Below are 144,179 nucleotides of genomic sequence, written 5' to 3'. Positions count from 1 at the left end.
GCCTTCAAATTTTCAAAACATGTATGCTATAATGCATCATTCCAAAGTAACAACAATTCATGCACAAACTAAAATAATGCAATGATTTCATTCTTGATCTTTTGTTTCTCTTTTTCTGCCCTAAAGATACACTCTTAGGTTTCTAAGTCTGATTCAACCAATCCAATGAGATGTCTATTATGACATGTATTTTATTAACATAATCAATTAGAAGAATCTACGAACTCCCACAGAGTTTCCACTGGAGCGGTCCACGATCGAAAGAATCTCGCAGTGGTCCATACATAATCAATTCTTACTCTACAAATATTTAGGATATACCACCTAAGCCACACGGTAGTTTCGGTCTCCTACGATCAGAGACTGGAGACCAACAAAGATGTCTTGCTCTTCAAAAGCAATAACGGTCAATCGATCGTGTGTACCACCACTCTCTCTAAAGTGGTCTCGGGTTTGAATGGGTCATGAGTGCTATTTAATTATTAAGCTCATGAATTAATTTCATATGCTCTCAGCACATACACACGAGCTCATTAGCCCAATCTCCATATGAGGAGATTCTATAACACAAGGTTGTTCTAACCCATTCGAACAACTCGCAGTTCACACCCCATTACTAGGTGACCTTGAGCACAACCTCATCGAGGCAATTATATGATTATATGCATGAATATACAATCATTTCTTTCCTTGGTGCTCCATAGACACTCATAGGTTCCACCGAAGCCAGGCTGACTACTGGGCCACATTCATGCTCATATAACACATTCATTATCATCATGCATACACCGTATCATATGCCCACATGCATACATAATGGTTGTACATACAATGCAATTATGATCATGCTTCAATAAGCAAAACAATGTGTAACCATTTATTTTTCCACTGATTATGCCTTATGATGCATATTGCTCATTAACATACCTATCATATGAATAGTTATCAATCAAGAATTATCATGAAATGCATTCAAATAACATACTTATCAAACCAGAATTCTAATTTAAACATCAATAATCATGTTATCCAATGTAGAAAACAACTAGGTACCAACATGTCATACTGTGCAGTTCGGATCCCTATTAACTTGATTTTGGAAAACCCATCAAAAATCATAGAAACTGAATTTTACTCTAAAAATTTATCTGGGATTGCCCTAACATCTTAGAAACATAGTCCGAACAACAAAATCTCAAAATTAGTTGTAACAAAATTATGAAAATTCTAAGACTGAACTCTATTCAGGAAAAATATAAGACATGTCCTCTCAACTACAAAAATTCATCCCAGATTGAGAAATTTCTCAAAATTTACTAAGAAATCTTTTGACAAAATTCATTTTAAAGAATCATCTTATACATGTTAGCTTTCACTCAGATTTTTTATAATTTATTTTAATTAGTTTTGAATAGGTTTTAAAACATTCAAAAATCTCTAGTCGGAATAGTCCTACTTGATAGGGTAGAAAACCTGTGTTCTATAACAATAGACATTTCAACCTCAAAAGTAACTCAAACAGAATAAAACAAGATTCTAAATTGAAGCTCTGGATGTGTATAACACTCTAGTATTTTTACTTTTTTTTATTAACTTCGTTTTCTCAAAGATATCAAATATTTTCTGAAACTTGTTGAAACAAAAAGTGAAAACAAAATATCTCAGATTAACTCATGAAATATCCATTAAGAAAGATTAAGAATCATCTTAAAATCCATTCAATCATGATTTTTACTTCTCTAAACATATTTACAACTTCATACAATACATATTTAAGCATATTTATGCTAAACGTTATTAAAATATTAACACCCATCATCCAAAAAATCACATTGCCTTTATGCAATATCTCAAATAAAATTTCATCTATTCAAGAATCATATGAAACCTTAAATAACATCAAAACATGGTTTATTTATGCAATAACATGTTGACTAATAATACTAAATATGAACTAAACTAACATGCATGCTTAGATTAACCTTTCTTTATCATAAAACATAAAAACCCTAAAACGTTTTTGCCAAACTCTTTTTCAAAAATGATTTTGTATACAAGAACGTGAATTTAAGCATATAAATTTTTTTTAGAACTTGTATTGCATCGGTATAATCTAATATTAATGTCTAATCATGCTGAAAACAAACAAGATCTAACAAATAACAAGAAAAATAAGCATTCCCAAACCATTTTTCATATTAGAAGCCAAAACTAGTCTCATTTTGAAAATTGTTTTTCTCTTTGATTCTGTGGTGACATGGATCAACAAAAAAAAATGTATTAGAAAGGTGTTTTCAAGTCTGATCCCTATTGATTCAGATATGAAATCCGATCCTACGCATATCTTATGTGTTTGGATAGATTTATGTTTGCGTGATTGATGTACCAACCTTAATCGGGTTCTCAAATAAACTATGGCCTTTGTCTCTCATCTTCAAACCTCGGAGTAGCTTCAATGACTGCTCGAAAAGCTCCAAGAAGAAGGAAGAAGAAGATGAAACAAAAAAGAAGAAGATGACAATTCTATTGGGATTGGGGAGAGAAAAGACTTAAAAACAACACAATAAGGGGGGTGTCCCTTCCTATTGGCCTCCCTTTCCATTTAGAGTTAGAACTCTATCTCCAACCAACTAGAGGTGGGCCCCACTAGGTGGGATGTCCCACCTAAAAAGCTCCTCTAGGAGGGTCTTCTACTTTCAATAAAACTCTTTCTCTAAAAGAGTGCTAAGCCACTAGGTCTCTTAAGAGTTTTACAAAAAATAAATACTGATCTTTTTACTAAATGTGGTGTCCACTAAAGGAGCATCTCACCCTCTCTAGAACCCTCTCAAGAATTAGAGAACCTCCTCATGAGGTATCTAGAACATGAAGTGGGTCCCACCTAGGTGGTATCCCACTTGAGTCTAAATCCAAATAATCTGGATCCAAAAACCCTGATCTATATCTAATCCCAGTTGGGTTGAATCCATGAACCAAATAAAATTCAAATTCAATACTTAAATTAAAGATTTATATCCATTTATGAAATCCAAATCAACATTGAATCCAAAACTTAGGTTTGGATATGAATATGACTCATCCAGGATCTATAAAAACTATGAGTCACCCATGAACCCCTGTAGGCTACCATTTCAGCACATGGCACCTCATTGGGCTAGGCGTGACCCCCTATGTCTCATATGGAACATGGTTTGAGTCTAAAACACAACCTGGTCAATTTTGAAAAATCAAATTCTCAATCTGATCTAAGTTGAAAAACCCAAAATGGAGGTCGGTTAATTTTGAAAATCGTATTTTTTGAACTAACCAAAATCTAAAATTTCCAAATCTGATATTCTACGAGATCTACGGCTTATAACGGATCTAACTAGAGTTCTAGTTCAACTTAAACTCTTGAATTTCATCTGAATATAACCTGAATTTAACTTGAATTTTGCTTAAATTTAAAAGTTAAACTAAATCAAAATTGAAGTGTTATATTATACCCCCTTAAAGAAATTTTGTTCATAAAATTTAGTACTTATTCGAATAGGTAAGGGTATTTCTCTTTCATGCTAGTCCTAGGCTCCCATATACACTCCTTAATTTTGTAGTGTTGCCAATGCACCTTAACTAAAGAAATGGTCTTCAACCTCAATACTTTTTCCTTACGATCCATGATCTTAACTGGGTGCTCTTTTGTGGTCAAATCTTTTCGCACCTCAATATCCTCATACTGAATCACGTGTGATAGGTCAAGTACATAATTTCTTAACATTGACATATAGAACATGTCATGGATTTTTGTATACTGGGGTGGTAACTCCATTTTATATGTCATTGTGCCTACTTTTTTCAGAACCTTGAACGGTTCGATGAATCTAGGACTAATTTTCCTTTCTTGCCAAATATGAACACACTCTTGATAATAGAAACTCACACAAAAACAAAATCTTCAACCTTGAATATGAACTCTCAACGTTGTCGGTTCACATAACTCTTCTGCCTACTTTGAGCCGTTTATAGTCTATTGTGAATCCTACACACCTGCTCAGTGTAGTGCTCTATCACCACTAGTGTGACTAAAGTCTGTGCACCAACATCATCCCAATATACTAGTGATCTGCACGTCATCCATACAAGGCCTTATAGGGTGCCATGTCAATACTTACATGGTAGCCATTGTTGTAGGCAAACTCTGCCAACACAACATAATTATCCCACCCACCCTTCTAATCCAAGGTACATGCTCTAAGCATATCCTCCCGAGTTTGAATCACCCTCTCAGACTGACCATCTGTCTGCGGATGAAAGGTCGTACTGAACTTCAACTGAATCCCTAAAGCCTTTTGCAATTGTCCCTAGAACTTTGATGTAAAACGTGGGTCTCGATTAGAGATAATCAATAGCGGTACTCCATGTAGTCGCACGATCTCCTTGATGTACAAATCCGCTAGACTTTCTAATGATCGACTGAATCTGATTGGTAAAAAGTGTGCCAATTTAGTAAGTCTATCGACAATCATCCATATGGCGTCATTACCTCTGTGAGTCCTAGGTAAGCCGACTATAAAATCCATCATGATTCCATCCCCTTTCCACTATGGAATCTCAATTTGCTTCAGTAATCCTCCAGGCCTCTGATGTTCTATATTCACTTGCTAGCAAGTTAAGCATTTCAAAACATAATCTGCTATGTCTTGCTTTATTTTGCTCCACCAGTAACTCCTTTGCAAGTCTTTAAACATTTTAGTACTATTAGGGTGTATGGTAAACTTTTTCTTATGTGCATAATCAAGCACTTCTTTCTTGATCTGCGGGTTGCCATGTACCCATAATTTCCGCCCATACCAAATGCTTCCATCCTCCTGAAGGTGTAGGGTTGACTCGTCGTCCTAGCATGCAACTACCATCTAAGTGAACTTGGGATCATCCTTTTGCTTTTATATGATCTGCTCCATGATTTTTGTCATCACATCCATACTAGAGATAGTGATCTTATCGTCCTTAGCTCCAAAAGGCTTTCACTCAATGAGATCTTGTGTCGAACTCTATAGGCCCACCAAAACTCCTCCTGCCTTGTGAATAAGAGCACTTGCTATGATGTTTGCTTTCCATGAGTGGTAAGCGATCATGAACTCATAATCGTTTATGAATTCAAGGTACCTTCTCTGTCTCATGTTCACCTCTTTCTACACAAATAGGTACTTGAGGCTCTTATGATTTGTGTAAAACTCAAATTGCTCACCATATAAATAATGCCTCCAAATCTTCAAAGTAAAGACCACTGTCGCCAATTCTAGGTCATGAGTAGAGTAATTTCTCTTATGAACTTTCAACTGACAAGATATGCAAGCAATGACTTTCCCGTGTTGCATAAAAATGCACTCCAAACCAGTGCCCAAGGCATCTGTGTACATGATGAAGCCATCTTGCCCTGACGGCAAAGTCAACACTGGTGCAGTCATAAGCTTCTCTTTCAAGGTTTGAAAACTCTCCCCGCACTTGGCATCCCATATCGACAGAGCAATTCGTGAAAAATCCTGTATAAAGCGTTTATAGTATCCTACCAGTTCAAGAAAACTCCTAATGTCACTAACATTCTTGGGCTCTTCCCACTTCAACACTGCCTCCACCTATTAGAATACCAAGAGTTTGCCTATTAGAATCCAAGAACTTTAGAAATTTCATACTATGACTCATAGAAAAAATCACCCACCTTAGAAGGATCCAACGAAACTCCATCCTAAGAGATGACATGACCCAAAAACATCACCTGATCTAGCCAAAACTTACACTTAGAAAATTTTGCATATACCTGATATTCTCTAAGGGTTCTCAAAACGATTTTCAATTGCTCTTCATGTTTGTCCTTACTCTCAGAATAGATAAGGATATCATCGTTAAAAACAATTACGAACATGCTTAAGTATAATCTGAACATTCTATTCATGAGGTCCATGAATGTTGTTGGGGCGATTGTGAGTCCAAAGTGCATAACCACAAACTCGTAATGCCCATAACGGGTCCTGAACGTCGTCTCAAGGATGTCCTCATCCCTATTTCTGAGCTGGTGATAACCTAATCTCAGGTCAATGTTAGAAAATACTTGCAACCAATTAGCAAATATATTAAAAATTTTGTCCTCGCGATCCTTCTCTCCTCTAAGGTATAAGTTCGAAAGATCAAATCCTGAAATTATAAGTCAAGATTTACCTTAGCCTTTTGTAGTTGATCAAATAAGTCCTCGATCCATGATAAAGGGTATTTGTTCTAGATCACAACTTGGTTCAACATCCTATAATCAATGCATAACCGTATGAACCATCCTTATTTTTGAAAAACAACATTGATGCTCCCCATGGTGACACACTTGGTCGAATAAAACCATTATTTGTCAATCATGCAACTGCCTCTTGAGCTTCTCAAGCTCAGTTGGTGCCATCCTAAATAGAGATTTTGAGATTGGGGCCGTTTTAGGCACCAACTCAATAACAAAGTCCATTTCCTGTCTAAGGGGTAATCCAGGTAGCTCATCGAAAAAAACTATCTACAAACTCTCTCATAACCTCCAGCTCCTCTATCGAGGTCGATTTGGGCTCGACCAAAGATATGCTAGCAACGAAGGCCTCACAACCACATCCAACTAGACATTGGGCCTTTATTGTTGAAAGCAACTTCGCCTTCTTTATCAATTTACCCGCTTTGTATTCAAAGATGGGTTGGTCCTGAAAAAAAAAACATATATGCCTCCCATGACACTACATACAAGTATGATGCTCATGTAACCAATCCATCTCCAAAATTACATAGTAACTGATCATATCTAGAATGATCAGGTTGGAAGATAGATTTTGCCTCATAATCTAGACCTCCATCTTTTATAGGTATTCACAAGTGATGGCCCTATCACTCAAAGGTGTAGCCCAGAATAATAGACAGTAGATTTAACAAAGAAACAAAATATGTGGCAATAAAAGAATGCATTGCTCCTGTATCAAACAACACTCTAGCACTAAAACCAACAATAGGAATGATACCTTTGATGGCATCGACATCCTGCTCCAACTCTACTGTTGTGGTAGCGTATACTCGACCAATAGCCCTTTTTGCCCCTAATGTTGGCGTTGTTGCGACTGCTGTTGAGGCTGACCTCCCACTGCTCATTTTTCACCATTGGTCTTCCTCTGAGGATACTCCTTAGCGAAGTGACCTATTTGCCTACAATGTAGCACACACATGTGTCAAAAGGATATAGTTTCCCTGAATGGTGACAACAAAATTTAGGGCATACTGCTCCCTAGTCCTGATGTTGTTGCTTACTTTTCTTGGTAGGTGGTGTAAATCTCTTCCCATCGAATCACTTCTTCTGGCCACCAACGTTTGCCCAGATTGCTTTCCTTGGGACTTCTGTCCCTCTATCAAGTAATATTCTAGCAAAGTAGCAATCTCATTGGCCTCATCCAGTGACCTTGGTCACCGTGTATAGACCATGGTCCTCAAAGCTGGTTTTAGACCACGAGCGAACTTCATGGCCCAATCCTGATCCTTGGTATATATATTGGAACAAAATTGCTCCAAACTGTGAAACCTCATGATGTACTCTACCAGAGTAGCAGTATGCTTTAGGTCAAGAAACTCTTGTATCTTTTTATCCCTCATATGCTTTGGGAAGTATGCATGCAATAACTGTGAATTTTATCGATTTAAATAAACCTGAAAATTATGTTCTTAAGCTAGTATAAGGATAATTTTATCATTTTATTTGTTAATACATATTTAGATCTCGGGTATCCTATTTGGATCTTCAATGTCGGATCCCTAATATTTGGTTCAGATCTTTGATATTCTAAATGAATCTTAATGGGAAAAACCTTATATAGGATCCATAATAGCTTACTTTGGATCCATATCACTCTAACGAAGGTTGGATCCCAAAAAAAACTGGTGCCTGAAAGGCCGAGATCCAAAGTACCTATTTGTATCTTGGACATTGGAATCTCAATTTTCAATGTGGATTTTTACATCAGAAGTGTAAGGGTCCAATTAAAATTCTCCTTGGATCCAAAATAAGATGCTTGGAATCCAAGATAGTGTATTCGGATCCATGATAATTTATTTGGATCTATGGTTTCAAATAATGATAATAAAGGAAATTTTTTGGATCCCTGGAACCGGAGTTGTTCATATGAACTCATAAATGAATTGGATCGTGAACCAATATCGCATCTGCCACCATTATGGTATGGTCCAAAACTTAAATGATTTGGATCCTTGAATAGATTCGAATAGCCCTGGGTTGGACCCAAAACGTAAAGGGATCACGGGCCGGGGTGGTGGACGAATCAAACTCGCACACATATGTGTGTTAAAATGAAAGCATGTTAAAAAAAAAACATACTCATTAAAAACTAAAACACATTAAGTGGAAAAAAAAATGTAAACCCTAAAGACAGAGCTTACATTTAATGTGGAAAAGGGAAAGGGCTGCGTGAAATTCCATTCACGCAGCTGGGAATGAATGAGGGGCTAGGGTAACTGACCCACCTCTCACCCATGTCCCTCCTCCTTTCCGTTTCTTCCTCCAACTCCTCCTCTCACACTCTCTCTCCCCCTCACATTTCTTAAATCCCCCCTCCATGCTCTCCCTTCTGCTCTCACTCCTAATTTTTTGGTCTGCTCCCTCTCCCTTTCATTGTTCCTCTTACGCAAGTTCTGAAGAAGGTACGCTCAGCTATGCCAACATTCCGCGAAGGAGGGGAAACCTTCAAAAGAGGTAGGGGTCACGATGGTTTCTGCAGTGTATAGGTTTCAAGCATGCTAGTAGATCTGCTCAACCCCTTTACACGGGCTTAACCTGTGTAAATGGGGTTTTGCACACATATACACAGAAATTTTGGTTTGGCATGTAGTGATTTTAGGAAATGGGCATGAAATCCCCCAATTCACCTAATTTTAGGTTATAGAGTTTCTCCGATGTGTAGTTGGGTCCAACGACATACGATTAAGGAGTTTGTGTTTTGATTAGTTATGTTTTTTTTTTCTCTTCTCTTTCTTTCACCCGATTTTGTGGTCATTTAGGGGTTTGGGTAATATCAAGATGTATGTTAAATTTCTTGTTTAGAGCATTTACTTATTTATTATTTTCTTCTTTCTCAGTTATGCATCATCTCTATGTGATTGATCAACAGTAGGTATTATGAGTGTGCACTAGCATACATCTTTGGACCTAGTTATTGATATTTGTTCTTTCGCGTATGGTGATTTTTAAACTGTTATCATATTCTGACCCATTTGGAGATTTTATTAAAATTCTGCTATAAGTAAAGTCTGTGGAAAACAATCTCAACAGTTAAATTTCATAATATGTGGATCATCGATCTGCGTGGGTACTGTGATGAGAACATTGTAACTGCACACTCTGCCCACAGGAATTGTTCTAAACTGTAGCGTAAAAGTGATTCTCTCCCCTCTTCTTTTAATTGTATTTTAACTAAAGAAATATGATAATGAAATTTAACCCCATGCATTTCGGCCAGCCTACTCTGATTACATATGACTAGAGTGGAAGTTTTAATTTGGTCACTAGCAACTGCAACCATAATGTACGCAAAATATATTGGATTAAGCATAACATATTGAGTTAAGGTTATTAATAAAGCAAGAAATTGTTTTAGCATGTGCATCCTTAGCTGCATATTACATTGATGCTCACATACATATTTAGTTGCATATTAAGTTGATTCTCCATTTCATATTCAACTGCATATTCAGATGATATGCAAATGCATAATTAATTGCATATTAAGTTGATGTTCAATTTCATACAAAGCTGCATATTAAGCTGATGCTCAATGCCTATTTACCTACATATTAAGTTGATGTTTGATTTCATACGAAGCTACATATTAAGCTAATGTTCAATGCTTATTCAGCTGCATATTAAGTTGATGTTCAATTTAATATTTAGTTGCATATTCAGTTAATGTGCAAATGCATATTTAGATGCATGTTAAGACAATGTTGAAATGTGTATAAGGCTACATATTTCTTGAAATGCTCAAACCTCCATTAAGTTGTATACCATCTGGAATGTTCAAATGCGAAGGTGATTGAAGAAAGGTGTATATAAAAGTACTACAAAATCTCTAAATTACACAACATGACCTCTACATAAAACAAACGGGTCTCTGCTGGTTTGGAAAAAACTACCAACACACGTCACCATGTGTGGGACATTGCAAGTGTAAAACCTAATGATATGTTGTGGCAATTTGCCATTGAGAAAAGAAAATGATGATCGTTTAACCGAGCCTATGGGTCGGTGTACTCTCTCATATAAGTGTCAAGCTAGGTTATTGAGGGTCACACTAGCCCTAAAAAAAAAAGAATACACATGCAAATTCTCACATATATGAATATTTATGCCTGATTATTTTAAAGGTACCAGGGTATTCGTGCTTGACGGTTTAAAGGTACTGGAACACTCTGGGTGGGTCTACACAATTTAATGGATAAAGATGAGTTAACATATTTATTTAAAATATGGACGGTTATGGATATACTACTATTGTAGTATGATTCAAAATTTTGGGAAACTCCAGTGTCTTTGAGCTACTGGGTTCAGACCAGGGAAAACCTTGATAACTCGGAAAATACGAATTAATAAAATAGCTACCTACTCAGATTTGGGCTTACCTTAGAGAGGGTGGGTGGTACACAACTCCGAAGATATGTGCTTCTTGCTTCAAACGACAATTGTTCTTTGGTCCCCAGTTCTCAAAGCTAGGAGACCCGAACTACCAAATTTATCTTAGATGGTAGTTTCACGTTCTTCTACAAAAGTTAGTGATGAACCCTCTTGTCTTAGGCCTTTGGGAGGTTCTCTCGGTCATTCAACCACTCCCTTAGGATTTCAGTTTCAGTTAGACATTCGGGTTAATAAAACACCAATGCATAATAAACCCCATAATGTTCTCTTCTGTTACGGTTGCTTTAGCCTGCGAGTACCCGTGGGATAATTTAACAGAAATATTAAATTTTACTTCTTATCAATCGAACAAAATATTGTAAACTTTGTACTTGAACTTGTTAACTTTTGATTAGATAATTGAGTATTTGATTAATTATTTAAATCAGTGTTTACTTATCTGATTAGATATTAATTCATATTATGTTTTTTTGCATTAGAATAGTGATATGCAATAAATTATTTCCATGTTACTTGTTTCTTTATGCCATGTTTAGTATCATGATTCACTGTCTATAATTAAGCAAACACATTGCATACTTGTTACATAGTACATCTGCAAAATCATAGTATTCTCCTACGCAGACTGGTTGTAGTCTAACATAAATTATTTTATTATTTTTCAGGAGAAGAGTAAAAGATAAAGAGCAGTTGCGGGATGATGTGCAAATCAAAATATATGATCTATTGTGTTCTCAGGATGTTAATTCAAATTTGGTTATTATAATTATGTCATTCAGTTCTTTCAAACTCTTTCATTATGTTTTAAACTTTTATTGAAAATAAAATGAATGTTAGTTGCTTTGATGATTCCTATGATGTGCCTGAAATGTTTAATCTGGTTAATTTGAATCTTTTCACTGTTATAAAAAAAATTTCCTCAAAAAATTGGGTTAAATTTTTGGGCGTTACAGTTATGGTATCAGAGCTTGTGAATAATAAATCATAAATCATGGTCGTACAACAACCTGACAAGGGCTCTATGAGTCTAATTCATTTTTTTTATTTATTGGTCATGTTATTTGCATGTTCTTTTAATGTATATATAACTATAGATATATGCTTGTAATAGTGGTAGAGATATCACAATTCAAAAAAAAAATTATAAACATGTGCGCTTATTGAAAAATTTCCTAGGTGTTTCGTTAAGCAAACAACAATATGAATGCGGCCAATGATTGGCAGGAGCAAAGGGGTTTCATGATGGAAGCCCTAAACAGTCTAGCTTAGACGATGAACACCCAAATGCGCAACCAGACTGAGCTAATAGCAGTTGTCAGCACAAGTCACACTACTGGCGCAATCACTTATAAAAAAAAAATTCAAGTTGAATTCGCCAACTTTTTCTAAAAAGTCTGTTCCAGAGATGATAGAGAGTTGGATTGAAGAAACAGAGCGAGCTTTTCGTGTTCTACCAGTATCAGAGGATCGACAGACAAATTTCGACACCTATCGCCTGAAGGGCAATGCAAGGAAATGGTGGGATACAATCCATGCAGTAAATTTTGCTGGGATGGATCCTATTCCATGGGGAATCTTCCAGGAGGCATAACTAGAGACTTATTTTCCCCAGCATGCTCATGATCCGAAACAATAGAAGTTTCCCGAGTTGACTCAAGGAAACATGAGCATGGTAGAGTATACTAACAAGTTTTGAAACCTAGAGAGGTATTGCCCTAACTTGTTCACCAACGACAAAGCTAGGGTGACCAAGTATGTTCGGGGACTCAAGGATGGACACAATACTGGGTGATGACTAGTCTATCATCCACCTTCTCTCAGGCCATTGAAGTGGCTACCACTTTGAGCGAAGAATGGAAGAGATCTAAGAAAGATCAAAATAGACCTGCTAGAAAAAGTGGGGCCAACAGGTAACAGTATCAGGGTGGCAAGAAGCATCAACCACCTCATAAGAAACAGAAGCAGAACGATGGTGATCGTCCTCCACGGAACCAGAACCAAAATCGAGTATGCCCGAAATGCAATCGATTCCACAACAGGCAACCTTGCCTTAGAGACACTGGTGTGTGTCTTTACTGTAGCAAGATGGGTCACTATGCCCGTCAGTGTCATAAGAAGAAAACAAACTTGCAGAGGTGGAATGCCGAAGGAGGACAACCACAACATCAACCACCTCAGTAACAACAACAACATGCACAACAACAAAACATCCAAAATAGGGTGCCAGGATGTGTCTATGCAACTACTATCGAGAATATAGAGAAGGGAAATCTGGTGCAAGGTACGATGTTTGTGGATGGTCATGCTGCACTTGTTCTTTTTTATTGTGGTGCCACACATTCATTTATATCCATAGACTTTTCTAATCAATTGGGTGCAAACACTGAACCATTAAAACATATATTAGATGTGTATAACCCTATTGGATATAACTCGATACGTGTAAACTATATACCAGACATAGAAATAATGTTGGACGAGTAGAACCTATCTGCTGACCTGATCCTACTCGATATGACTGAGTATGATGTCATATTGAGGATGGACTGGTTATATGAACATCACACCAATGTTCTATGCCGTCAAGAGAGAGTGGTGTTATCGGGAGTACCAAAAATAGAGTTCAGACTCTCCAGACCTGCTGTGAAGGACAAAGTGATATCGACATTGAAGGCTCAGAAGCATATGCGACAAGGATGCCGAGCTTTCCTAGTGAATGTATCCTTAATTGAACCAAAGGTCACACCTATAGAAGAACTCGTGGAAGTTCATGAATTTCTGAAAGTGCTTTCAGAAGAATTGCTTAGACTGCCTCTGTAGCGTGAGGTAGACTTTCATATCGAGTTGGTGCCCTAGACGATGCTAATCTTCAAGGCACCTTATCCTATGGCACATGTGAAACTGGAGGAGCTAAAGAAACAACTACAAGAGTTAATGGAGCGAGGTTTCATATGACCAAGTGTATCGCCACGGGGAGCACCAGTTCTCTTTATGAAGAAGAAGGATGGGTCTATGAGATTATGCATAGACTACCAAATGCTGAATCAGGCAACAGTTAAAAACAAGTATCCACTACCCCACATCGAAGACTTGTTCAATCAATTGCAAAAGGCTAAGGTATTTTTAAATCTCGACCTCAGATTTGGGTATCAACAACTCAGAATCAAGGACGATGATATTCCAAAGATAGCCTTTCAAACAAGGTACGTACATTACGAGTTTGTAGTGATGTCGTTCAGACTTACAAATGCTCCCACTTCATTTATGGATCTGATGAATTGAATATTCAGACCCTACTTGGATACTTTTGTGATCATCTTTATCAACGATATCCTGATATATTCAGAAAGCGTAGAGCAACATTGAGACCATTTGAGAATTATGTCGGATACTCTTGAGGAACATCAATTGTTCGCTAAATTCTCTAAGTGTGAATTCTGGCTTAAGAAGGTCATGTTCTTAGGCCACATCATATCGAAAGATGGAGTATCGGTATACCCAGCTAAGGTAACTACCTTTCCATAGCTATGTCAAGAATAATGTAGATAAACAATAAAAGTATCATACTAATTGGGGTCAAATGCTAGGTTGAAGTTGTATTGAACTGGGAACAATTGAAAAACATCAGTGATATCAGGAGTTTTCTCGGTTTGGCTGACTATTATCGAAGGTTCATTCAAGACTTTTCGCAGATTGCCATGCCTATGACCAAACTCCTTAGAAAGGGGATCAAGTTTGAACGGACAGATAAGTGCGAGGAGAGCTTCCAAACCCAGAAAAAGAGGCTTTCAACCACTCTCGTACTTGCCTTACCATTGGGTTAGGGTATTTGTGGTATATTCAGATGTATCAGGTACAGGTTTGGGATGAGTCTTAATGCAAAATGGCAAAGTGATAGCATATGCATCCTGCCAACTAAAGATCCATGAGCGAAATTATCCAACTCACGATCTGGAATTGGCAGTCGTAGTCTTCGCTCTGAAGATATGGCAACATTACCTATACGGAGAACAATTCGAGGTATTTACAGATCATAAAAGTCTTAAATATCTATTCTCTCAGAAGGAGTGAAATATGTGACAACAACATTGGTTGGAGTTCATAAAGGACTATGACTTTACTATTTCCTATCAACCGAGAAAAGAAAATATCGCAACAAATTCTCTTAGTCGCAAAGCGGGTTGTACTTTACCCAGTTTATTGGCAAAGAGATGGAAATTGGTGGAAGAGTTTACGGACTGAAAGCCATTCGTAGACCAACTAGGAATCATTAAGCTATCTAGTTTATCTGCTCGCCCATAAATTCTTATCAAAATCATTAAGGAGCAGAGAGAGGATCCCCAATACAACAAGCTTAAGTCGCTTGCTCAACAAGAAGATTCCTCATTCACACTAAAGAAAGATGGCAGTATCTGGTTGCAAAAGCGACTTTGGGACTTTAGTGACCCTAAGTTAAAGAAAGAACTGTTGAGCGAGGCACATAAGTCCAAGTACACCGTACACCTGGGAAGTACAAAGATGTTTACAATAAGAGTATTGGTGGAACAAAATAAAGCACGAGATCGCAAGTTATGTCTCAAAGTGTCTGACTTGTCAGCAAGTCAAGATTGAGCATAAAAAACTTAGAGGAATGGTGCAACAAGTGAAGATTCCACAGTGAAATTGGGAGGAAATCACCATAAATTTTGTGGTGGGTTTACCCAAAACTCGAAGACATTATGATGTCATATGGGTAATAGTAGACAGGTTGACCAAGTTTGCTCACTTCTTACCCATACGGATCAACCAATCTCTTGCGAGCCTATCAGATTTATACATCAGAGAGATTGTTCGGTTACACGGAGTGCCAGTGGTAATCATATCTGATCGAGATCCACAGTTTACTTCTCGATTTCGGAAGCAGTTACAATAGACTTTAGGTACAAAGTTAAAATTGAGTACCACTCTTCATCCCCAAACTGACGGGCAGTTCGAGAGGACCATATAGACTCTAGAAGATATGTTACGAGCCTATATGTTGGATTGGAAAGACGAATGGGATAAGCATGTAGTTTTGGGCAAATTTGTTTACAATAACAATTATCGTGCAAGCATCGACATGACTCATTTTGAAGCTCTGTACCGACGACCCTGCAAATTGCTTGTGTATTGGGACGAAGTTGGTGAACGATCTATGAAATCACCACTTGTGTTACAACACTATACTCAACAGGTCCAAATGATAAGAGATAGATTGCGGACATTTCAGAGTCGACAGAAGAGTTATGCCGACCAAAGGCGCTAGGAACTCACTTTTGAAGTGGGAGATCAAGTCTTTGTGAAGGTGTCACCAACCAAAAGCATTTTCTGATTTGGCAAAAAAGGAAAATTGAGTCCCAGATATGTAGGACCATTCAGGATTTTAGAGAGGGTTGGTGAACTGATGTTAATTCATATTATGTTTTTTTGACTTAGCATAGTGATATGTAATAAATTATTTCCATGTTACTTGTTTCTTTATGCCATGTTTAGTATCATGCTTCACTGTCTATAATTAAGCAAACACATTGCATACTTGTTACATAGTACATTTGCAAAATCATAGTATTCTCCTATGCAGACTATGATTTTAGTTTCAGTTAGACATTCGGGTTAATAAAATACCAATGCATAATAAACTCACGAATGTTCTCTTCTGTTATAGTTGCTTTGGCCTGCGAGTACCCACGAGATAACTCATGAGAAACATTAAATTTTACTTCTTATTAATCAGACAAAATATTGTGAGCTTTGTACTTGAACTTGCTAATTTGTGATTAGATAATTGAGCATGTGATTACGTATTTAAACCAGTATTTACTTATCTGATTAGATGTTAATTCATATTATGTTTTTTTGACTTAGCATAGTGATATGCAATAAATTATTTTCATGTTACTTGTTTCTTTATGCCATGTTTAGTATCATGCTTCACTGTCTATAATTAAGCAAACATATTGCATACTTATTACATAGTATATCTGCAAAATTATAGTATTCACCTATGCAGACAAACCGATTTAAATAAACCTAAAATTTATGTTCTTGAGCTAGTATAAGGATAATTCTATAATTTTATTTGTTAATACATATTTGGATCTCAGATATCCTGTTTGGATCTTCAATATCGAATCTCTAGTATTTGGTTCAGATCTTCGATATTCTAAACAGATTTTAATGGGAAAAACCATATATAGGATCCATAATAGCTTACTTTGGATCCATATCACTCTAACGAAGGTTGGATAAAAAAAAAACTAGTGCCTGAAAGGCCGGGATCCAAAGTACCTATTTGGATCTTAGACATAGAAATCTCAATTTCCAATGTGGAGTTTTACATCGCAAGTGTAAGGGTTGAATTAAATTTCTCCTTGGATACAAAATTAGATGCTTGGAATCCAAGATAGCGTATTTGGATCCCTAGTTTCAAATAATGATAATAAAGGGAACAAATTTGGATCCCTAGATCCGAAGTTGTTCATATTAACTCATAAATGAATTGGATCGTGAACCAATATCGCATTGGCCACCATTACGGTATGGTCCAAAACTTAAACAATTTGGATCCTTGAATGGATCCAAATAGCCTAGGGTTGGACCCAAAACGTAAAGGGATCACGGGCCGAGATGGTGGACGATTCAAACTTGCACACAAATATGCGTTAAAATGAAAGCATGTTTGCAAAAAAAAAACATACCTGTTAAAAACTAAAACACATTAAGTGAAAAAAAAAATGTAAACCCTAAAAACAGGGTTTACATTTAATGTGGAAAAGGGGAAGGGCTGCGTGAAATTCCATTCACACAGCTGGGAATGGATGAGGGGGGTATGGTAACTGACCCACCTCTCACCCACATCCCTCCTCCTTTCTGTTTCTTCCTCCAACTCCTGCTCTCACGCTCTCTCTCCCCCTCACATTTCTTAAACCCCCCCTCCACACACTCCCTTCCACTCTCACTCGTTATTTTCCTCTCTTTGCTCCCTCTCCCTTTCATTGTTCCTCTTACGCAAGTTCTGAAGAAGGTATGCTCGGCTACGCCAACATTCTGCATAAAAGGATGGGAAAACTTCAAAAGAGGTAGGGGTCATGATGGTTTCTACAGTGTATAGGTTTCAAGCATGCTAGTAGATCTACTCAGCCTTTTTACATGGGCTTAACTTGTGTAAATGGGGTTCTGCACCCATATACACAAAAAATTTGGTTTGACATGTGAATTTGGGAAATGGGCATGAAATCTCTTGATTTACCTAATTTTAAGTTATAGAGTTCCTCCGATCTGCAGTTGGGTCCAACCACATACGATTAAGGAGTTTGTGTTTTGAATAGTTATGTTTTTTTTTTCTCTTCTCTTTTTTCACCCAATTCTATGGTTATTTAGGGGTTTGGGTAATATTAAGATGTATGTTAAATTCCTTGTTCAGAGCATTTACTTATTTATTATTTTCTTTGTTCTCAGTTATGCATTATCTCTTTGTGATTGATCAACAATGGGTATTGCGAGCATGCACTAGCATACATCTTTGGACCTAGTTATTGCTATTTGTTCTTCTGCGTATGGTGATTTTTAAACGGTTATCATATTTTGACCCATTTGGAGATTTTATTAAAATTCTGCTATAAGTAAAGTCTGTGGGAAACAATCTGAATAGTTAAATTTCAGAATATGTAGGCCTTTGATTAGCATGGGTATTGTGATGAGAACATTGTAACTACACAATCTCCCCACAGGAATTGTTCTAAACGGTAGCGTAAAAGCGAATCCCTTTCCTCTTCTTTTAATTGTATTTTAACTAAAGAAATATGATAATGAAGTGTGACCTTATGCATTTTGGCCAGCCTGCTTTGATTACGTATGACTAGAGTATAAGTTTTGATTTGGTCACTAGCAACTGCAACCATAATGTACGCAGAATATATTGGATTAAGCATAACATATTGAGTTAAGGTTATTAATAAAGCAAGAAATTGTTTTATCATGTGCATCTTTAGCTGCATATTAAGTTGATGCTCATATGCATATTTAGTTGCATATTAAGTTGTTTCTCCATTTCATTTTCAACTGCATATTCAGATGATATGTAAATGCATAATTAACTGCATATTAAGTTAATGTTCAATTTCATACAAAGCTACATATTAAGGTGATGCTCAATGCCTATTTAGCTACATATTAAGCTGATGTTCAATGCCTATTTAGTTGTATATTAAGTTGATGTTCAATTTAATATTTAATTGCATATTAAGTTAATGTGCAATGGCATATTTAGATGCATGTTAAGACGATGTTCAAATGCATATAAGGCTACATATTTCTTGAAATGCTCAAACGTCCATTAAGTTGTATACCATCTGAAATGTTCAAATGGGAAGGTGATTAAGGAAAGGTGTATATAAAAGTACTACAAAATCTTTGAATTATACAACATGAATTCTACATGAAACAAATGGGTCTCTACTAGTTTGGCAAAAGCTGCCAGCACACGTCACCATGTGTGGGATGTTGCAAGTGTAAAACCTAATGGTATGTTGTGGCAATTTGCCATTGAGAAAAAAAAATGATGATCATTTAACCGAGCCTGCAGATCGATGTACTCTAGCATATAAGTGTCAAGCCAGGGTGTTGAAGGTCACACTATCCCTCAAAAAAAAAAAAAAATACACGTAAATTCTCACATATATGAATATTTACGCCTGACTGGTTTAAAGGTACTGAGTCATTGATGCTTGATGGTTTAATTGTATCGGAACACTCTGGGTGGGTCGGCATAATTCAATGGATAAAGGTAGGTTAACATATCTATTTAAGGTATGAATAATTGTGGATCTACTACTACTGTAGTATGATTCAAAATTTTGAGAAACTCTAGTGTCTTTGAGCTATTGGATTCAAACTAGAGAAAACCCTGATAACTCGAGAAATACGAATTAGTAAGATAGCAACCCACTCATATTTGGGCTTACCTTGGAGAGTGTAGGTGGTACACAACTCCGATGACATATGCTTCTTGCTTCAAATGACAATTGTTCTTTGGTCCTCAGTTCTCAAAGCTAGGGAACCTGAACTACCAAATTTATCTTAGGTGGTAGTTTCACGTTCTTCTGCAAAAGTTAGGGATACATCCTATTTTCTTAGGCCTTTGGGAGGTTCTCTCGGTCATTCAACCGCTCTCTTAGGATTTCAGTTTCAGTTAGACATTCGAGTTAATAAAACACCAATGCATAATAAACCCCATAATGTTCTCTTCTATTACGGTTGCCTTGGCCTACGAGTACCTAAGGGATAATTCAAGAGAAACATTAAATTTTACTTCTTATCAATCAGACAAAACATTGTGAACTTTGTACTTGAACTTGTTAACTTGTGATTAGATAATTGAGTCTGTGATTAAGTATTTAAACCAGTGTTTACTTATCTAATTAGATGTTAATTCATGTTATGTTTTTGTGAGTTAGAATAGTGATATGCAATAAATTATTTTCATGTTACTTATTTTTTTATGCCATGTTTAGTATCATGCTTCACTATCTATAATTAAGCAAACACATTACACACTTGTTACATAGTATATTTGCAAAATCATAGTATTCTCCTACGCAAACTGGTTGCTGTCTGACACAAATTATTTTATTATTTTTTAGGAGAAGAGTAAAAGATAGAGAGCGGTTGCAGAATGATGTGCGAATAAGGATATATGATCGATTGTGTTCCCGAGATGTTAATTCAAATTTGGTTATTGTAATTATGCCATTCAGTTATTCCAAACTCTGATATTATGTTTTAAACTTTTATTGGAAATAAAATGAATGTTAGTTGCTTTGATGATTCTTGTGATGTGCTTGAAATGTTTAACCCGGTTAATTTGAATCTTGCTGCTGTTATAAAACAAAAAAAAATCTAAAAAATTTGGGTTAAATTTTAGGGCGTTACAATGCAACATTAAAAACCTCACAGAACTGTGCCCAAGTCACTGGTCTGTTCTGGAATTAGACAGAATGGATGGTCTCCCGCCACCTTTCCGCATTGTCTATAAGTCGGTTGGTCCCAAAGTCCACTTTTTGGTCTTCTAGAACCTCAAGAACACGGAAGATTCACTCATTCTCTCTAATCCAGTTCTTAGCCGACTGGGTGGTTCGTCTTTCCTATGAACGTAGGTGGGGTCATGTCCATAAATTTCTTGCAAGACATGCAGAGCCACCCACAACAACCTGCCTATCATGAGCCATCTATTGTAGGTTAGCTCTCATAGCCTGCATGTTGTTGACCTGCTAGCCCACAACCCTAATGAGGTTGTTTAGAATATCCATGATATCATTGCATCAATTTACCCAAGCCATCTAAATAAAACAAGAAAAACTAGGTGAATTTTTAATCAAACCATCGAGTAGTGCCCCTAGCAAGTTTCTAGGTTCTCAATTACATAAAAGTCTATTTGCATCCTACATCAACAATTCAAAAATTATTAATATAGGGCTAAAACATACTTACAGTGATATTGGATAGTCGGACGTGTCAAGAATCATTATGTGCTTTCCCAAACTCTAATAATAAAAGATGTAATGCCCCAATTTTATATCGACAAATTTTGAGAATTTTTTATTTTATTTTTAAAACACAGTTGAATCGCATAAGTGAAAACCAATATATCTTTGGGCGGGTTACAATAACACAAACACATATTGGGTTTAAAGCACTTAATTAAAGGAATTAACACAATTCAATCCTTAAATAAAATCAGAGTTCACACTACATATAAAAATCCAACTCAAGTAAAACATTATAAAGAAAAGCTAAATTTCTCTAGGAAAGAAGAAAGATGATGTCGTTGAGCAACCCGCCATCACTCCACCTTATGCATTATCTGCAAAATATTAAAGGAGAGGCATTAATTCACAACCTCAGTAGGTCACACCAAAACACATAAACATAGATATAATGCAATTATAGAAGATAAGCATTGGCACATTTTTAGATGAACAACTAAATCATGCAACACAACATATCAGAATAAGCATAATTTACAATTATACAATCAATCATTCTTGCATTTAGATTTTCAGAATATATATGCTACAATGCATCATTCCAAAGTAACAACAATTTATGCACAAACTGAAATAATGCAATGATTTCATTCTTTATCTTTTGTTTCTCTTTTCCTGCCCTCAAAGTACACTCTGATTCAACAAATCCAATGAGGTGTTTGTTATGCCATATTTTTTATTAGCCTCATCAATTAGAAGAATCTATGAACTTCCATACAAAATTGATTCCTACTCTACAGAGTTTCGAGATATACCACTTAGGCCACACGGTAGTACAACCTCCTACGATCGGAGACTGGAGACCAACAGAGACGTCTCGCTCTTCAAAAGTAACAACGGTCAACCAGTCGTGTGTGCCATCACTCTCTCCAAAGTGGTCTTGGGTTTGAATGGGTCATGAGTGTTATTTATTTATTAAGTTCATGAATTAATTTTATGTGCTCTCAACACACACACAGGCTCATTAGCCCAATCTCTACATGAGGAGATTCTATACCACAAGGTTGTTCTAACCCATTCAAACAACTCGTAGTTCACACCTCATTACTGGGTGACCTTGAGCACAACCTCATCGAGGCAATTATGTGACTATGCATGAATATACAATCCTTTCTTTCCTTAGTGCTCCATAGACACTCATAGGTTCCACCGAAGCCAGGCTCACTCTTGAGCCACATTCATGCTCATATCATACATTCATTATCATCACACATACACCATATCATATGCACACATGCATATATAAAGGCTACATACACAATGCAATCATGATCATGCTTCAATAAGCAAAACAACATGTGTAACCATTTATTTTTTCACTGATTAAGCCTTATGATGCATAATGCTCATTAACACACTTGTCATATGAATAGTTATCAATCAAGAATTATCATAGAATGCATTCAAATAACTTGTTTATCAAACCAAAATTTCAATTTAAACATCAATAATCATGTTATCCAATGTAGAAAATAACTAGGCACCAACACATGTCATACTATGCAGTTCAGATCCCTATTAACTTAATTTTGGAAAACCCACCAAAAATCATAGGAACCGAATTTTGCTCTAAAAATTTATTTGGGATTGCCCCAACATCTTAGGAACACAGTCTAAGAAAAAAAATTGCAAAAACAATTGTAACAAAATTATGAAAATTCTAAGACTGAATTCTATTTAGGAAAAATATAAGACAGATCCTATCAACTGTCGAAATTCATCTCAAATTGGAGAAATTTTCAAGATTTACTGAGAAATCTTTTAATAATTTTTTTATAGAATCTTCTTATACATGTTAGCTTTCACCTAGATTTTTCATAATTTATGTTAATAAGTTTTAATTAGGTTTTTAAAACTTTAAAAATCTCTGGTCCTAACAATGCTGCTGATAGGGCAGAAAACCTATTCTCTCTAACAATGAACATTTCAGCCTCAAAACTAACTCAAACAAAACCAAAGAAGATTTTAAATTCAAGCTCCAGATGCGTAGAACACTTTAGTATTTTTATTTTTATAATTAACCTCATTTTCAAAAAACTCATCCAAATAAAGGTGGGACATCCCACCTAGATGGCTCCTCGAGGAGGGTCTTCTACTTCCACTAAAACTCTCTCTCTAAAAGAGTTCTAAGCCTCTAGGTCTCTTAAGAGTTTTACAAAAAATAAAACACTGATCTTTTAACTAAATGTGAGGTTTACTAGGGGGGTGTCCCACCCTCTCTAGAACCCTCTCAAAAATTAGAAAACCTCCTCATGAGGTCTCTAAAACATAAAGTGGGTTCCACCTAGGTGGCATCCCACTTTGGTCCAAATCAAAATAATTTAGATCCAAAAACCTCGATCTGTATCCAATCCCAGTTGGGTTGGATCTAGGAATCAAATAAAATTCAAATCCAATACTTAAATTAAAGATCGATTTCCATTTATGAAATCCAAATCAATGTTGGATCCAAAACTTAGGTTTGGATCTGAATATGACTCATATAGGATCCATAAGAACCCAGAATCACCCTTGAACCTCTGTGGGCCACCATAGCAGCACATGGCACCCCATTGGGCTAGGTGCGACCCCCTGTGTCTCACATGGAACCTGGTTTGAGTCCAAAGTACAACTCAATCAACTTTGAAAATCAAATTTTGAATCTGATTCAAGTTGAAAAACCCAAAATGGAGGTGGGTCAATTTTGAAAATCATATTTTTTAAACCAACCAAAATCCAAAATCACAAAATTGGATCTCCAACGAGATCTACAGCTCATAATGGATCTAACTAGAGTCATAGTTTAACTTAAACTCTTGAATTTTGTCTGATTTTAACCTGAATTTTACTTGAATTTTGCTCAAATTTAAAAGTTAAAACTAAATCAAAATCGTAGGTGTTACACTGACCCACACAATCAATCAGATTCCATTGAGAACCCATTCTTTCTACACGACTCTGATAATTCTGGTCAGGTGCTCGTGTCAAGCCCATTGATCGATGATAACTATTTATCTTGGAGTAGAGCAATGATTGTTGCTCTTTCAGCGAAGAACAAACTGGGATTCATCGACGAGACTGCAATCAAATTGGAACAGTCAATGCCAAAGTTTGTCGTTTGGACTAGATGCAATAATATGGTAATTTCCTGGATCTTGAACTGAATTTCAAAAGAGTTATCTAAAAGTATTATTCATGGTGAGACTGCAACAATAATATGGAATGACTTGAGGAAAAGGTTCTTGCAAACCAATGGTCCACACATCTTTCAAATTCAGCAGGCCATTGTGACCTTACACCAAGAAAATTTGTCCATCACAACATATTTTATAAAGACGAAAATATTGTGGGATGAACTGTTAACTCAGTTAATTCCTCCTACTTGTTCGTGTGGGGCATCTAAAATTCTCTCTATATGAAAATGAGAGGCTCATTCAGTTCTTGATGGGGCTAAATGAGTCATATACGACAGTGCATAGTCAAATTTTGATAATGGATCCACTACCCGCCATGAATAAAAAATACAATCTTTTGTTGCAAGAAGAGCGACAACGAGACTTGCAGATTCCCGCCAATGAAGGAAATATGACAGCAACAGTGGATGGAAGAAAATCTAGTCGATTTGCAAAGGAAGGGCGTGGAAAAAGACCCTTTAGAGACCGCCCCAAATGTTACCACTGCGAAAAGCTCGGTCACCCAAAGGACTGATGTTATGCTCTTCACGGTTTTTCCTCAAAGAATCCAAGTGTAGTGCATATTCAAGAGGAGAAAACTTCAAGTAATTTGGTTCCTCAGCTTATCATGGAGCAATACACCCAGATTTTATCTCTCATTCTAGCAAGTAACGCCCATCCAATGGCAAATATGACAGATAATCACCTTGCTAATATCACTTTTTTATTTTCAAATTCATGGATCTTGGATATGAAAGCAACAAATCATATGTGTTGCACTCGTCAATCATTGTCATGTCTAAAAAAATATCTTCCTTCTAAACTTGTCAAATTGCATAATGGCGCTTTTTCTCCCGTCACACATGTAGGTAAAACATGCATTACTGCAAACATTATGCTTGGCAATGTTCTTTTAGTTCCATCATTTTGATTCAATTTAATTTTTGTGAGTAAACTCACAAATTCCTTACAATGTAATGTCATTTTTTTTCCTGACCATTGTGAAATACATGACCCTCAATTGAAGAAGATGATTGGAGTGGGTAGAGGGCGAGCTGGGTTATATTTTCTCGATTTGGATTTGAATAAAGTCACAACTACTTCTATTAGTTGTTCTGGTGATTTTGATTTATGGCATTGGAGACTAGGTCACTTTTCTAGTCAACATTTGACACTTTTGTCCCAAACATGTGACTTGATTAGAATTAATGATTGTCATTGTGATATATGTCCTCTCACTAAGCAAACTCGATTGTCATTTCCTTCTAGTGAGAGCTGATCTTTTCAACTATTTGATTTAGTCCATTTTGATATATGGGGTGATTATTCTACACCATCAATCACCGGTGCACATTATTTCCTCACGGTGGTTGATGACTTTAGTAGAACAACCTGGGTGTTTTTTATGAGATACAAATCTAAAATATTGCAAGATTTCATTATCATGATCAAGACCCAATTCAAGTGTCAAATCAAAGGTATTCGATCTGATAATGGAATTGAGTTTTTCTCTCATGATATTCAATCATTTTTAAGATAAAATGGGATACCTCACCACCATAGTTGTGTAGCAACCCCACAATAAAATGAGATGGTTGAACGAAAGCATAGACATTTGCTTGAAGTTGCGCGAGCATTGCGATTTCAAACAGATTTATCTATCAAATTTTGGGGAGAATGTATTTTTATTGCTGCTTACTTGATAAACCGTACTCCTATCACTATTTTGGGAGAGAAAATTGAGAGAACACCTCATGAGATGCTTTTCAAAACCAAACAAAATTATAAGCATTTAAAGGTTTTTGGATGTCTATGCTTTGCTCATAACATCTACTACAAACACACATTCAATCTTCGTGCTCAAAGATGTGTATTTATAGGATATTCTTTTTATAAAGAAAAGATACAAATGTTTCGATCTTGAAACCCAATCCATCTTCGTTAGTCGAGATGTGATATTTTATAAAATATATGTTCTTTCAAAAATCAAATGAATAGATCAGTAAATGATGTTGTATTACCATTGCCCATAAATGAAAAATCAGAACCTCTTGAAATGGTTAGAACCATTATCGATAGTGGTGATCATTATGAATCAAATCAACCTGAGTCACCTAATGTTGTTGACATGGTCAGTGATCAAATCAGATCCCATCTTTAACTTGAATCTGATGCCAATCAAAATCTTCTTGAGCCAGCCAATGATGAAGCGCTTCTTAGGCGATTCAATCAAACTAAAATCAGACCCGCTTATTTAGATGATTATCAATGTAATCATGCTTCCCTCTATGCACTAACATCAACTTCTAAATTGAAGGAACTGCACATCCCCTTGTTCAATTCCTATCATTTTCTCAATTCTCTATTGCATACCAAGTGTTTCTTGTGTTGATCTCCTCACATGATGAGCCAAGGGATTACCATACGGCAATGAAAGATGATAATTGGAGAAGAGCTGAATTCAAGGCTCTTGAGGAAAGCAAAACTTGGACAATCGCTAACTTGCCTCCATGAAAGAAAGCTATCGGATCAAAATGGGTCTTCAAAATTAAGTTTAAGTATGATGGAACCATCAAACGGTACAAAGCAAGGCTTGTTGCTAACTAGAAGGAAGTAGATTACCATGACATCTTCGCTCTTGTGGCAATTTTGGTTACAATGCAGTGTTTGCTTTCAATTGCCGCCAAATCTATTTGGCCTTTACACCAACTTGATGTAAATAATGCATTTCTCCATGGAGATCTCAATGAAGAGATCTATATAAAGTTGCCACCAAGATTCTCACGTGAGGGAGAGACACGTGTTTGTTGACTAAACAAGTCATTGCATGGGCTCAAGCAAGCGTCGAGACAATGGTTTGCTAAGTTCTCAAATACTCTCAAACAAGCTGATTTTAAACAATTGCTTGCCAATTATTCTTTGTTTTCCAAGGTTTCAGGCAATAATCATACATGCGCTCTCGTGTACGTGGATGATCTCATCATAACAGGAAATGATGATGAAATCATACACAAACTGAAAGGATTTCTAGATCGCTAGCTGTTTCCATATTAAAGATTTGGGAAAACTGGACTATTTTTTTAGGAATTGAAGTGGCACGTTCCAAACAAAGTATTTTCCTAAATCAAAGAAAATACACCCTAGCGCTGTTGAAAGATGCTGGATATCTTGGGTCCAAGCCTAGCAATATACCTATGGAACAACATTTCAAGTTGGATCATATGGGGGACAACTCCTAAAAGATCCAACTACTTGCAGGCAACTCAGGGAAATTCTTTTATTTAACGATAACTTGCCCATATATTACTTATGTAATCCACATTCTGAGTCAATTTATTCAAGAGCCTAGAGAGCCACACTGAGAAGCTGCCATAAATTAAGTTACTTCGACATTTGAAGGGACATTAGAGCAAGGCATTCTTCTAAGTTCAAAAGAGGATATGGGATTATCTTGTTATGTAGATTCAGACAGGGCCAACTGTTCTTCTACCCGAAGATCTACCACAGAGGTTACTGCACGTTAGTTGGTGAAAGTCCTATTTCATGGAAGACAAAGAAGCAGCATACAATGTCGAGATCATTGGCATAATAAGAATATTGTGCCATGGCAGGAGCTGTAAGTGAAGTTACATGGCTAAGAAACCTTCTCAATGACCTTGGATGCCCTCAATGCCAACCCTTCACATAGCTGCAAATCCAGTCTCATTGAGCTTGATTGCCACTTCGTAAGAGAAAAAATGCAGCAAGGAGTTATTGAAAACAAGTTCGTCCCAAGTAGACATCAACGAGCAGATATATTTACCAAGACACTCAGCCAGGATCAACTTGAGTATCTGTCGAGGAAGTTGGGCATGATCAATCCTCATGCACCAACTTGAGGAGTGTTGAGCGATATACATCAATACACTGTCTACTGGAGACGTCTTTAATCTGCCTAGCTGGAGTTGAAGATTTTCAACCTCGTTCAAACCTGTCTAGCTGGAGATATCGATAAGGAGAAGCAGTCTACAAACTACACCACTGGGTTTTGAACCTGCAACGTCCCAACACAAGGGGGCGTGCACCGGGCAAGTGGAGCCCCCTGTTGGTCTCATGTCGTCCTTATTGTCATACACTATCTTATGATCTTATTACTTAGGGTTGTTTTAATCAAATATGACGCCATAGATGTGATTTACATAATTGTTTAGTGAATATTGGTATTTGAATTGTGGAGCATGATCTATGCGCTGGATTTTTACTAATTCAACGTTCATAAAAATTTGGTGAAACTGGATCCCCCTTCATCCCCCAAGCTTCCCAAGACCTTCCCCCAAGCCTAAGTCAACCCTAAATTCACCCCACATGCTCCAAACCCCTGACCAATCACCACCCTTCTTCCAACGTGCCATCCAACATGCCCCAAGTTGGTTGACTCTCAAATTCTCATACACATACCATTTAATCAATGCCATTAAATCCCCATTTTATAAAAATCAGAGGAAAAAAAGGAGTTGGAAACGCCGACAAACCCAATTCACCTATCTCTCTCTCTCTCTCTCCCCAATTTTATGAAGGGTAAATATTGGCTACTAACGAAGGTACGGAGCTAATGAGTGAAAATCATTTTTTTTCAATTTTTTTTAAATTTTTTGTAGATCAAATGTTACGTCTACATGGTTTGTTTAGTAATAAACTTGTCTTGAATAAGACGATTATGGTAAGTAATTAGATTTTTAAAGATAACTCAAAAAAACATATTTTTCACCATCAAAGGCTTAATCCTTAGCAAAGGAGAACACATCTATGTGGCCAGATCGAGTCTATTATGATTTCTAGCTCATTAATTTTGTATCTTCATTAGTAGCTAATATTAACCCTTTTATAAAATCATAAAGAGAGGAAAAAAGGAGTTAGAAATTCCCACGTACCCAATTCACCCCCTCTCAGACAAGTAAATTTAATTATACCATCAGAACCCCATTTTGCAAAAATCATAAAAGAGGAGAGGAAAAGCCCAAAAGTCCAATTCACACCCCCATCAGCTCAAGTTAATCAATCAAATCTCTCTCTCTCTCTCTCTCTCTCTCTCTCTCCGCCATGGATGATCACCGGCCCACCTACGATTCCCTCCACCTTTCCTTCTGAAAAATGGTCCTCCACCGTCAAAATCACAGAAGACGACGACTCAGATGCTCGTTTTCCCTCCATTTCCACCCCTTGGATCCTCGATCCGATGCCTCCCCTTCTTCTCCCTCTATTAGGGGAGCACCACGTCTAGATCTTCCTCACCTGCTCGATCAATACAATGCAGGTCCACATCTCTCCTAGCATGAGAAGCATCACAATTTCGACAAGCAATGGCCTGCTCGACTTTATGAAGATCAAGGTCGCCGCCCGCCACATCTCTTACCGCACCCTCTTCCATACCATGCTCATCCTTGCCTTCCTCCTCCCTTTCATCTTCATCTTGACCGCCGTAGTCACCCTCGAAGGCGTCAACAAGTGCTCGTCTTTGGGTAATTTCCTTTGCCCGCCAATCTTTCGGAATCTCGGGATCTGAATTCTCGATCGGTATGATTTGTTCTTGAGGGTCGGGGATTGGAATTTGGTATAGATCTATGTTGTAATTGTGGGGTCTTCTTGAGCTCAATGGATGATGGTGGCACAAATCTTGGATCTTTTCTTAATGGGTTCTTTCTTTTCAATTGTTTGAGTGAAGATGTTATTGGTTTTCGATTTTATTGGTTTGCGTTCTCTTGTTTCGAATGATTGAATAACGATATTGAATTCTTTTGTGTTTTGTTTTTTCTTTTTGTTATTTTTGAGGTAAGATTTCATTAATATTAGGTGTTGGAGAGATGTTTTATTCCGTAGTTGAGATTATTGAACGCATGGGTGCTTTCACAGAGGTCATGATCAGCTTGAATTTAGGATGCTGAACGTTCTAAGTGTTGATTTATGGAGGGTGGTGGCAGAAATTTCTGGTTGATTACTCTCTCTTTCTCTCTCATAGCAGTTGACTTGATCTTCCTTTCTTGCTTTTTCCTTTTCCAATTGCCATGTATATCTAAAAATATAGCTTAGCAGTTCTCTTTGAGTTATGATCTTGTGCAATTATTTGAATTGATTTGTTTCTTTTATAGATACTTGAAAAAGATTAGGTGCACCTTCAATGATCAGGTTTTATTTGGAATATTCGTATTAAATTTTAGCCTAATTCTTGATTCGAGTTTTATTATTTATTTCTTAGCCACAAATTGAAGTTAGATTTTACGATAAACTTCTTATTTGATCTGAAATGCATTTGCGCAGTTATTATAAATATAATATGTGGCATTTTACCTTTATTTCAGATTGTTTAGGCAGGCGATTGGGACCAAAGTTTCTTGGGAGGGCAGATGACTCGATGGTGAATCTTTGTATATGTCATTTTTTTCCTTCTCCGTTTTCTCATATTCATCATGTCAGCATCTTTTGAGCTGTTAAAAGACTGCCTTTTCTTTTTCTTTCTTCTTCTTTGTAAGGATGTGTCAATGGTGCAGAGTTGGGTACATTTCAGTAATTTACAGGATCCTCTCATGCTGTTGCAGAGGCTGGCTGGAGATTTATATAAACTCTTCAATGAGGTGAATACTGAGGGAGTTCCTGATGGACTAATTGTGCCAGCATCATTTGGTGAATTTGTTGCTGAAATAAAGAGCAAAAAGTATGATGCCAAGACAGTTGCTATCAAGTTAAAGGCCATGGTATGAGTATAGAGAATATTTTTTTTCTATTTAAGTTCATCTTATTTTTAGCTTTCCAGTTTCCTGGTTGAATGAATTATTTGGAAACTCATGGCAGATGAAGAAAACCATAGCTCTTCAACTAAGAAAAGAGAGCCTACATTTTTCATTAGTTTGCTTTATCTCTTGAAGTTGACACCGTGCAACCATCTGCACTTTTAACTTTTTCTGTATTATCTTTTGCAAAGCTTGCTGTAACTATTGCAGCATTTGTTGTCATCTCTATACAAAATGACTGCATCAATTGGTCCATTTTGTTTCATATACTTTGGAAGATTTTAAAGAAAGGCTTTGTAGCAAAATCCGGAAACATGGAAGCAATGTGGTTGTTTTCAGTTATGTCACATGGATATGGATGTGGAAACCGGACATGATGCTGATATGCTTGGTACAACATGGAAATTCTAAAATTTTTAAGGTCATACACATACACATATATAACAACAATGCTAAATCACTGTAATTAAGAACACACAATAATAAAACTAAGTTAAAATTGAATACATAATGCAATTAATGACAAATTCTAAAAGAAAACAAACACAAGCAAATACAAAATAAGTAATCAAGATTATAATGTAAATGGATAAAGTTAATGGCATGATGTTGTTTGTGTCCAACACTGGTTTGACTGTGTCCATTAAGTGTCCTGGAGTGTCCAAGTGTTGTGTCATGTTGACATGGTATACACATGCTAAGTGAAGTGTACATGTGACAGGTTTTTAGGATAAACTTTTTCATCATTGTCATTTTGGACTGACACATGATTATTTCATCTAAGCATGATAAAAAAGAATGTCATTGGAACTTATAAAAAATGAATACAAAAATGAATTTCTATTCATGAGAACCCCACAGGTCAATGATTTAACAGTAATTGATGACCCTAAACCATTTCCAATCCATTGATAAAAAGTGTGTTTGGTGGCAAGGGTGTTTCTTATCTCATCATCTCCCAATAATGTGATTATAACTTTTCTATTAATTTTGTGTGAAGGTTTTCTGTGAGATTCTTGCTTCACCATGTTCATATGTTATGGTTGACACAGAGAAACACATGTTCTTTAAAAACAAACCACAGTAGTGGATGTAAACTGTAAACTGGTTTTGCCACCATGTTAGCATGTGTCCATTAGCTGTGACTGCCTGTATGGATGAACCTATGCAAGGTTTTGGGGACAGATTGTTTCAGGTTAGACATTTTTACGAAGAGCCTCTTTGTAAATAAACTCTATTTGGTGGACTTCTACTGGAATATAAATATAAATATAAATATAAATATAAATATAAATATAAATATAAATATAAATATAAATATAAATATAAATATAAATATAAATATAAATATAAATATAAATATAAATATAAATATAAATAAATATAAATATAAATATAAATATAAATATAAATATAAATATAAATATAAATATAAATATAAATATATATATATATATATATATATATATATATATATATATATATCTTAAGTTGGCACAACCCAAAATAGAGCTTCTTCTCGAGTTTTTATTATCTATAACTGCTTGAATTCCCATTGTTGGTTCTGACGGCATCAGCCCTGTAAGGCTGTAACTAGAAATACATGGCATCTATTTGTAAAGGGAATCTAAGCTTGATATTTTCGTTAATGTTGATGTGTTTGTTGTGAAACTATTAGTTATGATGCCTCATTTCAAGGAGTCCCTTGGTAAGTTTTTTGGATCCTTGTGATATTTAAATGGTGCTGTTTATTCCACATTCTGCATTGTAATTTTGTTGAGCATAAAATCTTCTGCACTTCTTTTAATGTTTTTATCTTATTTATCTAGGCGAGTTTAATGTTGTGTACTAGCAAGTAACAAGTCCATGACTTTCATATAGCTCTCTCTCTCTCTCTGTGTGTGTGTGTGGTTGACAACTATCTCCTATATTTTGAAGATATTGTGATGTTATCAGCTTATCATGTAAATTTTATAAAACTATCAAGGTATTGTAAGTTTAATATTTTCATAACTGTTGTTTTTGCACTTTTCTTTCTCCTTTTTAATGCTATTGTGAAGACATCAAATATTATTGTTTATCTCTATTTGCCTTTCCAATTTTCATTTTTTCAAATTTGAAATGATTTTTGTGCTATCTTCCTGACAAAATGATTGGTCTTAAATTGTCCCAAGAAATTACCTCACCAAGCAACTGCCAACAGTGGTATACATGCACAATTGGACTTATGAGTTTAAGCTTTGCAAACACTCTTGAGAACAAGAATTGCAGGTGGGTTTAATTTTGAGAGTTTTGTTTTATGATGTATGAATCTGGCTACTGAGCACATCGTTTTGTGCCTTAAGCACGTTTCATTTGTTGTACTAGCATAACTGCTATATGAAGCAAGGTTGTAAGTATCATATCGTTAGCCGTATCGGTCAGGCTCAAAGTAATACCGTATCGTATGTATCTAAACGTATCCTAAATTTTTAATAAAAACATTTCAAAAAAATCCAAAAAATCAAGAAAAATAAAAAAAATAGCAAAAACTTTGAAAAATCATATCACATGAAACAATAATGAATTGCACAAAATACAACCATAAAATCACATATGAAGCATTTACGCCTCTATGAGTCACATAAGACATCATCAAACATCAACTAATATAGAATCATAGATAATATTGCATGCATATCAAGATCAATGCAAAATATTAAATATATTGCAATTAAGAACATGCCACAAAACTCATACTTTCATATTATATAAACAAAAATAAAATAACCAAGTTTATAAACAATTAAGTGTTAAATAACCAAGTTTTTTAAAACATATTACATAAAACCTCAATAATCATAATCATCTTCTTTATCATCATAATCTTCTTTTTCTTCTCCTCTTCCTTCTTTGACATCCACATCATCTTCAAGGTACGTTGTGTCATCATCATCTACCTCCTGTGCTTCTTCCATATTAATGCATTGATTGTCCTCTTCATTCAAAAGAGTCTCTGCTTCTTCTTCAACCCATGCACCCAATTCATCAAAACATTCCAAACTAATAGAATCAAATTGCTCTTCGTGCCTCCTTGATGATAACTTTTCGATTTGCCTAAAAAGATGACATGAAAAAAATTAAAATTAGTTGGATTTAGAATGATATAAATAAAACTTTAAATAAATACATGAAAATAACAAATAAACTTTAGAATTTTATATACCTCTGCCTCGGTCGTAAGTTATAGCAAATGTAGACGAGGTCATTAAGCCTTTTTATCCTCCAATCTATTTCTTTTTTTGGTATGGATTTGTTCAAAGACACTCAAGTTTCTCTCGCATCCACTTGCACTACATGTTTCGCTAAGAATGCAAATGACAAATTTGGAACATCACTAACAAACCTGGCTCACCACGTGCCTAAAAAAAACACAAGAAAATGAGAAATCATCAAGACAATAACAAATATATAATTATACAAATCATAACTAAATAACAATATGAAATTAAAATTGAAATACAACAACAACAACTACGCCTTCCTCCCAAAACAATTGGGGTCGGCGATATAAACCAACAAAGAAAATCATTCTGGGTCTTCCACATGAATCCTTCTCCTCCAATCATTTCTATCAAATGCCATGTTCTCGGTGAGGTTCAAAGCATTCATATCCTTTCCTATCATCTCCATCCAAGTCTTCCTAGGCCTACCCGACCTCTTTTAACTAATATATTTTTCCATTTCTCCATCCTTCTAACTGGAGCATCATTAGGCCTTCGCCGAATATGCCCAAACCACCGTAAATGGTTCTCTCTCATCTTATTTTCAATGGGTGCAACGCCTACCTTTTTACGTATCTCCTCATTCTAAATCTTATCTTTTATTGTATTTCCACACATCCATCTAAGCATACGCATCTCAGCTACACTCATTTTTTGAATATGATATCTCTTGGCAGCCCAACATTCCGTACCATATAGTAAAGTGGGCCTAATAGTCGTCCTATAAAACTTTCCCTTCAACCGCAATGGCATTCTACGATCGCACAACACTCCAGTTGCACTTTTCCATTTCATCCACCCAACCTTTATCCTATGATTTACATCTCCATCAATTTCTCCATACTTTTGAATGATAGATTCAAATATTTGAAACAATCATCCACCGATATTTCTTGCTCACCAAGCTTCACTACCCTCCCATCACTACTTCGTTGTTTACTAAACCGACATTCCATATATTCTGTCTTACTCTTACTCAACTTAAAACCTCTTGCTTCCAATGTCTGTCTCCATAATTCTAACTTAGCATTAACCCCAGCTCTAGACTCATCAATCAAAACAATATCATCAGCAAACAACATACACCACGACACATTTTCTTGAATTGATCTCGTAAGCTCATCCATCGCTATAGCAAATAGGAAAGGGCTTAAAGCAGATCCTTGATGTAACCCAACCGTTATAGGAAAATTGGTTGTCACCCCTCCACAAGTGCGGACATTGGTTACTACTCCTTCATATATATCCTTAATTATACTAATGTACTTGAGAGAAACACCTTTCTTCATCATTGTTCACCAAAGAACGTCCCTAGGTACTCTATCGTATGCCTTCTCCAAATCAATAAAAACCATATGCAAATCTTTGTTCCTCTCTCTATTTCTCTCAATAAGTTGTCTAAGAAGATGTATAGCTTCTATAGTTGATCTTCCAGGCATAAAACCAAATTGATTCTCCGATATCATGACAACCTTCTTCAACCCAGACTCAATCACCCTCTCCCAAAGTTTCATAGTATGACTCATGAGTTTTATACCACGATAGTTTGTGCAATCTTGTATATCACCCTTATTCTTATATAGAGGCACCAAAGTACTCGTCCTCCACTCATTAGGCGTCTTATTTGTCCGCCAAATCTTGTTAAAAAGATTTGTCAACCATTCTAAACCTTTCTCTCCCAAGCATTTCTAAGCCTCGATAGGTATACCATCTGGGCCAACTGCCCTTGTTGAAATTAAAATTGAAATAAACAAAATAAATTACTTGGACGCATCATGACACAGTTTTGCACTGCTGCAGGTCTCCCCATATCATATAATGCATTATCATAAGTTTTCATTTTCTTATGAATTTGATCTTGAATGCTATAATCAGGATTCAACCTTTCAATACAATCCAAAAGACCCTTGTTGACTTCTCTTTCCATTTTAAACATAGAGGATTGTATCATGAAGGGGTTGATGAAGTTAGTTCACCTATGATCAATGATGTTCCATATAGGTATGTACAAATTTTATTTACCTTCAAATTATTTTTAATGACCTCTTTTGCCTTATCCATGGTCTTATAGAGATAACCCATAGTTGGTCTATCTTCACTGTCAACCAATCGAAACACCTTCACCAAATGTATACTTATTCTCAACAACTTTACTCATAAATCTCATAATCTATGTCACATGGGTGCGGGTGCAGGGGTGCGACACTTTCAAAAAACTTGGGTGCGAAAAAAATATAAAAAATTATATATATATATATATATAATTTTTATGTTTTAACAGTTAAAAACCCAGGATTTGAAAAAAATGGGTAGGACTCGGGTCAGGTCTGGACCAAGTTCGGGTCTGGACCCAACCCATACCCAAACTGGATACCCCCACCCCCGTGCTTTTATAAAGGAATAGAGGGGTTAGGGTTTTCTCATTCGATAAAACCCTCCCCACCTCCGCCGTCTGCCCTGGTCTCTCCTCCCATTCGACCTCCAGTCGTCGGCCGACGACTCGCCGGAGCACCGACCGATAGCCTCCCCCCCCCCCCCCACCCTCCCTGTGCTTGTCCCTCTCCCTCTCTCTGTTACCCTCGCCTCCTTGGTTTCCCTCCCTCTCGAGCTCCCTCGGTCACCGGAACCTCGACGAGCCCCACCGCTCGTTTCTCCCTCTCTCTCATGACGTTTTTTCGACAGTCTATCCCCCTCTTGCGGGCACCCTGTTCGCCGACGACTTCAGCGCCCTCCGCGGCCTTCTTAGGTAAATTCCCTTCCCTCGAGTCTTCTTCTCTCTTCTCCTTCTCCCTCGACCCTCCTGTTCTCAGGTCGGTGGACCAGAGCCACCATCGTGGTGGCTCTGGGTCTACCAGGGAGGGAGGTGCTGAGCACCTCACCTCCTCGTTCAAATGACCCTGGGTGCGTTGACCGCACCCAGGGTCCCGTTGATCGCACCGGGTGCCGCACCCGCACGCGCATTCGTGTCGCATTGCGTCGACGCGAGTGCAACACCTTGTTTGCTGAGTCCCTGTAACTTAGCTTATAATTCACTTCTAAATACAATATCTATAATTTCGTTGGGCTTTCTTTTTTGTGCATGAGGATATGTATTTCACTCATATGATAAAAACATTTTTTTAGTGCAACTCTATTCTTTACTCGACTTTCTACTGTCAAAATCAACTCAACACCACCAATATACTTTCTCATTAGGCTTAAAACCCATACATGATTGTAAATAAATCTAGTAATTTCTTGGCAGCATTCAACTGTCTGTTTACCTCATCCATGCTATCAATGTTTTCAAGCATGGGGTCTATGTAATGGACAGCACATAAGGATTAAAAGAATGACCTGAATTTTTTTGCCAATTCTTTACATGCTGCCCTATAGTTTGCTGCATTATCAGTAATACATTGCACGGTATTTTTGGTTCAACTTCTTCACACTTTGATCAAAAACTCTATCTGTTTTCTTGGGCATATCAGACAAATCAATTGACCTCGAAAACATAGTTCCTTTGTGACAATAGACAAGAAAATTTATTAAGGTCCTTGACTTTCTGTCTGTCCACCCATCTGCCATGATGCTCTACCCGAATTCTCTCCATGATTATCTCATCTCATCATAATATGCCTTCACTTTTTTTACGTTAGTATTTAAAACTTTTTCTTTCAACGCATGGTATGAATGCATCTTGTATTCAGGCCAGATACTGGTTATAACATCTGTCGTGACTTGAAAATGAAAGGAATTTGCCGCATTGAAAGGAATGCATGCATCATAAAACAATCTCCCAACCGCAACATTCCTGCTTGACTAAATGTTGAGGAGTCATAGCAGTACGAATGTTGAGTTGCGCCACAAAGGCAGTCCTAGGAGGGAAAAAAACTCTTAATAGAGTCTTTAGCTCTACCTCCTCTCGAAAACTCCCTCCTCCTCTTCTTCTTGCTCCTCCTCTTCTTTTTGTGCCCGCGGCGACACTACTACTAACACCAACCACACCTTTCTCCTTCATTATAGAACTTTCTACTTTTAATCCTATGCTAGGGGTTGTAGGATCAGAACTAAGGAGCTCATCTTCGTAACACACATCCTCCCCGGGTTCTCTTATCCCATTTATGCCTCATTTATATCTCTTTCTTGTCTTTTTCCTCTTAAATCATCAAGTAATTGTTGACATTGTCATTTCAGGACATCTAACAATTTTCTTGACATGCATATTATGATGTGACCCTGCTACATGATGCTTCAACCGAAAGATACTACCTGAAAAAGAATTTTGTCAATAGTTACACTTGATTTTTAATTGGTTTTCACTAATTACTTGAGTGCATCATTGACATGCCGGATCCTTTGATGACATCTTCCTCCAAAAAAACTCAATAAGAAGAAAAAAATAATGATTTTTTACCTTACCCCACTTCCTTAGTGAAAAAGTGGTGGAAATGCATTTTTACTTGAGAAAATCACAAAAGCCCTTTTCCTTGCACACAAATCGATCCTCAAATCGATCTCACGGCTCCTAGAGTGCATGGATTCTCTTCTCCTCTAGACAAATGATGAAGTCGGCCCTCAAGAGGCCTTTGAAGCCCCAAACTTAAAAAGTAAGTTTCGGGCTATGTCACATAGGTGCGGGTGCGATGATGCAACACTTTAAAAAAACTTGGGTGCAGGGGTGCGGAAGTATATATATATATATATATATATATATAACTTATCTATAAAGCAAACTCCCAATGAAAAAATCTGTTTTTCACCAGAAATAATAAAAATTCAAATGCAGAAAATTCATACTGAATCAGGATCCGATTAGTTAATCGGGTATGTAGCCTAATCGGGTTATCAGTGAATTTAGCCATTCAACAATAAAATAATTGCTTGAAATTAGAGCCAACCTCTTTCAATTTAATGGGAAAATCTATTCTAATGTAGTTTTCATTTTTTTATTAATGTATTTATGACAAAGCTCGTAAAAAGTATAAAAGAATGTACATGGCTCAGTTTTTTATGACAAAGCTGTGTAAAAACAATAAAAGAATATACATGATTCAAAGCATTTAATGCACAACATTTTCGTCTGACTTTTGAACAAAACTTTAAATATTTTTAAAGTGAAACATCTTTTATGACTCTGTAAAAAGTATAAAAGAATGTACATGGCTCAACTTTTTATGACAAAGCTTTATAAAAACAATAAAAGAATGTACGTGGTTCAAAGTATTTAATGCACAACGTTTCAAAAACTTTGTAAAATACATGGCTAATGTTGGGACAAAATTTTTAATATTTTTCAATAATCCTAGGTGCGGGTTGATTGCACTCAGGGTCATGTTGACCGCACCGGGTGCCATAGCCACGACGCGGGTGTGGCAGCTTCTATGCCGAGTTCCTGTGACATAGGTTTTGGGTATTTTTTAAGTGTGCCACACTCGTATCGTACAATATGCCATGTATCATACGATACGACACGATACAGGGGTGTATCGTATGATACACCCGATACGGGTACGATACACACTCGTATCTTGTATCGCGATACAAATGTATATTGTATTGTGTTTCCCAAAAGTAACTATACATAAAACACTGATATGAAGAGAGATGTTGACATCTCACTTATCCTTTGTTACTGGAAATGTACCCTCATATATCTGCTGATTGCTCAATCTTGTGGTTTATGGGCAAAGATGGCAAAACTAGCTAACATGTTAGTGGAAGACATCCAAGCATACCTGTCGGAAGCAGAATAATTTGTCTGAAACTATTTTTCAGTAACATGTAGCTTCATTGGCATTTAAGGTCACCAACTTGAGAATGATCTTCCAGTTTTACTTGTTCTTAGCGCTGTAACTTTTATTTTGCATTTCATCCAGTGAGCAGCTTGAAGCCAAGATAGCTTACACTCTAATTGTTTATGAAGAAGAATCACATATGAAGTTAAGTTGGCTAACTTCTATTTTAGACTTGGTGATGTGGCTGAGTGTGAGTTTTGTGTTGGAGTGCAGTCAACCTGAATCTTATTAGGTTGATTGTGATAACGAACATAATGATATAATCTAGGAAGGAACATATTTTTTTCCGAGATGCAGTAGTAAAATCTGGCCAGTCATGGACTCAGAGTTGTTTTATATAATAGATCTGATCAGGTAAATGTGATTTATTTCTCTATCAGGTATCTAATCACACTAATGTTCTAGTGCACATAAACTATGTGAAGCTTAACTCTGGCCACAGGGGAAGCAGTTGTTCCCGATCATCATAACTTGCATTTTCTAACTGACAACTTGCCAGAACATTCAGGTCAGGTCAGACATCTGAGACAAACATGACTGAATAGAACAGAATGACACGAAGCCATTTGGTTGGTAGACCAGGAAATTGATTGTTTATTGCTCCTTCAATAATCCTTAAACACCAAGATGAAAATATTAGTCATTTGTAGATGGGGCTTTTGGGAGTTTGGATGTAGAGAGAAGTCGTGAGCATCATATTCATGCATGGCTTCCGTACCATACCACAATTAATGATTTCAGCTGAAATGTTATCATGACCTTGACCGTAGAGTTACTTGTGGAATGGGATCATGGTGGTCCGGACTCCGCAACATGGGAGAAATACATCGATTGAAATTGCAAGTGGTAGCTGAGTCTATGGCAGACTTGGAAGCATTATGGAGTGGATCAGCCATCCCATTTGGCTGTTTCTCTTTCCTCTTTTTGTTCTTGGGGATCTTAAAGGGGCAGCAGTGGTTGGGGGTGATATGTGTTATGAAGGTGTACCCAGGAGAGTGAGCCTCTGAGGTGGAGGATCGCTTTGGTCCAAGCTAGAAGATCGTAGGAGAACAATAGTTGGAAGTGAGACTAGCAGAAGAGCTGCATGTGGCTTGTCCATGTTGGGCATGATTTAAAGAGCTTTTTGCTTAAGTATCCACTAAGCTGGAGGTGCAATTCAGACCATGAGGATTACTGTGCGACTAAACTATGTCTCTGGAGGTTTTGAGGCTTGTTGCTGGAGGTATCATATTTGGTGCTTAATATCTGTTCTGTTCCAGCATTCACAGCAAGTCACATGAGCAAGCTTCTTTCTATGCAGATGAGGCATAAATAGCTGAACAAAGAGGAGTCATGTGGAGGAGCCTGCATAGCCCTGAATAATTGTTTATAAATTATAGTTAAGCTATCTATATGGTTCTGATTGATTTTGTTTTCATCTGGCTATAACAGAATTTGCTTCTTTGGCTTAATATAGTGGATGTGCATTCTGAAGAATAATACTGCTCTATGGACCATATGGTTTCCATTACAGCTATTTCTATCATGTCACTTTCTCTTTCTCCTTTAAAAGTATTATATTAGGTACTTAGTTATGATAAATCTCTTTCAATCAAACTTTCCTGTTTCTGTCATTGTAGTTGCTTTCAGCATATTTCCTGGTATGCCTGATATATCCTTTTATGTATTTGCATAAAAAGATAAATTTCCAAACCATGGAACATCCAGTCATGATTTCTCAGGTTTTGATAGCTATTATACTCTGTATTTTGCATTTTCTTTTTCTTTTGATGAGTCTCAACAATTTCTGAACCTTCTTTTCTTTTTCTTATTAACTGGTTTTGGACTTCCTGAATGCAGGCGGAGCATCTGGAGAAGGAGGTCAAATTGGCAAAATTGCAAGAGTCCCTCTACAAGCATTATGCAGCTACATCTATCCCCAAAACCATGCAATGCCTTGCTTTATGTTTGACAGATGAATATTCGTCCAATGCTCATGCTCGAAAGCAACTCCCATCACCTGAACTACTACATTCACTTTCTAACAATTCCTACCACCATTTTGTTCTTGCCACTGATAACATCCTTGCAGCTTCTGTTGTCATTTCCTCAACTGTCAGAGCATCCCTAAAGCCTGAAAAGATTGTCTTTCATTTGATCACTGACAAAAAAACCTATGCAGCCATGCATTCATGGTTTGCTCTCAACCCTCTCCCTCCTGCCATAATTGAAGTAAAAGGCACTCACCAATTTGACTGGTTGACCAGAGATAATGTACCAGTTCTGGAAGCAATTGAAAGTCATCATGGGATCAGAAAATATTATCATGGAAGCCACACCATTGAAACTAATCTAAGTGACAATCCTAGAATTGTTTCTTCAAAATTGCAAGCCAGGAGCCCAAAATATATATTGATACTCAACCATCTCCGTATATATCTCCCTGAGGTGATTCCAGGATTTGATCAATCTTTAGTTTGCAAGTTATTGTGAAAGTTTTTTTTTTTATGACGAGGAACCCTCGCCGAATCGAGGAAAACCCCGGGTGGGGCCCCATGACCACCTTGCCATACGTGGCCCACCTCTGAAAGCTACAGACACACCTATGCGCCAGTGGGGTTTAATCCGGTGCCTTCATCTCAGCACCCTCATGACCACCCCACTGGCCATGCGGGCGGTTATTGTGAAAGTTAAGAGGAGCAATCTGACTTAACACTTAAGACTTGGATGGGGGTGTCTGGATCCACAATGACCAAACTGGCTAATCCTGGTCAGCCGAGTCCCAGTGAACTGGCATTCAGTTGCTCAGTAAACTCAGGCTGGGTCAAATTGAGTTTTTTAACCAGAACATTGGCCTCATCAGAGAGGCCATCAAATGCCTTTTATTTCTTGTTTGAGTTGTCAAATGGTATGGTATATTTGAAAAGATAATTTGATGAGTCTTGATAGGACCTTTTTCTTTTCTTGCATTGTCAACAGATTTTCCCGAATCTTGACAAGGTGGTATTCTTGGACGATGATGTTGTTGTCCAGAAGGACTTGGCACCACTATGGGATATTGACCTCAAAGGCAAGGTTAATGGGGCTGTGGAAACTTGCAAAGGAGAAGACAGCTGGGTTATGTCAAAGTGGTTCAAGAATTATTTCAATTTCTCTCATCCCTTTATTGCTGCAAATTTGGATCCTGAAGAATGTGCATGGGCATATGGGATGAATATATTCGATTTGCGTGCCTGGAGGAAATCAGACATCAGGGAAAAGTATCATCATTGGCTTAAGGAGGTAAAATTTCACTCTATAACATGGTTTAAATTAAAAGGCGATCAAACAGTATGTTGATTGAGATTGCCAGGCAACTTTGATTGGCTCAACAGCAATATGTTGAGGCTCATTTTTGTTCAGTCCCCTTGGATCGGTACATTGAAAGGGGTCCTTGATTTCTAACTTTAAGTACAACTTAGACTACAAGGCTCTGATGCATTAGTCATAGCCTGAGGAAAACCTTCTACACCTGGTTGTGCAATGTAAAACCGGTTATTATTTGAAGTTTTATCGGCTGAAACTTATATGCAGATATTTGATAGGGATTTGCAATGAACTTTCATTTGGTATCATAATTTTTTAATGCTGATAATTACCTTTGATTCAGAACTTGGAATTGAACATGTCTCTCTGGCGACTTGGGACATTGCCACCTGCACTAATTGCATTTAGAGGTCATGTTCACCCTATTGATCCTTCTTGGCACATGCTTGGGTTGGGTTACCAGCCTGCAACAAACCTTGATGCTGTGAGGAAGGCTGCTGTAATTCACTACAATGGGGATTTCAAGCCATGGCTGGACATTGGTTTCAAAGAACTGCAGCCATTTTGGACTAAGCATGTCAACTACTCGAATGATTTTATTAAAAACTGTAACATCATGGAACCATAATACTTCCACCAGGGATTGGATTTCTGCCGACCCTGCAATATATTTGCCTGAGATGCATTCTTTCTGAGAAGCAAGTTGATGCTGTGAAACTGGATCGAGCACCCTCTGGAAGCCCACCATTTGTTCTTGGCATGACTGATTCTTTTTCATCAGCAACATAGCGATCCATGTTCTCCAAGGCTGATTTTCCATGTTCGTTTGAAGGATAAATTATTTTCTTATTTCTACACGGTGCACCGGGCCAGAGAACTCTGGATCCTGACGTTCAAAGTGGTGTCAGTAATATGCTACCTGGATCTGAGATTGAAATTTTAGAGAGCAAGATGCTTGGCCATGCAGATGCAAATCTGGGCCAGACATGGGAAGGATTTGATAATCTTTTTCCGCCCCACATTTTCTACTTAATTCTCATTATACTTTTGTTGTATTCATCCGGTAAATTTTTAGGGGTCGTGGGGATTGCTTTGTTACAGATCCCATTGATTACCATGGGAAATTTTAAGGGGTATTTTTTTGCTACTGAAGAGATTGGAAATGTGCAGATGATTCTTTTTGGGGTTTCTTTGTTTCTTCTTTCTATTTCCAGTTTTTGTTTAAGGTTAATGAATGCGGTAGCTGGTAGTACATAGCCATTCTCTGTGTCACTTTAACCATTGACTGCAAATATAACTTTCTGAATGGTCGCCACTAAATTCTCGTAAGCTTAGAACCCTGAGAATAAGATATGGACTGCAAATGTAAGTTCCGGAATAGCTGCCACCAAATTCTCTTATTCTAAGGGTTTTACGTACATGAGAGGCTCAAGGGCACGTTTGCTTGGCCTCAAATGAGAATTGATCTCTCACAGTTGCCCAAATTATCTCCACTTTCTCACGTTTGGCTTCTCACGTCCAACCAAACGTGAGAAAATGGGTCAGTGAGATTTGAAATCACACTAGGAACAAAATGTGAGGTTTGAGATCACATCGTCGACCCCATGATTTGGAGTCACATTTAAAAGTGCGAGCAAATGTGCGCAGAATGTCACAGTTGCTCTATTATCCATTGCCTTTGTTGTATTCCCCAACGTTGAGGCTGCAGCTTGTTCTTGAGAAAAGCTCGAGTAGTCGAATGCAGATGTCTGTCTGCTATGGAAAAAACTTGTTCTTCATCAATTTACTGCAAGTCATACTAGTTAATCACAAGATAGCCTGAGATAAGTTTGAAACATTGCCTCATTGCAAAATTTTATAAACTTTCTATTTTGGTATTTTGATGAGTAATGATTAAGAGAGTCAATGATGCTATTTATTGTATTCAGGCATATTGCTGATAATAACATGAATGCATCTATTGTAACTGCATTCAGTTTAAAGAGTGAAAGTACTACCAAACTAGAAGCTGCTACTTATAGATGACAAAATTTAAGATTTTGTACCCAAAACAAATGTGTTACCGAATTGTTTTGCATCCCTTTCCATTGTTGTACAGTGTCATTGTAGAGAATCCCACTTTTTTTTCCACACTGTTATTTCATCTTGCCTTTTTTTTGGGTCTCATAATACAAAAAAAAAAAGAGTTAGTATGCATATATGAAATCCAAGGTTCGACAGTAGAAAGAAGAAAAAGGAAAAGAATAAAAGAACGGGATGGGCCCTGACTTTTTCTGTGACTCAGTCGAAGGTATCTCGTCTACCAAATAATTGTACGTCCAATTTCATTTGGGATTCCGCATAGAAGAAATACAGGTAATATACAACTACGTACAAGTAATCCCACACATGTTCTGGTTCTGCTTGTTCTTTCAGAGTTTATTCAATCTGTCATGGCAGCTCGGCAACATCTCAATCCGTGAGTCTTCCTTCGCGAGGGATCTCTTCTTCCACTCTAAGCTTGGCCCGAGCGATGGTCGCTGGTACTTCATTTGGTGATGCTGGCTATTTACGGCTTGGTGGGCAGTGTAGAGAGAGCGCAATGCCAGGACGTTCGAAGGCCAAACCAGCACAATTCAAGCTCTTCTGGGGGAGGGGGTATCTTGGCCGATGGGTTTCTTATGGTCCGCCTCTGATCTTGCTTGGCTTAATACCCTCTTTTCTAAGTGCCCCGATCTTCTTTCTAAGCTGAGGGTCGATTTCTCGTCGCCCTAATCTTCATGTACTCCAGGCACTTCTTAACGAATTAATTCAATAAATTTTCCTTCCTTTCAAAAATAAAAAAAGAAACTACATAGTTAAGACATAGGCAGAGTTTTTTTGCAGGGGTTCCTGTGATAATCTGATTTGCTTCATTACTTGGCTGGAGTTAATCAAAACCAAGTAGCGGTCCAAGGAGCTCAATATATGTTGAGGTGTTTGTTTGGTTTTACTCTATTAGGGGGTATCAAGGAACCCCAGTAGTGACTTGATGACTTCTTAATCTGAGATCATTCTATTGGAACCATGCTGCTTCAGGTTTCCAGGGACCCAACTAGCAGCTTGGAGACTTCTATAACTGGGGTAAGATTTCATTTTTGAAACTATAATATCAGTGGGGTTCATTGAGCTATATTACTGACTAACCGGACTTGGTTTTGTAAAAATCTAGTGGTTTCAAATCCTAGAGCAAAGAAACTTTTTTACTCCAATGCTTAATCAACTTGTGGGGGTAAGGGGCATAAGCCCCTAATGAAGAAGGCAATACCTAACTGTCCCTTCTCCAATTATCTAGTGCATTCCTGGAGTTGCCTAAAGGTCTTTCAGTTTGGTGAAAAATACATGGCTATTGACAGCACCAACCTGGCTACATTTTTACTCAACCTGTCATCTTCATCCTATTGGCTTCAAAATTGTTATGATCCAGAGAATGATCGTAGATTCATATCCAGTGCCCAGGATCCATATGTCACCTTTAGAGCTCTAGGAGACTCGATCAACAATATGTGGGTGATGACATGACAACTGAGGTAACTTCTCTAATTAAGAAAAAACTCATTGTTCAGAGTTCTAGTAAGAAAGAGAAGCAGGACACATGACATTACCATGAGATGCCAATTGACAGAAGGGCCCAACATGTAGGGGTGTGAATTATGAAAGTCTTAGGGGAATGTCGCCCTTTCTAGAAGTTAATTAGGTTTTGTTAATTATTTTTAATTAAGAAACCTTAATAAATTTGATTAATTAGTGTAGAGTTTTCAGATATGTAGAAATCCTAGCTTAAATGAGTTATTATCTTTTCTAATTAGATAAAATACTAGATAATTAGGACTCAACCCCAGCTCCCTCTATATATAAGGAGGTCTGGGAAGAATTATTGATTATGAAATAAGATTATTAGATTTTTCACATTTCTCTCTCTCTAACCGCCTCCCTCTCTCTCTATCTCTCTAATGTTTTTTTCTCTCTTCGCTCTTTCTTGTTTCTCTCTACTCTTTCTTCTCTCTCACGACCTCTGGTCCTTCCTAAACTCTTCAATATATCAGTCACACAAGGGTTGGACGTTCAACCCCACCACTCGAGCTTAACTCTCCAAACGGCCATACCGTGCGATTTGCTTTCCTGACGAGCCAGGTGACCTCTCTACATTAGATCATGTGTCCAAATTTTAAAACATGGGAAAATTCATCCTAGCCTTCTACATGACTCCAGGTACCTCAAACAACTCGTCTTTAGCCATAGATTAACTTTTGTTGCCTTCCTATAACTCGAAACAACATCATGCCAGGTGCCCCAAATGCTTGATTTTCCTTTAAATTGATAACCCATGTCCGTCAATAGCCTTTCACTGTGTTTAGATTTAGCGAAAGAGATCTCACAGAAGGCGACGAACTAGCAAAGTCACCATGAAGGATATGACTATTGCTAATTGATTGTGGTCATTCTCATGCAAATGCAACATCCTGATAATTTTCTGAAAGAGTAAACTTGTCACCATTACGAATTCAGTTGCATGCTCCTCACCAGCACATACAATCACATGCCATGTCCCTAACTCCTTCACCGATACTCGGTTTGGATTGAGAGTTCAACAACAGCTAGAAAACCGCGATTGAGTAACCACAAAATTATCCTAATGCATAAGGATGATCAAAATCTCATATTTGATCCTAGAGGCACGTCAATTCAGAGGGTCATGAGCTTTACTTTAGGGGCAAAGTGGTGAAGAGCGTGGTGGTTTGTTACAATCCAAAAAATAATCATAGACTATATCCAGTGTTCAAGATCCAGACGCCACCTCCAGAGCCCCAGGAAGGTCGATCAATAGTGTATGGGTTCCATAATGATGACATGGTAGTTGAGGTGACTTTCCTAATTAAGAAAATACTCATTATTCAAAGTCCTAGTTAGGAAGAGGAGAAGCTAGACACATTGCATCACCAAAAGACATGCCAATTAACAGAAGGGACTTGAATTTCAAGAGTCTTAGGGAGACATTCCCTCTTTTAAAAGTTAATTAGTCTTTGTTAATTACTTTTTAATTAAGAGTTCTTAATTAGTTTGCTTAATTAATATAGAGTTCTTAGATATGTAGGAGTCTTAGCTTAAATGTGTTATTGACTTTTTTAATTAGATGAAATACTAAATAATTAGAACTCAACCCAGTTTTCCACATATAAGAAGGTTTGTAAGAACATCATTGATTATGGAATACGATTATTGAAAGTATTTTATCCCTCTCTCTAGCAATCATTTTCTCTATTTCTCTCTAATGTATCTTTCTCTCTCTTTTTTTCTCATTTCTTTTTCTACTATCTTTCTCCTCTCTCATGACCTTTGGTCTTTTCTGGACTCTTCATCATATCAGGCACACAAGGGCTGGATGTCTAACTTTGTCACTCAAGCTGAGCTCCTCGAGCACCTGGACTGTGCATTTTGTTTTTCTAGTAAACCAGGTGGCCTCTCTGCATTGCAAATAGTGTGTCTGAGTTTCAGAACATGAGAAACTCCATCCCAACTTACTATAGATCTGCAAGGTACCTCAACAACCTCTTTTTAGCCTTAAATTAGCTTTTATTGCCTATCTATAACCTGAAACCCAAAACTGCATCCTACCGACTACCCGAAACTCCTGATTCTCCTAAGCCAATAATCCATGCCCGTTAGTCGCCTTTCTTTGTATCTAAATTATATCTCAAACTCTCGTACATGTTCCTAGGTGTCCCTAGAATCCTTAGACTAGAGCCTTTTAGTTCTTAACAGAAACTACACCTAAAACACTTATCGAGCTTAAACTACTCATACCTTATTTAGCTATTTTATCCTATTTTTCATGTACTTTTCAAACCGCTAAGATGTACCATGACATAGATCTTGAGGTTGCGGGTAGTGGCCAAAACAAAAATAAAGCGTGTTGGCTGGTATGCTTCAATCAAAGCTAAAACCAGGTTCTATTCTTTGCCTAAACTTTGCATACTAGTCCCATAGTACTAGGCCTACCATTATGAGATTAGTCAAAGTCATCAATCTAATAAATGTCTCTAAAACTTTCTTGCTCAGCCCAGAGCTATGCAGTCAACTAGTCCTTGAGTCTAAGGGGGCAAATGTTCATTGGGCTAGCCCAATGGTGCACGTGTCTGAAAATACCACGAGTAATATATGGCCAGCCAAGTTCATGACCTACGCATTCAAACTTGAATTTACCAGAACTCTGGATCAAGTGAACTCAGTTCAATTGAAATCATAAGATTCAAAGTGCACTAAACTTGACCCGACCGAGCCCCGGTGAGTTGAATTTCCTTCCTAAACTGTTAGCTGATCATTATGATCATAAGCTTCATCCATGAGAGATATAGACAAGAGGACTTAGGATGATTTGAGGTTTGAATTACAAGGTTGTCGAATTTAAGTTAAAGAAATGATTTTATGAATCACAGCACCTATAACAGAGATTGGTGTGATCCAAGTAAAAATTTAAAAAAGAGGAAGACCATTGAAGACATGAAGGAAGGCAGAGAGGTGAGTTGAGCCAAATTACAGCTCTAGATAAGGAATGGAGAAGAAAAACTCAGAAAGCAGACCTCATGTAGTTAGAATAAGACTTGATAACAATGAAGATGAGTTCATTTAAAATAGTCTCTTTGAAGGGCGCGGTGCAATGTGTGTGGGACTATATATATATATATATATATATATATATATATATATATATATATATATATATATATATATATATATATATATATATATATATATATATATATATATATATATATATATATATATATATATATAGAGAGAGAGAGAGAGAGAGAGAGAGAGAGAGAGAGAGAGAGAGAGAGAGAGGTGCCTATCATGAGCGAACGGTGGATTTCAGGATGTTTTCTGCCAATCTGACTCTGTAGATATGTTCAGCTTGGTTGATTTACTAGGAAATGACATTTGGATCATGTTTTTTAATAAAAAAATGTTTTTTTTAAGTTTTAAATACTTATTAAAATTTTAGACCGATAATTTTTAAACCTTATAAAAACCTACTCATGTGCTGGAATCAGACGATTCAAGAGTCTATTCATATAAAATCAAGAACACATATGTAAGGTTAGATTTAAGAAAAACAAGAAACTTTTTAATAAACATGGATCAGTGTAATCTGCTACTCTTTCTCTCTCTCTCATATATATATATATATATATATATATAGTGTGTGTGTGTGTGTGAACCAATGTTGTCAGTATCGGTGTGTATCATCCTGTATCGGCCTATAAGTATCGCCAAAAAATCGATAGGATACTGACCTGAATCCGGTATTTTTTAATAAATATAAAACTAATTTAAAACAATACACTTGAGTATGGGTATCGGCCAATACACCTGAGTCGTTGGCCAAACAATACAGGTCCGATTCCGATATTGACAACATTGGTGTAAACATTTTCAAACATGCTTGGTGCCATTTTCAAAACTAACACTGAAGTTTTCCCTACCACTGCTACTAGACTACTAGTATCAACATCATTATTATTATTAGTGTGACCTGGTTCATTATGAACTTAGTCATGTTTTCGATTGATGTCAAAATTGGTTAACTTGGAAGGCTAGGTAGGCGTGGGCTATTAAAAAGCCTCAATTCTCTCATTCCTTTCTCGTTTAACTCTTCGAGGAATTGCACTGCCAAAAGCTCTATAGAAAAAAGAAAAAAGAAAAAAAAAATCATGAAGCAAAGCTGCGGCTCCCTTGACTTTATGAAGAACATGCATATCACCTTTATTTGTCTGGAGATGGACTGTTCGTCATACTGAAGCCTTGCATTAAAGATGGTGTATAGAGAACTTTTTTTATTTTAAAGACTAGAAAATGATATGAGGAAAACATAAAAGTGAGCTTCTTACCTTCTGACTGACTGATAGGTCATCGTTAGAGCCATTCTCTATGTTGGTGTGAGCCATGAAGATTGATTCCGCAGCGGTTGAGTGTCACCAAAGAAACCAAAAGCATTGTTGTCAGTATCAGTATTCAGTTGAATCGGTCGATACCGATACTCAAGTGTATCAGTCTGAATCCGCCAAAAACTAATTAAAAAAATATTACATGTCAATCCAAACGTGACACGTGTTAAAGCCATTAAAAATTAATTTTATGTATTTTTAAATTTATTAAAAATTACTCATTCAGGAATGATGCATATAAATTTTCTACTGATACAATATGTATGGGTACGCATCAATACTGACAACATTGACCAAAAGCATTGCACTGTTAAATACAAGAAAGAAAAGAGAGCATCCGGCACCTGACCTTAACAAAGCATCTGTAAATTGTAACAAGAGGAACTTTAGCTTTCTTTGGCAAGGTGGCTTCATGTGCGTACCCGAAGCCCTTGAATAGGGGATGTAAATAGGTAGGATTCAAGATGAAGGTTTTGCAAAATTTAGCTGTTCCGGATCGGATTCTTCAATATATTTAGTTCTGAACAGTTTGCATCCCTGCCTTGAATGGTTTAACTTTGGAGAAGCCACAAGCCAGTCCTGCGCAAGGAGGGCAGATCGGGTCATAATGCATATAACCCTTCATTGATCATATTCAATTCCCACCGCACATCTCACTTGACGGCCTTGAGAGTGGGCTCATGCACAAGTGAGATGTGCAGTTGGGACTGAACATAAGTGATGAATTAGTTATACACAATATGATTAAGGTAGGTGCTTAGGTCTTGAATTGTAGGGTTTTCTAAAAGTTAGGGGTGCAACACATTATACCAACGGGCCTCTGCTTGTCGGGTAGGAGCAGCTAGTGCACGTCACCTTGTATTGGCACGTTGCAGGTTTAAACCCAATGGTATGGTTGTATCAGACCCAGCTTGCCTTTATTTATATATATAACTTTTATTTTTTAGTCTATTTATGATAGTAGACTGCTGTGATTTTATCTTATTGAGACATATGGCCCCATTCTCTTTCTCTTTCCGGTTCTGTTGGGAGCTTCTAACTCCTTTATATGAATATGGCATGTGTTACTACAATCTTGATTTGATGGGGTTAAAAGATTGAGATTCTTGTTTTAACAGTTTTTTAACAAAATTCAACATAAAAAAAACAGTAACTTTTTTATTGATTTTTTATAAAAATCTAAACCTTCCCTTAGGAGGGCGGTTTTATCTATCATAAACAACAACACCCCTAAAATCATAGGGGTGGCAATCAGGTTGGGTCGGCGGGTTGGTGGGTCGGGTTGATGGGTCAGAATACCTCAACGACCCGTTTATTAAACGGGTCAGATGTGAGAAACACAAACATGACCCATTTATTAAATGGGTAATCCGACACGACACGGTTAACCCGTTTAATAAATGGATCGGGTCAACATGACACGATTACACGACACGGTGACCCGTTTATTAAACGGGTCAACCCGATAACATTGACACGATAACCGATCCGAATAACCTGTCTAACCCAAATAACACAATTAGAAATACAAAAAAAACACATACTATACTTTTTTTTCTGCAAATCGAGTAAAAGCACAACCTTTCTCTCTCCTCCCCACAAAACCATGCTCTTCCTCCTCCCCATCTTGCCTTCTGCCTTCCTCCCTCTGCCACTGCCACCACCACCATACAAATCACACCATCATCCGCTCGTCGACCACCTCTTCTTCCTCCCCCACCGATGAGCTATACCAACCCCTCTACCACCCTCCTGCTGCTCCCCTTCCCTCCCAATTCGCCTCTCTCGAGTCCATCGACGACCGCCTCCGCACTCTTTGCGACCGCCTCGGCCTCTGGTTCGACTACACCCCGCTCATCACCGCCCTCGGCCGCAATGGCCTCTCCCCTTCCTCCATCGAGGAGTCCACCGACATCACAGGCATCGAGCAGAACCGCTTGGTGGTTGCCTCTCAGGTGAGACTCTCCCTCCTATGGCCTCCCCGCCGATGCTATCGCCTCCTTCGACTCTGCCATCGACGGCCCCGACATCCTCTATGAGCTACGCCTCCTCTCCAATCGCCAGAGGGTCGACGCCGCCCGCTACGTCATTGACGGCAACCTCGACGCCAGGGCCACCTGTGCCATCAAGGACTTCCCCCACCGCCGATCCGACTGCGAATGGGATGCCTTCTCCCCGTCCTCCGTCGGAGATTGCCTCACCTTCATGTACCTCCGACAGAGCAGAGAGAACTAGGAGAGTCCCACCACTGTGAAGGCGTTGGAGCTCGCCGCAGAGGCTGGGGAGACCGCCAAAGCGAAGGAGAGGATCAGGGAGGAGATGAAGGGAGACATAGGCGGTGAAGGGGAGCTGGAGAAGGAGCATGTTCGGGTGCCAGTGGTGAGATTGAAGGTCGGCAAGGCCGCAGAAGTAACGTCGGTGGTGGTGCTGTCGGTCTGCAAGGCCACGCCGGAGGAGGTGACCGCAGCTCCGGAGTGCAGAGTGGAGGAAGTTTTCGGCATCGACAGGGTGGCGGAGATGGGTGGTGCTGCCGGGTTGGGAGTCGGTGGCGGCGGATGCAGCCGGGAATGGTGGGTTGGTGGTAAGGGTGGCAATCGGGTCGGCTGCCGCTCGGTAGGAATGAGTTAGGTGGGTGACTAAAGTGTAAAGTTAGGAATTAAGGTTAGATAAGTTAATATATATATATATATATATATATATATATATATATATATATATATATATATATATATAAAGGTTGACGGGTTCGTATAAATGGGTTGACCCGCCTGCCTAACCCGTTTACTAAACGGGTCAAACAGGTTGGCATTCCCTTAACACAAACACGACCCATTTAATAAACGGGTTAGGTAAGTCGACCCGTTTATGACACGATTTAAGCCAAACCCTAACCCGGCTAAGAAGAGGGTCGGTCAGATTTTGCCACCCCTCATGATAATCAATAACATATATCAATGAAAAGGCAATATTATTTGTTATATATTGACTAGTGAGCTAAAAAATGACACCCAGTTTATCATAAGGCGGTTACGGTCTACGGACAAAAAAAAAGGTAGAGAAAGACAAGATAGAGCTGAGGTATTTCCTGAATCCCATTTCTCGCGGGTGGGCCTTTTTTCCAGTGATTGGAGGGAGCTCTAGATTTATAAACACAAAAAAAAGAACGAAAACACGATTTTGATACCGGGTGGTCTTGCGTCTGGACTCTGGAGATCTCCCAGAACATCCCAGACTATTCTCTTCTTCTGCTTCTCTTATATAATAAGAGAAGATAATCCGTTTCAGAAGTATAGTAACAAGGAAGCCTCAACAGTAATCACCATCTCTGTATCACTCTCAAACTTCAATTCTCAGTGTTTTGTCTGAAGAATTGAATGGCCACATTGACTTGTTATGCCATCAATTCCTCCACTCTTCGTCTTCCTCCACTGAGATGTTGCAGGAACAGCTGCAATCTTGCTCTCCATCCAGGAGGGATGAGAATTGCGTCGTCCTTGGCGATACCATCGTTGAGAAATGGCCATCTTGTCTTAACTAAGAAGGCTGAAAGGCCAAGGAGGAGTTCGGGGTTCGTCGTCCGGTGTGAAGCCCCAAAGGATGGAAGGGTATGTGGTTTTTTGGTATAGTTCGAGTCGGAATTGCGTCTAGTTTTCTATGGGCGTTCTTGGATTTAATTTTGGTTATGTGGGTGTTATTTTTTCATGGTGGGTTTCTCATCAATGAGCCAAAGAAATGGCGTTTCCTTCTTTGTAGGAATTATTAGTTTGAATTTTGGTTTGTGGGTTTTCCTTTTCATCGTAGATTGCTTAATAAGGATCCCGGAAGCGGCGTTTTCTTGTTTGTGGTACTCTTGTTTTGGATTCTGCCTTCTGGGATTTCTTTCAATGGCGCATTCCTGAACAAGAGTTCACGGAAAAGGAGCTTGTATTTTTTTGTTGGTGATCGTAATTTCAATTGGGTTTTGCGCCTTCTCGGTTTTATGATTTTGGGATGATTCTAGTTTATTTCGTTTCTTTCTCTAGATCTCGTAATTTGTCATTTGGAAATGCTGGATTTGTCGGGGAGAACTTTCTTTTTGTTATCCATTGGTTGAATCTTTAGGTTTCTTTGTCGAATTGTAGATTACGCAGCAAGAGTTCACGGAAATGGCATGGCAAGCGATCGTTTCTTCGCCGGAGGTGGCGAAGGAGAGCAAACAACAAATTGTCGAGACGGAGCATTTGATGAAGGCACTGTTGGAGCAGAAAAATGGGCTCGCTCGCCGAATCTTTTCGAAGGCGGGTGTTGATAACACTCGCCTTCTTGAGGCTACGGAAAGGTTTATTCAGAGGCAGCCCAAGGTATATTTTTATTGGTAACCATGATATTCAATCGTGATGGACTGTGTACAGAGTACTGAGTTTTCCTTTTGACCTTTTTTTTCTTTTTAAAATTGAAACCGTGATGCCTTTAAACATGATACGAACAAGAATGTGTTGCTAAATTAGTGCTTCCGTCGTTATTATTAATGTTGGATGGAAATTTTTGTTGCATAAACTATCATTCAATTTTCCTTTTCATATGACTCATGGATGTGCTGACATTACTCGTCCATTGTGGTCCTGGGTGTGAAAGATATGTTGGGATTTTTTTTTCGCTGTGAACATCTGATATATATGCCATTGCGTTATCGGATTAGTTTTCCTTTTTGCCAATTATTTTTTAATGATGCAAATGAGTCATACAAAAAGTATTCTTCCTACCCCCTTTCAACCCATTTAGATTTGTGGCAGTAGCTCCTAGGATGATAGCTGAGCCATTCCCTTATGACAAAAACTGAGCTAGCTAGGGCAAACCAAAACAAACAATAACTAGACAAATATATTCAATGAGCAAAAGGAGAGAGAGGGATCCAAACCCTCGATAGTGCTTTGCTCGTAGTAACTATACCAATTTTCAAGACCGGAGCTATCAACCACTCAACCATCTCTCCTATAAACGATCCCCATTTTATTTCCTCGAATAGGACACAGCCATACAAGTTGATACCACAACTCACTGTAGAAAGATCTCAGATGCGATATATACCTATTCTATATTTGGATCTATATATCCATATATGTATTTGTATTGTATATATAGTTAGCTCATGATCCATTATGTCCATCATTTCTGAAGCAAATAAAACCAGACCCTTGACCCCATGTACGATCCGAACAAGTAATGAGCCCTAATGGATCATTAATCAAAGGTTGGGGCAAAGGATCAAGCACTTTGACTTTGCCCCCCAGGATCCACCACAAGTTGGGTTGGAGAGATTCATGGCCAAATCCCTCTATGATGCATTTTCTTATGCCTTACAATTTCATCCGAGAGAGGAATCAAATGGTATAGTTCATTCATCTGCCGATAGCTTGGATGATTACAACCATGACTATTGCTTTTGCACGGAAGATGCTTTTTGACCAATAGCTAATTGGATAGTGATTTTTACCCCATTTTTATCACGAAGTGCTTATTCGATCTTTTTTATTATCATAGTGAAATAAAAAGTTTTTGGGTTATTGTTTATTGATGTTAGTATTAGAATCCACAGAAAAAAATCCTTGATTCTGCATTTGGATTAAATAGCTAACAATCTCGTTCATTGGTGAATTACTAAATGGGAATTGAAATAAATTGAAATTGAAAATCCAATCGTATTCAAATAGTTCCTTATTGATCCATTCTCAAAAGGATTGAGTAAAAGATCCACATTTTTTTATTTGATAATTAGTTATTAGTCTTTTTCATGTCATTTTGTATCGTACGATTCCTTTGTTGTGGGCCCATTTACCCACTAGGGGTAATGATAAGAATTATAAAATGGATTGCACACTATGCCTAGATCTCAGATAAATGGAAATTTTATTGATAAAACCTCTTCAATTGTAGCCAATATCTTATTACGAATAATTCCGACAACTTTGGGAGAAAAAGAGGCATTTATCTATTACAAAGATGGTGCGATTTGATTCCTTTTTTCAAAGGCGGGTGTTGATAACACTCGCCTTCTTGAGGCTACGGAAAGGTTTATTCAGAGGCAGCCCAAGGTATATTTTTATTGGTAACCATGATATTCAATCGTGATGGACAGTGTACAGGGTACTGAGTTTTCCTTTTGCCCTTTTTTTTCTTTTTAAAATTGAAACCGTGATGCCTTTAAACATGATACGAACAAGAATGTGTTGCTAAATTAGTGCTTCCGTCGTTATTATTAATGTTGGATGGAAATTTTTGTTGCATAAACTATCATTCAATTTTCCTTTTCATATGACTCATGGATGTGCTGACATTACTCGTCCATTGTGGTCCTGGGGGTGAAAGATATGTTGGGATTTTTTTTTTTGCTGTGAACATCTGATATATAATGCCATTGCATTATCGGACTACTAATCTGAATTGTTGTTAACCAAAGGCGATGATGCTTGTTTGGCATAGCATTTGCCTTTTCTCTAATAAACTCTTTGGACAGATTTAGTTGAACGATATTAGTTCAGTGAACTTGCTGTTCATTTTTCTATTTGCTCATGCACATCTTCTGATCAGATTTCACTCTTTATCTTGTACTTGTTTTAGTGACCTAATAGCCTTCACCGTATCTTAAAATTTGGCAGGTTATTGGTGAAACAGCAGGTTCTATGTTAGGGAGAGATTTGGAGGCTCTGATTCAGAGATCCAGGGAATACAAAAAAGAGTATGGTGATGCATTCGTGTCTGTTGAGCATTTCGTACTTGGTTATGCGCAAGATCAACACTTTGGAAAACAGTTATTTAAGGATTTCCAGATATCTCTCAAATCCCTGACATCTGCCATACAAGCTATCAGGGGAAAGCAGACAGTCATTGATCAAGGTACCATGTGCTCCCATGGAATTTTCCTGCATGTTGATTAGTGTTTTCCGCCAAAGATAATAATGTTGGATGTACCATTATAGTCTTATTTGATTAGGCTCTTATGATGCATGACATCCAGATGCATTTGAGCATATTGGCCTTAATACTTGGCGTTTGTGGTCATAATTTTGAGAATAATTAGATTTATTTAAGAAGCCTACTTTTAAACTGATATCTTGTTTATAGAGAAATGATTTTGACCTGATCTAGTGTTCTTGTGTCCCGGTGTTTGACATAAGTCAAAGTAACAGGAAATGTGGTGGTGGTCTTAAGTATGGGTTGCCAATGATGGTCTCCTTTTTTATAGCATTTCCCCAACCAATACCATCAAAAGAGTTAAGGATTACGTTGTTGGGATCAACTGAGCTTGGCTGTAGAGTAGTAAGTGATACTTAAGAAACACTCACAGTTATATCTTTTCATTTTTTTTTGTTCTCTTAGTCTCACCATCAAAAGAGTTGAGGATTGCGTTGTTGGGATCAACTGAGCTTGGCTGTAAGGTAGTAAGTGATACTTAAGAAACACTCACAGTTATATCTTTTCATTTGTTTGGTTCTCTTAGTCTCCCTATCAGACTGTAGGCAACCTTAGAACTCTCAGTCTTTGATAGATATCTGTAGGCTCTGATTCTATCATTTCTTGTTCGTTTTGAGTGAACTCTCAAGAATGGTCTGGTTTTCTAAGAGCTGCAAATAGTTAAATATTACCATGTCAGCATGGACTATGCTTAGACAATAGTAAATGATACTCTAAACATTTCAGATGTATCCTTTTGTTTCATTGCGTACTCGACTCAACTCTCAGGCCGTAGGTGTTAAACATTGCCTTGGTGGATTAGATGCAATAGATTGTGTGTGAATGTTTTCTTAAGTGTAAGCAAACTTGGCAGACAACAGTTATGATGACAGTGGAAGCATTTAACTTTGTATCTTTTCATCTGGTTGAAATGCTCTACCCGTTGATTAAAATGTGAGTGATGTCTCCACATAATTTAAATGTTAATGTCTGCATAATTCTTGATATCTTGAAAAAGTATTCCAAGATTAATCTGGATCTGATTAGTTTCTGTTGCTGGATTGAATCATGGGACAATTTGTAGTCTAAACTGCCTCTGTTGCTGGTTGACATATCCTTATTTCTTATCATTACATTTAACTGGCAATTCATTCTCTACCTTGTTTGTATCTTCATAGCAAAGACTCTTCTGATTTGTCCTTGTTTGCACAGATCCTGAAGGAAAGTATGAAGCCTTGGACAAATATGGAAAGGATTTAACAGCTATGGCAAAGGAAGGGAAGCTAGATCCTGTCATAGGAAGGGATGATGAGATTAGAAGATGTATACAGATTCTTTCAAGAAGAACCAAGAATAACCCTGTATTAATTGGTGAACCTGGTGTTGGGAAAACTGCAATTTCTGAAGGGTAACACTCCTCAGCAATCTTCTATATAAAATATCACTAGCTGAACTTTTGCAGGTAATTTGTTGAAACTAACATCTTTTATATGGATATTCTCAACAGGCTTGCCCAGAGAATTGTGCAAGGAGACGTACCTCAAGCTTTGATGAATCGCAAGGTGCATGCTTCTCCCACTTAAATATATCTAAACCACGAATTCCCAGATGGTTTTTGTGCTGTAAAAGAGACTAAGAGGCCATCTATTGTTGTTGTTTTTATTTAGTAATATTTTTCTTACATTTGCTGTTGCTATTGGTGGTTTGTGAACTCCAATTTTACCAAAAGGCACATTTGTTTAGGGGTCAAACGAGATAACTGGATGGTTTGGTTGTCCATCATAACCAAGGGGTGTCAGTTTCGAATCTGAGGGGCTATCCCCAGCTTGGCTATCGAAAAAGAGAAAAAGAATGCATATCAGTTTCTTGTACATTCACTTGCTTCAAATGTTTTTAGAAGAAAACACATTTTAAGAGGGTATAAAATATGCATGTATGGGAAAAAATGATTTATTGTCTTCTTTTCTTGATTTCGTCTTTTTCTTTACAGTTACATTCATGTCTTGTCTTCTCTATGTAGGGATGTAAATGGTTTGGATTCAGGTCGGATGTAGCCAATATTATATCTGATTAATTGGATGTTGGCTAAACACATTCGAATTCGGATTCAGATCCAGACAGTAAAAAACTCATACCAAATCTGGTTTTTACATGTGAAGGATTTGGATATCTGTCAAATCCAGATATTCATCGGGTTCGGTAGTAAAAACTCAAAACTACATCCAAATCCAATTATAATCGGATATGGTTTTGGCTTACCAAAACCGACTAAACGGTGTTGGATTCGGTCGGATATCAAATAAAATCTGATCCATTGACATCCCTACCTCCATGTAACCAAGATTTTTTGAGTTGGCTATTATGTCATTCTTGAATTCTGTCAAACTGATTAGGTGATCAGCAAAAAGAAATTTTGGTAGTGGACCTCAGCTGTTTTTGATGCTTGTTCTCTGCCTTAGTGAGCTCATTTGGTTCAATGCTAAGTTTAAATGATTTTTGATCTGGTCTTTCTTAAAGGGTGTTTATTCTAGTCATTCCAATCGATTCTTTAAAGGGATTGCTTCTAAAATCCAAATATTCTTGTTTTGTAAAGGGCTTTTATATTGGTCATTCTGATTGATTATTTAATTGGGTAATGGACCTCGGCTGTTTTAGGTGCTTGTTCTCTGCCTGTTGCTAAGTTGGTTGAATATTTGATGTGTTAAGGGCTTTTAATCTGGTCATTCTTATTCGTAAAAGGGATTTTATTCTGGTCACTCTTATTGATTCTTTAAAGGGCTTGCTTCTGTAATCCACATATTCATGTTTTTCCTATGTTGTTAAAATATCTTGTATATAGATATATATTTATATATACATGTATGTATATACATGTGTTTGTGCACATATATGTATGTATGTATGTATGTTGTATTTAAATATATATATTTTTAAGTAGAATGTATTTAGGTTATTTTGTAAATATATTTTTGTTTTTTGTATTTATCTAGGTTTATGAGGGCAGCTTGGTCTTTTTGACCAACTAGTGTTGGGAGCTCCCAACAGCTAGATTTCTAGCCACTGGGAGCTCCCAATGGCTAGTAGGGGACTCTCTTTATTCCCTACTCTTTGTATATATATGGGACTTAAGTCCCTGTTCCCTTATGCATTTTGTGTGCATATTTGCCCTTAATAAAATTAATATTTTTTATGTGATTTGTGTATGCCCTTAGTGGCTTTGTGAGTGTGCTTGTTGCACTTGAGTGCTTGGTATATTCTTGTCCTTGTGACATTGTAACTATTGCTCTCTTGGATGCCACTTCATTACAATTGTTGCCACATGAAGCTCTATAGCCTTATATTATTCCTTTTATTGGTTGTCACGTTCTCCATTTTGTAAGATATCAACTTTTTATTTATTGGTTACTGTGTTCTTTATTATGTTAGTCATTTTTTTTTATTTCTTTGTTATATAAGTTATTATTTTTTATATCTTGTACTTATGGTAGTTATTGTGACACTGGCCAATATTATGCCTTTTGAGTAATCACAATTTATGATTGGGGTAGGCCTAGGAAGACTTGGATGGAGATGATAGGAAAGGATATGAATGCTTTGAACCTCACCGAGGACATGGCATTGGATAGAAATGATTGGAGGAGAAGGATTCATGTGGAAGACCCAGAATGATTTTCTTTTTTGGTTCATATCGCCGACCCCAATTGTTTTGGGATGAAGGCGTAGTTGTTGTTGTTGTAGTAATCACAATTTATATTTCCCTATATGGCCTGCCTGATTTGGTTTTGTGAAGTGTTCACTCTCCTAGTGTCATTTGTTCTTTGAACTTGTGTCATTACAAGTTGTTGAATGTTGACCTATGAAGTCTCTTGAAATATATTGAAAGGTTGTCTTTTTGACAAACTTGTTACAGCTATAATTCATTTGAGAAGCATTAACCCCATGCATTTTTCTTTTGCTGGATAATATCCTGCATCTTAGAACTTTGGAATGCTTCAATCTTCAGATACAGTAGTATATAGAAGTTCTGCTCTTTTTTTTTGTTTTTTTCAGTTAATATCTTTAGACATGGGTGCACTCATTGCTGGAGCCAAATTTCGGGGAGAATTCGAGGATAGACTGAAAGCAGTGCTTAAAGAAGTGACAGAATCAGATGGACAGATAGTACTCTTTATTGATGAAATTCATACAGTTGTTGGTGCTGGTAATGACAATCATCCTTTCCAGTTATTTAGTAAATATTGGTTGTTATGGTTATTTACTGTTCTTGTTCAATCCTCCCACTTGTTCACGCAAAGAAAGACATTTATAGAATAGTGGGAAGAGGATTCTTTTTTTAATTGTTTAATGATAGTGCCACATGTGCAAAATTTTGTGTTATTGTGTTCAAAACGATCCTAGACTCAGAAGTATTAGTGAGTGCTGATTTTGTCTCGATCAAGAATATGCTATTAGATTACCTGAATATTAGGAATACCTATGATTTGATCCATAATTTTCAGATTTCATAATCATATCAACTATGATTTTAAACTACAAGATGCTTACTTGAGATGGAAGTGGACCATGGATCATCAGATTCCTTGACATTCTTGAATGTTCCTTTGAACAACGTCCCTTAAATGCTCTCTTCAGTATCCCTATTCTTTTGTACGTCCACTTTTTTAGCTCTAGCTGGTAGCCACTTAATGTAACTATATATTCATATATTCAAATCAGTTAATTCCTTTGAGATATTGAAAAAGAGAATCCAGTGGAGCAAGATATATTTGATTTCTCCAGTATCTTCAAAGTTCAAAGCATGTGAAATTCTTTGTCTTCATTTTTATTTTCTCCAAGTCAATCAGGAGCAAGGTTACCAGGCTAGGAAGCGGAAGTGAGGCATTTTAAAATTTAGAAGTGGGAAGCGATGAATCAATTTAAAAGAAAAAATAGGACTAAAAAAGGAAGTCATGAGATTGAATGAGAAGCAAAATAATAATCAAACGGGAAGGGAATAAAAAAAAAATGACAATTCTTAAATTTCATGATTTTGGAGTGTAAGACGTACATTCTTCTCAAAATCTAAAAATGATGATTGCCAAGTTAGAGAAAGCACATAGGAAGTGAGTGGAAAGCGTGAAGGAAGTACATGAAAAACATGAAAAGCATGACAGAAGCACATAGGAAGCATGTAGGAAAACGGGAGAACAACATGTGAGAATCATAAAGCATGGGAGAATCGAGATTCCCATCAAGTTTCGGAAGCGAGGAGTTTTGCGCTTCCCACCTAACTATGAAGCTTCCGATAACACTGATCAAGAGTTGTATATATTATTTTCAGAGTATTATTACCATTGTGGAAGTGTATATTTAGGTATTATCAGCTGTGTCGTGAATAGTTGTAAACTGATTCTAAAGGCTTGTAAATCTTTTGTGTAATGTTTAAATAAGTTGGTATTTTCCGTTTCTGTACAATCTTGTGTACTAGTTTCAAAGGCAGTATGCCATAGTTTGAGCCAACCCCATGTAGCTGATGTAAGACTTCCAGCCTTAGTTTAGAATCAGATTTTGAAAAAGTTCAGTAATATTAGTCTACTTTGTCTCTATTATCGTGTGCTTTCTCTGAATACTCTCCTTGTAGAGAGCCTAATAGCTTTGATGTCAATAATTGACTAAAGTTCTGTTATTGAGGCAGATGCTGATTATGATCTTTGTGATTATTTCAGGTGCCACAAATGGTGCCATGGATGCAGGCAACTTGTTGAAGCCAATGCTTGGTCGAGGGGAGCTACGATGTATTGGCGCTACTACCCTTGATGAATATCGAAAATATATTGAGAAAGATGCAGCCCTGGAGCGCCGTTTCCAGCAAGTATATGTTGATCAGCCCACAGTGGAGGACACGATCTCTATACTTCGCGGGTTGCGTGAAAGATATGAGCTACACCATGGTGTTCGTATTTCAGATAGTGCGCTTGTAGAGGCTGCACTTCTTTCAGACCGTTATATAAGTGGGCGCTTTCTGCCTGACAAAGGTAATTGTTATAGAGCTCTCTCTCTCTTTTTAAATCTGGCCTTCTCTGGACTCTTATGCATTCTTTTTTCGTTTACAGCTATTGATCTAGTAGATGAAGCAGCTGCAAAACTAAAAATGGAGATCACTTCAAAACCAACTGCTCTTGATGAGATAAACCGTGCTGTTTTGAAGCAGGAGATGGAGCGTCTTTCGCTTACTAATGACACAGACAAAGCTTCAAAAGATAGGTTGATTCGACTTGAGGCAGAACTCTCCCTCTTAAAGCAACGACAAACTGAATTAACTGAACAGTGGGAACATGAGAAGTCTGTTATGACCCGAATACAGTCCATGAAAGAAGAGGTACGTGCACACATTTTTCATTTTCCCTCTATTAGTGCTTGGGTTGTAAGAACACGAGCTCCTTCAAAGATGTTCACTAAATCACCAACAATGGACACTCAGAGAGGAATGAACACTCAAAAGAACCACAAAAAAGGGTTCATACACAAATACCCACTAAATGGGTTTAAGAACAAGAGAAAAACAATAAGTTTATTGATTGTAATCCACACTAAATTCATATATTGAGTGGGGGCAATGCCCCATATTTATACACAAAAGAAAGGGGGGAAATAGAGAGTCATTGGGCTCCCAACGACTCCATTTAGAGCCGTTGAGAGTCCAACGACTCTTTTTGTATTGATTAGTTAATATTTTGACTAGTTCAATACAAACCAAACAAACTAAAAAGTTTAAAATAAAAAAAACCTAGTTACTATACATGTTATATATTTTCATTTTTAACACCCCCTTTAAACTTACGGTTGGATAACCAAAAGTTTGTCTAAGAGAAAGTGAAATCTAGGAGTTGTGAGAGGTTTGGTGAAGAAATCTGCCAATTGATATTCTGAAGTAACATAGGGAAGATTATGAATTTCTCTCGTACATAGTGACAATCCATCTCAATGTGTTTGGTACATTCATTGAAGGTCCGGTTGCTGACAATGTAAATAGAACTTTTGTTGTCACAACATAATCGTAATGCTCCTTTACTCTGAACACCCATGTCATCTAGTAATCTCCTTAGCGAGACCACTTTCATAGTGGTTGTAGTCATGGCTCTCTACTCTGCTTCAATTGATGATAAAGAGACTTTCTGTTGCTTTTTGCACCTCCAAGAAATCAACCATTCACCTAAAAATACATAAAAACCAGTAGTTGAGTGTCAGTTATTTGGATCTCCTCCCCAATCACTATCAATATAAGCAATTAAATCTAAGGAAGAAGAAGTAGACAAGAAAAGTCCTTGAAAAATAGAAGTTTTAATATATCTAATAATGTGCAAAGCAACTCTCGTATGAACAATGGTAGAAGCATGCTTAAATTGACTTGTTGTATGAACTGCATGCACAATGTCAGGTCTCGTAATTAAGAGATATGATAGTGCCCCGACAAATTGTCTGTAAGGTGTTGGATTTTTAAGTGGTTCTCCATCATCAATCTTCATTTTGACATTGACAACTTTTATAGTGTCGACCTTCTTCTCGTCTGCGCAAACTTAAATTAAGTCAGCAAATAACCTCTAGAAGAATAAGAAACTTCTATACCAAGAAAAATTAAAAAAAAAACCCAAATCAGTCATTTCAAAATGTGTTTTGAGAAGCCTTTTAATGTTTTCAACTCCTTGTTTATCACTTCTAGTGATAATCATATCGTCCACGTGGAGAAGAAGGATAATAATACCTACACATCAGAAATCTTAACAAACAAAGTTGTGTCAGTCAGACAAGATTAAAGACCAAATTCAAGCATAACTTGACTAAACTTGTCATACCAAGCCTTTGGTTCTTGTTTAAGACCATACAGGGCCTTGTCTAAACAAAGAACTTTTCCTTTAGGAATAACTATGTCAGGTGGCGGTTTCATATAAACTTCTTCAGTCAAGCTTCCATTGAGAAACACATTTTTAACATCCATTTGATATACAAGTCATTTCTTTACAGAGGCAAGAGTTATTAAGGTCCTAACTGTAGTCATTCTAGTAATTGGAGCAAAGGTTTTCTCATAGTCTATTCCATACTCTTGGAAATATCCCTTGACAACTAATCTGGCTTTGTATATTTTAAGAGTTCCGTCATTCTTGCTTTTAACTTTATACACCCATCAACAACCTATAGGTTTATTTCCTGGTGGAATATCTTGAATAGTTTAAGTATTTGCCTTTTCTAAGGCATTTAATTTCACTCTCATAGCTTCTACCCACTCAGGATGTTCCTTTGCTTCAGCATAGTTGAAAGGTTCTATGCAGAAATGTATTAATTGCAATGTAGGCTTGATATTTAGGTGAAAAAGGCTCATAGGACAATTTTTTTAGGGATTTTTGACACTCAAGATGACTTTTTTTTGTATCTCTTGTTTTTCATTAGTGGTATATTTTTCTAGAGTACATGGATGTTCTAAATTACCACACCTAGAATATTGAATATAATCTTTGATCTTTATGGGATGATTCTTCACTTATCATATCATTTTTAACTTCTTGGTCTTCATCAATATCACACTCACCAATCTTTGGAACTAAATAAAAAAAAGAATACTTATTTATTTTCTTAGTTTTCTCAGTTTCAAAAAAACTTTCCTTTTCCAAAAAAATACATTCCTTGACACACATAACCTTTTAGTTTTAAAGTCAAAATATCTATAACCTTTTTTATTATTTGCATATCCTAGAAAAACACAAGGAATAGCACGAGGAGAGAGTTTGTCATTTTTGTCAATAAAAATGAAAACTTACATCCAAAAACCCTTAACCTAGAGTAATCTGGGATTTGTTTGAAAAGTTTTTCAATAGGAGATACATTTTTTTAAGGAAGTGGATGTCATTCTGTTAATAAGATAAACTGCAATTAGAGTGGCTTCAACCCAAAAAACTTTAGGTACTTGATTTGTAATAAGTAAAGTCCTTGTTGTTTCTATAATATGCCTATGCTTTATTTCAGCTAAACCATTTTGTTGAGGGGTATAAGAAAATGATTTTTGATGCGTGATACCGTATAGGTTTAAGTAATCTTTAAATTCTTTTGATAAAAACTCTCTCCCTGAATCAATGCGAAATATGAAAATATGATTCTTAAATTGATTTTTGACTAGGTTATAAAATATCTGGAAGTGTGAGAAAACTTCAGACTTATGTTTAAGAAAATAAATCCAAGTGTGTCTCGTAAAATCATCTATAAAAATTACATAATACATAAAACCACCATTTGATATAACAGGTGCAGGTCCCCACACATTGAAATGTATTAATTCAAGTGGTTGAGAAGAAACAAAGGTTCTTTCTTGAAAAGGTAATCTATTCATTTTACTAAGAATACAATTTTCATATGTAAAATTTTTAAAATTACAAAATTTTTTCATCTTTGAAAAAAACTGAATCTTGCATATATTATGATGGCCAAGTCTCTTATGTCATAGATCCAAATCCACTTTTTGAACATTGCAACAAAATGTATTCTTGGATATTTTCAAAAAATTCATGTAGTATAAGCCTCATTCTCTATGACCTTCTCCAATTAGCTTTCCTAACTGACGATCCTGCACTCGACAACCACGAGAGGAGAATAAAACATTACATCCATGGTCAGATAATTAAAAAACAAATAAAAGATTTAAGTTAAGTTTAGGGATATATCTAATTTGTGGAATACAAATTCTTTTTGAGTTTTGAGAGATGTTTTCAAAATTTTCTATTTCTTTTATCTCAAGTGATGTTTTATCGGCGGTGAAAACATTTGACTCACTTGAATTATGACATTCGGATAACATATCACTATTTTGTGTCATATGAAAAGAGGCACCTGAGTCAAGAAGCCAAAGAAATTTATCGGGATCGGAGACGCCAAAGGAAGAGACCGTGGCTCTAGTGGATGAAGATGATCCTTTGAGTAGAGGTTGAAGAACCTTCACTAATTGTGTTAAAAACATGTTCCCAATGGATGGTTCACTTGATTCTTGTGAAGGTCCAATAGAGGCAACCATCTTCTTATAGAGTTTCTTTAATTTAGGACAATATGTTTTTACATGTCCCGGTTCACGACAATAATAACAAATAACTTTATTTCTTTCATATTCATTGCCTTGCTTCTCATCATTTGACCTTCTATAGTGTAGGGGTTTGTAGGTACGAACATAGTTTTTTGGTCTAGATACGGCTAGAATTGAGTCATCATCACACTTTGAGATTCTCGTTTTAAGCTTATTTTCCTTCATACTTAATTCTTCTATCGTATCTTCTATGTCTTCCAGACAATGCCACTTTGGTTCAAGAAGAGCTAACTCTTCCCATAATCCGAACAAACTATTATAGTATTCTCTAATGCTTTTGTTCCCTTGAACCATATTCCGTACCTTATCTTGTAAGTTGCACACATGTGCAATATCTTTAAGAGCGTACATTCTCTTAAGATAATCCCATGCATTGTTTGCATGTTCAAATTTTGTAAGACTTTAATACTTATTATGTCTAGCTACTAATGAGCCAAGACATAATCTTGACATGTCACATTCTCCGTTCCTTCCACTTTTTTTCATAAGTGGTTATTGCTTTATTTTTCTCGACCTTTGTAAGAGGTACCTCTTTCTCACCTTCTACTTTGGTAAGGATTAGTATAGTTTCCGGATCGGTCCCATCCACTAATCCCCACAACCCTTTTCCCCATATAAAATGTTTCATAATTGAAGCCTATGTTACATAATTGGAATCATTGAGCTTAATGGGTTTTATAGTGACATTATCATTGTCATCCATTTTTACAAGGTTGAAAAAAAATAAAGGAGAAGTGAAAAGAATAAGAGTATCGGTGGAAGTCACGAGCACTTTACCACCACGCAAATGCCACCAATCACGAACACCTCGAATATAAAATATAAGAAAGCTCCAACACTTTCAAATTTGGAATGGGACGCTTCTCAATGTTCCGAACACAGTTTCAACTTGATCACCACGCTCTGATACCATGTAAGAATACGAACTCCTTCGAAGGTGTTCACTAAATCACCAACAATGGACACTCAAAGAGTTCCACTAAAAATACCGAAATGAACACTCAAAAAACCCACAAAAAGGGTTCATTCACAAATACCCACTAAATGGGTTTAAGAACAAGAAAAAAATAATAAGTTTATTGATTGTAATCCACACTAAATTCATACATTGAGTGGGGGCAATACCCCATATTTATACACAAAAGAAAGGGGGGGGGGAATCGAGAGTCATTGGGCTCCCAATGGCTCTTTGTATTTACTAGTCAATACTTTGACTAGATCAATACAAACCAAACAAACTAAAAAGGTTTAAAATAAAAAAAAACCAAGTTACTATAAATGTTATATATTTTCATTTTTAACATGGGTAACTGAACTTGATAAATGTAGTTGTAAGCCATGACTTCTCAGAGTAGTAAAGTTATCTTCTTTTTTTAATTTATAACCCGAAGAAACTGCAACCGGCACGACGACCTGGTCGCCTGCCATACCTATGGTCATCGTGCCGACAGCATAAAACTTCGAGGCTAGGACCCTGCCCCTGGGGCCTATGCAGTAGTCAAGTTATCTTGCTTTATATTTTCCCAGAATCTTTTAGAAATCTTGTCCATTTTTTATTCACATTCAGTCGTATTTGTATACTTTGATATGATATCACACACACATGACACATTTAGGCTTAGCACTCTTTCTTGGTGTTCATTGAAAAATCTTGTAGTGCTTCTGCAAATTCTGATTAAATTCCATCTAAAAAGTCCTGGTCGTATTAAAAGGAACCAAACATCAAATGTGTTTGTTAAGAATTTTGCAAGTGCATAAGAAATAATCTTCTTGAAGTATAGCGAAAAGTACTCAAAATGATAGCTTGTAGAAAAACAATAGCGTGGAAATTTATTGTTTTGTGGATTCTAAGTGTATGTTTTTCATGTCGTCACTTGTGTAGGTGTAATAGTCACCTGAATCAGCTTATTTCCTCAATCCGTGATTTGAATCAAATGCAAAAGTTGATTCCTGATTAGTTATAGTCAGGCCTGCCCTCTTGGTGCTTTTATCTAGATAGAATAAGAATTTCTTATTTGACCTTATTATAGTGCTAACAGTTCATCTATGGATGTTTACCATGATTTATATTCACAGATTTATATCCAATTTTTTTTTGCATAATACCAACCAATCATGATGGCCTTATGCTCAAGCATCCAGTAGGTGCTTTCTTTTTTGGTTCGGACAATGTCAGAAATCTTGGTATCAAGATTTTCTTAGCAACGGCAGATCAAGTACTAAATTGATTTTCTTTAAATATGAATAAATTGTCTGCATATATTAGATTTAGTAAAATCTGTGAAAATATACAAAAATATAAAGACAAATTTTTGAGAAAGTACATAAAAAATAGTTTTTTGTAAGAAAATACATAAGAACATAAAGAAATTCTTTAATCTAAAAATTTGAAAACATGTTAATATCACAATAAAATCATGATACTTCGAAATTTGGTGATATTTTGAAATCATCTTGATTTTATTGGGATTTTGTTGTTTTCTGAGTGTCAATTTATACAAGGGATAACTAGTCGAGTACTGTGAAAAGCATCAGGGGTGGATTATTGGTGCTCGAACTGAATTCACTTTGAAACATTGCATGTTTATTTTCTTATTTCCTGATTTTTCTCTTGTATTATTTAAGTTATTTACTTGTTTGTTGGTTTGACACAGATTGACAGGGTAAATCTGGAGATACAACAAGCAGAGCGCGATTATGACCTTAATCGTGCAGCAGAATTGAAGTATGGGAGTCTTATGTCACTTAAGCGTCAATTAGAAGGTGCTGAGAAGGAATTGGATGAATATCAAAGATCTGGCAAGTCTATGCTGAGGGAAGAGGTCACTGGCAGTGACATTGCTGAAGTAGTCAGCAAGTGGACTGGTATTCCGGTTTCCAAGCTGCAGCAGTCTGAGAGGGAGAAGCTCTTACACCTGGAACAGGAGTTACATAAACGTGTGGTTGGTCAAGACCCAGCTGTGAGATCAGTTGCAGAGGCCATCCAGCGATCTCGGGCTGGTCTTTCAGATCCACATCGGCCTATAGCAAGTTTTATGTTCATGGGCCCAACTGGAGTTGGTAAAACAGAGTTGGCAAAAGCACTTGCTTCTTATTTATTCAACACTGAGGAAGCTCTTGTGAGAATCGACATGAGCGAGTATATGGAAAAACATGCTGTCTCTAGACTTATAGGTGCTCCTCCGGGTTACGTTGGTTATGAAGAAGGTGGGCAGCTAACAGAAATTGTTCGCAGGCGGCCATATGCTATCATTCTGTTCGATGAGATTGAAAAGGCTCATTCAGATGTTTTCAATATCTTCCTTCAAATTTTAGATGATGGCAGAGTGACAGACTCACAAGGTCGAACTGTGAGCTTTACCAATACTGTCATAATCATGACATCAAATGTGGGCTCCCAGTATATTCTAAATGCTGATGATGAAACTCTCTCTGGGCATTCTGCTTATGAGGTCATCAAGCAAAGAGTGATGGAGGCAGCAAGGTCAATTTTTCGTCCAGAGTTTATGAATCGGGTTGATGAATATATCGTTTTTAATCCACTGGACCGGGAACAGATTGGCAGTATCGTGCGACTTCAGGTGTGTTACTCTGTTTTTTTGCCTATGCACTTTTTTTTTTTTTGCTCTTTGAGGCTTGAGGCCTCAATTTCTGATAATATCTGGTTTTCCACTTCATGTTCTTTGGGGCTCAATGGTATGTTTGGGTATGGGGGAGATGGAAGACTTTGAGAGAATGGTGGGTATTGATCAATAAATGTGTCCTATTAGCGTTCAAGTGAATGTGGCAAGTAGAAATAATGTAAGACTCATGCACCTTCCTTTAGTAAACTCATTCTCTGCTATAAGTTAGAGGATGATAGAAATATTAAATATACCTCTTTATGGAGGGTCTATGTTGTTAAAATATACAACAACAACAACAACAACAACAACAACTACGCCTTCATCCCAAAACAATTGGGGTCGGCGATATGAACCAAAACAGAAAATCATTCTGGGTCTTCCACATGTATCCTTCTCCTCCAATCATTTCTATCCAATGCCATGTCCTCGGTGAGGTTCAAATCATTCATATCCTTTCCTATCATCTCCATCCAAGTCTTCCTAGGCCTACCCCGACCTCTTTTAACTAATATATTTTCCCATTTCTCCATTCTTCTAACTGGAGCATCATTAGGCCTTCGCTGAATATGTATATATATATATATATATATATATATATATATATATATATATATATATATATATATATATTGTAACTGAAATACCCAGCAAGGGTATTTTTCAGTCTTTTCACTATAATAGGCGTCAGCCCATTAGGGGTTGACAACCCTTTTCACCTTTTTAATTTTTGTTTTTTATAATTTTTTTGTTTTTGACTGTTGGGCCAGCTCCAATATAGCCGTTGGAGCTGCTCCCATCAGTCATAAATATGACCGTTGGGAGCAACCCAACAGCCATATTGGCTGCCCCCTTTAGCCTCTTGTATTATAAATAGGCCTTATGGCCTTTGTATTATTTCATCTCTTTTTCAAGAGAGTTTTGTATGCAATATGCTTTCTCATTTGACCCTTGTGTGGGTGGTGTGATTATTAAATCAAGTGTTCCCACTTGATTGAGGTGTGTGTACTTGCATATTCATCGGATTCGATCTACTTCATTACATGGTATCAAAGCTTGGGTGTTCCAAAAGCTGTTTTTAGAGAATATCGTGACAATATCAAGAGGAGGATCGTGAGCTTGGCAAAATACAACAAATCATGAATTGTTGCATCGGAAAGCAAACTACTTCAAAAAAAAGTCTTGTATTTTCTTTCTCGTTCTCTCTTTCTTTTTCTTTCTCTCTCTATCCACTTGTTGTAAATGGAGAATGAGAGGGAGGTAATAGTCTCCATTCTCATATGCCTAAATGACACACTATGTGATGTGGGCTGTTAAAATATGTGTATTATCGTCATTTGTAATCTCGTATATATTCATATTCATATATATATAGATACATATACATATATATATATATATATATGTATATGTATATCTATATATATATGAATATAAATATATATTCTTTATTCACCCAAAAGGGTATTTCTGTAAATTCCTGTTTTGCGCATATTCCACTTTGGAATATTGCTTGTAATTTTCCATTTTTATTTTTTATTTTTCTTCTTTTTTCCCTTTTTAATTTTCGGCTTTTGTGCCACATAGGGAGGCTCCCCAAAGAGTCGTTGGGGAGCCTCCAACGGTCACATATGTGACCGTTGGGGGCTCCCAACGACTCTCTTGGGAGCCCCCTTTGTGGCTCCTTTTCTTGCTTATAAATAGGGGCTCTCCCCTTTGTATTTTTTCACTTCTTGAGGGAGCTTATGCTCCATTGTAATGGGGGTTTTTACCCCTTGTCCATTGTTTCTTCAATGATATGCAACTTATGACTTTATGTCATATTTTTCCCTTTTTATGGGTTTTATGGGTTAGCACATTATGTGCTTGTGTTGTTTCCCTTTAATGGGTATATTTGCACTTCACGTGCATATGTATGGGTTCATTATTGAACCCAATGTATTCCAACTCACTTTCTAACATGGTATCAGAGCAAGGTTGAGATCGAGTTGCTCTTTGATGCATCGGGAAGCGTGGTATTCAAGAATTTGTTAAAGAAAAATGGTGAAGTATTCATTTCTCTCTATTGTCTTTCTTATAGTTATTCGGTATGCATTCTATTTCTTTGAGTATTGTATGAAGAATGGAATATGTTCTTTTCTTTATGTGTGCTTTTTGTCATTATGTCTTTTTTGAGTTTCTTGCTACTCCATTGAATCGTTTTCATATGTTTTTCTTTGAAAAACTTTAAATGATAACTTGTTTGGCGAAAAATTAGATATATGATTGCTCAAAACTTGCTTTAATGGATCGGTAAAAATTTATGACCGTTGGAACTTTGAATTTACATTTTAAACCTAACCTTGTTTATGAAAATACCTTTATATGAATGTTTAGTCTTTAAAGAAAGGTATGTTAAGATTAAAATGCTTGTGAAATATAGTTTTTTGAAAAATGTTTGGCATATATGAAAAATTCCATATTATGTGTCCGTTTTATATGAGCAACATTTAATTAAGAAAGTTTTTTTTTTAATACCGGTTGAATTAAGTTTTAAAATGGTCTTATGGAATATGGTGATTTTCTTTCCATCTTTACACTCTTAAGGATGTTTTCAACATTTAGAGAGTTCTCTCTCTTTTCAATAAGAGACATTTATATTTTTATGTTGTGATTGTCTCTTGTGGGTTTTGGTGTTTGCCCTTTTGTTTGTTCATTAGTGAATGTTGTAAGTGCTTAATGCACTCTTTTGCTTTTCCGCATATTTCATTACAAAAGTTATGGTCTTCACTAATGTTTATTGTGTACTCATTACATTAGGAGTAGGTAATAATCTATTAAGTCATGTTTTTTGATAAAACTTAAGAGTGTTAAATTTTTCCTCAATAAATGTTTACTTTTTATTTAAGCCATAGTACAATCTTATTTATCATAAGGTTTTGTTAATGAATCTATTTTGTTGGGATTTCTTCCACTTTAATGGAGTTTTCTCCTTCTTTGGGAGTTGTATATGTTTTTTTGTTCAAACTCTCCTTAAGGAGCCTTTCGGTCCTTATAATCTTCTTGTGAGTATATACTCTTTTATGAAGATTTCATGATTGTTTATCATTTTTAAGTTGCAATAGTAGATTTCATAAGTTTTTCGAAATTCACCATCTTTATGAATGCCTATATTGGCCTAAGTTTGTTATTTTTGAACTTCACCAACTTCACCGTTTAATTGCACCTTATGTCTTTCATAGTTAAGGCTTGTTTGTTCCAAATCGGTTCATACACATGATGTTGCTTAATATTTCATGTTATGTTGCATAGTAAGCCTTTTTTGGTGTACAAGACTTCTTTTGAAGATTAAGCATAATTCGTGTTTATGCAAAATTGTTTTGATGGATTATATTGGACCTTTGATTCAATTTGTTAATCGGTCCTCTTTGTAAAAACTTTTATTTGGAAAATGATTCCTTATGCGTTTATTGCCCTTTTGTGGCATTTATGTTTGTCCATCACATGTTATTTAATGCATCATTTATTTGGCCTTAGTATTGTTATATTAGAGATGTTTGTCGAGGTGAGTTATGGGCACCTCGTGTTGTATCATTTTTAGATTGTCCACCTTCCATATTATAGATGGTTGTTAAGGTGAGTTATGGGCACCTTGGGACTCTAAAATGATTTGTTATTTGATCTCTAATTATGAGTGTGTCACTCATTTTTTCTCTTGTGCCATTGATATTATGGATGCTTCTATGTAAATGTGATGGACATATGGTATTTGAAACTTTAAATGTTTTAAGGTACTTTTAAAATCAAGATGTTTTGGGATTATAGCCCAACCTTTTATTTGTTTATGAATCTTATGAGTGCATTTGCACATTTGTGATTCCGTATGTTGTGCTCGTTGTGCACATGTGTTCTTGTGTTTTTTCACAAGTGTTCTTGGTGTGTATGTTCACACATTTGTTCTAAAGAATATTATTTTATCGGTTGTAGTATCTTGTTGAAGATACGTTTTACTTGCATCTATTCCAAAATGTTATTATGAGTATTCTTTTTTAAAAAAGAATATTGTTTCATTCGAGGTTTATTTTCATTACAAGTTTATTGCCTCAAAAGTCTTTTCCTTTTATGCCTATTATCTAAGTGTCATCATATGTAGACAAGAATTTTATTACATCTTCGTGTGTTTTTAGCCCTTTGTTGGCTTTTTGCTCTCTTGGTCTAGTAGCTGAACACATTTGACTTGAGTGTTTTTATATGTAGACAAGGCACGTTGATTCACACCATGGTGTGTGATTTTTAGCCTATGTTGGTGTTTGTGTTCTTGTTCTAGTCGCTTAGATGTATGCCATGGTTGGCTTATTTCACTCATTTCAAGTGCCATCTTATGTAGACAAGATATGCATTGTGTTTTAGCCCATGGTTGGCTTATTACTCTTGTTCTAGTAGCTGAACATACTTGGTTTTAAGTGTATTTTTTACGTAGACAAGAGATACTTTTTAGTCCATGTTGGCATGTATTCTCTTGTTCTTGTCGTAGATGCACTTATTTCAAGTATTATTATATGTAGACAAGAGGTTCTTTTACACACCTTTGTGTGTGTCTTTGGCCTTTAATGGCTTTTATATTCTTGATCTAGTAGCTTATACACTTGATTTATGGGTCTTGGAGGACTAATGAGGTAGTTGTTTGTAATGGATGAACTATTGTTGAAATTTGCAAAATTTCATTCATGACTTGTGTTTTTCAAATGAATCATATTTTTTATATGCATATCAAGTTGATTTCTTAGCATTTAATCGATATATTAAGTGCTTATGGTTTTTGCCACCCTTATATGTAGAATGTGTTTTTTGTCAATTAAGTGTGACTTTCATAATCAATTTTAAAACCTTGTGAACTCTTGGGTTTATTTTGCCTAAAGTATGCTTGGAAACTTCGTTTCTCTTGTTTGGGACTTCATTACATGTTTGAAGCATAATCATTAATGAGTTCTTTGAGTATTAATTTATTTAATGATAAGTATATGCATATGCTCTTTATGGCCTTTTTTGGGCTCTCATTCAATAAAGCATAGGTATTTTATGCCTCTTCGTAGGCTTCTTGTGGTATCCTTTTGTGGATCATTTTGTTATTCCCCGTTATGGGGTTATATTTGTCCAATGTTGGACCTTATGAATGCATTATGCATTCTTGCAATTTATTTTTGCATAATTTGCTTCCGCTCAGTTTGTTTTAACATGATGTATGATTTTGAAACTTTAAGTGTCATTTCTGCATAATTTGCATAATTTTTAACATAGGTCATCCATAATTATGCTAGTTAGAAATGGTCCATTTGAGTAAAAGTGCAAAGATATGTTTTACTTGTTTCTTTGTTGATTCTCTACAGGATCGCTAAAGATGTGGAACATTAGATGCATCATGGATTCGATCGATGGGGAATTGGACTTGAAGACCTAGCTCAAACTGTCATGAAGATGGAGTTTTTTCTTAAAGACTTTTGAAGAATTGGACTTCGTCTCAAGACTTCCCTTTGATTTTCCAAACTTTCGGGTTTTTTCCCCGCAAAGTTTGAGGGGGGATGTTAAAATATGTGTATTATCGTCATTTGTAATCTCGTATATATTTATATTCATATATATATAGATACATATACATATATATATATATATGTATATGTATATCTATATATATATATATATGAATATAAATATATATTCTTTATTCACCCAAAAGGGTATTTCTGTAAATTCCTGTTTTGCGCATATTCCACTTTGGAATATTGCTTGTAATTTTCCATTTTTATTTTTTATTTTTCTTCTTTTTTCCCTTTTTAATTTTCGGCTTTTGTGCCACATAGGGAGGCTCCCCAAAGAGTCGTTGGGGAGCCTCCAACGGTCACATATGTGACCGTTGGGGGCTCCCAACGACTCTCTTGGGAGCCCCCTTTGTGGCTCCTTTTCTTGCTTATAAATAGGGGCTCTCCCCTTTGTATTTTTTCACTTCTTGAGGGAGCTTATGCTCCATTGTAATGGGGTTTTTACCCCTTGTCCATTGTTTCTTCAATGATATGCAACTTATGACTTTATGTCATATTTTTCCCTTTTTATGGGTTTTATGGGTTAGCACATTATGTGCTTGTGTTGTTTCCCTTTAATGGGTATATTTGCACTTCACGTGCATATGTATGGGTTCATTATTGAACCCAATGTATTTCAACTCACTTTCTAACAGTGGGCATCCATAGTAAAACATAAAATATGGGAAAAGGGACTTTGGGGTTTGGGGCTTGGTTGACGGCACAAAAAATGAGCCTAAACTCATTCTTACAAAAATCGAGAATGGAAAAGAAGTTGCACTTCAAGGAGAGGAAATGGCTAAAGCCGTTTTTGACTATGAGAAAAGATGGAAGGAATGGATGATGGGTCATTCCAAAATTATTGGATGACTCATCAATAGTGTGGACATCCACAAGTGTTCTAGTTTGGTGAAGTTTGACTTCGCTAGTGATGCATGAAAATACCTTAAATACATGTGTAGTCTTAAGGATGTTGCACTATATGTAACGTCCAAAACAATGTAAAGACCATGACTCAAGAAAAGATGAGCATAAGGGAATACTACAATGCTCTCTCTCTCCTTTAGGGTGAATTAACTCTTCTTGAACCAAAGTGGCATTGCCTACAAGATGTTGAACTCCGAGAAAATCAAATCAAAGCGGAGCATTTCTATCAATTCATAAATGAGCTTAGGCCCGAATTTGAAGAAACTAAATCCACTCTTCTTCGTAGAGGAGGGTGTAAAGTTGTCTTCAATGAGACAATATGCATAGTGCACAAAAAGGCACTCAAAGAACACTTGAACTAATATGCACAAAGGCATAAAACAACACGAACATGCACAAAGGCATGAAATGCCACAATATATTAGAAAAGAGAAACGCTTGAGCTAAGAATACAAAGGGAGAACACCCCTATTTATACAAGTGCAAATGGGAACCACCTTGGGCCTCCCAATAGAGCCGTTGGGAGCCCCCAACGACTCTATTGGGAGGCCCCCAATGTGATGTCAAGTCACAAAAAGAAGGAAAATAAAAAAGTAGAAATAGAAAAAGAAAAAGAAAAGAAAAAATAAAGAATGAAAATACAAGCATATTCCAAGTGGAATATGCGTAAAACTGGAAATTACAGAATTACCCTTTTCGAGTATTATGATAAATATATATATATATATATATATATATATATATATATATATATATATATATATATATATATATATATATATATATATATATATATATATATACACTATGTCACATGGGTGCGGGTGCGGGGATTCAGCACTTCCAAAAAACCCGGGTGCAGGGGTGCGGCAGGGGCAAAAATGTAAAATATATATATAAAGGGGGGTCCGGGAGTTCCCCCCAGCACGGGTCCCGCTGTGCGGTCAGCGGTAGGGGTTCCAGGGAGGCCGCCCTTGGCAGGGGGTTATAGGGGGGCAGCGCCCCCCCCCCCCCCTCCCCCCAAGTTTTTTTTTAAAATTCCGCAGCCCATTTCATAGGGCAATTTTTTTTTTTTTAAAAAAATCCAAAAAAATGGACCGAAATGACCTTGGGTGTGGTCAACGCACCCAGGGTCGGGTTGACCACACCCGATACCCTGCTAGCCGAATCTCTGTTACATAGTGTATATATATATATATATATATATATATATATATATATATATATATATATATATATATATATATATATATATATATATATATATATATAAAAACGTACAATGGGATTTTTGGGTTTACATTTTAACACCCCCCTCAAACTTACGGTGTTATGACCGCAAGTTTGCCAAGAAGGAAGTGAAATCTGGGCGAACAAAGGGCTTTAGTGAAGAAGTCTTCCAATTGATATTCAGATGTCACATACGGGAGATCAATGACCTTCTTCAAGTATTCTTCCCTGACATAATGGCAGTCCATCTCTATATGTTTTGTTCGCTCATGGAAAGTGTTATTCTTGGCAATATAAATTGCACTTTTGTTGTCGCAGCATAACTTTGTTGGTTCTCCAATGAAAACTCCCATATCTTTTAGAAGACGCCGAATCCACACAATCTTCATGGTGGTAGATGCCATGGCTCTATATTCGGCTTCGGTGGAGGACAGAGAGACCTTCTGTTGCTTTTTACACTTCTAAGAAATCAATGATTTATCTAAGAAAACACATAAACCAGTGGTAGAGTGACGATTATTAGAGTCACCTCCCCAATTTGAGTCAGTATAAGCAATTAACCTTAATTCAGAAGAGGAAGACAAAAATACTCCCTTATTTACAATTCGCTTTAGATATTTGATGATACAAAGAACAACACTCATGTGAACCGTTGTGGGAGCATGCTGAAACTGACTAGCAATATGAATTGCATGAGACAGATCAGGCCGAGTGATGCTGAGATATATCAACGGGCCTACCAGTTGCCTGTAAGGAGTAGGATCGGTCAGGGAAATCCCATCATCAATCTTCATTTTTGAGCCCACTATTTCAGGGGTTTCACAAATTTTGTCATCGGATATTTCTGACCTGTTAATAATCTCACAAGCAAGTTTAGTTTGAGATAGAAAATAACCACGTTGAGAATATGCAACATCAATTCCAAGAAAGTATGTCAGAAAACCTAAGTCTGGCATTTTAAATTTCGAAGTCAAGACGGATTTAATACCCTTGATTCCTTCGACATCATTACTTGTGATTAACATATCATCAACATAAAGTAATAATATTACAATTTCTGCATCAGATTTTCTAATGAATAATGCAGTATCAGTATAACAAGAAGAAAATTCATTTTCTAACATTAAATTGTTGAATCTGTCATACCAGGCTTTGAGAGCCTGTTTTAACCTATAGAGAGATTTTCGAAGGCGAAAAACTTTACCTTTAGGAATTTTCATACCTGGTGGGGCATCCATATACACTTCTTTATTAAGATCACCATTTAGAAAAGCATTTTTTACATCCATTTGAAAAATGTTTCATTTTTTGATAGATGCAATAGTGATACGACATCTGACTGTAACCATTCGGGCTACGAGAGCAAATTTCTCTTCATAGTAAATGCCATATTATTGCCCATATCCTTTAGCAACTAAGTGAGCTTTATACCTCTCTAGAGATCCATCACTTTTAGTCTTAACTTTAAATACCCAACGATAACCTATAGTTTTCTTTCCAACAGGTAGAGTTTGAAATTCCCATGTCTCAGCTTTCCTAAGAGATTTGAGTTCATTTTCCATAGCTTCTTACCATTCTACACATTTTTTGGCTTCCTCGAAGTTCCTAGGTTCGAAATAAGAATGGATGGCACTAAGACAAACCCTATATTTAGGTGAAAAAGAATCAAATGAGACAAATCAGGATGAAGGTCTCCTATTTCTTTCAGATCGTCTCTGATCATTGGTGGGAACAGACTCACCATACTGCTCAATAGCACTTCTAAAAGTATCTCGATTTCTATGAGAGTAGGTTATCAGATCATTTGAGGTTCTATCTCCTTGACCATTGGATGAGTTAAATTCATTAATATCTATATCACTATCATGGTTTGATGATATTTCGTCATCACTAGACAAATCATCATTGCTAGACAATAGGTTAAATAAGAAAGAATAGTCCACATCATCATGGTGAGAAGTATTTCTTTCAAAGCCTTTTTCATTTTCTAAAAATGACACGTTTTTTGAAACATATAATTTATCGTTCCTAGAATCGTAACATCGAAACCCTTTTTGAGTCTCCGAATACCCAAGAAAAACACAAGGAATAGCTTTAGGAGAAAGTTTATCATTCTTATTTGTAAGAACAAAACACTTACAACCAAAGACTCTTAATATGCTATAATCAGACTCTCTTTTATATAACACTTCAAAAGGGGAGATTTTACCTAAGTTCCTAGATGGTAGACGATTGATAAGGTAAACAGAGGCAAGAGCCGACTCAACCCAGAAGTTTTTTGGAATATTTTGAGATATGAGGAGAGTTCGGGTGGTTTCAATGATATGCCTATGTTTTCTTTCGGCCAATCCATTTTGTTGAGGGGTTTTAGGACATGACCTTTGATGAACAATACCATTATCCTCAAGGTACGTCTTGAATTCGTTGGAGAGATATTCTCCTTCGGAGTCTCTTCTAAATATCTTTAGGTTACAATTAAATTGATTCTTAACCATCCCATGAAACAATTTAAAACATGAAAAAACTTCATGCTTATGTCTAAGGAAATATATCCAAGAGTACCTAGAAAAATCATCTACAAAAATTACATAATAGGAGAACTCTCCTTTTGAAACAACCGGTGTCGGTCCCCAGACATCTAAATGAACAATTTCGAAAGGTTTAGAATTTAACATGGATCTTTGTTTAAAAGGCATACTTCTCATTTTTTCAAGAATACAATCATTACAGGAGAATATATTTTTACAAAGATTTTTAGCAAAATGTAAATAAGATAACTTGGTGATGTTGGGATGACCAAGTCTCTTGTGCCAAACATTTATATCCTTATGTCGGGCAACATTACAAAAAGAATTTTTTGGAACTTGAAGAGAGTCCATATAATATAAGTCTCCCTTTCTAGAGCCTTCTCCAATCAATTTCCCGGACCAACGATCCTATATTAAACATTTATCAGAAGAAAACTTAATATCACATCCATGGTCTGAGAGTTGAAAAACAGAGAAAAGGTCAAAGTTTAATTTTGGTATAAATCTAATTTTGGGAATGAAAAAATCTTGAGTTTCAAAATTATCAATACCTTTTATTTCGAGAGAAGTTCCATCCACAGTAGAAACGAAAGATGGAGAAATATTTTTCGAATAATCGGAAAGCGGATACATGTTTGGGGACATATGAAAAGACGCACCAAGTCCAAAAGCCAAGAAATTTTACCTGGAGGGGAGAAGGTAGACACAACAGCTCCGAAGGTAGCTCCCTTGAGGAGAGGTTGGAGAGCTTCCACTATTTGGTTTAGTGAAAGAGATTCATTTGAAGATGTCTCCTCTTTTTGTCGTTGAGCAGTGGTAGCCATGGCTAGTAATTTCTTCCATTTGGGACATATGGGTTTGATATGTCCCGATTCTTTACAAAAATGACAAACAATCTTGCTATAATCCTTTCTTCCTCCTTGTCCACTATTTCCTCCTTGATTTTGATTTTTAAAGTGAGGAGGACGATAGGTTCTTACATTATTTTCGGTCCTAGATACCGCATTGACTCCATCATTGTCTTCGGAGTTGGAGGGAACCACAAGCATATTTGGCCCTTGCTTACTTATACCCATACAGGTTTCTTTACCACTCAATTTAGTGAGAACATCCTCAAGAGAAGGAGTAAAAGATGACAAAAGAGAAAACCTTATTTGCTCAAATTCGGGCCTTAGCCCATTCAAAAAATTGAAGAATCGATCTTCTTCTAATTGTTTGTGTCGAAGTTCAATCGCCTCTCCACTCCATTTTGGTTCGAGCATAGCAAGCTCATCCCAAATAGAAGAAAGTTCGGCGAAATATTCCCTAATGGTCATTTCGCCTTGAAGAAGAGTTAGAGCCTTCTTTTGAAGATAATATTTATGGTATAAGTCCCTAGAAGTATACATTTTCTCAAGATACTCCCATGCTTGAGAAACTTTTTTGAATTTGATAATATTTGCATTGATTTTGGTCTCAACGGAGGAAAAAATCCAAGACAATATTTTGAAATCATTCATTTCCCATTCATCATGCTTTTTTCGAATATTCCTCAAGGGCTTTGGTTCTTTCCTCCCCTTAAAGGATCTTAATTTCACCTTTCTCCATTAAGGTGATTTTTGGTTCCGGTTCCGGGATTGTGCCTTTCACATAATCCCAAAGACCTTTTCCTTTTATGTGAGCCTCCATGTTTCTGGCCCAAACATGATAGTTGGATCCATTGGGTTTAAAACCAAAAGAGAAGTGAGACTCTTTTTCACCCGTTAGAGAGGAAAGATGAGAGGAGAGATAGGTACCGCAACAAGATTTTTAGATTTTACTTGTCGTGAGACCCTTCTAAAATAATGAAAGAAGAGATGCCTCCACTCCAATTTTCAAGAAGCTAAAGGCACATTTTTCGAGGCACTCGAAAAACGAAGAATCACACAATCTTGAACCTTTAACCAAACTCTGATACCATGTAAAGTTGTCTTCAATGAGACAATATGCATACAAGCGCTAAAACCTCACAAGAGATGTGTACAAAAAGGCACTCAAAGAACACTTGAACTAATTTGCACAAAGGCATGAAATACCACAATATATTAGAAAAGAGAAATGCTTGAGCTCTCATGCTTAAGAATACAAAGGGGGAACACCCCTATTTATACAATTGCAAAAGGGAACCACCTTGGGGCTCCCAAAGGAGTCATTCGGAGCCCCCCAAGGTGATGTCAAGTCACAAAAAGAAGAAAAATAAAAAAGTAGAAATAGAAAAAGAAAGGAAAGAATAAAGAATGAAAATACAAGCATATTCTAAGTGGAATATGCGTAAAACTGGAAATTACAGAATTACCTTTTTCAGGTATTATGATAAAAGTATATATATATATATAATGGGATTTTTGGGTTTACATTTTAATAGAGGGGTCCCTTCCATAGTTGAAACTCTTGAAGAATTAACAATGGAAGAAAATAGATTGAAAAAGTCATCCACTTCTAAAGATGAAGAATCTGTGCTTGCTATGTCAAAGCCCGAAAATCATACCAAGAGTTATAAATCACCTCATTTTTTAAGAAATGAGAATGGTAGAAATCCCAACAATTATGAAAAGAGAGGTGATCATGATTTTAAAAAGAGTGGAAAAATTATTTGTTATCATTATTATGAACCGGGACACATCAAACCTTTTTGTCCCAAAAGAAAGGAGGATCATAAAGAAGACAAAAGAGTGGCTTCGGTTGAAGGGAGTGAAATGGACGACTCCAAATGCATCGGCTCGCTCTCTTTAGCTCAACTAATGGAGACAGTACAACCTATGCTTAAAGCTCAAGCTACTTCTTATTCGGGAGCGGCCATATCTACAAGTGACAACCATGGTAAGACCTCTTGGATCCTTGACTCTGGTGCTTCATTTCATATGACCCCTAATGAGTCTATATTGACCGAATGCAAGTTTAATCCAAATGATTCTTGTGTTTCAACTGCCGATGACACATCTTTGAAAATTAAAAGTTTTGGTATTTATCAAAAAACACCTATCTTTCACATACCAAACATTAGAGTAGTACCAAAATTAAATTTAAATCTTTTATCGGTTTTTCAAATTGCGGATTTTGGTTACAAAATAGTTTTTTCATCTAATGATTGTCTAATACAGGATCTCCAGTCCGGGAAGCCGATTGGGCGAGGCCATAGAAGAGGAGATCTCTATGTCATGGACAATCTTGAATTACCAAAATAACTTTTTTGTAATTTTGTGGAAAAGAAAAATATAGAAATTTGGCACAAAAAACTAGGACACCCTAGTGTGACCAAATTACAATTGTTTTCATTTCTTTCAAATTGTAAAGAAAAAAATTGTGTATGTGAAGATTGCATTCTTGGCAAAATGAAGTCTTTACCTTTTGGACCAAGACACCTTATAACTAAGAATCCATTTGAATTAGTGCATTCGGATGTATGGGGACCGGCTCCGATCGTGTCCAAAGGAGGTGTTTCCTATTATGTTGTATTTGTAGACGATTATAGTAGACACTCTTGGATATTCTTTCTAAAACACAAATAAGAAGTATTTGATTATTTTAAAAAATTGCATAGTTATATAAAGAATCAATTTAAAATCAATATTCAGATCTTTTGAATTAATTTCGGGGGATAAGTTGTGTCAAAAGAGTTTGAAAATTATCTTGACCTAAATGAGATTGTTCATAAAAAATCGTGTTCATACACTTCTCAACAAAATGGACTTGCCGAAAGAAAGCACAAACACATTATTGAGACCACTAGAACACTTCTAGTATCTAGAAATGTTTCAAAAGATTTTTAGACTGAAGCCGCCCTTACGGCGACGCTCTATTTGATAAATAGAATGCCTTCAAAAAATATTGAAAATATCTCTCCTATTGAAAACTTTGTACAATGTATCCTGATTACAAAAGGTTGAGGGTCTTCGGGTGCAAGTGTTTTGTTCTTACCAACAAGAATGATAAACTCTCTCCTAAAATAATTCCTTGTGTGTTTTTAGGCTATGCCGAAAACCAAAAAGGATATAGGTGTTATGACATTGAAAGAAACAAATTGTATGTTTCTTGAAATGTTACATTCCTTGAAAATAAAAACGGTTTTAGCAAATAAAAAATCCATGAGAGTTGTGATTATTCGTTCCTCTTTGACCTAGTCAATGATAAGTGTGAAAATATTCATGAAAGTGAAGATATGCATGAGGCAAATAAGAATGTGAGAAGAAATCTTGATGATCTAGACCTATCTCACAATAATTTACAAACCTATGCTCGACGTACCGAAGGTCACCCACCATGTGCCCTAGAAAGATACTCTCAAAACCAAGAAGAAGATTCTTCTTGCCTTAATATGAGATAGACTATGATGAGACGTTCGCCCCAGTCGCTCGAATGACCACTGTTAGAACTCTTATTGCTATAGCATCAATTAGAAAATAGCCTATATTTTAAATGGATGTTAGAAATGCATTTTTAAATGGTAATCTGGATGAAGAAGTGTACATGGATCCTCCACCAGCCTTGACTTTAGCACATAAAAAAACTCTTCGGTTACGTAAGGCCTTATATGGCTTGAAACAAGCCTCCAAAGCTTGGTATGATAGGTTTAGTAATGTGATGACACAACTTCATTTTAAATCTTGTTTTACTGACACTGCATTGTTTATTAAGTTTTTTAATGCAGGAATGATGATTCTACTTCTTTACGTAAATGATATGATAATCACAGGAGATGATAAGTAGGGAGTTAACCATATCAAAGATGTGCTTAAAGCTAACTTTGATATGACAGATCTTGGTTTTTTACGATACTTTCTTGGAATAGAAGTTGCTTACTCACATCGTGGTTATTTTTTGTCACATACTAAATATGCAACGAAGATCATTGAAAGATCAGGACTCTCAGATGAAAAATTGGTCGATACTCCAGAAGTCATAAATGCCAAAATGAAGAAAGATGATGGAGAACCCTTGCAAGATCCAACACCCTACAGACAAATGATTGGGGCTTTGTCTTATCTTTCTATTACCCGTCTTGATATATCTTATGCTATTCATTCTGCTAGTCAATTTCAACATGCTCCCACTACAGTGCATATGAGCGTTGTAATGAGAATTGTTAGATATATTAAAAAATTTGTTAATCTTGGCTTGTTTTTATCCTCTTCCTCCTCACTAGAAGTCATTGCGTATTTTGATTCTGATTGGAGAGGGGATGTCAATGATAGACGCTCAACCACTGGTTTATGTGTATTTGTAGGTGACTCACTAATTTCATGGCGATGCAAAAAACAGCAGAAAGTGTCACTTTCCTCCACTGAAGCTGAGTATCATGCCATGACGACAACTACGTCTGAGTTAGTGTGGCTAAGACAACTTTTCGAAGAATTGGGGGTTCATATTGCAGAACCTTCAAGATTATGTTGTAACAACAAGAGCGCTGTATACATTGCAATCAATCATACATTTCATGAGAGGACGAAACACATTGATATGGATTGCCACTACGTTCGTGAAGAATTTCTGAGAAAGACCATCACATTTCTCTATGTTCCGTCTGAATATCAATTAGCAGACTTCTTCACCAAAGTGCTTCCGTCTCCAAGATTTCACTTCTTACTTAACAAACTCTCGATTGTTCCACCATGAGTTTGAGGGGGGGTGTTAATATATATATATATATATATATATATATATATATATATATATATATATATATATATATACAACAACAACAACTACGCCTTCATCCCAAAACAATTGGGGTCGGCGATATGAACCAAAAAAGAAAATCATTCTAGGTCTTCCACATGAATCCTTCTCCTCCAATCATTTCTATCCAATGCCACGTCCTCGGTGAGGTTCAAAGCATTCATATTCTTTCCTATCACCTCCATCCATGTCTTCCTAGGCCTACCCCGACCTCTTTTAACTAATATATTTTCCCATTTCTCCATCCTTCTAACTGGAGCATCATTAGGCCTTCGCCGAATATGTCCAAACCACCGTAAACGATTCTCTCTCATCTTATTTTCAATGGGTGCAACGCCTACCTTCTTACGTATCTCCTTGTTCCGAATCTTATCTTTTATTGTATTTCTACACATCCATCTCAGCATACGCATCTCAGCTACACTCATTTTTTGAATATGATGTCTCTTGGCAGCCCAACATTCTGTACCATATAGTAAAGCGGGCCTAATAGTCGTCTTATAAAACTTTCCCTTCAACCACAATGGCATTCTACGATCGCACAATACTTCAGTTGCACTTTTCCATTTCATCCACCCAACCTTTATCCTATGATTTACATCTCCATCAATTTCTCCATACTTTTGAATGATAGATCCTAAATATTTGAAACAATCATCCACAGGTATTTCTTGCTCACCAAGCTTCACTACACTCCCATCACTACTTCGTTGCTTACTAAACCGACATTCCATGTATTCTGTCTTAATCTTACTCAACTTAAAACCTCTTGCTTCCAATGTTTGTCTCCATAATTCTAACTTAGCATTAACCCCAGCTCTAGACTCATCAATCAAAACAATATCATCAGCAAACAACATACACCACGACACATTTTCTTGAATTGATCTCGTAAGCTCATCCATCACTATAGCAAATAGAAAAGGGCTTAAAGCAGATCCTTGATGTAACCCAACCGTTATAGGAAAATTGCTTGTCACCCCTCCACAAGTGCGGACATTGGTTACTACTCCTTCATACATATCCTTAATTATACTAATGTACTTGAGAGAAACACCTTTCTTCATCATTGTCCACCAGAGAACTATATATATATATATATATTGTAACTGAAATACCCAACAAGGGTATTTCAATCTTTTCACTATAATAGGTGTCAGCCCATTAGGGTTTGACAACCCTTTTTCACCTTTTTATTTTTTGTTTTTTATAATTTTTTGTTTTTGACTATTGGGCCAGCTCTAATATAGCTGTTGGAGCTGCTCCCAGCCGTCATAATTATGACCGTTGGGAGCAACCCAACATCCATATTGGCTGCCCCCTTTAGCCTCTTGTATTATAAATAGGCCTCATGGCCTTGTATTATTTCATCACTTTTTCAAGAGAGTTTTGTATGCAATATACTTTCTCATTTGACCCTTGTGTGGGTGGTGTGATTATTCAATCAAGTGTTCCCACTTGATTGAGGTGTGTGTGCTTGCATATTCATCGGATTCGATCTACTTCATTACATATTTATGTTTCGCAAGCCCAGTGGTCCGCAACTTCATGATTTGAGGGGGTTGTACAGTTGACTGGTGATCTATGTCACATGGACACTCCATTTTGCCTTTCGTACCCGTGTCGACACGCATGTCCCCGTGTCGACACACATCGACACCTGGACACACCATTTTACCCTCCGTACATACAAGTTTGTATTCAATTTATAATTTATAATTATATTTTCAGTTTATAACCTTATATTTTAGATATAGCATATATATTTAGATTATATTCAGTTTATTTTGAATTTATTTTGAATTTATTTTGTATTTATGTGATATATATATATAGCCGTGTCCCCATCCCCACATTTTTTGGAATTGCCATGTTGTACCCTATGTACCCATACTCGCACCTGCACACGAACCCGTATGCATACCCAGGTGACAGCTGGTGATGAATCATGGGAAAATTGAAGATCAGCTTATGTACCAGACTAAGCTATATCCAAAGCACCACAACTGAACTGGATTGTCTGTGGTGGCTAACGAACTCAAACTGGGTCAGTCAAGCCCCGGTCTAGTAGTCAGTATGCTTTGAAGTTTCGTATCAGTTAGGTCATACCCTGAGTTCATGTACTGCTGAATTGCATTGGGTTGCAAGTGTTATTGGTAGTATTTTGGACAATGCTATTTACACAGGTGTCATATTAATGCTGTCTTCCAGTTTTGACAATTAATTGTCAAGTCTCTGTTTACTTCTTTCTATTTTGATCTCCCTAGTCTGCTTTGCTTCATCGCTTGAAGATATTATTGATCTTTCTAGTTAAATCTGCATATACAAAGAAGACTGGCAAAGCCACTGAAGATCCATTGATGCTTATTTGCTTCTACTTACAGTTGGGACGTGTACAAAAGAGATTAGCTGACAGGAAGATTAAAATAGAGGTGACTGATGCGGCTGTCCAACTGTTGGGGAGCCTTGGCTACGATCCCAACTATGGGGCGAGACCTGTCAAGCGCGTGATCCAACAGCATGTTGAGAACGAGTTGGCCAAGGGCATACTGAGGGGGGACTTCAAGGACGAGGACAGGGTGTTGATTGATACAGAAGTCACTGCCTTCTCCAACGGCCAACTGCCACAACAGAAGCTGGTATTCAGGAAACTGGAAGCGGATGCTGAGTCTTCTGCAGTTGATGACCAGAAAGCTCTATCTAAAAGCATTTGAGAGTTTGTTTCTCAAGTGCATCTCAAATCTCTTTCCCTGTAAGCAAATTTGGATGTTCCAAGTTGTATTTTAACATAGATGTCAATGCAATATGTTTATGGGGTCCTTTACAGTATGGTTGTATGCCTGCCTCATTTACGAGCAGGAGTTTAGGAAAAGGAGATTCATCCTTGGAAATGCAACAGAGAGGATGATGAGATGGTGTAGTAGACAATTGAAATTCTACTGGAAATGAGCACCACTAAAAATGCTATTTTGGACATAGTGGACCTTTTGTTTGTTAAAATAAATAGATAAATAAATAATGGCAACAGTACATAACAAAAAAAGGTTTGTGTTTGTAAAACAGGTGCTCCACTCTATTTGCAATGCTAATATATATATATATATATATATATATATATATATATATATATATATATATGGAGAGAGAGAGAGAGAGAGCTGAGCAATCCTTAGATGTGCAACTCAAGCGGAATCATGCTGGCCGTACATCACCGTGAGTGGACAGCCAGCACGTGAAAACAGCACAAAAAATACTGAAAATGTGTTTTTTGTGCTTTTTGCCTTTAGTGGCGGTTGAAACCGTCCCTAATGCCCTCTAAGGAATGCTCCCGTCATTTTAACAAAGCCTTTTTCGCAGCGGTTTCGACTGCACTAAAGGTCCCAGCGGAACTGGGACCTTCTTCAGAACTGCGGCTAAAAGGTGTTTGCGTGAGTTTTTTATGCTATTTCAGCATTTTTTTGCCGGAAAATGCTGAGCGTATCACTCTCGCAATGGATGCTTAGCAAAACTGCACAGGGAGTTGCGCACCTATGGAATGCCCAGCTCTCTCTCTCTCTCTCTCTCTCTCTCTCTCTCTCTATATATATATATATATATATATATATATATATATATATATATATATATATTTCTTCCTATGCCCTTTCACTAGCAAATCCGACCTCACAAATGTGTTCAACATGATTCATTTACTAAGGAATTGAGTGTTAGGTCGTATTTTTTGACAAAAAATGATTTTATGAGCTTTGAAATTTATGCAAATTATACATTGTTGATTTTTGAAGCCCTACAGAACCTGCTCACACATCGTAATTTGGTGATCCAAGAGTTGGTTCTTACTAAAAAAACCATCACATTTATGAGGTTAGATTCAAATAAAGAACTGAGAAAATGAAAAATTGAAAAATTAATGGCATCCACACCATGTGAACTGTAGGAGGAACCAAACACACATACTCTCTCTCTCTCTCTCTCTCTCTCTCTCTCTCTCTATATATATATATATATATATATATATATATGAGATACCCGCCCATATGGCTGCGTCCTATAAGATAACTTAAATGGTAAAAATATGTAAATCATATACATTTATCAAGATTGAAAGAAAATTTAATGGGAATTATACATATTGATAAATTTAAAAAATTATAAAATATTTTCATTTGATGACCATTAAAAAGAGGGAGAAAGATGTTGTAGAGGGAGAGAAAGTAGTTACAAATAGTAATTAATTTTTGAAAAATTACAATGTGACATTAAGTAACACTTCCTTTTTTATGAAAACCCTATACAATTGCCTATACAAAATTTTAATTTCATTTTCAACTCACATGGCAAAAATGTTAATTAATAAAAAGTTATAAAGCATTCAAATTTTTGCACCTGATGCCTTTGCTTCTGCTTTTATATATATATATATATATATATATAAAGGTACTAAACAAAGATGAAAAACACTGGCAATTAACTTCAATAACGGAAAAGCAGCTTGGCCCTCTGTAGATAGGTGATAAAGTTAGGTAGCTTATTGGGAGTTACTTGAGGACAGATTGATCCTTGACCATTCAGGTGCAGCCTAAGCTCCACTTCTTTCCCCTAAGGCACGTACACGCATTGCAGCTCGTTTTGTTGTTGCATTTTGCATCTCATCAAGAGGCAATAGTCGATGTGAGCTAGGGGTGTCAACCGGTTGGGTTTAGCTGGACGTGACCCGTACCAAACCCTATCGAGTCCGGGTATGATAATAAATTAGAAGACCCGATTAAGACCCAGATCCGGACCCAAAGGTCTGATTAATACATGGAGCCGGGTGTAGTTTGTGAAATTTTATACCAGACCCAGGCCTGACCCGAGTTCCCATTAAGACCCATAAATTTTCAATATAAAAATGATAAAAAATATTATTTTACCGGGTATAACCCAGGTCTAATTCATGTAGTTCTTATTGGGTCCAGGTATGGTTTTTCTTATGGTGGGTCCAATTAAACCCAGGTCCGGACCTGATACCATACCCAAAAATAGGGGCTAGGTCTGGTTTCACCTGGGTTCGAACCAAACCCGACCCGCTGACACCCCACCCCTCATGTGAGCCCACAAATGTTGTGCGCCAAAGGGAGGAAAGCCTCGGGTGAGACTCCACGACCACCCTGCCTTACGTGGCCCACCTCTGAAAGCTACTGAACATTGATATATATATATATATATATATATATATATATATATATATATATATATATATATATATATATATATATATATATATATATTAATTGCAACTAAATGGCGAGGTATAAAAAGTAGTACTAAATGTGCTAAGAGAGTTGATCTTTTTTTCTTTGATAATCCAAGGGAAACAAATCCCATCACCGACCGTACATTGGCAAACCTCTGGTTAGTTAAACCCTTGAGGTCTCTCCTGCACGCAGGGGGAGTATACCCATCTTCGACCTTGCAGCAAGGGAGGCCATCTGTAAGTTTTGAACTTGTGACGTCCCATCAACTTGGTGACTGACATTCACAATTCACACCTTCCAGATAAGTGGAGCCCTTGTGCGGCGCTAAGAGAGGGCACTAAGAGAGTTTGTCTTATTTCAATCCATTTTGATTAATTTTAGATTTTCGTAACAAACATTTAAGACTATCTCCAACTAACTGCACTACATAATTTGAGGTGTTTTCTGTTATTTTCATTTGGATAGAGAAAGCTGGGGTTAGGCAGACACTTACCAGTTATACAATCATACCATTTGGGATTCGAACTGCAATGTCCCAACACAAGGTGACGTGCACTAACTGCTCCTGCCAGACAAGCGGAGCCCCGATTGGCAGATGTTTTCTGTTATTACAGGAGTAAAAAGAGCATCATAAAAGGCATCATGAAACACTTTGATGTTCATGCATACCAAACCTTCCAACAATAAGATGCCGAAGTTCATGACCTGGGTGATGTTTCACATTTTGCTCCATCGAGCTCCAGGCAAAGTTGTCTAAGCAATGACTATCAACCATAATTGAAAGTTGAAAACGTTAATAGATACCATTTAGTCTAGTCCTGATGCTAATACAATTACTTTAATGTCCAAGCATCATTGGTATGAAGAGTGAATGGTAGCTGCTTAATTCATACATGCTTGATGAAAACACACTCATGCTGACCATTTTTTTTGTGTAAAAACACATTTTTTTAAACAAAAATGCCTTCGGTGCTTTTGAAGCGATGCTAAAAACAAGCATTTTAATGCCCGCGGTGCCCCGCTGAGGTATTTAGCGATGTTTTGAAGCGTTGCTAAAGGTCCCAGCAGATTTGGGACCCTTAGCTGTGCTCCAAAAGCGCTGATAAATGCATATTTTAGCTGTTTTGTGCACTGAGCATCCATCATGCCCATGCGATGGACCCTCAGTGTGCATGCATTTTGTTTAAGCAGCTACCTCTTTTCCTTGGTGTGAATATGACCATCACTAACCAACCAAGATCATGAGGACCACTTCAGACATACTCTGCTGATATCTCTATGCAAACAGATCCATACACAAGCTTCAGGTTTAACATAGTAGTGGGAAGATCTGAAGCATTTCCAATGGAAGACCTGGAATTATACTATTATCAGTTTGTTCGCATGCCAGATTTGGACTCCTATGAGTTCTTGCAAACAGATCCATGCACAAGCTTCATGTTTAGCATAGTAGTGGGAAGATCTGAAGCATTTTCAATGGATGACCTGGAATTAGACGATTATCAGTTCGGTCGCATGCCAGATTCGGACTCCAATGAGCTCTTCGGGCAACTCACACTGGAAAATGGCATTCATAGAAACATGAGCATAAGAGTATGGGAAGAATGACCAAAATCTTGTGGAAGCAGCGACAGATTATATTGGAACCATAGCAATTAAAAGGAAATGAATTGTCATTTTGGCAATGGGGTCAGAGTAAATGGTGGTTCGGATGGTTTGCACTGCAAGTAGTTTTCGAGAGAAACCTGAGCAAGAGTTAACATCGGGCTATGTCACATGGGTGCGGGTGCGGCAAAAAAAAAAAAAAAAAAAAAAAAAAAAATATATATATATATATATATATATATATATATATATATATATATATATATATATATAATTTGTGCAGGGGAGGGGTCGAGCCCCCTCCCTGCACCCTCTTTGTGCATAGGAGGGTTGAGCTGATGAGTTGTGGAGCCTGATTCATCCCTTGCAGAAAGGGAGGTCCAAGGGCTCCCCCCGGTGCGGGTCCCACTGCACGATCAGTGGGTGAGGGTTCGGGGGGGGTGCCCCCCAGAAGATTTTTTTTTAATAAAAAATTGGACACAAATGACCCTGGGTGTGGTCAACGCACCCAGGGTCGGGTTGACCACACCGGGTGCTGCACCCGCATCAACACGGGTGCAGCACCCAGTTTGCCGAGTCCCTGTGACATAGACATCGGGTCAGGTACCCGACGGGTAGTCAGGTACCTGACCAGAGATGGGTCAATTTTTGGCTGCCAAAGCAGACTGAAGCCTGATAAGGTGCCCAACCCAGCATGAGTAGTAAATGGGCCAGGTCTAGCTACCGATAAAAGCTCATCCAATGGAGCCAGTGCCAGCCTGCCAGATTTAATATGGTTTGAAGAACCAGCCTACTTCAAACCTAGCCTGAAAAGACCTGGGCCCAGCCCAAACCTGGCAAGAGCCGGGTCAATCTTTCAGCAGGTCGACTGGTCAAGCTTGTTGAGCCAGTCGGCCCATTGTTCATCCCTAAACCTGAGGGAGCGGCTTAGTGAACAACTCTTTAAACTTCCCAATCCCCAACATCGCCAAGGCAATAAGAAACACAAGAAGTTAATTTCAGCATAGCAGTTTATCGTTTATGATATTTTTGGGTAAAGTTCTTTTTCTTGTCCTGAGTTTATCTACAATAGGTTAATCTGGTTCACCTTACTCTCAAACTAGGACATTCGTGATATTGGCTGATTCACTCTCTCTCTCTCGCACACACACACACACACACAGCAATAATTAGGAAATAAATTTCTATATAAGCAAGTTTTTGCTTCAAATGTTAAGTTATGCAGAAAATGGATAAAAAATTGTAGTTATTTCATGAAACAGTGATGCTCACATAATATCAACAGCAATCCACATAGGCAATAAATTTAATCCAGAGATCACTTACATATAAAAGGGAAAAATTGTCACCATTTATAAGAAATGTTGGGAGCAAAGTGGAGAGACGCACAATTGGGATCGTAGAACACCAGAGTTGACCAACATCACATAAGGCACAATTAGGCTCTGCTTGGAAGGCGAAAGCAAGGGATGCATTTATAGACTCCACAAATGAGGTAGAAATTCTGGATGTACTGCATCTTACTACATTTGTTTGAGAGCCCTTTGAAGCCTTGTGCCCCTTTACCAAATCCGTCTGCAAAGAAGGACCACCCTCAAAAAATGCTTGCAAATTGACATGCAGTGGTAGTTCATGGCACCGTTGGAGGGAAGTTGGGATACTGAAAGCACTGTCGAAGGATGGCATCGGCATGGGAGTCTATAACTACCACCTCCCAGGGAAGGCAGTCGATTTTAGGATTTGGATTCAACAGATTCCATGGGAAACCTCCTTAATGCCTTTTTTTCCAGTCTCCCAATTGCTTTTTAACACTGGGGATTCAACATCTCCACTCCGGCAACCTCCGGCTGTCCTCTCCCAAATAGAGATTTATTCCAAGCCTCAAAGATTCGGTTTAATCCAGCATATCATTGTTTCTTTATTTCTTAAAAGGAGTCATTAGTCTTAGGAGAAATTATCGCCACTGTTAAAAAAGAATAAAAGAAAAAAACAAAATTACATTCTTCTAAATCATTATCATTAAGCACTTGAATTGTAAAAAGGTAAAGTATCCAATATCATATTTAAGATGGACAAACAAATCCAGGTATAATCGCATATGTTAACCGGTAAGAGAAATACAGTTTATAAAGTGCTCATAGATACCATTTGATTCCATGGCATTGCTGTGGACTATTTCTAAATTGTTTAATGAAAGAATTTTAAGTCTCAAAAGTATGTTTCTCATTGGCCATTGCAAGATAAAGAGGGATTGATGGAAGCAGCATCTGCCACTGAAATTTGCAATCTCCTTTCCTGCATTACCAGGCAGTAAGCATCCTATTTTGCTTGCAAGAGTAGGAGTTCCCTTAGTAGAAAACAAGAGGTTGGATCTCCTCAAATTCCACACTGTCGGAAAATTTCGCAGTATGAACTATTATTTCCACCACTTATTGCAGATTTGCCTGGCCATAACATTGATAGGGAAGATGATAACTTCTAAGTTTAGATCCCTCTAGAGTATTGATTTGTGTTGAAGCTTTGTTTAATTTTTAGTCTTTTCATAGCAATTTGTTTCCTAGTAGTGTAGAATTTAAGTGTTGCATTCTGATATTAGAATAATTTCATTAAACATGAAGCATGTTATCTGTGAATTTTCCTATTAGCTTATAGAAAGTTTCTTTTCCTTCAAATATTTGATGCCTTTAGCCAAGGGATGAGAGTTAGCTGATCTATCTGAATCAAACCTACATCCGTCAACATGGTACCAAAGGCATGTAATTGGCTGATTCAAGGGCACAGGAACCCATTTATTGAAGCAAGCCACATGTTTGCATGTATCTTACAGTGACTGTTGTCCAGAAAAAGCAAAGAGGTAGTCATCAAGTAGATGTTGATAACAGATGTGTCTCCAGAGACTGGTTTGACAGTTATTGAATGCCAGAATTCTAAGAACATAAAACAAGAAAGGATTCTACAAGCTCTTACAATGAAGAACTATTTAAACTATGGTATGGTTCATCAGGTTTCTCTGAAGCCTGTGATGGAGCTGACATCAAACTAGCTCCCGGTCTATCAGAATTAGTAGAAGGGATACTAATGTTAAAATACCATGAAATGCCCTCACTAATAGAAGAGTGAGCTCAGAAAAAAATGTGTTTAGATCACTTGCAGACTAAATTGAATGTGATTTCAAGGATACTGAATCTATCTCTAAGTTTCTTGTAGAACAAAAGATTTGTGAGATTAGATGGAAGGTACCTCCATTAACATGGACAACAATATTTGAGCAGTTAATATCTTCAAAAAGAATAAAAAAGGAGCAATACATGGAGTTTAATACTAAGAGGTATAGACCCCAGGGACTAATCAGTTTAGAGACAGAATTTCACAAACAAAAGCGATGGAGTTACTACCAATTTAATGAAGTGCTCCTTAGAGAAGAATGATTGAGTCAACTTACAAATGACATCTTTAGTAGATGAAGATTATACCTTGCAATGCTAAAGCTGAATGAGGTCTAGAATGCACGATTGTAAAAAAAAAGCACAGAAGATCAAGATAAAGCCAATATATATATATATATATATATATATATATATATATATATATATATATATATATATATATATATATATATATATATATATATATATATATATATATAGAGAGAGAGAGAGAGAGAGAGAGAGAGAGAGATTTATATATTATATCTTTAAATGGAGAACATGGCCCGCGGAATGCCAGGTTGCATCGATCTTTGGTGACCTAACTCTGAACACTACTGCTACCCCCTCCTGCTGCCCATTTTTCAAGCTCTTAACATGAAGTGGAGGGGTTCTGAATCCAACCCATGAAATCTCCGTTCATTGAACTAGCTATTCTGTGCCATTTGTAAGGAAACCTCACTAAATTGTATTTATAACAACAGTGCGACTACAAGGAGAAAATTTAATAGTTAGAATATGGATTCTTCCTGATAAACTGTTTCATCGAGTCCTCTGGTAAGTGTTGAAGCATCAAAGCTCTTGTTTTCCCATCAGGATGAAGTCCATGGCTCCGCATTTTCATATATAGCTTCTTTGCCGATGTGATCTTCCCTCGAGAGCAGAAGGCTTGAATAAGTACATTGTAGAGAGATGCATTTAGAGCCACATGCTGGAAAAGGTACAAAAGAAGAAAATTGACAAATATAAGACTTTTGAAAAGTAAAAAGATTAAACTACAAGATCACTCACAGATCTGAAATTATAAAAGAGTCCCCCGAAAAAATTATAATCTCTACCCTTAATTCAAGAGATTCAATATGCAATCAATGAGGACCATATATCAGATCTGAACCAGAAGCTGTAAGTATCCACTCTCGGAATTGAAAACTTACATCCAGAATATTCTCCACTTCAGTCCATAAGGATCCTGCTATGAAAGCTCTTATCAATGACAAATAAGTGAATGTGTCGGGCATGCACTTTATGTGTATCATATGTTGATACACTTGCAAAGCAATTTCTGGCTTTCTTGCAGCTTCACAAGCACCAATGGCATGATTATATGATAAAGTTGATGGTTCCATTCCAAGAGTTTCCATCTGCCACAATAACTGCAAAGATTTTTCCCAGAGCCCAAGTTTTTGGCATGCCATCAATGCCATATTATAGAGGTGAGAGTTCACCTCAGAAGCATTATCCTTTCTTAAGCTCTCAAAAAGACAAAGAGCATCAGCATATCGTTTAACTTGATATAAAGCAGTAAGCAATGCATTCCAAGTGTATGTGTCATCCTTCTGAGCAGAAGATTTCATGTGTGCATAGATTCTAAAAGCAAGATCAACTTCCCCAGCTTTACCGAGACAATTGATCACAGCATTATATGTGATAGAATTTGGTTTGATGCCACTGTCTAACATTTGGTTGAAAAATTGCAGAGCTAACTTCCACTTCCCATCTTTTGCACAAGAACTGATAATACCCTTCAAGACATCTTCTTTTAGTTCCCATCCATTCTGAATCATTTCAAAAGCAGCATCTAATGCCAACTCAGTTTGATCACATTGAACGAATGCGCTGACTAACAAACCATAAGTAACCATGGTTTCTTTGCAACCGTCTTGTTTTAGTCTCCTCCACAGTTGCTCCACTTTATCCCAATCCTTCATTTTCCCGCACACAGTTATCATCGTGTTGTAGAGAATTATATCGCAACCTTGCTTCAGCTTCCCTTCCCTCTCGAGTTCTTCAAACATTTCCAAAGCCGATGCGCAACCTCGTTCGGATGCAACTGCTTTGAGAATCAAGCTATACGTATGTCCGCTTGTCATTTCCTTCTTCCTCATCCTCTCAAACACTCTCAAGGCATCATCAAAAAATCCGTTTCTCAATAAACAAGATATCAGAGAGTTACACGCATGAATATTAGGCTGAAGGTCAGACATCTCCATCGATGTATACAATTCCAACAAGCTTCTCACCTTGTTCGATCGACTAAGACTCAATATCCTCTTGGACAGTATCCCCTCGCCCCTTTCCTCTAGAAAGTGAAATTTTCTCCCAATATACCTCTTGTCATCATTTGCAATCGCAAAAGCGTTATAATGACTCTCCCTAAGATCGTTACTGTTTCCATCGTGATTTGAGCTACTTCGTATTGATGGTAACTCCTCTCTACCTCCACTACTCACATTGAATTCTTCATCTTTTTCTTCAAAAGCAAGTTCAGACTCAGCAAAACCCACAACTTGCATTGGACTGCTCCTCTTTTCTTGGGTACTTCTATAAGTTCCTTCTAGATTTAGCTCACTGCTTCTTCTCCAATCAGGACCCCATAATATGGAAAAAAAGGTGCGCCCATTCTTCAAGAATTTTGCATTTTGAATGCCCAAATGACCACCTTCAATGAAACTGAAACCCAGGTTGGAAGCTTTTAGAGCGCTTACGCTTCCTTGTTTTCTAGAGGGTTTATGCGCACGAAACCCATCTACGCCAGAGCTAATCAGAGCCCAGGTTCTTAATGTGTCTACCATCTCCAAACGAGACAAAGAAGGAAACAATCGGAATTCAACTTTCTACTAAGAAAGCTCATTACAGGCGAAGGAAAGGACTAACCTGAGATGGGTGTTCCCATTTCTTGGCTTTCTTGCACCTCTGAGGCGAAACCTCTAACTCTGGTCAGTAAGGACAAAAACCCATCTCCAGGAAAGAGAGACATGATTTCTTCTTCTCTGTTTGGAAGGAGGTACTCCACTCGGAGGTAGGGGTGTCAACGGATCGGGTTTGAACCAAACCCGACCCGTACCAAACCCTATAGGGTCAGGGTCTCAACCCTTAGTTGTAGATCCGACAGAAAATCGGGTCGGGTCAGCTAAAGTCCGATAATAAATGGATCCAAATTTGGTATGAAAAAGTAAAGATAATCAGACCATTATATCGGTTATTAATCAAGTTTGGTTTATTGCTCAAAGGATCATATCAAATCCAGATCTAGTATCACTTAAAGATCCGATCGATCCTTATTATTTACTTAAACTTTAAAATACTATTTTAATGCAACATTCAACATGTTCCCTTGCGACTTACATTGTAAATTTGCGCTTAGAGTCTGTTTTGCTTTTGTTGAGTCTGATGTAAGCTGCTCAGTTCAGGTGAATCAATACCTCAAAGAGGGCAACCCGTATGCTTGAAATGTAATAGCCCTCGAGCAAAATTATGAATGAATTAAATGCATTAAGCTTTCTTTTGTTCACTCTCATTGTGATTGCTTCTTATGATTGCAATTCTTCTTCCTCTATTTTCTCTTGCACTCTGATTATAAGCTTCTGCGACTAGCAAGCGAGCTGACAAGTAAGCTTGCGATGGTAAGGAAGGACCATCGCCTCGCGTTGGCTCATTGAAGGAAATAGATCCGTGACAAGTGGTACCAGAGACGCCTTATCAAAACCTGCGCAACACCAAAGGCAAGGCAGTTGTCGAAGCTGAGGAGATGGGTTTACCTCAGGGCCAAGAGGAGATGGCTGCAACTGTCAACAAGCTGGTCGAAGATGTGACTTCGCATGAGGAAGCGATTTCACGCGCAATTGAATCATTCGATGGACTGAATGATATGGTGACGAGACTGCAAGAAGAGGTGAACTTACAGATGGGGCAAATTACTTCGTTGATGACAACAGTGGCTGACTTGCAGACTGAAGTATGATAGCTTCAGTTGAAAAACCGTACATTGCAATGGTCAGTGATCCTAAATGGGGAAATGGTGAGAGGCCATCAAGGATTGATGTGCCAAGACCAGCAAAATTCAATTCGAGACAGCAAGACCATTGAGAACTTTTTGTTCCAAATAGAAGACTACTTGGATATTTAAAATGTGACACTTGAAAATCTCAGGATCAAGGCTGCAACAACGTTACTGGATGGTGATGCTATCGCTTGGTGGAGGCGGAAGCGCAGTGACATGGAAAGGGATCAATGTGTGATAAACACCTTTGACGATTTTAAAATAGAGCTGCGCAACTACTTCATGCCAAGGAATGTGCAGAGGTAGGTGTACCGGATGGTTCATGAGCTTACACATACTGGTTTGTTGCAAGACTATGTCAGAATGTTCCATATGCTCATGCTGGAGGTGCCTAACATGCCATAAGATGACAAGTTCAACTGGTTCATTGTGGGACTTGAGCCATGGGCACAGTCTGAAGTAGAAAGGAGCAACCCACGTATTTTGGAAGATACATATGTGGCGGTTGAACGCTTAGTTGACACTCAGCGCAAGCCTTTCACCTTATCAACCAAAGTCGGGAATAAGCTTGACCACAGAGGCAAGAAGGATAAGCGACGCGATGACAAAGGTAAGGCATCGACACACCATCAATCCGACAAGAAACAAAATTACCCAAAGTATAACAACAACAACAAGGGTAAAGTTGTAACATGTTAGTTTTGTGGCGATAGGCATATCGTCAGGTAGTGCCCCAAGCACCTCGTGAAGGACAATGGACAAGCTAATACTGTTGAGAAACTATGTTTTGATGATACATAATAAATATGATATGTTGTCATGATAAATAAATATGATACATGATAAATATATGATATGCTTTCATGCGATATGATAAATATGATATGCCTTCATGAATATGTTATATTATGACTGAATATGATGTGTCATGCATTTAACGAGTATTTGATGCAAGGTTATTTCACCTAAGAAGAATGAAGACAACCTGATCAAGTACAACTATTTGATGTAATCATACTACTCTGAAGAAAAAGCTTGATGGGCCATACATTCCTAAAGATTATCCAAGAATATCGGCTACTTCAAAATGAAGACTTTTTTCTTCTTTAGAGTCATATGTAACATAACCTTCAGAAGCATGCATATTTCATATTACACTATATGCTTTAATATCATACAAGCCATTTATTTACAAAAAACTAAGCTTTCATAAAAGGATACGTTATTTCAAAAACACCTTTTTGAAACAAATCATTGTACTTTCTACAAGCATTTATGAAAAAGACATTTTGACAAAATATAATAGCTCATGATTTCAAAAGCATTAATTGTACTTTCTAACAAACATTTATGAAAAAGACAACTTGAAAAGATATAAAAGCTAATGATTTCAAAAGCTTTTATGAAAGAAAAAGACAAAATGTATTAACTCATAATACACAATCGTTCATCTTGAATTGACGATTTGAGAAAACAAATATTATTTTATGCACAACTACTTATTGTTTAACAAGATAATTAAGTTTGAGAAATGACTTTTATTTATTTAATGCTAAATACACACCCAAGAATGTCGACTTATATTTAAAAGCCATCATTCTTTTTGTAAACATTAAATGCCACCTCAAAAAGCATTTGAGAAATGACCATTTATAAATAAAGTACTTAACAAGCATTTATTGTACTTACATAGATTTAACCAAAGAAGTGATGATTTGTAAGAAAACTATTAATATACTGCAAATCATTAAATTGAGTAAAGACAAAATTACATTATAAATTACACTTCAACGTTTAATGTACTACAAAGCATTTATTTTGAGAAAAGACCCATTACAAATTAAATCTCATTTTTAATTACAAACAACGTATAGTGTACCTCAAATATTAAATTTATAGAATGATGACTTTTTGAAAACGTAATATAGTACACATATCATTTCACACACTCTTTCATAAAAATATGTTTTCAGATTACCTGACACCTCACATCTCAAAAGGACAATCATTTCAAAAAGCAACGACTAATTTTAAAAACCTATATATATACAAACAAAATAATATTTCACAACACACATGTGAGCTTTCAAAGAGAAAAACTCTTACTCGATACACTGAAAAAGAGCTTAGAAAAAGAAAGAGAAAAAGACAAGAAAAGCTCTCTGACAAAAGAATTAACTGTGTGAAAAAGAAAAGAACATTATGTTCCTCTGAGATATTATTCTGCCCATTTTCAAAAGAGAAAACATTTTGAGAATCTTCATACGTGCATTCATACTCTGCATATCATTTTAAAGGTTCTTTAGGAAAGTGTTGTAACTTTCTGTTATCTATTGTATCCCTTCTCTGTTGAGAGAAGTAGACCTCTGAGGAAGATGGTGTTTTTCATTCTCTGTTGAGAGAAGTAGACCTCTGAGGAAGATGGTGTTTTCATTCTCTGTTGAGAGAAGTAGACCTCTGAGGAAGAAGGTGTTTTCCCTTCTATGTTGAGAGAAGTAGACCTCTGAGGAAGAGGGTGTTGTACTATTTATCCCGTAACACGAATTTTATAGTGAAAGGCTCAAGTGTTTTACTTGAGGATTGGATGTAGGTCAGTAACTTGACCGAACCAGTATAAATCCTGTGTTTATTGTGTTGTGCCTTATTGTCTTTAAACTTTATTTTATCGATCTATATCGTATTTCACTATTCACCCCCCCTCTAGTGGAAATTCATTTGGTATCAGAGCAGGTTTTGCTGGTTTCGACATAACAAGTCTTCCAACACAAATGACATCAACCTCTTATGCTCGTGACATCGAAGGTCAACACTCATCTCGCCCTCTCTTCTTCAATGGCACCAACTATGAATATTAGAAATGCAGGATGACCATTTTCCTAAAATCTATAGACTTTGCTGTATGAAAAATTGTTGAATGTCCATACACATCTCCATCTTCATACTATAACTTATGGTCTGATGAGGAAAAAAAGATGGCAAACCTAAATGCAAAAGCTATGAATGCTTTGTATTGCGCCATTGATCAAAATGAATTTAACAGAATATCAGTCTGTGAATCTGCATATGATATTTGACACTTTCTGGAGGTTATCCATGAAGGAACTAAATGAGTAAAAGAAGCTAAGATCTTATCTCTGATTCGAAAATATGAGCTATTCAAAATGAATAAAGATGAGTCCATCACAGAGATATTTACCAGATTCACCAACATCACCAATGATCTTAAATCTCTATGAGAAACCTATTCCCAGACCGATAAGGTAAAAAAGATCTTGAGATCACTTACAACTGACTAAGAGAAAAAGACCACAACTATTGAAGAAGCCCAAGATCTATCCAAGCTTACTCTGGATGACTTAATAGGCAATCTTATAGCCTATGAAGTTCATATGAAAGAAAGAAGGGAAGATGAGCAACCTACGAAGAAAAATCTAGCCTTCTCAGCCATGTCTGAGAATGAGGACTCAGAAAAAGAATATAAAATTGCGTTGCTTACTCAGAGATTTCAGTGTTTTATGAGAAAGAACAGGCTATCAAATAAGCACAGGGAAAAGAAAGATTCTAAGAAAGATACCATGTGCTATCAATGCAATAAGCCAGGTCACGTGAGACGTGACTGTCCTCTTCTAAAAAGAAAATCCAAAATCGAGAAACCAAAGAAAAGGTTCTTCAAGAAAAAGGCTCTACATGATCAATGAGATGATTCAGAACCATCCACTAGTGAAGAGTCAAGTGACGATGAAGCCAAAATTGCTAACATGTGCATCATGGTAGAAGAAAGCTCTGTAAGTGAATCTTCTGACTTTTCGTTTGAAGAACTTCAAAATGCATTTCAAGAACTTTTTGAAGAATCTAGAAAAATGATTCTCAAACATAAAGTTTTAAAATCTGAGAATTTAGAGCTTTCCTAGAAAAATGAAAAACTCAATATTGAAAATTCTGAGTTAAAAACAAAAAATTTATTCTTACTTCTGAAATCAGTTCTACTAGTTCCAAGACTAAAAATCTTCAAGTAGAAATTTCAGAATTAAAATGCAAAACTGAAAACCTTATGAAAACGATTTTCAAGTTTACCAAAGGGAAAGAGAACTTGGACAAACTCCTATCCTCTCAAAAATTCCCTTTTTATAAGAATGTTATTGGTTACTCTCATCTAAATAGACCTTCTTGTACGAATCAAAAGACTGCTTTTGTCAAAGGTTCTGTTGAACCTAAGCAAAAGTATTACAACTTCAATTTTAATACCATGTACTCCTCTAAGTCTGTAGACAAACCCAAATAAAAATGGATATGGGTTCCAAAGTCTAACAAAAAGGGACCCGATCGGGTACCAAAAAGAATTTTTACTTGATCGATTGCAGACACTGAAAAAGAAGAACAGATGGATATTAGACAGTGGATGTTCAAAGCATATGACAGGACATCCAAACCTTTTTGTTGTTCTTCATCATAAAGAAGGAGGAACTGTCACCTTTGGAGATAACAACAAAGGATTAATAATTGAGATTGGCAATATTGGTAACATCGATAAACCTCTTATTAAAGATGTTCTCCTTGTTAAAGGTTTAAAACATAACCTCTTAAGTATAAGTCAAATATGTGACACATGATATAATGTTAGCTTTAAACATGATGCATGCCTCATAGCAGACACCAACGAAAGTATTATTTTGAAAGGTATAAGAAAAAATAATATATATGAATTACATATAGAGAATATTACTGAACATTGTCTTATGGCTAATAATGATTCTCAAAAATTTTGGCATATAAGAATGGGACATGTTAACTCTAAATATATATCTAAATTAGCTAAAAATAACTTGGTACGTGAGTTACCTAAAATATCATTTAAAAAGGACTATTTTTGTGATGCTTGTCAATTAGGAAAATTGTCAAAATCATCTTTCAAATAAAAAAATGTTGTGTCAAGTAAAAGACCTTTAGAGCTTCTCCACCTGGATATTTTTGGTCCTTCTAGGGTAGCTAGTCTAAATCATAATAAATATGCCTTTGTCATTGTTGACGATTACTCAAGATTCACTTGGGTAATATTTTTGAAAAATAAAAGTGATACGTTTTGTGAATTTAAAATTTTATGTAAAAAATTACAAAATGAAAAATCTTCTTCAATTGTTAAAATTCGTAGTGACCATGGAGGAGAATTTGATAATGATCTTTTTGTAAATTTTTGTAACTTGCATGGTATCTCTCATAACTTTGTCTTTCCTAGAGCTGCACCTCAAAATGATATAGTAGAAAGAAAGAATAGAACCCTTCAAGAATCTGCTAGAACTATGCTCCAACATAATAATCTTGCTAAATATTTTTGGGCTGAAGTTGTTAACACTGCATGCTATATCTCAAATAGAGTTCTTATCAGGCCCTTATTGAATAAAACTTCTTATAAACTATTTTATGACAGAACTCCAAGAATAGACTACTTCAAAGTCTTTGGGTGTAAATGCTTTATCCTAAACACAAAAGATAACCTTGATAAATTTGATGCTAAATCTGTTGAAGGCATATTCTTAGGATATTCAAGTCATAGTAAAGCATACAGAGTTTTTAATAAGAGTACTAATACTATTGAAGAATCTATGTATGCCGGTTTTTATGAATCTGTTGATCAATCTGTTCATAAGCAGACTAACGATGATGATCTTGAAAGTATAAATTTTTTCTTAGATAACACAGCTAAATCTAATGAAGATGATCATCAAAGAACATTTGCTGAAATCAGAGATTATCCTCAAAAGCAGATTTTGGGAGACCTGACCAAGGGGGTTCAAATAAGAGTTTAGCTGAAACGTATTGCAAATATGGCCTTCATTTCTCAACTTGAACCTAAGAAGATTGATGAAGCCATCATTGACGAGTTCTGGATGCTAGCCATGACTGAAGAACTTAATCAGTTCCAAAGAAATGATGTGTGGGATCTTGTACCAAAACCAAAAGATCATCAAATCATTGGGACAAGATGGATCTTCAGAAACAAGCTGGATGAAACATGTAATGTTGTAAGAAACAAGGCAAGGCTAGTGGATCAAGGATACAATCAGGAGAAAGGTATTGATTTTGATGAAACATTTGCTCCTGTTGCTAGACTTGAATCTATAAGAATGTTTTTGAGATATGCAAGCTATATGAATTTCAAACTATATCAAATGGATGTTAAAAGTGCTTTTCTAAATGGTTTTATAAATGAAGAAGTTTATGTAAAACAACCTCCAAGTTTTGAAAATGAACAATTTCCGGATCATGTCTTTAAACTAAAATGTGCTTTATATGGTTTAAAACAAGCACCTCGTGCTTGGTATGATAGGCTTAAAACTTTTTTTATTAAAAACCGGATTTTCTGTAGGCAAAGCAGACTCAACTTTATTTGTAAAAATAGTGGATGATCATACCTTAATCGTTCAAATATATGTGGACGATATCATCTTTGGATCTACTAACAATGGTCTTTGTGAAGACTTTTCTAAGTCCATGAAGAAAGAATTTGAAATGAGTATGATGGGAGAACTCACCTACTTTCTTGGACTGCATATTAAGCAAACCAAGGATGGAGTCTTCATCAATCAGTCTAAATATGCTCATGAGCTTCTGAAGATGTTTAATATGAACTCAACTGCTTCAAAGAATACTCCTATGAGCACAACCACTGTACTGGACAAAGATGAAGATGGTAAGACTGTGGATACAAAATTATTCAGAGGTATGATATGATCACTACTATATTTAACTGCTAGTCATCCAGATATCATGTTCAGTGTGTGCTTGTGTGCTAGATTTCAATCAAATCTAAAGGAATCACATCTTAAAGCTGTAAAAAGAATAATGAGATATCTAAAAGAAACTGTTGATTTTGAGTTATTTTATTCAAAATCTTCTACATTTGATTTAATCTCGTACAGTGATGCTGATTTTGCTGGTAGTAAATCTGACAGAAAAAGCACAAGTGGAACATGTCATATGCTAGGGCACTCACTAGTTTCATGGTTCAGTAAGAAACAAAATTGCGTATCATTATCAACTACTAAAGCTGAATATTTTGCTGCAAGCCTAGCATGTACTCAAGTCATCTGGATGAAACATACATTAAAAGACTTTGGTTTAAATTTTGAAAACACAACTATTTTGTGTGATAATACAAGTGCAATCAATTTATCTAAAAATCCTATTCTTCACTCACGAACAAAGCACATTCAAATTAGACACCACTTCTTAAGAGAACAAGTTTTAAACAACATAATCAAACTTGAATTTATACCCACTAATCAACAATTAGCAGATATCTTCACTAAACCTTTAAAAAATGAAGACTTTATATGAATTAGAAGAGAACTAGGAATATGTAAACTAAGTGACTTATAATTAATCACACCTATTTGTAGTTTTACTTAGATAAATCTTTGCAATATCTTATGATTTTTTAGTTTATCATTTATATATATTTTAAGTTTATTTTCGAATCCGACTCTTTCTTGTCAATTCTTATTTTTTATTCTTATCATTTCTTTTCGAATATATTTTTTACTTTTCTTGTCTCATCATCTCTTTTACCACTTTTCAAAGTCAAAGTGAGTCATTCTCATATTCACGTACATTCATAAAAACCACAAGTTTTTAAAGACAAGACAAATACTTTATGTCACTCATTTCTTTCAAAAATATCATATCTTTCAAAATACACATCACATGATGACCTATCTCCTTTCACGCCTATCCATAAAAACCACTTTTACATTAAATAAGCAATCATTACATTCTCTCATAACTCTCTCTTGTCTCTTTCTCAAAGCCTCCCTTACGAAAATTGAATCTATCTTCTTTAAGTAAAATCATTTTTTATATATATACCAACTTGTTGTTTGTCTTATTAGGACATTATTCAACTTTCTATTTCACATGGTATCACTTTATAGCATTCTTACTTCCATCTCTTCTCACGATATCTTTTATTTTCCTCATTCCAAGACTCTTCATGTCTCATCACCTCTATAATCAGATTCTTCAAAATCTGTGGGTCATTATTTATCATCGTGCAACATACTTCTTTGTTTCTATTCATCCCTTCTATCTTGTCCATCCTTTTTCAATCACACATAATAATCATGCTCCAAAAGAGCACACCATTCTCAAACCATGACTACTCTCTCAATTCAATGGACTCTCCTATATCAAGTATACATTCTAATAAAGAATAATTTTTGAAACTATGTGTTTTTGTCATCTAACATAATATAATAAATTCTCATCCACACACTCTTCTAAAGAGTGATTTGATCTCTCATTCACGATTGCCTTAAGATATACTATTCACTCTCCATAAATAGACATTCAAGAATAATGCACTAAGCTAAAATCCAAATTTTATTCACTTCAATTGTCATTTACAAAGCATCAAATTGTTATTAAAATAAACTTCATCCTTCTATTTAATAAACTGATTCACTCCTCACAAATTCATCACCTATTCGAAAACTTCTATCAACTTACATATTTTCCAAGTTCATTTCTTATTTTTCTCAGGTTACTAGCCATGGCCTCCTCTTCCAAATCCTTCTTTGATGATGTCAACATGATTGAATCTTCAAAATTGAGATATCCAGATCTCATTCACAAATACAACTATGTAAGCTCTCTTCCAATCCAAACAGGTAGGTTAGTCCACTTCCAAGACTTCACCTCCTTTGATCTTGAAACTTCCCTACAAGACTTTGTTCCAATTTTAGGATCATCAAACACGGCGTATTATTATCCTCATCTCATCAAGATTTTTTATACCAACCTCTCGGTAAACCATGAACAAACGGCTGTCACCACCATGGTTCATGGTAAAATCATTTCCTTTGACATTCATTCCTTAGGATGCATTCTGAACCTTCCATCCTATGGAATCGATCTCCCAAATATAGTGCCCATCGATCGTATTGTATTTAAAAAGGTGCTTTACTCCACACAATCTACCCACTTTCCGTGGCATATGAGCAATCTGAAACCTCATGCTCAGCTTCTGTCACAAATTCTATCCCACAATGTCTTTCCCAAACAACCGTCCAAGAGATTCGTGCCAAACAAAATCTCTCTTTTAATCTATGCGATTTTTTGTTCCTTCCCCATCAACTGGTCGAGCATCATATTCAACAACATGATCAATTTTTGTGTCTTTCGTTCACTTCCATTTGGATGTTTTATTACTCCTATTCTTAAGTACTTCAATGTGCCACTTCACAATGACGTCATCTCCTATTCTACACATGCGTTTGATAATACCTACTTCTCCGAAGAAGGGTCACCCCCACAACATACTGACGATGAAGGATCTGGTGAGGCAGATCCTGCTCCGACATCTGAACTAGATATATTCTTTGCTCTCGTAGATGTCCAGAACACACAGGTTCTCCTGCTGAAGAATCAAGCCTCTCTGCAGCAAGCCTTTCACTCACTGAAGATTGGTCAAGATGCTCTCTTTTGCAAATTTCATCCCTCGTCTAATTCCGAATGAACTATATTTTATTTGGTCTGTAATAATAACTTTCCTACTTTGATCCCTCCTTTTTGTCAATGACAAAGGGGGAGAAAAACCTATCTCTCCTATGTAGGAGAAATTCGATTTCTTGAACTTAAACTTTTACTTAAATTTTTTATATACTATCGTCTTATGGAATTTTTTTTCATGTATGATATCATATTCAAATTATCATTATGCATATGGCTTATTGACAGGGGGAGCATATATTGTCATCATAAAAAAGGGGGAGAATGTTGAGAAACTATGTTTTGATGATACATAATAAATATGATATGCTGTCATGATAAATAAATATGATACATGATAAATATATGATATGCTTTCATGCGATATGATAAATATGATATGCCTTCATGAATATGTTATATTATGACTGAATATGATGTGTCATGCATTTAACGAGTATTTGATGCAAGGTTATTTCACCAAAGAAGAATGGAGACAACCTGGCCAAGTACAACTATTTGATGCAATCATACTACTGTGAAGAAAAAGCTTGATGGGCCATACATTTATAAAGATTATCCAAGAATATCGGCTACTTCAAGATGAAGACTTTTTTCTTCTTTAGAGTCATATGTAACAGAACCTTCAGAAGCATGCTTATTTCATATTATACTATAAGCTTTAATATCATACAAGCCATTTATTTACAAAAAACTAAGCTTTCATAAAAGGATACGTTATTTCAAAAACACCTTTTTGAAACAAATCATTGTACTTTCTACAAGCATTTATGAAAAATACATTTTGACAAGATATAATAGCTCATGATTTCAAAAGCATTAATTATACTTTCTAACAAGCATTTATGAAAAAGACAACTTGAAAAGATATAAAAGCTAATGATTTCAAAAGCTTTTATGAAAGAAAAAGACAAAATGTATTAACTCATAATACACAATCATTCATCTTGAATTGACGATTTGAGAAAACAAATATTATTTTATACACAACTACTTATTGTTTAACAAGATAATTAAGTTTAAGAAATGACTTTTATTTATTTAATGCTAAATACACACCCAAGAATGTCGACTTATATTTAAAAGCCATCATTCTTTTTGTAAACACTAAATGCCACCTCAAAAAGCATTTGAGAAATGACCATTTATAAATAAAGTACTTAACATGCATTTATTGTACTTACATACATTTAACCAAAGAAGTGACGATTTGTAAGAAAACTATTAATATACTATAAATCATTAAATTGAGTAAAGACAAAATTACATTATAAATTACACTTCAACGTTCAATGTACTACAAAGCATTTATTTTGAGAAAAGACCCATTACAAATTAAATTTCATTTTTAATTACAAGCAACGTATAGTGTACCTCAAATATTAAATTTATAGAATGATGACTTTTTGAAAATGTAATATAGTACACATATCATTTCACACACTCTTTCATAAAAATATGTTTTGAGATGACCTGATACCTCACATCTCAAAAGGACAATCATTTTAAAAAGCAACAACTAATTTTAAAAACCTATATATATACAAACAAAATAATATTTCACAACACACATGTGACTTTTCAAAGAGAAAAACTCCTACTCGATACACTGAAAAAGAGCTTAGAAAAAGAAAGAGAAAAGAAAGACAAGAAAAACTCTCTGACAAAAGAATCAACTGTGTGTGAAAAAGAAAAGAACATTTTGTTCCTCTGAGAGATTATTTTGCCCATTTTCAAAAGAGAGAACATTCTAAGAATCTTCATACGTGTATTCATACTCTGCATATCATTCTGAAGGTTCTTTTGGAAAGTGTTGTAACTTTCTGTTATCTACTGTATCCCTTCTCTGTTGAGAGAAGTAGACCTCTGAGGAAAAGGGTGTTTTCCTTCTCTGTTGAGAGAAGTAGACCTCTGAGAAAGAGGGTGTTTTCCCTTCTCTGTTGAGAGAAGTAGACCTCTAAGGAAGAGGGTGTTGTACTATTTATCCCGTAACACGGATTTTATAGTGAAAGGCTCAAGTGTTTTACTTGGGGACTGGATGTAGGTCAGTAACTCGACCGAACCAGTATAAATCTTGTGTTTATTGTGTTGTGCCTTATTGTCTTTAAACTTTATTTTATCGATCTATATCGTATTTCACTATTCACCCCCCCCCCCTTCTAGTGGAATTTCAAATACAACACATGAAGAATGCAATGATACTGAATGCAGTGACACTGAGGCTATGCAACCGCGGATGGGAGCCATGCAGTCGATCAACGCAGCTAGAAGTTGTGCAGTTGAGAACAGACATGTTAGCAAAGAACTAATGTATCTCGAAGTCATTATGAATGGAAAGTCTACTTCAATTATGGTAGACTCCGAGGCCACACACAACTTTGTCTCGCGGGAAGAAGCAGAGTGGTTGAGCTTGAAGTTTGGGCCAAAGCAGAGGACCATCAAAATGGTAAACTCTGAGGCCAAGCCCATCCTTGGTAAAGTAAGAGATGTGGCTATTCAAGTGGGGAGTTGGGCCAGTAAAGCCAACTTCTCTGTGGTGCCCTTGGACGATTTCAAGATGATTCTGGGTATGGAGTTTCTGCGGAGCCAGAATGTTATGATGATGCCAAAGTTTAACACGTTGACGATTATGGGGCCAAACCTGTCCCACATAATGCAATGCCTTATGCAGAAAGACAAATCTTCAGTGTTATCGGCGATGCAGCTGAAAAAGGGTGTCAAGTATGGGGAGCAAACATTTTTAGTTGTTGTGCGTGCAGAAGAAGGGAAGGTAGAAGCAATAGTACCGCCGACCCTAGCCCCACTGTTGGAGGAGTTTTGGGAAGTGATGCCCCCAAAATTGTCAAGGCGTTTTCCACCAAGACGTGAGGTTAATCACAAGATTGAGTTGACCCCGTGAGCAAAGCCTCCCGTAATGGTTTCATACTGCATGAGACCAGCTGAGCTGAAGGAGCTGCGCAGGTAGCTAGATGAGATGTTGGACACAGACATCGTTCATCCATCAAAAGCTCCATTTGGCGCTCCAGTCATTTTTCAGATAAAACACGACAGCTCCAAACAGTTATGTGTGGATTACTGTGCTTTAAACAAAGTCACAGTGAAGAACAAATACCCATTGCCATTGATAGCAGACTTGTTTGATCATCTAGACAATGCCTGTATCTTTTCCAAGTTAGATCTGCGATCGAGTTACTGGCAGGTGAGGATTGCTGAAGGTGATGAGCCGAAGACAACTTGCGTCCCCCACTATGGTGCTTACGAATTCTTAGTAATGCCATTCGGGTTGACGAATGCTTCAGCCACGTTCACGACTTTAATGAACCATATCTTCTACCCTTACTTAAACAAGTTCATGGTAGTTTACCTGGATGATATCGTGATCTACAACAGCAACATGGAGGAATATGTCTGACACTTGCGAATATTGTTTAGGTGCTGAAGAAGAATGACCTCTATGTCAAACGAGAGAAGTGTCTCTTCGGACAGGAGGAGATCAGCTTCCTTAGCCACGTTATGGGGTGCTACGCATGGATGAGCAAAAGATAAGGGCTATCTAGGAATGAGTTTCGCCAAGCAAAGTGCTAGAATTGCGGTCATTCCTTGGTTTGACAAACTACTATCAGCGTTTCATCGAAGGCTATTCCCTCATTGTTGCGCCCCTCACAGATTTATTAAAGAAGAATCAAGTATGGCTCTGGACAAGAGCATGCCAAGATGCCTTCAATATCTTGAAGAAATCCTTAGTGAGGGAGCTAGTGTTGTGACTGCCTGATCACTCAAAACCCTTTGAGGTCTACACAGACACCTCAGACTTTACCATTGGCAGAGTTATTATACAGGAGGGTCATCCGATTGCATATGAGAGTCAGGAGCTGAAGGATGTAGAGAGGTGTTACATGGTGCACGAACGTGAGATGACTACCATCGTGTATTACCTCAGAACTTGGTGGCACTACCTTCTGGGTGCCAAGTTCATCGTCAAGACGAACAATGTGGCCACAAGCTATTTTCAGACATAGAAGAAGCTGACGCCTAAATAAGCTCGGTGGTATATATTTTTGGCTGACTTCGACTTTGCCTTGGAGTACAAGGCTGGAAAGACCAATGTTGTGGCAGACGCCCTGAGCTGCATGGCTGAATTGGCAGCTGCGCATGCAGAGCCTTCTAAATTGCATTTGAAGGGCACATTGCTAAGCCACATGCATCCACAAAGGTACGTAGCAAGATCCGATTGCACAACACCTTGTTTCTCTAGCACAGACAAGGAAGACTCAGTGATTTTTTCTACAGAATGGCCTCCTCGTGACAAAAGGGAGACACATCTTTGTGCCGCGGTGGAGAAGCCTCCGTCGAGAACTGCTTAAGGAGTGTCATGATATACTGTGGGCCGACCATCCTGGTCAGAAGTGAACCTTAGCACTCCTTGAGCGTGACTACTATTGGCCGCAGATGGGAGATAACGTTAAGGGGTATGTGCCGACATGCCTCATCTGCCAGCAAGATAAGGGGACAAACTAGAAGGCTGCCGGTCTCCTTGAGCCTCTACCAAATCCAGAACGTCCTTGGGATAACATTTTCATAGACTTCATTATTAGTCTGCCAAAGGTAGAGGACCTCAGTTCTATTTTGGTTGTGGTGGATCGTTTATCAAAGTATGTCTTCTTCATCTCAGCTTCTAAGAAGTGCCCTGCAGAGTTGTTTACAAAGAGCATTGTGAGTGACCACGATGATCGCTTCACGGGCAAGTTTTGGCGTGAAGTATTTTGGCTACTTGGCTCTGATTTGTTATTTTCAACAAGCTTTCATCTGCAGACAGATGGGCAGACAGAGCACATCAACGAGATACTTGAGTAGTACTTTAGACATTTTGTTAGTACTAATCAGAAAAATTGGGTGAAGCTCCTTGACGTGACACGGTTTTGTTATAATCTGCAGAAGAGTGAGTCTTTAGGCCACAACCCGTTTGAGATAGACATGGGGCATCAGCCACTGATCCCGTACACTCTTGTTGCACAAGAAAAGGGAAGGACATTCTTTGCCAATCAGTTTGTTCGCGACTGACACGAGCAAAATGAGTTGGCGAAGGCATTCTTATACAAGGAGACAAAGAGAATGAAGAAGTGGACGAACAAGCATCATCGGTCCACTGGGTTTGAAGTTGGGGACCAAGTGTCTGTGAAGTTATATCCAGGGCGCACAGGCATCTTCTCCGGGTGGCATCGTAGACTACTCAGAAAGTATGAGGGGCCCTTCACCATCACAAAGAAGGTGGACAAGTCGGCGTATAAGCTGGAGTTGCCCCCAGACTTCAAGGTGCACCCGGTGTTTCACGTGTGCAACCTCAAGCAGTTCCATCCAGACGATGGAGATCCAAAACGCAGTGTGCCACAACGCGCTCCTATCATGTAGAGGGCCCCGACAGCATAACGGACCAAGAAGCACCTTAGTAAGATCCTTCATCACAAGGTCAACTACATGGGCGAAGCAAAGAAATATCTAGTGCAATGAGAGGAAACAACAGAACCAGCGTGGGAGCCTGCATTCCGAATGAACAACCGCTATTCAGCTAAAGTCAGGGCTTACCATGAAACAGATGGCGCCGAGAGAAGCTCATGATTTGAACGGGGGAGCATGCTCCTTTGTGACTTACATTTTAAAGTTGCGCTTAGAGTCTGTTTTGCTTTTGTTGAGTCTGATGTAAGCTGCCCGGTTCAGGTGAATCAATACCCCGAATGTAACGCCCCAACTTTTTATAGTAAAAATTTTAGGGTAATTTTTTTTTTTTGAAATAGCAAAAGTGAAAAGTCCAAGCATCGGGCGAGTTATAGGTAAGCCAGAGAGGTACTGAAATCCTTTCATTCATTTATTAAAGCATTAAGTGCATCTCATAAATGGAAATACAAATCTAACTATCCAGAGTTTAAACAGGAAACACTGAAAAACTGAGATCTCTTGACTACTTCCAAATACGACGCCACGATGCTCCAATTATGCGTTACTTGAAAGTTTTTAATGCAGAAGGGTCAGACTCCTCTGTCTGCGTAAGAAGTATTATATTTATATGTTGTGCTCAGTGTCCTGTGTAGAAATATGTGCAACATTTGCAGATATCATAATCGTAAAGTTTCAGGCAATATAACTTGCTAAGGAGGAAAATTCTACTGAAATAGGCATGCTTTCTACTTTGCTATGAAACAAGAAAATTCCAGGTGTGTGTTCATTCTTACACGCACTATGTGTTTTTATCATTTACAAGATCCACTACAAGGATTACAACATTTATTCACAAACATCTACGAGAACAATATAAACTTTTTATGTTTATCTTTCCATTACCCTATGAGTACGCATAGGCATTCTACATCGTATCCGACCCTCTCCAAGGTAGATCATTGGGTCCAGTAACATATACCATCTTTCAGGTATACCCAGAGCCCAGAGAATCCGCTAACATATACCGCCCTTCAGGTATATCCGGAATCTCGAAAGTTTTATGTTTATATTTCATTTTACATTTTCTTTATAACCAGGTGCAAGCTATCGCACTACGAGGGGTCCGGTAACATATACCTTCTTTCAGGTATACTCAGAGCCTCATAATTCTCATATTTTGATTTCTTAATTATTTTTCTGTGTGAGTCATTGCACCACAAAGGATTATAAAAATTCTGAAACCGACTTGCGGTTCACACACATAGTATTCCATTTTGAGTCAGGGTGCCATAAGCACCAACAAGGTAGTATTTCTCAGAACATGGCACGACATGGAACTCATATTTTCCAACGTTTATTTTCGGCTATGGAGTATGCGTATACGTCCACGAAACTAGACGTTCTACGTAGCACAAAGACTATTGTTTTCTTTTCAAGACATCGTGCTTACTCAATTGCTATTTATGCATCGGTACAACTTGCTTAGCCATCGTCCCAACATAATACCGACCAACTGATCAGTGGTTTGTGGCCATGAAATGACCCAAACCGGATTATCACCTCAATGCCCACCTCCGGTTGGGAGTGGCTGATGCACCAGTCACAAAATGATCCTTTCCTTGGCCTACTTCGCTGACACCCACCCACACAGGACCCACCCAAACGGTGTACAGTCTTGACTAGCCGTGGTGACACATATCGAGCTCACCCAGTTCTGGTTCCGTCAGTTTGCAACGGCCTCGTCTCAACTGGAACCAAATCGAGCCTCTAGACAAGTGTCGGTTACTTTTCAAATGCCCACGCCGGTCAGCTTGGCTAACCTGTATTCGGCCATACCGTCGTAGGACAAGGAGGGCTGACCGGAAGGGGCCTCCATTGACCCATTATTCCTGGTGTAACCGAGTGAGGCTGGGATCAATCGACCCCCTTCTAACGTACATTTTTTTTCAAAGGCAGCCTTACAGCACTATTTCTCGTACACTTGTTTTCATACACAAAATTTATGTTTTTCCTTACGTCACCCGATTGCATGTTTGCAAGTAATAAGGAACGTCCTTTGCCATTTGAAATTCAGTATGTATGACATCTGCATATATCCAAACCTATTAAAAAATTATTTTTATAAGCACCCAAACAAGTAAGCATGGTGCCTAGCTTAATAAAAACAAAATTATGTTTCTGGCTTATTCATATAGACATTTTCAATACACATGAACGTGTTCCCTTATATCCAGAAATGGAATAACGTGCTTCTTATACAGCCCTAACATTAACTTTATGATCAAGGTACATGTTGTTACTTTAACACACTATCATGTACAGGAGAACAACATGTTTAATTAATTTCAAACACATGCATAAAAAACAAGGTAATCATATCTACCCTCACGGTCTTATTTGAGGCACTAAATATATATAAACATACTAACATGTACAACATAACACCATGTCTAGCATGGTCTTTCAACATACTATTTCAACTACACATTTGTACTTGCCTCAACGTTTTTCTTAGGTTCCATATTAAAATACATAAAAAAAAACTAAAAGTATGGATATACTTGAGAGGAACGTTTGATTTTAATATCCCCCGTTTCTTGCTCACACGATTTATATATATATATATATATATATATATATATATATATATATATATATATATATATATTTGTATGAATTTACAACATATTGCATGCACACACGCTCTCTGCGCGATTCACACGGATGTTGGGGCTGAACCTTCCTCCGTCGTGGTTCAAAACAGATCGAAGGTTCCGAGCCGACCTTAGTATACTATAAGACCGACACCCACTAATGTGGATGGATCCATCCAGATTACATCATGAGTACTGCAGCGTATTTGGCTACAGGTCATCGAACACCCCCATGTAAATGATAACACTCCTTACAAATCTGTCAAACACTAGCATTTTAAGAAATCTCTAACAATCTGGTAACGTCCAGTATAGGTTTGACACTTCAGTGGAAATATCCCAACATTTTTTTGTGGCTGGGGTCCAGTCGACCCCAGCTTGCTTTAAATGTCCAAAGCAATCCCTAATGTTTAGAGGTTCATTTACCACCAATATATGATCTCCTACGAAAAGCAGTAACCAAGGTGAAATAAAATAAAATTTTAAAAACATAACTTGAATCTACAATTAACCTAGATCAGGCAAGTATAGTCCACAGTTACTAAGAAATAGCAAAAAGAAAGAGACATCACGCATCTACAACAATAATTTACTAAGTGTCTCCATCACACGCCTATTTCCTAATCATGTTTCTTGCAGGCACATGTTTGTTGGTAATCAGGTCACCCGTAAGTCCAGATCTACTAGGTAATGGCGGTGATATAAGAAGTTTTGAACAGACGTCATGGGTTCTAATGGTGTGTAATAAGACCTACGCCTTCCAATCGGTAGGAGTACGTAGACTCCGGGTTCGCCATGGACCTACCCGTCCTTACCCTGCAAGTATCAGATTCGATTGTTGCTGCCCCAACCGGTTGCTTCTGGTGCAGCGAAACGACCCATCTTATCTCCACCACAACATCTTAATGGTAGTTTACAACATGGTACCAGACTGTGTGCCCAAAACACCACATTACCCCAGCGTCGGCCAATGTTGAGAGCCATTGGCTGAACCACTGCGGATTGCCTTATTGACTAATAGGTGTTCCAGCCCACACACGAATGGCCTCTAGGCCCTAAACACCCACACATATAGGTGGCGCTTGACAACATAACCTCGATGATGTTGCAGCATCGTTGTGAAACGAGACATCAAACACTTACATACAAATAACAATGCTCCTTACCTCTTTGGCATTTCACGATAGCACGACTGCACTATTTCTTCTTCGTTGGAGCGGCACACACTTCGACAATGGAGTCCACACGTCCAACAAAGATGGTCCACACGACTAGCAATGGGGTCAACCCTCACGGTGGAAGAGGAGATTAGGAGAGCAAAAACGTTGAGAGAGAGAGAGAGAGAGAGAGAGAGAGAGAGAGAGAGAGAGAGAGAGAGTAACTCCCCACCATAAAATCCCTCATTTAACTCCCCCTTCTTAAGGGAGTTTCAAAACTTCAAAATCCACCTCAACCATATCCCACGATCTTTTTAGTGGGAGCTTTAGCATTTCCAAAATTGTCCTTCCCTTCTCTTGGCTACAATCCCTCTAACTTCCAAACCTTGTTGCTTTATTGGTACCCTTTTCCCATGTCACATGGGATTCTCCCCAAATCCTTGGTAGAGTGAGATGAAAAAGCCAAAAAAATAGGCTTAGCTTAATCCCACGTGTTTACCATTCCTACTTTTTTTTCACATAAGTAAAATCGTCATTTTTTTTGTGCAAAAAGATAATTTGGGCACATGGGGTTTTGAACTGAGGTCTTCAACCTAAGGGATAACGAGCCCCACTAGTTGTGCTACATTGCTTTTCATTGCAAAGTGTGTGAATTAAATTGTATTTAACCTTATTTGTTTTGTTCTGAATTTCATGAAAAAAATATAATGCTTTTCACTTCTACGTGGGTGCCTCGGGGTTTTAAACTCGAGTTGTGGCTCCACACAACTGTGCATCCTACCACTACACCACACCATCACTTAGTGTTTACCTATGCAAAGAAATTTATTTTATGTCTTATTGAGATGTTTACCCCCGTTGGTGGATCTCTCCCGTTACTTCATGGATTTTTCTCTTGTTTGTTTCAACCTTGCACTCTCTCACCTTAAATGTGTTTCGGAGCTCACACTATTATCTCGAAACCATCGGATTTCCCAACTTGGCCTCGTGAACCGGGTCGGATCATCGGATCTCGCTAAAGTCTGGATCCAAGTACCCTTTCTAGTATTCGTTACCGGGTTCGCTCTACTGGCCCGCAAGCCTCAAAATCACATTGAATATTTCATAAACCATATTATTTCACATAAACACACCCTTTTATTTCATTGAAAATTCTTTAAAATTCATGGGTTTTACACCGAAGGGGGCAGCCCGTATGCTTGAACTGTAATAGCCCTCAGGCAAAAATATGAATGAATTAACTACGTTGAGCTTTCTTTTGTTTACCCTCGTTGTGATTGCTTCTTGTGATTGCAATTCTTCTCCCTCTATTCTCTCTTGTTCTCTTGCACTCTGATTACAAGCTTTTGTGACTGACAAGCGAGCTGACAAGTAGGCTTGCGACGATAAGGAAGGACCGTCGCGCTGCGCCGCACTGGCCCATTGAAGGAAATAGGCCCAAGACACAGCCCATTCAAAAAAAAATATGGTTTTTGCATTTGTTGCTTTATTTATTTAGAACAATGAAAGGATATTGAAAGGTTTTACTATTCTTAACATTTTGTTAATTAAAAATTTAAAAAGTTTTTGAGAAAAGCATTTTTAAAGGACATGAAATGCTAAGAGCCCACATTTAATGGGCTTTGAAAAATAGGAAATAAAAATTGGTTTTGAGAAGTCATCGTTATAGCCACCAAACCATTTCAAATTTTAGTATTAAACCTACTTTTATGTATCTGTCATGTAAAAAAATGATGAGTGTAGAAATTTAATATTTAATAAATTTATGTCTCATAAAAATTGCAAAGTTAATCGTTTGAACATAAAAAAACAACAAAAAGGATTGGGAATCTAAGTGAGGTAACTCACACAACCATTGTACCATAAGACATATTTGCATAAAGGATTGGAAAAACATTATATTTATACATTTAGTAATTGAGTGAACCCAAAAACTCACTTTTAGTAAATGGGAATCTAAGTAGTAGTGTACTAAAGATAAATTATAAATTATTGATTTAAGTAAATACATCATGCAAAAAACTAATAACCTAATAAATAAATAAGATAAATGACAACAAATATGAAATAAGGCATCTTAAAGTGTATCAATGTAATTTGCTAAATATTAATTAAACTAGTTTATTACACATTACTTATGAATAAATTAGTATTAAGTTCTAATATAATAATAAATATTTACAAATTACTGAAGCTAATAATATATATATTTTTATAGGATTATAAGAAGTATTAACAATATAACCCCATGAAAGAAAATGTTGTTAAATGCTATTAGCTTAACATGTTAAATATTAATATATAACATGCAATAATCTATTAATAGTGACATTTCAAATATGTTATTCATGATAAATTGCTCACAACTTGTAAATGTAACTACTATCTAGTTAACAAAAAAAACTAGAAATGCATAATCAAGTAGACTTAGTTTTAGTATGATACACATACTACTATATTGACATTAGTATTACTACAAAACATAATAAATTAACATCGAAGAAAAAAATTAACATGTAATATTATGAGGTGCTATCAACATTTAATTTATAAGCATATAAGCATGCAATGTTGGCATGTACATATAAGCAAATATATGTTTTAATCTATTGACCTGTATTATATTATATTAATACATATGTATTAGCTTATAGAGTAGTGTGTAGGTGCTTGAACATTAGGTACTCGACACGTACTTGAACATGCTAGCTGTCCATCACACGCTTGATGGACGACCAACATTAAAAATGAGTTTTTCTGCCAAACAAACAATAGCGGCGACAAAAGTCACCACTAAAGGTCAATAGCAGTGATTTTTGTCGCCTCTATTCTCGTTTGGGTGGAAAAACTCATTTTTGAGGTTAATTTTTTTTTTGATAGCATGTTCAAGTACCTAATTGTCAATCACCTATCACTTTTCCTTAGCTTATATATATATATATATATATATATATATATATATATATATATATATATATATATATATATATATATATAATTAACTTACATTCTTTTTTTTTAATAGTTCAAGGGAAAACCCACAACCACCTCTCAATTTTTATAAAATCCAGTTCACATGTTGTAATAGGATGATTAGTAGTTGATTTCAACTAAACCAACCATGTAGACTACATTTATAAGGCCATATTCCACACCCACTCGGGTTGCCCAAGTGGCAATGGCCCTGAGGGGAAGGTGCAGACCCTTTCGTCCCAAGTTCGACTCCCACTCAGTGTGTGGGTGCCACTAACTGATGGACTACTTAAAGGCTTGTGTTACGGTCTGAAATCATTCTCAAGTTATTTTGATGTTCTTTTGGTTTAAGTAAGATTTGATGTTTCAATTTTTGCTTCCAATGGAACGGGTCTAGCAGGACATCAAATTTTGATATTAGTTTGTAGTCTATTTATTTATAAAGTAGTGACTCGGGTCTATATGGGTCAAGATCCAAGAGTCATCCTCAACACTTATTATATGGCTCGTACTATGAAAGACATCGCAGGATCCGTGCTTTAAATTTAAGACATCACCTCACGCCCCATGGAGGAGAGGGCAATTTCAGCTTGTGTGGGGTCCAATATGTTGATGTGGAAGCCTATGTGGTTGAGTATAGGGTGAAAAAGTCAAAAGACACATGTCTTCTTTCTATTCAAGAGAAAAAGATATGGGTCCCACAGAAAGGACACATGACGCAAAAGGAGCAAAACTTTTCTTATTGATAAGAATACTTAGTACTAAGAAGAAGAAGGAAAAGGAAGGAAGGTGGCTAAATGAAAAAAACCATAAAGTCAATAAGTGGGGGTCACCTTATGAAGGAGAAAGAAAAGAAAAGAAAAGAAAAAAAGAGATACCCCTACTTTCCAAATTGGGGGGATGTCTCCCCCTCTCTCTCAAGTCTAGATCGAGTGCAATCACATGGCATAAAATTTGTGCATTAAGCACATGATTTCTCTCCATCAGGCCTTGGGCCCCATAACTGACAGGGATTATTCCCAAGATAGAGGGTGATCAGGTGTTTAATGCACAAATATTTGTGCAATCATATTGCACCTGATCTTTTCACCTCTCTCCCACTTTTTATTTTTCTATTTTGTCACATGGATCCATCAAAGTATGTTTCACTTTTATTTTAAATATACTTTTAGTAACTTGATTAGGATAACTAGGACCTGGTTAGGGAGAGACCCCAGTCAGGTTAACTGACCATCTCTAGTTTAATTATGACTTTCTGTTAAGATATTGTTTTGGCAGTTATAGAGTGTATGAGGTTTATGAGTTAGTATTTCATTTTTGGATTGAGGATGGACCCAAACCCATGTTACACATTATATAAAGTGACCTAGAGACTGTATTTACAAATTATGTTATGCAAATTTAAGAAATTGATTTCTTTCTCTCTTTTGTGTCTTCTTCTCTTCTCTCTATATCCTCTCTAACCCTCTTCCCTCTCTAATCTTCCTATGATCCATGTGAGGACTAAACCCCCAAGGGTTAGTCGGTCACTCCTTTTGGAGAGCCCAAGCTCCTTCAGTACTCTAGGTCGTGCAGTCCTATTTCTCGCTGGGCAATCCAATGTTGTTGTATTGTAGATCATGTGTCTGTATTTCATATAACAGAAAGCATTTTTCCGACCTATTACTAACTTGTAAGTGAACCCTAGACCCTAACATTAGTATTTCCTAAGTCTCCAACTAAGTTTTGGAATAAGAGACATCCTATCAGAAACCCTGGCTTAATTGTAGAGCCATTCTGGTACCCTCAGATGTCTAGTAGCCTTCTCCTCTATCCAGCACGTGTCTAAGACCTTTCCTCATGTCCCTATACCTTCCTTGAGTCCCTATACCAGGATCTACGAGTTCTGGATGTCGAACCATATCATATTAGCTAATCGAGCACAAACTGTTTTACTTGATTACTTATTTTGTGCTTGCCTTGTTTGTACCTCCCTGTTCGCCACTACAAGGATTATTAGGCCTTTTCCCTAAGTGTGTTTAACCCTTGTACACATCCCTAGCAGTCCTCTTGACTCTTTGGACTGATCTCTCATGCTTAGAAACTTGCAACAACCAAATCCATTCACTCAATTTCAACTGTGTCATGTTTTAACCTACCAATCTACCTAGACACTTGTGTGCCTAAAATTTGAGTCATAACAAGTGGTGTCATAAAGAAGCTTGAAAGATTTCACGGAATTTCATAACTATCAAGTCCTAGATCTAGGCACATAAAGCAAGATCTGACCACCAAAGATTGGATTTATAGTTGAGAGTTTTTGTCTCAATTGAGCGATCCAAAACCTCAATGTGTTTGGGCTGTCATGACATGCAAAAGATTCTATTAGTTCTGAGATTTTTGGTATATATTTTACATATCTTGAGCATCAATTTAGAATATAATATCACTCAAATCAGAGTTGTATCGACCCTAATAGTTCCCTCTCAAGTTTGGCTCAGATTTCTAGTGGGAGATAGAATTTTGGTTCAAGATCAAACGCAGTAGGGTGAGTCTGCATAAAAAAATCCATTTTTTTTCTATCTCCCCTATGTGCTGAGAATTTTCTATAAAAAATCTCTGTCAGATCTACCCCAATTTGCCCTGCAAAATTCTCATACTCAGACCCGACCAAATCTTGCACTAGACTCAGTCCTGACAGTAACCCCCAACTTCCAAAATTCATTGAGCCCCAACCCGTGTGAGTTCTGGTTTAAAATTTGGTTGGTCAGCTCATATATCTATTATCTAAATGCTAACTAATTTTCAACAAATTTTGTGGCTTGTATCTTGAGATATAATTTTTCTATCATAATCTGGTTTTTCAGGACTATGATAAACTTGATCCATAGTTTAAAAACTCCTCGAGTTGACCCAGTGACTCGATTGACTCAGCCTAGATTGCCCAATCACTGGGACAAAAATTGTGTTGAACTCAATTTTTACAAAACTTGGCCAAGTCATGGGCTGACTCAGTCGAGTCATGGGCGAGTCAGCCGAGCCATGGGTGAGTCATGCATATATATATATATATACATATACATATATAATATATTATATATTATATATATTATATAAAATATAATATAAATATTATGTATATTATATATAAAAGTAGAGTTATACATGTATTAATAAAATTATATATTAAATATTATAAAAAATATCATATAATGCATATTATGTATAATATATTAGTAAAATACTATAAAATATAGATAGTATATACATATTTTTATATATTTTATATAAAATATAAAGTTAACATGACTTGGTTGAGTCACTAAGTTGACCCAGTTGAGTCACAAGTCAGTCAACGACGAGCCACTGGGTTCTAAAACCATGACTGAATTTACCATATTCTGTCTGGTTTTCATTGGTAAACCACCAAACCCAACTTGAACTTCACCAATAGACCAATGATCTTCATTGATCCAAGGGTAGCTGAGTTTTTGTGGAGAGTGGCTGCAAGGGCTAACCAAGAAAGGCTATTGAAAATTTTCATAACCTTTGGCCATCCAAGCACAATGATGGTTTTCCTTGATATAATTCAACCACCACTGGAGATGGGATACTACATGTCTCGTCATAAGAGGCCGGTGTGGTTTGAGATTCCTCGATTTTCTTTAGAAAATATGCACAAGTCGTTGTGCGAGTGCACATGCTTCTTCACTTGTCATGCTATGCCCTATGATGCTCGGGTGGATGAAGCAACCGCCTACTTGGATGGGGGCGCTTTACGGTGGTACCAACAGTTAACTATTGTGCATGACAAACCCTCTTGAGAAGAGTTTATGTCTATCAATATAGAAAGGTTCAGGTCTACAATGTGGTTTAATCGTCACATGAAACTAAAAAACCTCAAGCAAGTGGTGGCTTGGATGATTACCACATGAAGTTTGAGGACTTGTGCATATTGTTACCACATGTCGATTGGAAAACCCAATGGTGGTTTTATCTTAGAGGCCTGTGAGAAGACCTTCGCATTGAGGTCTTGGTAGCAAGTATACATAGCCCGGAGAAGGCCTATATAGTGGCTAAATTGTCCGAGGAGGAACAATAAAAGGTGTTAACCATTCTTATGCCAAATCAGCCTGTTGATTCACATGTTTGAGAATTGAGTAGTGAGTTGAAATTGACGGAGGATGAACCGGCTAGTGAAGAGGATGCCAAGGTGGACTCACCTTGCAACCTCCCCTATCATGCTCTCACGAGTGTGTCAACACCAAATTTGGTGCAAATACATGGAAAGGTGCAAAGCCATAAGGTAGACATGCTTATTGATACGAGGAACACCTAAAATTTTGTTCAAATTTTTTTTATCGAGGGTCTTTATAAAGACCACCCCGGATATGATCCTATGATTGAGAATGAGACACGATGCAAAGATATTAAGGTATGCTTGGATGTGATTATGTTGCTCCAAGGAGAGAGTCTTATGGCTGATCTATATCAGCTTCCTATCTATGAAGTCCATGTGGTGTGGGGTTTCTCGACATTAATGGTAGACTATGTGGCCAAGGTGTTTGACAATGACCAAGTTTACATCTTTAATCCAGGTGGAGCGGCAAATCAGTTGGACTATAGTCTCTTTCACTTTAGGGACAAATTGATGCAGAGCGTGGTGGTTTGTTGCTGTTCGAAATTGCCTCAAATTTATTTTAATGTTCTTTAATTTGATTTTAGTAGGATTTGTTGTTTTGATTTTTGACTTCAATGAAGTGGGTGTAGCGAGACATCCGGTTTTAATATTAGTTTGTTGTCCATTTATTTATAGAGTAGTGAGTTGGGTCTATATAGGTCAAGCCCTAGGAATCATCTTTAACACTCGTTATATGACATATATTGTGAAAGACAGCCCAGGATCTGTGCTTCAAATCCAAGATGTCACCTCACAGCTCATGGGGGCAATTTCAGCTTATGTGGGGTCTAATATGATGATGTGGGCTATATGGCTTAGTGTAGGGTAGAAAAGTCAAAAGAGACATGTCTTCTTCCTATTTAAACAAGCGAAGAAAATATGGGTTTCATAGGAAGGACACATGACACACAAGGGGAGCTTCTTACAAGAGAATAAACTTTCCTTATTGGTAAGGACACTTGGCATCAAGAATAATAAGAAAAAGAAAGAAAGAAGGTAATTACATGAGAAGATAAGCCACCTTATGAAGGAGAAAGGAAAGAAAGAAAAGGAAAGAGGGGTGCCCCCTACTTTCCAAATTAGGGGGACGCCTCCTCCCTCTCTCTCCTACTTTCTATTTTTCTATTTTGTTACATGAGTCTAGCAAAGTATGTGTTCTTTTTATTTTAAATATACTTTTAGTAACTTGGTTAGGGTAACTAGGACATGGTTAGAGAAGGATCTCACTCAGGCTAACTGACCCCCCCCCCCCCCCTCTATTCTAGTTATGATTGTTAGTTAAGATCTTGTTTTGACAATTAGAGTGTGTATGGGGTTTATGAGTTAGTATTTCCTTTTTTTATTTAAGTTAGACAAAAACCCAAGTCACACACTACATAAATTGGCCTAGGGTCTTCATTTATAAATTATGTTATAAAAATTTAAAGAATTGATTTCTCTCTCTCTCTTTAGTGTCTTCTTCTCTTCTTTCTCTTATCTCTCTCTCTTCTCTCTTTCCATCTTCCCTCTCTGATCTTTCTCTAATCCACGTGATGACCAAATCCCCAAGGTTTGGTCTGTCACTCCTTTCGAAGAACCCAAGCTCCTCCGGTGTTCAAGACCCTGCGATCTTGCTTTTCGTCGAGCGATCTGGCATTGTTGTGTTGCAGATCATGTGCATGCATTCCAGATCATGGGAAACATCTCCGCAACCTGCTATAGAACTGAAAGTGGACGATAGACCCTAACCATAGCCTTTCCTAAGTCTCTATGTAAGTTCTAGAACTTAAAACACGAGACTGCATCTTGTCGAGAACCACAACTTAACCATAGAGTTGTTCTGATACCCCTGAACGTCTAACAACCTTCCCCTCTGTTCAACACTTGTCTCAGACATTTTCTCATGTTACTAGATGTCTCTTGAGTCCTTAGATCAGGTCCTACAAGTTCTAGACCTTGAACCATATAAGATTAGCCAACCAAGCTCAAACTTCCTTACCTGATTACCAATTTTGACCCTATCTTACCCATACTATCTCGTTCGCCACAACGAAAAATTTTATGCCATTTCCCCAAGTGTGTTCAACTCCTTTACACATCTCTAGCGGTCTCATAGACCCTTTGAACCGATCTCTCATGCTTAAGAATTTGCAGCAACCAAATACACTCACCTGATTCCAAAAGATTTATGTTTTAGCCTATTAATCGACTTAGATACAATCCATAACCTACAGTATCATGATCAAATTTGCATGCCTGAAATTCGAGTCGTAACAGCTTGGGTGTCAGTGACCCCACTTGGGATTTATAGAGAGGTAAGCCCATTAACTGACTCGGCCGGTTCTTGATGAAGGTCCCTCATTATATAAAAAATAAAAAGAAATAATTATCATGATGAACTTTTGTCACTCACGTCTTATTATTTTTATAAGTGCAAATCAATTCAGTTGCTCCATAAGAATTGTTTTAGCTATTACAACTGAATTGAGAATTTCAGTTTACCAGCTTGATGTAAAATCAATATTTCTAAATAGATAGTTAAAGAAAGAAGTCTATGTGAATTTGGAAAAAAAAAGTGAAGAAAAAATATACAAATTGAAAAAAGCCTTTTACTTGTATGGCTTAAAACAAACACCTCAAGCTTAGAACACAAGATTGATCAATATTTTTAAAAAAATGGTTTTCAAAGAAGTCCAAGTAAACCTTTACTATATGTGAAGAGAGGAGGAAAAGAAGATTTTATGATTGTGTGCTTGTACATAGATGATTTGATTTATATTATATCAAATTAAAAAATAATTATAGAATTTAAAGAGGCCATGATGGAAGAATATGAAATGACATGCCTAGAGATTATGAGATATTTCCTTAGGATTTAAGTCAAGCAAGAAAAATATGTTGAAGACTTGTTGAAGAGGTTCAACATGTCCACTTGCAAAACAATGAGCACATCAATAGTCATGAATGACAAGCCCAGTAAAAATTAAAAATGATGGAGCTAAGAAGGTGGACACAACAATGCATCGTAGCCTAGTCGGGTCTTTGAGATCTATCTCAACCTAATATCGTAAATGCAGTAAAGTAAGCTTAGTTATGCCTCGACAAAAAGGATCTTGAATTACCTTCAAAGCATAAAGAAATACAAAATCAGATGTGTTGCAAAGAATGATCTAAATCTAAACTTGATTGGATATACTGATAGTGACTGGGTAGGATCAGTCGTTGACAGAAAAAGCACCTCATATTATTTTGCTTGATGACAAAAGTGATTTCATGGTCATCATAAAAAGCAGAACACAATAGCACTGTCATCAGCTGAAGCAGGATACATTGCTACAACCACATGTGAAACCGTCTGACTAAAAAGAATTCTATCAAATATACTAAAAAAAAAAACAAGAAGGTCCAACAAGCATTTGTCTGCCATCGCCATGACAAAAGATCATGTGTTCCATAATCGTTCAAAGCACATAGATCTTCGACATCATTTATCAGAGAATTGGTTAAAGAAGGAGAAATCTTACCCAACTTTATCCCTAGCAAGAAGCAAGCAACTGACATGTTTAAAATGCCATTGCCTGTGAACAAATTTAAAGGTTTAGATCAATTTTACAAAATACAATTTAAGGGGTGATGTTAAAGATAATTTGTAATTGGATCTAGATCCTATAAGAATCCAGTACAAAAAATCCAAACAGACCTTATCCAAATTGGATGTCCGCCACTAAGCAATTACTTTGTAGCCTTGAGGTCGGTTGACATTGCTGACTCGTAAAGTTGGCAGGACATGGGATTTAAACTCATACTTATCCTCCATTAATATTGGCTATAATTAATATTTAAGTATGGTGGTAAAATGGTGTATAACGTGCCACCACTAATATAAATAGGTGTAATGTTTTATCGTGTATTGGATGGGAGCATCAAAGTTCAAGCAATGAAATGTAGCGAGAAAATTCTTTTGTGTGCTAGAGTGCGAGAGGAGTGACCACCTGTGGCTTTGTTGTTTTCATTTAAGTGCATGTGTGAGCATTCTTTTCGTTTTTTTATTTTTTTTTTTAAGCAAGCTGAGGTTAGGCAGACCCCACGGGTTATTAAACATACCATTGGGCTTTGAACCTGCAACGTCTCATCACAAGGAGACGTGCACTGACAGCTCCTACCAACCACGAGGATCCCCCGTTGGTATGTGTGAGCCTTCTTGTGAATACTTCAGAGTGTGAGTGCAAGTGAATGCCTTATTGGGTGAGTTTCCCTCTTCCTCAGTGTCTCTATATATATTCCTTGTCAGTTGTCCTGTACTTTTGGCTGGGCCAACACTTCAATATCTGAGAGAAAGAGAGACTTTTTGCTAGTGCATGCTCTCCCTGGCATGCCAATAAAAGAGCATTTTCACTTATGCTATTTTGCATGGCGCTAATTTAACAGCAGTAAATGCTAGATTCTTTTAGTGAGAGAGAATTTAGTAATAAAAAGTTATCAGTATATTGTTTCATAGACAACGGATAGTTTCTCAGTAGGGATGTCAACGGGTTGAATGTAATTGGATATCTGACCTGAATCCGAATCTGATTAGTTAGTAGCCAAATCCAGATTTGATTAAAAATCAGATTCGGATTAGGTATTAATTTTGCATTGAAATTCAAGTCCAAATCCCATTAAAACCCAAATCCAACTAAGATCTGAATCCGGTTTTGATTAGTCAGATCTGATTTCGGTTTTATCTTTTTCCATCCGACTCCAAATCCAATTAAGCTAGATTCTGTAATGCTTAGATTTGATCCAAATCTGACCCGTTGACATCCTTATTCGTCGGTGAGTACTTTAACATCCAAGATGACGCATTTTCACCGTCAATCTCATTCCATTAAAACAAGCAAATGACTTCCATTTTTGAAGAAAAATCCAATAATGAATTAGTTATATCCAGCAACGACGCAACAATCAAATATGTGTAATAGCAATGGGGATTCAAAGCGATCAATCATCCAAAAGAGAGAAATGGTTGGTGTTTTGCTCCAAATCATGCATAAAAAAACTGAAATAAAGAAAGGAAAGAGAAAAAGGCCTTTTATCAGCTTACTGCAACAGTAACTACACCTTTACTCACACATAAGAAAACTTGGACCTCACTTCATAGTTGTATAAAAAAAATGTCTGAACTCAAACAAGAAAAGAAACCAAAATAATAATAATAATAATAATAATAATAATAATAATAATAATAATAATAATAATAATAAAAGGGGCAAAGAAAGGCATATTTTTTTTTTTGACAGAGAAAGCTGGGGTTAGGCAGAGCCCTACCAGTTATACAACTAATACCATTGGTATTCGAACTTGCAACTTACCCCACACAAGGCGACGTGCACCAACCGCTCCTGCCAAAACAAGCAAGCGGAGCCCCCGTTGGTAAAGATAGGCATAGTTTAACAAAGCAAACAGAAGCAGCATTTCAAAACTTATGTATCAACAGCCACTTTTAGATACCTTTCTAAGGTCCGTAGCCTACCTTTTACTTCAGAAAGACAGAAAGAACAAACCAGACTTCAAGACACTTAAGGAGGAAGAAAAAGCAACGCTTGGCTTCTTGCCTTGCAATTGGATCCAAAACAAAGCCAACGCATGAAGGTGAGGTGCATCAGCTTGCTTGTCCCTCATATATACACCAATATTTTTTAACAAATAACCCACGCCACACTTTTCTTCCCACCTTGATCTTGTATCTTCAAGTGGGCTCCTGCTGAGAGAACAATGGCAAGCCTGGTTCACACCTATGGTAACTCTGCCACCTTGATTCAGCTCAAGTCCTCACGAGTCATTGAGTCCTAGCCCCGCATGCAGTTACTGTTTAGGTCTTTAGAGCTGGCCGGACTTTTAGGTGAGATCTACGACTCAGGTCTGTCCTCTACTACTTTCATTCCTAACATCTTTGTTGTGACTTGTCTCAGGGTAACGTTTAGTGGTATAGAGGAGGAAATTCAGGAACCTGACAGCACAAGACGAGGCCAGGTCCCAGTACAGAAGAGACAAGCCTTCAAAGGTATTGCAGCAAATTTTGATCATGCTCTATGATCGTGGCAGCATTTTTTCCTCCCAGGCATAACATAGGAAAAAATGTGTTCAGTCAATTTACTAAGATTCAACACGCGGGGCATGTCTTATCCATACAAAAAAAAAAAAGATATTTGAAATCTCAAAAAATTATAAAGATTTTGCACCGTTATTGTTTTTTTAATCTTACAAATACCCACCTCTATATCGGAATTGAATGCTCAAGGGCTGTTCCCCATAAAATCAAGTACATAGATCACATATGTATGATTGGGATTTAAAAACAAAACAGAAAAAGCTCAAAAACTTACTTAGTATGTTTATATACATAAAAGACAGAGAGAGAGAGAGAGAGAGAGAGAGAGAGAGAGAGAGTAGACGGTGATGCTGCATCATATTTTTTTCGTGCTTTAGACTTTTAGTGGCGGTCTTGACCGTTATAAATCTCAAGAAGGAAAACAGATTATTAGCAGCGGTTAAAAACTGCCACTAATTCTGTTTTTTTCAGAAAAAAAAGACGTGGTGTTACTCGGCATGTTTGAACAGTTTGAAGGAAAACCCATTCTAATATAGGGGTTTATATATATATATATATGAATTAAGTTTTTCATAGTTTTTTTTTTAATTTTTTCCTAAAATTTCACCGTATTGGTTTTATACAAAAAGAGACTCTTAAACCATATGTATAAGAAGAATCTTATAAAGCTTGAAAATCAACAACTAAATTTTTTTGTAAATATTCAATCATACAAAATCACATTTTTTTATCTGATTACAACGATCAAATAGTCTATTTCAAGCAAATGGACCACGCTGAATGCATCGCAAGGGTTAATTTAAAAAAAAAACGTATGAAATTTTTTGTTTATGCTAATCTACATATTTTGCTAGTTTACATATTTCAGTTATACATATATATACACCACGCCTATTGCAATCTCTCTCTCAATGCTTTAGCAGCCACACGATGCTTCCACACCCTCCGCCTGCAACCCCTACGTACCATCCTGTGCCCCTCCCCTCTTGCTACGGCTTTATTCCCAACCCCACCACGGCCACCGGACAATTGTCGCCCATTTTGGCCAACCCCTCTCTCTCTCTCTCTCTCTCTCTCTCTCTCTCTCTCATGCCCACTGTACCTGCTGCCAGACGGTCGACCAGTGATCTCCCACCAGCAGAAGGATGCAGTTGGGTGGTCATTGGGGATAACACCCTAAAAAAAAAAAAGTCGACCACCGATGAGTGGTTGGCGGTGGTCATCGCAAGCCAACTGCGAGGCTGCTGACCATGGCTGGCTTCTCGCCGGGGTGGTGGCTGTGCAGAAGAAATGGTGGAGGGAGGGGACAAGCATCAAATAAGTTGGGGGGAGAGGATAGAGCAAGCTAAGATCGGTAGATTGTGAGTAATCCGATGGTCATGGGTTGTTTGCAGATTTTGGATCCTGGACAGTCCCCTTTCTCAGGCATTTACTCTCTCTCTCATGCACATATATATATATACTAACGAAAGAAATCACTTTTTAATAAAAAAAATTATGATTTTTTGTAGATCAAATGTTATAGCGATCACATGGTTAGTAGGGAATATAATAAATAATTAAAATTTTAAAGGGGTCCAAAAATCAATCACCTACCCAAATTTCATAGTTACATCAGAAAAATCTGCTTGATCCTTAGCAAAGAAGCCATCTGAACAAGTCTACGTGGTTAGATTGAGTCGATACAACTTATATATATATATATATATATATATATATATATATATAAATAATTTAACATTAAACTAATTGTATTTAACATTAAAGAATTTATTTTTACTAAAATAACTAAAATATGTTTAAAAAAATAATATTTTTAAAATATATAGTTATTCTTTTGGGCATTATAAATCTTTTGAATATGTAGAGAATTGAAAAGTCAAACACTTTTTTCAAAAAACTAACTTTAAGAAGCTATCAAAGTTACTTTTTGAAGAAGTAACCTTGTATTTTTTTTTAAATATCATTATTTAAGAGTATTTAATCATTTTCAAAAGGTTGAATTCATTTAATGTTATTGAAAACCTACAAAATGAAGAGGTAGGTACTAAGTGAACATATGTGATTTACATGCTTGCTTTTATATGAATCATTTATTTGAGCATTTGATTTGGATGAATGTATAGGTTTTTATAAGGTTTCAAAAATCAACAACTTACAATTTTCAAAATTACAAATACTATTTTTTCATCCAAAATGCATGATCCAAGTATCCATTTCTAGTAAATCAATCATGTTGGATACATTTATGGGTCAGAATTTCAAAAACAAAAAAGCACCAAAAGTCCAATATCATGCTTCATTTGGCATGGTGCCCATTTTGTATATATATATATATATATATATATATATATAGAGAGAGAGAGAGAGAGAGAGAGAGAGAGAGAGAAAGAGAGAGAGAGAGAGATGAAAACCTACTAAATGAAACTTTTGAAGATTTGTTTCCGATGCATGGATAAGTTTTTATAAGGTATCAAAAAACAATATCCGATTCAGCTAAATCAGCAGATTTTATAGGGGTCTGAATCAGCCTATATATCAAATAGAAAAGGGGGCCAATTTGGTTGAAACAGGCTGATTTGATTAGATTTTGATAACATGTATACTGGGCATATATACCTTCTCTTAGTATATATTAAATAAAGGCCTTATATCTAAAGCACTCTTTCTTACCGACAAGAAGGGAGGGATCAAGTGGTTTGGAAGTCCGATACCTGGCTTTGAGTCCAATGTACCAACCAAGCAAAGATGGTGAACTTGAAACTGCTGTAGCGGCAGCAGCTTATGCCATAACAATGCTGGAAGCATCTGGCGCTATAAGTCAGAAGAGATCTGGTGAAGGAATGGAAATCACACCACTTGGGAGACAGCAATCCACAGGTATGAGTCTCATGAGAAAGCAATTATCATGTTTGGTTGGCTTGAGAAAATGAATCTCATACAAATGAGATTCATTTTCTTTTGTACGGTTATTGTGACATGGATTCATTTTCTCATGTTTTAAAAAATTGGATTATGGATTATATATACACAATTGGATTTGTAAATCCATTGGATTCAGTAATAAAATCCTAAACAGAATCCAAATCTGATTGTTAATCGGATTCAATCTCCTTTACCAAATTTGACAGATCAGAATTTCATTCAGATAGGACATCAAAATAACATCTGATCCGTTGATACTTTAAAAATTTTGTAATGCTTTAAAATTTTTGTTTTTTCTCAAAAAAAAAAACAGTTTATATGATCTACATAAAATATATAAAAATATGAATATACACAATATAAAAACCAAAAAACTTTTTTGTATCATGATAACGTCCAATAATATCGTGATAAAACATTATATTTCAAAATAAGTGTATTTTCTCGATATTATATCGGGCTTTGAAAATCTTGCCTAAATTTTTTGCTGGTACGTGTGAGTTGTGACTGTGGCTCAACTCAAACACTCGCACATTCATGGTCGCCACTCGCCGCAGTGGCAATCTCCTGCCCAAAAAATCGAAACCCCGTTTTGCTTTCTCTCTGAGAACTCCCAAATTCCCGAAAGAAACTTTGAAGCGATGTGGCGGAGACTATCACCCACATTGTGCTTCCTGCTCAATCCTTCTTCCTCTTCTTCTTGGAAGCTCAAGGTGCAAAATGGTACCACTCTATCGAACAACCACGAAATCATGCCCTCTTTGCCGATCCCCATAAGCCCAATCCTCTCCGAAGGTTGGTTCATGGTCTACTGTGGTAGCCTGCTGAGCCTCAACGATCTCAGAGACAACAAGGGGTCATGGAAGAAGAAGAAGACGAGGAAGGGGAGGAGGATAGGGTCCGGGAAGGGGAAGACCGCAGGGAGGGGCCATAACGGCCAGATGGCAAGGGGGATGATGAAGTCATCCTGGGTGTGCTCGACTGCTCACGATAAAACTAAGGGCATGTTCGACTGCTCCCAGAACATGTGGTTCAGGGCTTCCCCGAGATCTGTTGCACCACCAACAACCTCCTCGCCAAGACCATCGGCGGATCCCCCCCCGACTGGCATTGCTCCCCCTCCGCCGTGAAGTCATCCTCTACCAGTCATTGCAGAGAGCCGAGAATGATTTGAAATCACAAGGCAACCCATGAGAATCGACATCTCATGGGCGCTTGTGATTTAGAATCAGAATGATTCAAAATCTTCAATGAATGATGCTTTTAGAATGGCTTTCTCAGGTTTACTTGAGAAAGCTATTTTGTCGAAACTAACTGAACATGCATTAAGGGTATGTTTGGTTCCATCACATGAGATTTATTTTCTATTACACTTTAAAAAGTAAATCTTACCCGAAAAGGAATCAAACATAAGTTAATTATGGCACAGAACCCAATAAAACAAGCCTCATAAAAAGTGAGTTAAAAATGAGATTTAAAAAGTGATAGGAGATTCACTCTCATTAAGTGTCATGAGATTTAGAAACAAAATATCTTTTGAATAATATTTTTACTTTTCAAAAACGCAACCAAACTCTAAGTAGCTCATGTTTACAACTGCTCACCCAAGTAGTAGCAGGCCTGAGGGGAAGATGCTGACCTCTTTGTCCCAAGTTCAACTCCCCTTGGGTGTGTGGTTGCTTTTAATTGGTGGGTTCCCCAAGGGCTTGGATATCGGTGACCCCACGGAGGGTTTACCTTGGAGGGGATGGGCCTATTGTGTAACCTTCCTTTCAAGGAGAACGTAGCTCATATTTATAGACTATCATGGCTAAAGCCCAAAACTTCAAGAAACTGTCAATCTTTTGAAAATTAACATTTGCATCTTACAACATCTAACAACCTCAATGAACATAATTTTAAGGCATCTTAAAAAAGCCCCAAAGGGGTTTGGCGCAGTGGAATGAAGCCTAGGCCACTAGGCAGACAGTCTGGGTTCAAATCCCATGGGCAACCCCTTGTGCAAGCCGAAGCGTGGCAACTCCATGAGAGCAAGGGTAAGCCCACAGAACTTTTTTTAGGCTCCAAGACATAGCAGGCGGGGGCAGTTTCTCCAGGTAAATATAAAAAAAAGGAGTCTTAAAAAAGGACTTTTATACAACATATTAAAAAAAGGAAATTTCAATCAGGTGCCCACATATACGTAAAAATGTCATCATCAATCATTTTGTTATTTGTAAGACAAAACGGGTGGAAATTACAGCATATGCCATATAGTCTTTGCTTAGAGATGGGAGAAAAAAATCTGTCACAGGGAAAGCTGCAGCAACAAAATCAGAAATTATAACAGATGGACCAAAGCCAGAAAAAACTGCACTTCTGATCCCAACAATTGGAAAAGCTCCAACCTTTACAGAGAAGAAAAAGGTATCAGATGATAACAGCAATACATGGCCTACACTAAAGCCCACAGCTTTAGTGCCTAAGGAGGCAACAAAGACAAGAAATGGGATTTCAGAATCTGCAGGTAATAACCAAATAAAGGCTACTGCTTGGGAGATAGCAAAATTGGCCGAAATACAGAAGAGGTAACCTTTACTGTATTATCATTTTCCCATGGTTGCAATCAAACTTATCCTGCATTCAACACGGAAAAACTTTCAGGTATGATAAAGACATGGAGACGATTCGTTCGTGGGAGGACACGAAGAAACGGAAGGCAAAATCTAGATTGGACAGGACACAAGTAATTTACGTGTGACTTCTTTTGAGTTGAGAAGCTCTTTTTATCATAGGTGTTCTTGCTAGAAATTGCTGTTAACTGTTACCAACTCATCTGTTTTATGGGCATTGCAGGAAGAAGTAGCAAGTAAGAAAGAAAGAGCTACTATGAAATACCACAATCAAATGAACAAGATCGATGGCATTGCTGGCACTGCAAGGTCCCAGGCGGAGGAGAGATTTCGAAATGAAGAGATCAAGGCAAAGGAAAAAGCAAAGAAAATCAAATTATCAGGAGAAGTTCCTCGGACATGTCTCTGCTTCTGAAGTTTATATAAGGCCACTGCTTCAATTCAACTAGCACTATTAGTAACAATCACATCCATTCACCTTAGGGACAGTTTCATTGTACATCAATGGAAACTCTTTAAACAATCAGAGAAATCAAGGCTTGAGCTGCAGTGGCTACAATGCCACAATAACTGTTCTTAAACCAATAGTTTTACAAATGTAAAATAAAAGATTGTGATATGATGAATGTACCTGAAGGGAATATTGCAAGTTAAAAAATTAATACATTAACAGAAATACCAAGAGAATACATGCTTGCAATCTGATGTGAAACTTATGGCATAAGTTGGATGTCCAGGTGAAGTCGTCCAAAGACGGCTCCATATGTAGAAAATACAGCAAACATGAAACAATGTCTAATGTAATTATCAGCTACTGCTACAAAGGCCAATGATGCTTCGAAGGGATGTAAAAGGGTCAGACTCAGGACAGATCTAGGCATTACCAACTCTGACCTAATTGGATCTAACTTAATCGGATTCAGATTCAGATTCATAGTCGGATGGGATCAGCTTAAATCTAATTCAGATATGACTAGTTAAAATATGACATTTATGCATATTTGGAATCAAATTTTGGTCGGATTATTGTTGGATTTGAGACATCATCCATCCTGTTGACATCCTTAGATGCTTCCCATCCCTTACCCATATTGGAGCTATTAGCACAGATCGCAAGGCAAGCTTGATCCTAAGGATACTAAAGATATAGATAAAGATGGTAAGAGCAGCCATCGTAATCCTGCCAAGGATTTTGGATAGAAACTAATCCTCTACCAAAATGGTCACTCCATGATTATCGTTGAACTATTGCTAAAAATCATAAAGTCTTTTGTTTTTTTTACTTTTTCTCTGTATTTATGTTCCACTGTTCTCTGTAGCATTGTAATTGAATAGAGATGCATAGCACCAGAGCTCTTTAGATCGTGGACGTAGGTCTATCAAAGACCGAACCACATAATCTTTGTTGTCCCTTCTCTTTCCCTGCTAGGTATTTTCTTCATGGTATTAGAGCACTTTCAGTAAGCTTCATTACCGATCCATCTATCTTCCCTTTGCTATGGCCCAGTCATCAACAGCTTCACACCCATATCTTGCATCCTTGAACTTCTCCAATTTTGTTTCATTAAAGTTCAATCATTCAAACTTCCTTCTTTGGAGAACACAGGTCTTGGCTCTTGTAGAAAGCTAAGATATGCAAGGTTTCTTAACCGATGAAACCAGGATACCGCAGATGATGATTGATAATCCTAGCAGTATCGAGGTTGTTAAGAGCAAGATCATAAATCATGTCTACATCTCTTGGAAGAAATCAGACCAACCAACCACTCTCTCAGAATCAGTTTTGGGACTTGTCGTTGGTCTCGACACCTCCATGGAAATATGAAATTCTTTAGTCGATTATTTTGCTCAGGATTCTCAAAAAAGAGAATTTTGTTTAATCTAGCAGCTTTCTACTATAAAGAAAGGCACTGATTCTTTAAACAATTATATCAAAAAGTTTAAAAACTTGTGCGACAATTTTGCCACCATAGGCAAACTTGTCGACGACAAGGTTAAAGTCTTTTAGCTGCTACAAGGGCTCGGCCAGAGGTATGAGAACTTTGTCACGAGTATGTTAAAGCCGCATGTCCCCAACTATCGCGATATTGTCCCTCTTCTCCAAAGCCACGAAACTATGAACTCTCTTCACGTTAATGAGTCACCGGCTCAAATGCGTATTTCAGCAACCAAGGAAACTATGGCAGCAAGAAGAAAAACTCATATTCTAAATTTTCTTCTAAAGCAAGAGGATTCATTCAAGGGAATCCCAATCAAAACAAAACACAACAGGAAAATCAGAATAAGAAAGACAGACGATCTCAAGTTTCAAATCAAAACTCTGCTAAAGGAAAGTATTATGGTATGACATGTCAAATATGTGAAAAAAGAAATCATTCTGCCATAAACTGTTACCATCGATTTAACCATTCTTACCAAGCTGAGGATATTCTTCGAGCTTTAGCTGCTTTGTCAGTTGCAGACTCACAGGAATCTGAATGGTTTATTAATTCAAGGGCTTCATCTCATATGACAAATGATGCAGGTAAGCTATCCAATCTCAAACCTTACAAAGGTAATGGTTCTATCATCATTGGCAGTGGAGAATGTCTAAAAATAGGAGATGCTAAAGTTCAAACTTACCCTTCTCCTATTGTTTTAAAAAATGTCTTACATATTCCAAGATTAAAGAAAGATCTCTTATATGTTAGCAAGATGGCATCCGATTTTCCATATGATGTGGAGTTCACTTCTTCTGGTTGTTTTGTTAAGGACAGGAGAAGTCAACAAGTGATTTCCAAGGGGAGTAGGTAGAGAAATCTATATGCTATGAATGGGGAATCAGCAGCCTTATTCTCCAATCGATCCAAGAGTACCACAACAGAAAAGTGGCATGCTCGTCTCGACCATCCATAGATGAGCATCGTTTGTATTTATGCAAGAAAATTTTTATTGATGTTGATCGTAGAGAAAATAAAAACTTTCTTTGTTCTAGTTGTCAAATGGGAAAAGCATGTCATCTACCTTTCATCTCCAATGGTAGTATTTATGAAAATTCATGCGAATCTTTGGGGTCCAACACCCATTGTTTCCAAAGAAAATTTCACATTCTATGCCATCTTTGTTAACGATCACTCGAGATTTACATGGTATTATCCTCTCAAACGGAAGTCTGAGTTGTCTACTGTTTTTCAACACTTTCATAAGTATGTTGATTGCCAGTTCAATAAAAAAATTAAAGTTTTTCAATGTGACGGAGGAGGCAAATTTTCAAGAAATGAATTTCTACAATATCTTGCTGATCATGGAATCAAACGACAAATATCTTGCCTGCATACTCATGAACAAAATGAAGTATTCGAGAGAAAACACCAAAATATTACAAAATTAGGGATAACTATGATGCATCATGCTCGAATTCCTAATAGACTATACCCAAAACAAATTCGAGCCAAAGTCGCTCCCATGCATTTTCATCGGATACAGTGTTGAACACAAGGGTTATACGTGTTTATACCCTCCTACAAAAAGAGTTTTTATATCTCGGCATGTCATTTTTGATGAAAAAGTTTTCCCTTATCACAATCCCAGCTCATTATTTGAGAGAAGCACAAAACATAGCAGTCTGTCTACCTTTCAATGGGAAAATTTCAGTTTTAAACCTTTAGAGGAAAATATTTTAGACTCTACCGCTGTTCAAAATATCATTTTTGTTCAACATCAAGAAGTTGAACCTATACATCAAGAAGTCGAACCTCCTAACAACGTTCCTGACAATGATGTTACTTCTCAAAACAACACAGAGATACAATCTACAAGTACTAGTGATTTTTCTGCTGATCATGAAGATACCACTGATTCCACTCAACACGATGGAGAGGAAGGACCACCTTCCATCAATGAGGATGCTAGAAGTCGAACCATGGTAACCAGGACTATGATAGGAGTTTACAAACCCAACCCCAAATATGCACTGGTTTATAACCATTTTGCTAAGATTCCAAAAGAACCAAAAACCGTTCAAATGGCTTCTAAACACGCCGGATGGAAGGCTGCCATGGACAAAGAAATTTGAGCCTTAGAAGCTAACCAGACTTGGCAACTTGTTGACAGACAGCCTGATATGAATCTGGTCGCTTCAAAGTGGGTTTTCAAGACTAAGCTCAATGTTGATGGCTCCCTTCAAAGACTCAAGGCTCGACTGGTTGCCCGTGGTTTTACGCAAATTGAAGGTATTGATTTCTATGCGACTTTTGCTCTTGTTATACGTCCAACTACAATTCAAATTGTTTTGAGCTTAGCTACGGTCAAAAAACGGCAAATTCGACAACTGGACGTAAAAAATGTGTTTCTTCAGAGGAACCTTAAAGAAACTGTATACATGACACAACCACCTGCTTATGAGGACCCAAAGCATCCTAATCGGGTTTGTAAATTGCAAAAAGCTCTCTATGGCCTTAAACAGGCTTCTCGAGCTTGGTTCGATAAGCTTAGTTCTTTTTTATTTAATCAAGGTTTTTTTTGCAGTTTAGTAGACCCTTTCATGTTCATCAGACATTTCAATAATCAGGTTGTTATACTTCTCATATATGTCGATGAACTTGTTTTGACTGGCA

The 144,179-nt window shown here is 36.9% G+C and overlaps 3 protein-coding genes and 1 pseudogene across 3 annotated transcripts; 3 read left to right on the top strand and 1 right to left on the bottom strand.

Annotated features, from left to right (window-relative positions):
- The first annotated feature begins 29,868 nt into the window (after positions 1 to 29,868).
- Positions 29,869 to 44,681, top strand: LOC149837639 (putative galacturonosyltransferase 14). The gene is made up of 7 exons (XM_090007445.1): positions 29,869 to 29,902; positions 30,294 to 30,370; positions 30,740 to 30,795; positions 30,977 to 31,132; positions 42,048 to 42,635; positions 43,167 to 43,469; positions 43,837 to 44,681. Exons 2-7 carry the CDS (start codon positions 30,319 to 30,321, stop codon positions 44,119 to 44,121), a joined length of 1,440 nt encoding a protein of 479 aa, XP_089863571.1. The 5' UTR covers positions 29,869 to 29,902; positions 30,294 to 30,318; the 3' UTR covers positions 44,122 to 44,681.
- Positions 44,682 to 46,005: 1,324 nt separating this feature from the next.
- On the top strand, positions 46,006 to 54,077 carry LOC149837638 (rubisco accumulation factor 1.2, chloroplastic-like; annotated as a pseudogene).
- Positions 54,078 to 54,633: 556 nt separating this feature from the next.
- On the top strand, positions 54,634 to 91,025 carry CLPB3 (casein lytic proteinase B3). The gene is made up of 10 exons (XM_090006166.1): positions 54,634 to 55,065; positions 55,582 to 55,800; positions 58,096 to 58,333; positions 59,603 to 59,798; positions 59,898 to 59,952; positions 62,441 to 62,591; positions 64,096 to 64,404; positions 64,483 to 64,748; positions 71,147 to 72,073; positions 90,434 to 91,025. Exons 1-10 carry the CDS (start codon positions 54,835 to 54,837, stop codon positions 90,761 to 90,763), a joined length of 2,922 nt encoding a protein of 973 aa, XP_089862292.1. The 5' UTR covers positions 54,634 to 54,834; the 3' UTR covers positions 90,764 to 91,025.
- Positions 91,026 to 98,549: 7,524 nt separating this feature from the next.
- On the bottom strand, positions 98,550 to 101,074 carry EMB2076 (Pentatricopeptide repeat (PPR) superfamily protein). The gene is made up of 2 exons (XM_090007444.1): positions 99,252 to 101,074; positions 98,550 to 99,028 (listed from the first exon to the last, which is right to left on the bottom strand). The coding sequence occupies exons 1-2, from the start codon at positions 100,887 to 100,889 to the stop codon at positions 98,822 to 98,824; spliced, it is 1,845 nt and encodes a 614-aa protein (XP_089863570.1). The 5' UTR covers positions 100,890 to 101,074; the 3' UTR covers positions 98,550 to 98,821.
- Between the last annotated feature and the right edge of the window lie 43,105 nt (positions 101,075 to 144,179).

This window comes from Nuphar pumila, chromosome 5 (assembly GCF_984573655.1).
Source record: "Nuphar pumila chromosome 5, dmNupPumi1.hap1.1, whole genome shotgun sequence".
Taxonomy (NCBI): domain Eukaryota; kingdom Viridiplantae; phylum Streptophyta; class Magnoliopsida; order Nymphaeales; family Nymphaeaceae; genus Nuphar; species Nuphar pumila.
Note: the sequence above shows the minus strand (reverse complement) of the source record. Positions and strands in the feature narration are given on the sequence as shown.

Excerpts from the sequence above, each read along its gene's own strand:
- LOC149837639 (XM_090007445.1), top strand. The coding sequence starts at position 30,319 with ATGCTGAACGTTCTAAGTGTTGATTTATGGAGGGTGGTGGCAGAAATT. Across the intron at positions 31,133-42,047 it reads CTATCAAGTTAAAGGCCATG|GCGGAGCATCTGGAGAAGGA; the intron begins GTATGAGTATAG and ends TCCTGAATGCAG. Across the intron at positions 42,636-43,166 it reads TCCGTATATATCTCCCTGAG|ATTTTCCCGAATCTTGACAA; the intron begins GTGATTCCAGGA and ends CATTGTCAACAG.
- CLPB3 (XM_090006166.1), top strand. The coding sequence starts at position 54,835 with ATGGCCACATTGACTTGTTATGCCATCAATTCCTCCACTCTTCGTCTT. Across the intron at positions 55,801-58,095 it reads TTATTCAGAGGCAGCCCAAG|GTTATTGGTGAAACAGCAGG; the intron begins GTATATTTTTAT and ends AAAATTTGGCAG. Across the intron at positions 59,799-59,897 it reads AAAACTGCAATTTCTGAAGG|GCTTGCCCAGAGAATTGTGC; the intron begins GTAACACTCCTC and ends TATTCTCAACAG.
- EMB2076 (XM_090007444.1), bottom strand. The coding sequence starts at position 100,889 with ATGGTAGACACATTAAGAACCTGGGCTCTGATTAGCTCTGGCGTAGAT. Across the intron at positions 99,029-99,251 it reads AAGTGGAGAATATTCTGGAT|CATGTGGCTCTAAATGCATC; the intron begins GTAAGTTTTCAA and ends TACCTTTTCCAG.